At 45.1% G+C, this 143,559-nt stretch overlaps 2 protein-coding genes across 7 annotated transcripts; one reads left to right on the forward strand and one right to left on the reverse strand.

Moving 5' to 3' along the window:
* Window positions 1-1,543: 1,543 nt before the first annotated feature.
* Window positions 1,544-42,542, forward strand: FDFT1 (farnesyl-diphosphate farnesyltransferase 1). Of its 4 annotated transcripts, none has more exons than XM_047855110.1 (8): window positions 1,544-1,765; window positions 11,015-11,112; window positions 11,951-12,134; window positions 18,552-18,680; window positions 21,840-22,031; window positions 29,517-29,693; window positions 30,770-30,922; window positions 38,791-42,542. In XM_047855110.1, the coding sequence occupies exons 1-8, from the start codon at window positions 1,667-1,669 to the stop codon at window positions 39,010-39,012; spliced, it is 1,254 nt and encodes a 417-aa protein (XP_047711066.1). In that variant the 5' UTR covers window positions 1,544-1,666; the 3' UTR covers window positions 39,013-42,542. The 4 variants fall into 4 exon arrangements, 3 of the variants coding, with proteins under 3 accessions (XP_047711066.1, XP_047711065.1, XP_047711064.1); XM_047855109.1 differs by lacking the exon at window positions 1,544-1,765 and having other exon boundaries at window positions 10,572-11,112; window positions 38,791-39,016; window positions 39,450-42,542; XR_007151456.1 differs by lacking the exon at window positions 1,544-1,765 and having other exon boundaries at window positions 10,574-11,112; window positions 38,791-39,214; window positions 39,450-42,542.
* A 1,062-nt stretch (window positions 42,543-43,604) lies between these two features.
* Window positions 43,605-63,646, reverse strand: CTSB (cathepsin B). 3 transcript variants are annotated; one of them, XM_047855112.1, is made up of 10 exons: window positions 63,521-63,646; window positions 51,455-51,605; window positions 50,379-50,464; window positions 49,476-49,590; window positions 48,145-48,263; window positions 47,248-47,333; window positions 46,849-46,992; window positions 46,209-46,325; window positions 45,089-45,217; window positions 43,605-44,588 (listed from the first exon to the last, which is right to left on the reverse strand). In XM_047855112.1, exons 2-10 carry the CDS (start codon window positions 51,578-51,580, stop codon window positions 44,491-44,493), a joined length of 1,020 nt encoding a protein of 339 aa, XP_047711068.1. In that variant the 5' UTR covers window positions 51,581-51,605; window positions 63,521-63,646; the 3' UTR covers window positions 43,605-44,490. The 3 variants fall into 3 exon arrangements, with proteins under 3 accessions (XP_047711068.1, XP_047711067.1, XP_047711071.1); XM_047855111.1 differs by lacking the exon at window positions 63,521-63,646 and adding an exon at window positions 59,224-59,406; XM_047855115.1 differs by lacking the exons at window positions 48,145-48,263; window positions 50,379-50,464; window positions 51,455-51,605; window positions 63,521-63,646 and having other exon boundaries at window positions 49,476-49,549.
* Window positions 63,647-143,559: the final 79,913 nt, after the last annotated feature.

A 143,559-nucleotide genomic window follows, 5' to 3' on the forward strand; every position in this document is an offset into this window, starting at 1 on the left:
TTGGCAGCTGAGAGGTTGTTAGTGCTATTCACCAGAAAAACAGTTTCAGTGGGAGATTTCAGTTATGGACATGTTAAGCTTGCACTGTTTGGGGAACACCAAAGAGGGGGTCCGGCTCAGTTCAGTAAACATTCATTGTGCAACTAGTATGTGTCAGGCACTGTTCTAGATACTTGGTGTGTTAGTGAACAAAACAAAGATCTATCTCATCTTCCTCCAGCAAGAGGAAACAGACACTAATCATCATAAGTAAACCTTGTATTATATTAGCACATGATAAATTCTATGGAGAAAACTAGAGCAGGATGGGGATCAGCAGTGCGGTGGGCGTGGGGGGACAAACACCGTCTAAAATAGAATGATCCGGGTGGGCCTAAATGAGAAGGTGAGATTTCATCAAGGACATGAAGGAGCTGGGTATCTGGCGGTAAGATATTGCAGGAAGGGTGAAGTGAACAGCTATACAAAAAGGCCCTAGGGCCAGAGAAGGGGAGAGAGAAAAGATGGAGGCCAAAGAGGTAATGGGGGTGGAGGGGTAATGATACAGGCCTTTGTAGACACTTGTAGGGACTTAGGCTTTTACTAAACAGGGAAGAGGTTTCAGGGTTTTAGGCAGTGATTGCATCTGGCTTAAATTCAAAGTGATTGCTGGTTGCTGTGTTAAAATAGATTGGGTGTGGGAGTGTGCAGTAGCAAGTCGTTTCTAGGACTGGAGCGATCTCAGATGGAGATACAAATTTCCACATCCCTGTAACAGAGGTTATAGAAACGCTTCAAATTCATTTTGGGGACAAAATGGGGTCTAAAACACTTATTTAAAGAGCTCCTGTTGTTGAATTTCCAGGAGTGAGTGATATCAGCCAGAAAAAAGTGAAAGGCTTTGTGAAGCGGGCAAAGAAGGGGTGTTACTGCTGGGGGCAGGTGCCCGGGATTCCATGGGGTTGCAAGGGCCGCGGATGACTATGCCAAGCTTTTGCTCTCTTGTGTTGCAGTAAGCACCTACACCTTGGTGGTGGGCCCACTCGCCTTTTGCTTTGCGCGGATCCAGCACAGGAGGTGCGCGGCGGCGCTCAGAGCGCGGCACTGAAGAGCTAATCTAGCCGACAGGACAAACACGAATAAACAGGTGGAGGGATTACTGACGAAATCATAGCGGACTGTCACCCGCTGGGCTCTTCTCTGCTTGGTTCTCACCAAAAGCCCGTGCCTGAGACAGAATCCACTGCACCTACGCCGCAGCGCCCTGGTTTGGTTCCCTCTGTGCTCGAGCCCCAAGCTCCACCTAGAGAGAGGGAAAAGGCCTGCCCCCATAGAAGCACCAATCCCGTTCGCCTGTTCCTTTCTCATCTCCAATTAGCTTAGAGGGTGTGGTCGTCACGCCAGACTCATCCTACCGTCGATTGGCCGGCGTCTGCCTGGTGCGAGCGGTCCTAGCCAATCAGAGACCGTCAGTCCACCCCGCGAGCCCACGAGAAGCGGCGCGAGAGCCAGGGACCCGTTGAGATGGGCAGGATGTGGGCGTGGCATCATGAACTGGGCCCGCCTACGCCCCGCCCCACCCGCCGCGCCTCTTGGCTTTAATCTTTTGCTGTGTGCGGGCGGGTGTCCACCGGAGGTATACCGGGAGGTGAGCACCGATCCCCGGGACCCGCCGCCCGCCGCCAGAATGGAGTTCGTGAAGTGCTTGGGGCGCCCCGAGGAGTTCTACAACCTATTGCGCTTCCAGATGGGGGGCCGGCGGAAGGTGATTCCCAAGATGGACCAGGTGGGCCGAGCATCCCTGCATCCTGGCTGGGGCGGGGCGGCTGCGCGCGGCGCCGGGCCTGGGGCCTGGGGCCTGGCCGACCAGGCCGAAAATGCTGGGCGGAGGGTGCGGCGAGCGGGTGCCAAACGCCTCAGGCGCTCTTCTTCCCTCGGGGCGGCAGACCCCCGCCCCTTCTGGCGGCCCCACCGGCCCAGCCTAACTTTGCTTTCCTAACCCCAAATGGGGCCCAGGTGGTAGGCCTCCTCTTCCCACTCCAACCCTACCCCAGGTTGTCTTGATGTTTCTGCTCTTTCAAGACATTGCTTGCCAGGTCGTTTTTCTTCACTTTTCCTTCTGTCCTTGAGCATTGATGTTATCTGTGTCTTAACTGGTGATTGCAAAATTGAGATTGTGTGGGTAGATTAAATGGGGGAGGACCTGTGAGAGAATTTGGTGAATGTAAAAAGCTATGCAGATATTGTCCCAGTACCTTTTCTGGAATGAAACCTTGCTCATCCTTCCAGTTTTCGGTTACATCACTTCTTCTATAAGCTTCCCTCACTTTCCTTGGGTCTGATCAATCCCTTATTCTCCAGTGCTTCTTAGGTTTTTTTTTTTATAACACATATTTACTCTTCCAAGCTCTTTAGTTACCTGCATGTCTGTCGTTTAGCAACATTGTTGGTTGCTTGAAGGCCAGACTTGGTTTTATTTATTTATATTTCATCTGCCTCATTCTTGTATCCTTTGTTAACTGAATGCTTACAAAGGTATTTATTCCAACAAGAAACTTACTCTTAAGTGATTAGTGGATGAATAAATACATTCAGCCGAATTAGTGGGTTGTATCAAAAGTTTTAAATTCTTTTTGCCAATGGAAACATCACACATACTATTTTTTGCTTAAATGCACTCTTAATTGGTGTCCTTTATTAAGTAAACACTTTAAATTTCCCATCAGAAAATTTTTTTTCATAACTCAGGATCCATGTCATCCTTCAGGGTCTAGCTTCAGTCAGTGCCACCCCTAGTGACCATTCAGCAGACATTTTTAAACACCTGTTTTGTGCTAGATGTTATGGTGGGTGCACCGTGGCAGGATGTCATGCACAGACAAATAGGACACACAAAATGCTCCCCATCTTGTCAAGTGAATAAGACATTGTAAGACTGTTCACAGAAAATTTAGAAAAGCACCATAACAAGTTACCTATGAAACTCCCTCAACCATTTTCTCCAGTACTGCTTACCTTATATCGGCCCCACGGTCTTGAATGGTGGTCCCCAAATCCCTTTCAGATCCAAGATTCTATATTTGATTCTGGATTTTTAAGCTATTTGTTTGTGGAAATCTTGTTCGATGTACCTTTGGTGAATTAATGAATAAAAGGTGGGTACACTACCCCCAAGAAACCTCTAGCGTTTTAAACAAGATAAACTTAAGTAAATGCGGCAGAATATAGTAAATGCATAAGGACATTTATAAAAGGGAAAAATCACTTGTGGGTGGGACAGGGGAGTCCTTTTTTGAGGGATGCTCCTGTGCCTTGTTCAGTAGGTATTTAATTAGAGATTCTTACTGAGAGTTTTTGGAGCTTTCCTGAAATTATTTGCAAACATTTATGTTAGTGCACATTTGTGTGTTTTGAGAGAACAGTGTCCACTATTATCCTATCCTTCCAGGGATCTGTGACCCAAAACGCATAGTCACTGCTTTACAAACCAGTTTGTACAGTCTCCTGGGCACTACCTGTGACAAGTAGTTAACTGCCTCTGGAGACTTGCCCACTTCACCCCCCAGACATTTTTCGATTTTAGGAAGTGCTACCTTCTAGTACAGTAAGCGGGATTGTTTTCACTCTGTTCTCCCCCTGGAGCCAGGGTCTAATCCATGTTTGTAATCCAGCACTTGACATATTTTAAGAGAACTCTCCTGTTCTTACGAATACTGATAGCCAGGCCAAATATTCTGTGTTCTTCCTTTAGTTATTCATTATATGTTATTCTTTCCAGATCATTTACCAGCCTGTTCTCTCTCCCTTTAAAGTCTAGTGTCCAAAGTTGAACAGTACTCTTTCGGGTTGGTCTGCGCATTTCAGAACTTTAAATTCCTTCTTTATGGATGCAGTATTTCTGTGTAACATAGTTGAAGACTGCTTTCGCTTTAAAAAATGTATTTTAATTATAAAATATTTCAAGCAAGTAGAAAAATACTGAAAAAACTCTAACAAACCATTTTCTATTTCCAAGATTAACTATATCGTATAGTAAGTGTTTGCTATATTTGCTTCATCTTTTTTTTGTTAAGAAATAAAAGGGCCATATACAACTAAAGTCCTTTTCTCCATCTTACCTATCACATTCACTGTCTTTTTTAGGCAGTCTCATCATGCTGTGGGCTTAGAATTGGGGTCAGTCAGATTCCTAATTGCACTTGTTCAAGACCTTTTATTCCATCTTGATGCCCCGATGAAACACTTTAAAAAAATACACATATATATATATACATACATACATATATACACACATATATATATATAATGTTTTATTTATTCATGTTTGAGAGGTGGTGGAGGAGCAGAGAGAGAGGGAGACACAGAATCTGTAGTGGGCTCTGTGCTGACAGCAGAGAGCCCAATACGGGGCTCGCGACCTGAGCTGGAGTCCGATGCTTAATCGACTGAGACACCCAGGTGCCCCTGTGCTGAAACACTTTTTAAACCTAGATCTTTACCTTTTAGATAAAGGGTTTCATAATAATGGCTAACGTTTATTGAGCTCTTTGTGTGTGCCAAGCATTATTTTATACACCTCCTTGCATCTATTTTTTAAACCTTCCAGTAATCTTATGAGGAAGGTACTGTTATTTTTACTGTTTTATAGATGAAGAACAGAGACATAGAGAGGTTAATTAATTGCCCGAGGTCTAGTTATTCAGGGGTGGAGACTGTCTTTGACTCTGGCTGTCTGACTGCAGAGTTCATTCTCTAAACCCCACCATGCTGCTTATCAGTCAGGTGATGGACCACAGAGGCGCCTCAAACAGAGGATTATCTAGATTCAGCTAAAATTGACCCACTTGAGTGTGATGGACACAGGGTGGAAAATGCCCACTCTGATGTGTTCAAAATCTAATGGAGAATAGGTGTACAAAAGTAAGATAGCCTAGGGAGTGCCAAGTATTCTTAAGTACATTTTGATTTCAGGAAATTTTAGTGAAATTAGAAATGTTTTAGAGGGAAAAGTTTCAGAAAACACAGGAAAAGTACTTTGTAAAGTGTTAGATTTAGTTTAGTGGGGAGGATCTTCAGTAAAAGCTACCATGAGCCAGGTTATATAGGACTAAGCCTGATGTGTGTGGGATGATGAGGAAACCAACTTGGCTGAAATGAAAGAGTGAAAGCTAGAAGTATAAAATTCATTAAGTGCATGTGGGAGTCCAAAAGCTTAGCTGTGATCAATAAAGCAGGTGATGGTTAAGGGCAGAACTATGACACAATGAAAGCAACATTTTTGGAACACAAATTCGACAAGTGGGTGGGATTGGGAAGAAATTATATTGTGAGTTAGAATAATCAAATTAATAATGATAATAATTACCTAATAATAGCAATGGACATCATTTATTGTGTTCTTATGTTTGCCAGGCACTACGCTGAGCTCTTCAAGTCTGTTATCTCAGTGTATTAGGTTAGCTTTCTCTGAGTAACAAACCATTCCAAAACTGAGGGACTTAATTCTGGAGACTGGCTACACACCAATGTGAATGTATTTAACACTGCTGAACTGAACACTTAAAAATGGTTAAGGTGAAAAAAAAAATGGTTAAGGTGATAAATTTTATGTATATTTTACCACAATTTACAAAAAAACTCAGTGACTCAGAATATCAACAACTTTAGTTCCTAGTCATCTGGGAGAGCCCGGGAGTTCTACTAGTCCGGGCCAGTTTGGTTGATTTCTTCTGGGCTTGCTCAGCTGGCTGGCTGGCTTATGGCTGGGCCATCTGGTGGTTAGCAGGCTGTAGGCTGCAGTGTTAAGGGGAGACCAGGCCATATGTGTCTCATCATACAGCAGGCTAGCCCTTGGCTTCCGCATGGCAGCTGGAGTTTTCAAGCCTCTGTTGGAATCACATTTGCTACTGTTTTATTGACCAAAAATAGTCACAAGGGAACCCAGATTCAAGGATGTGGAGAAAAACCGTATCCCCTGATGGAAAGAGCCATAAACTCCTGTGGCCAGTTTGTAACTCATCACACTTAGTCAATCTTGACAACAGCCCGAAAGTGAGAAGTATTATTATTACTGCTATTTTACAGATTAGGAAACAGTGGCATAAAGCAATCAGATAAATTCAAAGTCACCTGGCTTGCAAGAAGTGGATCCAGGATGCCAACTCAGGCTAGTCTGAAAACCTCCATGCTTCTAGTTTGCCCTCGATGAAGAGCTTAGGTTTGACTGGCCTCAGATAGCTGATTAGATCCCACCACTGTCACTCCTGGTGCGTCCCAAATACTCTATAATTCCTAGTTCCTTTCTTCCCTTCTTAATCTGATGTAGATTAGCTTCCTTTCCTTTCCTTTCCTTTCCTTTCCTTTCCTTTCCTTTCCTCTCTCTCCTTCTGTCCCTCCCTCTCTCCCTCTCTCCCGTCCTCTCTTCCTTCCCAAATATGTGACCACCAATTGCATGTCAGATATCATTTTAGGTGCTGAAGATATAACAGCAAACAAGATAGGTGAAGACCTTGCTTTTATGAGCCTTACTTACATGCTAGAGGAAGAGAGAGAGAATGAAAAAAAGCAAATACAGTTCACCCTTGAACTACATGAGTTTGAACTGCACAGATTTACTTATACATGGATTTTTTTGATAAATGCAGTACAGTACTATAAATGTATTTTCTCTTATGATTTCATTTATTTATTTATTTATTTATTTTACACGTTTATTTATTATTGAGAGACAGAGAGACACAGAGCATGAGCAGGGAAGGGGCCAAGAGATGGAGAGACACAGAATCCGAAGCAGGCTCCAGGCTCCGAGCTGTCAGCACAGAGGCCAAAGCTGGGCTCGAACTCACAAACCATGAGATCATGACCTGAGCCGAAGTCAGCCGCTTAACCCACTGAGCCACCTAGGCGCCCCATTAAGTTTGTTTATTTTTGAGAGAGAGAGAGAGCGCTAGTGGAGGAGGGGCAGAGAGGGGGACAGAGGATCTCAAGCAGGCTCTGCTGTGCTGACAGCAGAGTCCAGTGTGGGGCTCAAACTCACACAAACTGAGGTCATGACCTGAGCTGAAGTCCGATGCTTAACCAACTGAGCCACCCAGGTGTCCCCCCCCCCCCACCCCGACCTTAGGATTTTCTTAATAACATTTTCTTTTCTCAAACTTACACATATGACATACGAAATTATTTGTTAACTGACTTTATGCTATCAGCAAGGCTTTTGGTCATCAGTAGGTTAATAGTAGTTAAGGTTTTGGGGAATCAAAAGTTATATGCAGATTTTCTACAGTGTGGGGGTTAGCACCCCTTACCCCAGAGTCTAGAGACTTGACTGCTCTCATTCTCAAGTCTCCTCTATAAAATAAGAGTGTTGGAGAAAATGGTAGCCTTGGTTATTCCTAGAGAGAGAAGTGGTAAGGAGGTAGGAGAAAGACCTTCCACGCTATAATCTCTTGATTTTCTTTTTAAGTGAGACTCTTCTAGCTCCAAGATTTGATGAACAATACAGTATAATATTATTTGTTTTGTTGCCTGCAGCTTTTCTGAGTCCTTTTTAAGCCCAAAGAGCCATTAAAAAAGAAAATAGTTAAATAGAGGAAACATAGGACCATACGTTTTCCTTAGCTTAACATGATCTTAGTTTCTCTCTTAATTAACAAAGAAACTGGGGGGAAATGTACACTTCATAGATATTGACGGCTGACTATTTCTGTCACAAAAGGATTTGGCTGTAGGATTCAGGGTTCAGTAAACTTAATTTATACTGAATTTTTAGGAGCGTTTCAGTAAATAGGGACTTGCTGCCACCTGCAAGTTGTATGACATCACTTAGAGGGGCACATAGTGGAAAAAACAGATTTTCATGATGCATTTCTGGCTTCTATCAAGTCTAAATCCTGACTCTTAGCTGAATAACTTTTGGTAACTTAAGCTCCAGGCAGCAGTTTCTTCATCTATAAAGTAGAAATATTGATCACAGGCCCTTGGCCACAATTTCCCAACTGGCAAATGACCTGAAAATGAGGAGCGTTTTCATAAATGTGGCTCAAAATCATTTGGCAGCAAACCTGCCCTGAATCAAAATGATCCTGGCTTAGTATATTCACACTGCTGTGCAGAAGAAATATTAACAATTAATTATGGGACGTTACTCCATAACAACTGAGGCTGTATGTGCTTCTTATTGCCTGCTTTCTACAACACTAAAAATTCTGAATTCTGCACGCATTCGGCCATGAAGATTCGAGGTAGGTGGGTGTAGGTCTGTAATATCTTCCTTAAAGCGTTTTGTACGGGTAAAAGGTAATGTCTGTATTGTGCTTAGCACGTAGTATCTGCCCAACATATGGTAGTTATTAATCTTATTGTTACATAAATTTGGCTCCGTGTGTAGGGTTTCTCTCTATTCTGAGCGATCTGTGTTAAAGTCTTAAGGAAAGCTGTCAGAAGGGTTGGTAGCTTGTGGAACTTGAGGCTGGAGCCCCAGTCCTGGAAGCTCAGTCTTGCACTTCTGGCCACTGCACACTCTTCCTCCAAATGCCCTTCATCCCTGTTTTCTCTTACTTGAGAGTTCTCTGGAGTGTACTTCATCTCAGACAGCAATGGATAATGTCAGGAGGCTCTAGGGACAGGCAGCAGTTAGCCCTAGACTTTTTTTCCACCCTCCCCTGCCTGCCAACTCATGCGAATCAAGCAGTGGAAATTTTTATAGTGAGCAGAGTTTTTTCCAGTGTTTAGTAGTTAGAGCTTCCTATATCTTCTTGATAATTTGAAGAACTTACTGTTCAGAGCGAGGAACTGAAACAAATAGGTGGCCGAAAAAGAATGATGGAAGGAGATAGGGAAGGGAGTTATTGACTTTGTTTTAAGAGTGGAGGAGGTGTTGGTAAGGAGGGGTAGTATTCTTTAAGGTTGCTGCTGTCCAGCTTTTTAATGGAACTCATGGTTAGAAATCAGCCCCAAAGCCATTAGGTATAGCTGAGGATTAAAACATTTGGCAGTGCGGAGAAAGGCATCATTGTGGCCTGGTAACAACAGTTTATGTGGAGAGCTTGCCATGGAGATCAGGAATAGCTGTTGTTCTGTTTCTTTTGTTTCATTGTGAAGCCTTGCCTCTCCACACTTGAGAGGGAAGGAGTTGGTGAATGGTTTTTAAATACTCTGTATTCATTTATTCATCAAACCTTCACTGAGTATTTTTATATGCCAGACACTGCACTAAATGATTTTACTAATATACAGTACTCAGTAAATATTAATTTTTATTAATAATTCAAGTTTTTTAAAATGTTTATTTATTTTTGAGAGAAAGAGAGAGAGAGAGCGTGAGCAGGGGAGGGGCATAGAGAGAGGGAGACACAGAATCCAAAGCAGGCTCCAGGCTTTGAGCCATCAGCCCAGAGCCCCACACTGGGCTCAAACCACAAACCACCTGAGCCAAAGTCGGAGGCCTAACCAATTGAGCCACCCAGGCACCCCTTTTACTAATAATTTTTTTAATTGAACATTTTTTAATTGAACTGAAATGAAATTCTCATGAGTATATGATATTTTTTTTAAAGGTTAACTCTCTTGACAGTATGATATGCATCCATGATAGGAAATTTAGTTAATATACACATATGAAAAGGACATGGGTCCACTGGGGTTCAGGGTTCATTGTTAACATTCCAAAGTGGTATATCCAACTAGTGATATGCCATATGTATATTTTTAACCACTGTCCTGTTTGATATTTCAAATGTTTCCTTCTCTTACAAAGACAGTGAGGAGACTGGGGTTGGGGGGAGAGTAAGTATATGGAAACTCTGTATTTCACACTGAATTCTCTTGTGAACGTAAAATAGCTCAGCAATTCTTTGAGATGTGCTTGAATTGAAAACATGGCTTTTTTTTTTTTCCTAGAAAAATGATTCTCGTTTTCCTTAGGGAAGAGTAAAGTTCAGGAAGCAGCTCATTACAGCTCACTAGTTTGAAAGAGAAAGAGGATTAGAAATATTAAAAGTAACAGCTAGCTTTCCAGGGGATAGAAGACGTTCAACAGGTGTTAAAAGCCAGAGGTGGACAGTAAAGTGCGAGAAACAGGTTTTATTCAGAAAAACTAAAGGGGAAAAGAGACCCCAGTATAGACTTGGGCTCAGTTTCGAATACGACAAGGAAGAGTGGGAATTTCTAGCCAAGGAGCAGAGTGAAGGGGTCGGTGGATGGAAAATGACTGAGATGAAACATCTGGGGTGAGGGGCGTTCTAGCTAAAGGATCTAACCTAAAGGGATTCTTGGTGGAGGCAGGCCAGGACGATGGGATGATGGGAGATGAGGAACCCTGCAGGACGGTCAAGGTTAACCTGTGCAGGATTATTGCTAAAATTGGGCGTTGCGGGGATAGGCACAAGCACAGAAATGTAAGGTCCAGAGAGCCCGACTTAAGTCTGGTCAAGGAGAGGTTCTGTCATCAGGAGGAAAAGCCAGCTTGGCAGAGGGGACAGGGCTCCGCCAGCCATCAGTGGGTTCTGCGGACTCGGGGAAGACCAGGAGGAAGGTGGGGGTGGTGGAGGGGTCTCCCGCCAGGGGCCGCGGGGGCGGGGCTGACCTCAGGAGGGCGGTGCCCCCCCCCCCCCCTCCGACTGGGTGGGCGGGGCGGGCAGAGGCGCGCAGCCGCTGGGCCTACCGCTGGCCTGGTGGGGTGGAGGGAGAGCCTGCCCCGCCCTCTGGGGCGCGCCTCCCGGATCGGCTCGGGTCTATGGAGGAAAAATTCTACGCCAGCCCTGCGATTTCCATGGCCGCAGCCGCCTGCGGCACCAAGGCCATGTCCCTGTTCAAGCGGACCTTGGTGCTGAGCCCCGCCGCGGCGCCCCGGGGTACGGGCGCGGGCTCCCCGCCACGCGGCTGCCCCTTGCCTCCCGCCGCCTGGCCCTCCAAGGACTGGCCGCGCGGAGAGGGCGTCTGCGGCAGGCTGCGGAGCCCACCGGTGGCCGGCCGCCTGCCCCATTCCCACTCCTGCTCCGCCGCGTCTCCCACCGCCGTGTGTGTTCTCTGCCCGCAGGATTCGCTCAGCAGCAGCTTGAAAACTTGCTACAAGTATCTCAATCAGACTAGTCGCAGTTTCGCAGCTGTCATCGAGGCGCTGGATGGGGAAATGCGGTGAGTGGCCAGACAGCTCCTTTTTGCTTGGGGCAAGAAGGCTTTTCCAGGGGACTTTGAGCCACTCGAAGCTACTTTCTGACAGTCCCTATCATTGCAGTCTCCGTTTGTGGCTCAGCTAGAACGTGCCCCACTCATGCCCCACCTGAGTGAAGGCAATGTCTCGTTGGAACACCCATGTATTTACTTTAGAATGCCCTTCCAGGCGTTTAGCCATCCAGTAGTTGCCCTGTGGGCCCAGCTTCAGGGAAGCGGGGAGGAAGGGGGGGGGGGGGGAGTGGATGGTGGTGTTTATTAACTTTTTTTAGTCCTGGCAGCGGAACCTGTCTCTGAGGAGGTCATGCATTTTTTTTTCTTGGCTTCCCTTATGCTGCTTTGCAATTCTGGTATGGGGTTAATTCTTCCCAAGTTGCTGCTGTGCAGGCTGCATACATGAACCCAGACCAATTGCCTTGGTGTATGATAGCATTTATACCGAGAAGTTTTAGCGTCTTTTGACATTTTAATCTGCAAAATATTTGCTCCATGTAAACATTTGGTTTGCTGATCTTTGTATGGTTGTTCTACAGTAGTTAAATGTAACTCATTCTGGGAGTAGTTGTGACATCCAGCTGCTAGGTTTTTTATTTCGTGTTTTATAAATAAACCACTGAAGTCCATTGCTCCCATCTAAGAAAAGAAAGCTGAGATGGCTCATTAAGTACAAAAGGGTTTGGCTCTCCTTTCAGAGTTCTTTAGAGGTAAGGCTATAGGAGGTTTGCATTCATGACATGTTATTTTAAAATACATATCTTTGGATGTTTATCTGTTACATTAATAGTTCTTCCATTTTTTACAGCCATGCGGTATGCATATTTTATCTGGTCCTCCGGGCTCTGGACACTCTGGAAGATGACATGACCATCAGTGTAGAAAAAAAGGTCCCACTGTTGCACAACTTCCACTCTTACCTTTATGAACCAGACTGGCGGTATATGGAGAGCAAGGAGAAGGATCGACAAGTGCTAGAGGACTTCCCAACGGTAGTGGAATTACAAATGTCTTCTGCCTATGGTTGTGTTGATAACTGATGATATAGTTGGCGGCTAGCCCCCATACCTGGAGAGAGCAGTGAAATAAGCAGTCTGAGGACAGTGTCATATACTGTGCTGGGTAAGAACTCTGGTAGCCAAGACTCTGAAGCCAGACTGCCACCTCTTCCACTTAGTAACCGGTGCTTAGTGATGTGGCCTGTCTAAATGTCAGTTTCTTCATCTATAGAGATGAAGAATAATAATAATACCTACCCATAGTATTGCTGTGAGATTTCTAAGATTTAACACAGGTTAGAATGGTGTTAGCTTCTATTATTGTTACCAGTATGTTGCTGGGAAGTCCAGTATTTCCTTCTTCAGAAAGTTACATTCTAAATCCAGTGTGGTAAAAGATGGATTCTCAGGCTCGTTCACAAAACCCGTTGCCATGTAATACAGCCGAAGGCTTCTGGTACCCTTAACCTGGTAGTGTGGATGTGTTGTTCTTGATGTTGTTCTTGACGGGTAGTCGCCATGGGGTAGGGAGCAGGCTCTTAGCAGCTGGGGTGAGGACTGACAAGCACAATGATGCCCTGCCACTTAGGGCCTTTGTGCCTTGGTTTCCTCATTTGTAAAGTTAAGAGCTCTCAGGTTTGATAAGTTCATATGTATAAAGTACTTAGGGACACCCGGATGGCTCAGTTGGTTGAGTGTCCACCTCTTGGTTTCAGCTCAGGTCATGATCCCAGGGTCATGAGACAGAGCCCAGCATTGGGCTCCATGCTGAGGGTGGAGCCTACTTCAGATTGTCTCTATCTGTCTATCTCTCCCACTCTCCCTCTGCCCCTCTCTCCCACTCACGCTCCCTCTCTAAAATAAAATAAATAAATGAAAATAAAGTACTTAGAAGATTGCTTGCTGCATACTAAGTATTCTATAAATACTAGGTGTTTAGTCCATTCTGTTGGAGTAAAGTGGGTTATAATTAAACTCTTGAGCTTTAGAAAATTGACAAGTTTATGTTATACGTGTCATTAGGTCTTTTCTGGAATTTGCATGTCTTATCACACAAATAAGTGTTTCTTTCATATCTTATATATAAAGGTTTGATTTAGCAAAGTCTCATGTTCTCTAAGAGCCCAAAGAAGCCCTTCTTTTTATGCACAATTTCTAGAATCTGGGGGGAAGAATAGTCCTCACGTGGCTGTTGCCATTGAAACAGGTCTATATTCCAGTGGGGAGGCGAGGAATCCACCCATTACAGAAGAATGTTTGAGACACTCCTTGGGTGAGAAAGGGCTATTTCAGAGTACTGAGATCATACCTTCACTGTCAAAGACAAAAAATACGGTATGATTCAAACCAAAAGAAAAAGTCTGTGAGGAATTATTAGGTGGAGCTGATCCAGTGCACTGCTATGATACAAGAGAGGAAGAAGAACCTGGGACGCGTAATTAGGTGAGGAATTAGAGCTCTCACCTAGAGAGGGTACCAGTGATTTGACTCTCCCAGGGTACCTCTCACATGAGCAGAGGTTGGGTTTCCTCTGACTGGAAATCCACAGACATTCACTGATGAGCTTGTGACACTCCACTAATGCAGAGAAAGTGCTGCAGACAGAGTCCCAGAGCCTTTATTTATTTATTTGTTTATTTTTGAGAGAGAGAGAGAGAGAGAGAGAGAGAGAGAGCAAGCGGGGAAGGGGAAGAGAGAGGGAGACACAGAATCCGAAGCAGGCTCCAGGCCCCAAGCTGTCAGCACAGAACCTGATGTGGGGCTCGAACCCACAAACTGTGAGATCATGACCTGAGCCGAAGTCAGATGCTTAACCAACTGAACCACCCAGGTGCCCTGCTCCCAGAGCCTTTATTATTGATGTGTATTCTCACTTTAAAAAGTGATATTCTAGCTAGAGCCTCCAAAACCAAAAAAAACCTTCCAAACTACTTTTGACTTGAGTAAATTCATAACAAATAATTTCTAGTCATGGGAAAATATCATAGGTATTTTAAAAATCAGGGTGCCCCTATCCACTCAGCAAAAATAGATATGAAAATGTGTGAATGCTAGAATAATTTTGGGGGGGGTAGAGCTGATAAATGTTTAGATAATTCCAATATGCTTAGAAAACCAAAATCTTCTCCTTTATAAATACTGCATTGCAATGGAAAAACGACAGTTTGTTCAAGAAAATTGCAGCATTAAATCTATCTTTTCCTGTGTTGGGGAGTAGAGTGAGAGCTGACAGGCACTACTGTCCTGAAAGCAGAGACTAGCCCTGGAAGAGGAGAAGGGAACAGAGAGTACAGGCCAGGCATCATTATTTTGCTGTTGTTAACCCTTTATATCCTTATGAATGTGAAATCTATGGGAGCTAGGTGTTTTGTGAGAGTGTAACTGTGTTTTGTTTTTTAATTTTTTTTAGGTTTATTTATTTTGAGAGAAAGAGAGGGAGTGAACAGGGGAGGGGCAGAGAGAGAGAATCCCAAGCAAGCTCCGTGCTGTTAGCCTAGAGCCTGATGCGGGACTCAAACTCATGAACCATGAGATCGTGACCTAAGCTGAAACCAAGAGTCAGACGCTTAACCGACTCAGCCGCCCAGGCGCCCTGTGAGAGTGTAATTTTGAATTGGAGGTCCTTTCAGCCTTTTGTTTGATTGAGATAGAAATATATGGAAATTCATGGTGCCTTTCTTAAGGAAAGGTTTGTGCACATGCTGATCTCTCCCACCATCTCCTTGAAATAAGATGCACAATTTGAAAGGTAAAGCCGTCTGGTTAGGCGGACAGTCAGTTTTGGGCAAGGGCCTAAAGGCAGAATAGATAACTTGGCCTCACTCACACAGTACTGCTCTTTCTTAGACATGGCACACAGCCATTTCTTTTTTTATGTTTTATTGTTTACTTTTGAGAGAGAGGGTGTGGGGGAGGGGTAGAGAGAGAGGGAGACAGAGGATCTCAGGCGGGCTCCAAGTTGATAGCAGAGAGCCGGATGCGGGGCTCAAACTCACAAACTGTGGGATCATGACCCGAGCCAAAGTCGGACGCTTAACCGACTGAGGCACCCAGGTGCCCCGCACAGTACTGCTGTTAGACTGAAGCAAGGAGGGCCCTACTCTGAGGCAAAAGGGGGGCTCCTCACTCTCAAAGGGGTGGGGGGTGGGGTGGCAAGAACTGATGCAGCTCCCCTTCTAGACTGTGCTCTGAGTGTCTGGAATTCCCTACCCTCAATTCCCTGAGCCACCGCACCCCTAGGCCTCCTCGTGCTGGACAGAGTGGGTGCAGCCTGGGAGTGGGATCAGCGGTCTGCCCTGCTGCATTTCGGAACCAAGTCCTGAGGGAATTGTAAATTCACACCTGAGGCCTTCAGGCTGTTGTGGAGGTATCTCTGTCAAGGCAGGAGAACAGAACGTACTGTTTCACAAGTTACTCGTTTAACAAGCGACTGATAATTTTAAGATAACTTTCATCCCAGGCCGTGTGGATTTTAGGCATAAGCCTAGACAGAGAGTTCTGTCTAAGTGCACACTTCCTCAATGTGTGTGCCTTGAGATTGAACCTGGTATTTTATGCTTTAGTGGTCAATACTTGAAAGTCAGGCTTTCTAGAACTCTCATTGTACATTATGGATGAGATATCTTTTTCACCTGGTACTAGTGGAAACTAGCAGTCTTCAAGATAACATGGGGTTATTTTTAAATGATAATAGCAATAATAATATTTATTGAGCTGTGAATTAGTTACAAAGTATATTTCATTAGTGATTTACTATTTGTATGATTTTCTGTTAATGTAGTTTTAATATTTAATCATTGGCATATTTCACTGCTCTTTTATTTTTTTATTATATATTTTAATATTTATTTTATTTTTGAGAGAGAGAGAAAACATGCAAGCAGGGGAGGGGCAGAGAGAGGGAGACAGAGGATCCGAAGCAGGCTCTGGGCTGACAGTGGAGAGCCTGATGTGGGGCTCAAACTCAATGATCCGTGAGATCCTGACCTGAGCTGAAGTCAGACGCTTAACCGACTGAGCCACCAGGCGCCCCATTTACTGCCTTTATAAAAATTGGTCAAAAACAGGACTTGGCAAATAAGCGAAGGTAGAATTACCCGGTGTTTTGATCATAACGTCCTGAAATTTATAAGGAATTTTTAGTATAGGTTAATGGAAATGTCTTGCTACCCTTGAACCCCTACTTTGGTGTTTGGCCTTTCTCCATTATACAAGCGGATTCACCATGCTATCCTTGAGTGTGACTCAAGGACCTAGAAATCTGTAGTTGTGAAACACAGTTACCTGGAGGGACAGTAAAAAGTCCTCATGGCTCAGGGCGCCTGGGTGGCTCATTCGGGTGAGTGTCTGAATTCATCTCAGGTCATGATCTCACAGTTCATGAGTTCGAGCCCCGTCTCAAGCTCTGTGCTGTCAGCGCAGAGCCTGCTTCAAATCTTCTGACCGCCTCTCTGCCCCCCCCCCCACTTGTGCTCTCCCAGAAATGAATAAATATTTAAACAAAAACCGTCCTTGTGGCTCATTTCACTCAACAGAGCTTGCTGTTGCTCCTAGAGAGTATGTGAAACTGGGTGCCAAGCACGGAGGAGCCCCTTAGTGCTCTCCCTCCCTCAGGTGTCTGGGAAGACATAGGGCTCTTCACTATCACCCTTTTTTTTGTTGTCGTTAATGTTTGTTTATTTTTGAGAGAGAGAGAGAGAGAGACAGACCGCGCATGAGCAGGGGAGACACAGAGACAGAGACAGAGAGGGAGACACAGAATCCGGAGCAGGCTCCAGGCTCTGAGCTGTCAGCACAGAGCCAGAAAGCGGGGCTTGAACTCATGAACTCTGCGATCATGACCTGAGCTGAAGTTGTACCCTTAACCCACTGAGCCACCCATGCACCCTCCTAGATATTTTTTGTTTTCATTTTTTGAATTCTATAATTAGATAATGATAAGTCCCAAAAAGTTGTTGAAGGGGATGGTTCACAGTCAGCAGTGAAGTGTTTCTTTTGGTGTGCTTGATTTTAAGAATCTAAGCCCCTCCTCTTTCCTCACCTCACTGGTCTTTGTTCTCATAAACAGAATGACCTAGTCAAGGATCTGTTGAAAGAATGGGGTCCTAAGGAGACTCGGATTCAGATGCCCTTTGATAGAGTTGCTCATTTGTTTCAGTCCATAATAGAAATGACTTTTTGGCTTTGTCTTCCAGCTGTTCTGGAAAGAACAGTGTTCTGGAAAGATTAGATTGATTTTATGGACTTTTGGGATTGTTTTTAATTTCAATTTTTATTTTTGGGGGGAGAGGGAGGTTTTTTTGCACTGACAGTGGCGAGCCTGATGTGGGGCTTGAACTCACAAACCGAGAGATGATGACCTGAGCTCAACCGACTGAGCCACCCAGGGACCCCGGACTTATGGGGTTTAACAGTTTATGTTATTCAGAGTAATGGTAAAATATCTTAGGCCTCTGAATCCCGTGCTGTGCCACCAGCTGGTTTTTCCTCAGGTCCTTACGTATAGGTGTTTGTTGAACAAGTTTTTCTAACATTTCTGCAAACACAGACCAAGTCATTCTCACACTTCTGATGATTAATAAAGTCTGTTAACTGTTTTCAGTATTGTGTGTTGCCTCTATTAATATTTTGTAGCATTTTATGAAGTTTCATGGTGTTTCCATATTGTGTTTTGATCACCTATAAACACTTCTTTGAACTTAGGACGTTTGTATAATAGCAGTGAATTTAAAAAATATCAGTATGATTACTACATTAGAGTTTGGGCTATGGAAAAAAATGTTGGGTAGCATGCCTCAGGTTGGGGTAAATTGAGTTGTTTGAGGAATTAAAATGTATAGCCTTCTAGAGGGGAGACACTATAACTTCAAGAAAGAAATTTGGGAATTGATGATAGAAAATGGTTGGCTGATCTCCTCAGTAAACTGTACAAGGGCATGAGTTTCTGGTCCTTTCCAAGGCTGTGTATCCCCATTGCCTAGAACAGTGCTTGTTGTAGGGGAAGTGCTTGATACATGTTTGCAGGAATGAGTCTCCCATCCCATGAGGTTTGTCTAAAATGGGGCATTCTTCCTAAAATTCTTATGTTTATGCCTACTCTATATTGAGGCATCTTATTTATTATATAATGGAAAGATGAGCATGTTGTGAGATTTTGAATTTTCTTTTGAGTGTAGAAATCTTAGCATTTTTAGACCCTTCCCTTCTATTTTAATAAATATAAAATTTCTGAGTTTATTATTCAGTATATAGACTAGCATAACCTACATGTTAGGCTGATAGATGAATCATTTGGGAGCCTTAATGGGTTCCACTATTGCTTTGTTTTACAATCTATAGGTAACCACGTTGGTTCCCAATGTACCTACATGTTTCGTATTTTCTCTGTTTTTTGTGTGATTTCTATTTCAGATCTCCCTCGAGTTTAGAAATCTGGCTGAGAAATACCAAACGGTGATTGTTGACATTTGCCGGAAAATGGGATTTGGGATGGCGGAGTTTTTGGATAAACACGTGACATCCGAACAGGAGTGGGACAAGGTGAGCGGTTACAAAGCAGTGTTGGTGTGTGGTATGTGAGACAGAGCTGAGGGTGTTCACTGTCAAGTTCAGAAAGAGGGATAAAGTTGTCTACCTGTTCCAGGTTTTCTGCTTTTACAACCCATCTGTTTAGTTTGAATGGCTCATCATAAACACTTAATATAGGGGCTTATCCTTGAATACTTGAACTAATCCATGCCCTAGAAGGAGTTTACCAGTAAGTCAGGCCAAAGTAGATACAACTTGCCCCAGGGGTACAGATGTTAAGCTTCTAAAAGTGTCTCTGACTCACTGTGATATTTTAGATAAATGGCCAAATTGCTTCATGTAGTATAAAGATATCAGTGGTTTTCATATCTTAAAAATGTTTTTTTTTATTATTTTCTTCCGTTTCTGAGTACATGTGTATGTGTACCTTAGTATCTGAATCCTTTCTCCAGTTCCATCTTAACACAAGATTACATTTTATTTGTTTATTTATTCATTCATTTAAAGTTTATGTATTTTGAGAGAGAGAGCATGAGGAGGGGGAGGGATGGGGGCGGGGAGAGAATCCCAAGCAGGCTCTATACTGATACCCAGAGGCTCGATCTCACGAACTGTGGGGCTCAGTCTTGCAAACTGTGAGCTTATGATCTGAACCAAAATCCAGAGTCAGATGCTTCACGGACTAAGTCATCCAAGTGCCCCTACCCAAGATTACTTTTAAACTCGGTGCCAGCTTGACCCCATTTGTTTGGGAGAAGTAGGCATCCCTCAAACTGTTAAATTTGTATGTGTGTTTCCTTAGAAACAAAAACAAGTTTAATGAGAAACCAAAGATAGTGACTTTGGATCTTGGGTGTGTTGTGCTGAGGAGTGAGCACCTCTCCAACACCTTACCTTTTTCTTTCCCATCATCTCCTTACAGAATTAACACAGTATGAGATGTTCCAAGTTTCTTGACCTCCCTCCCCCAATTCCTATGGCGGTTATAAATGGGTATGTGCGGGGATTAGCGGTGGGAGACCTCACATGGATGAGGTTATCTTCTTCAGGAGACAGAGTAGCTGGAAAGGGCTATAAGAGCAGATGATGTGGCAGATAAAATTATAATGGCTTTTATTTGGCCTGAGTTTATTCCTGAGCAGCAGCTGAGTAGGATATTAGCCAGGGTAGGAGTAGGGGGCAGGGAGAGAGTGCTTTTCTAGACAAAGTGACCTAATTGACTCTGGGGACTAAAGTAAACATCAGAATACAGGATAGAAGGGACAGATCTTGCCCATTTTCCATAGGCATGGTGTTTGTGAGCCTTCTTCGTCACCCTAGTGGAGGCAAAGACATTTTAATCATCTAATTGTGTATGTATTTTGTATCTTTAATGGTATTTAGGTTGGGATCTCAGAAGAGACACAAACTGCATACATATGCATTGGGTGAGTGTAGGTCCAAAGTCCGGCCTCTTAATCCTTCATTCGTCAAAACTTGCTGGCAGCGTCTTTGGAACTGCTGGCTTATGCTCTCCAAATGAGCATGCGTGTGACTGCTGCTGGGCTATCAGTTGATCAATTTAAAGTTAAAGCTGAAACAACTCCTGGCCAAGAATCAGCACTCATTAGCTGCATGGTAACTTCCTTTTCTGCCCTGCAGACCTGCACAGGGAACCTAATGATCGGTTGTTGAATACAAGTTCTGATTAGATCAGTACTTTTAGTGATTTCCCCCTCTCTCTTTAACTGTGGAGGAGGAGGACTACCTCCATTCTAGGAATATTTCTATCCTAAGAACCATTATCTTAAAATATACTTTTCCTTGGACAGCTCTATGGATGTACTCATGTTTTTAAATTTCTAGTAGTTCTTTGGAAATTTCTTATAGTTTCCCACAGTTCATTTCTGTCTAATTTTAGCATATCTTTACTCTTTCCAGATTCTTCCTTTCCTAGACCGTATTCCGAGTCCATTCTTTTCGCCGTTTCATTGTGCCCCTTGATTGGTCTCTGGCTTTGTGTTACTTTCAACCAAAGACCCTCCTCTGTGGTCTTTCCCTAACGTTTACCCTTCCTAATGTCCTCCCCAGAGTGTACCTTTAACTGCTCTCCACTTCTAAAATTGTCTAATGGACATTCATTTCATAAGCATATTGCATTAAGTTGTCTTGCAATACTCTTCTCAGGAGAGGATAGCTTTGACAAGCCACTTTTATGGAGAAAAAGTCTTTGACGATTAAGAATGACGTTTGCCAAGATCTCTTTTGAGGAGAGGCAGTTTTATCAAAATTGTTAAAACCTGCCTTTAAGCCAGACCACCTGGCTTTGAGTCTCTGGCCTCTGACTTCTCAGATGAGTGATCTTGGACAATTAACTGATTTCTTTTCTGTCCCAGCTTCCTAAAATGGTGGTAATAATAATACATGCCTCAGGGTGCTGGGTGGCTCAGTCGGTTCAGTGTCTGACTTCAGCTTAGGTCATGATTTCATGGTTCGTGAGTTCAAGCCCTGTATTGGGCTCTGCTGTCAGCACAGAGCCTGCTTTGGATCTTCTCTTTCTCTCTCTCTGCCTCTCCCCCGCTCTTCTGTCTTCTCTCAAAAATAAACAAACATTAAAAATTTTTTAAAAATAATACGTGCCACATAAAGGTGTTTGTGAGGACTGAATATGCAGAGTGCTTAAAACAGTGTCGAGAACATAGTGGTTGTACTTTGTTCTTCTGTATAATGAAGATTTTGAGACACTGCCAGATCTCTAAGTGTCTTCAAGATTAAACTGTACTTAGTATTCTAGTTTCTATTAGAATATTCCTAATTCCCTATGGTCTTCACTCTCAATTTTAGATCTCAAAAAGTTTACTGTACTAGTTTATTTTTTCAGTAACCTTTTATTCTAGAAGTAATGCATGTTCACAGTAGCAATACAGAAAATACAGGTGAAACAAATAAAAACATCACACCAGCCAGAGATCAGAGATCGCTTTGGTTAAATCTTTTGTGCACATTCTTTTTGGATGTTTTTTTATTCTTTATATGTCCATAGTGTATATTTGTGTCTGAATCAAAATGAGATGTTGTACTTTCTGTTTGGAACCTGTTTTTGTTTTTGCTTTTGTTTTGTAGTTAATGATCTTTACTGTTTTCATGTCAGTTAAATACATATTAAAGTACTTTAAAAATAATCTTTTACAGTACTGTCACTATGTCGCCGGGCTGGTGGGAATTGGCCTTTCCCGTCTGTTCTCAGCCTCAGAGTTAGAGGACCCCCTAGTTGGTGAAGATGTAGAACGTGCCAATTCTATGGGCCTGTTTCTGCAGAAAACAAACATCATTCGTGATTATCTGGAAGACCAACGAGAAGGAAGAGAGTTTTGGCCTCAAGAGGTAACAGAGTTAGGGGATTTGGGAAAAATAATGTCAAATACTTTTCTGAACACAAAACAAATCTTTTGGTTGCAAGTGATAGAAACATGAATGAAACTGCCTGAGACAATGGAAGAGAGTGTATAAAACAGGTTAAGATTTAGTTTGCTTCAGGGTGGACTGGCCAAATCCACAGGTTCAGTCGTGTGTGGGTGTGTGTGTGTGGGTGGGTGGGTGTGTGGCTTTTCCCCCTTCTTTCTATCTCTTGGACATGCTTTCTCCCAAGTAGTAGGTGTAACAACCCATGACTCACAACTTATTAGCTTAACAGAAAAGTCCTTAGGAAGGCCTACTTGGTGGGGCTTGGTTCCTGTGCCCATCCCATAATCAGCTGCTGTAGCCAGAGGGCTGAATACTTCGGCCAGACCTGGATTATCTCTGCCAAACACACATAGATGGATTTCCCCCCACCCACCCCAGGAAGAAAGGTGCTAAATAGACAGAAACTACAGATGTTCATTATAAGAGACCAGAGTTGATCTTTGACTCAGTTTTAAAAAAACAGGGAAAGGAAAGACTTGGACGTTGGTTTTATTCAGAAAGAAAGCTATAAAATATTTTTCCTTATTTTTTTTTAATCTAAGTAATCTCTACACCCAATGTGGGGCTCAGACTCACGACCTCAAGATCAAGAGTCTTCTAACTGAGCCACCCAGGCACCCTGGAAAGCTAGAAAATCTTATGACTATTTCCTACATTTGCCTATTGATTTCCATAAAATGGTTTCCTAAAACCAAGTGGTTTTAAAGTGGAAAAAAAGGTGACAAAGTAGGGAAAATATTTGCAACTTATTCTGCAAATAAAAACTGCTAAAAGTTAAGACCAGTTACCCTACAGGAAAATGGACAAAGAGATGAGAACAGATCAAGGAAAGAAAGATCATTAAACAGCTGAAAAGATGATCAATCTTACTCCTAATGAGAAAAATTCACATTAAAACTACCCTGGGCTGAGACGCCGTAGTTTGTCAAGCTTCCCAGGGGACTACTGTGCAGGCAGGGTTGGGAAGCAGCTCTTGTGCACCCTTCCTTTGACACCAATCCTCAAAGAAGGGGAGAGATTCGTGTGAGGACCTACAGTGAATGAGTCAGTGGCCGCTAGAAGGGACGCCCCAGTCTCCTGGATCCCTGCCAGGGCCTGTCCACCGTATGACCCTGCTTCTCACACAAACGCATCACCCAAGTGTGGTTCATGGGTACCAGCTCTGCAGTCCTGCACACATTTCACTTCCCTCTTTCTGTAAAATTGAATAGTTTATACCACAGGGTTGTGGTGTGCATGAAGTGAGATAAACTGCAGCCCAGGGTGCTTAATGAATGTCAGTTCAAATAGCCTAACCCAAAAAAGATATAAAAGAATCCTGAGATACTATTTCTTGCATTGGACTGGCAGACAGTCAAAAGTTTGATAGGCCTGAATGAAGCAAGATTGGGGAACCAGGCACTCTTGTGTGGCCGGTGAGCATATACTGGTACAGCCCTGAGGCCTGGCAGTTTGGCAAATGACTCATATGGGAGCATATGGATTCAGTGTTGTTTGTAATAGTTACAATTTATTAACAACCCGGATGTCCCTCTACACAGGACTGGTTGAATGAACCTATGGTATATTCACCTGGTGGAGCGCAAGAAGAACTATACTATTATGGAGTAATCTCCAGGCTATATTATTAAATGAAAAAAACAGGTGCACAATACCATAGTTTTGTGTTTTTGTTTTTTACTTTTTATTAAAATTTTAGTTAGTGAACATACAGTGCAGTATTGGTTTCAGTAGAATTTAGTGACTGATCACTTACATACAACACCCAGTGCTCATCACAAGTGCCCTCCTTAGTTCCCATCACCCATCTAGCCCATCTCCTACCCACCTCCTTCCACCAACATTCCAGTTTGTTCTCAATCGTTAAACGTCTCTTGTGGTTTGTTTCCTTTTTTTCCTCCTTTTCCTGTATGTTCATCTGTTTTGTCAAATTCCACATATGCGTGCAATCATATGGTATTTGTCTTTCTCTGACTTATCTCAACAGCAGAGTTTAAATGGAAGGATAAACCAAAAGTAATAAAAGGTTTTCAGTAATCATATCGTGAATATTTTTGTTGAAATACTGAAACTATTACAGAAACTTGGTAACATAAAGTAAATAGGCAATTGTGTTCTTATCAGTCTAAGAACCAAGGTTTTTCAGTCTAAAATACAAGATACAAATAGGAAACAAGTGAAGCAAAACTCCCATAATCCTGAACTGAATTGGAAATATCAGTATGAACTCATGATACAGATTCTTTAAAAAAAAAAAAAGTCTACCTCTGTTTAGCAACAATGACCAAACCAGTAGTAATATGTACCTCTGGTGTTCCAATTTGGTCTTTTAATACCATTTCCCAGTATAAGGAACAGTAAGGGCAGAAAATACATAAAAGGAGCTTGAAATATACTGTCATGCCAGAAAGTAAGGGAACTATCAAAGTAAAAAGTACAGGATAAAGAGGCACACAATCCAATTTGAAGGGGCTTTCACTGGCCACATATGGAACACTTCGAGTACCAAAAAAGAATAAAAATGGCAGTGGATTAAAACACATCAAATGTGTTTAAATAAAAATGAGCATGCACCTCTTGATGAAAGATGTTGGTGTACTCTTTTATCAAGAGGCATGTAATGTCTGATCTTTGCCCACTTTTGATGTTAGCAATCAGGCTTCATCCCTAGTTCTGTTAATTTATTAGGGTTGCAAAATAGTATTTTTATCACAGCTTTATTGAGACAGAGTTCACTTACTATATGCAGTTCATCCTTCTAAAGTTTTTAGTGTTTTTTTAGTATGTTCACAGAGTTGTGCAACAATCACCACAATTAATTTTAGAACATTTTCATTACCCCAGAAAGAAACCACATGCCTTCGAGCAGTCACGATCTGTTTTCTGCTGATGCCCACTCCCCAGCCCTTGGCAACCAACCATCTTCTTTCTGTCTCTGTACATTGGCCTGTTTTGGACCTTTCGTATAAATGGAATCCTATAATATGTGACTGACTTCTTTACCTTAGCATGATGCTTTTAAGGTTCATCCAGGAGGTAGTATGTTATCAACACATTATTCTTTCTTATAGTCAAACAATATTCACTTATATAGATATGCCACATTTCATTTGTTTATCAGTTGAGGAATATTTGGGTTGTTTCCACTTTTTGGCTTTAATTATTTTTTAATGTTTGTTTATTTTTGAGAGAGAGAGGGAGACAGAGAATCTGAAGCGGGCTCTGTGCTGACAGCAGAGAGCCCGATGTGGGGCTTGAACTCACAAACCATGAGATCATGACCTGAGCTGAAGTCGGATGCTCAACCAACTCAGGTGCCCCCACTTTTTGGCTATTATTAATATGCTGTGAACATTTGTATACAAGGTTTTGAGTGGACATGTGTTTCCATTTCTCTTGCATATATATACATATAGCTTGGAGAGGAATTGCTGCTTCATACAGCTACTAACCTTTGAGGAACTGCCAGACTGTTTTCCACAGTGACTACACCCTTGTGCCAGTCCTATCAGCAGTAGATGAGGGTTCCAGTTTCTCCACAGCTTTGCCAACAGTTCTCACCCTTTTTTATGTATGTGTTTAACATCTTTTTTTTATTGCGGTAAAGTTTATGTAATATAAGATTTACCATTCAAACTATTTTTTAAGTGTATAGTTCTGTACCCTTTAAACAATGACTCCCTACTTCTCCATATTATCTTTTTTTATTATACCCCTCCTCATGGGTGTGAAGTGGTTTCTCATTGTGGTTTTGATATGCAATCTGATAACTAATGATGTGGAGCATTTCATGTGGTTGGCCATCTGTATATTTTCTTTGGAGAAATATCTATTCAGGTACTTTTTCTGAAAACTACTGAAATACTTTCAGATATTTTAATGGTATTGTTTGTTTTTATTATTGAGTTGTAAGGGTTCTTTCTATGCTCTGAATACAAGTCCCTTATCAGATATGTGATTTACAAATATCTTCTCCCAGTCTGTGGGTTATCTTCTTCCTTTCTTGATGTCTTTTGGAGCGTAAACGTTTTTAATTTTGATGAGGTCCAATTTATCTAGTTTTCTCTTTTGTATTGTGCTTATGTAAGAAACCATTGCCTAATCTAAGGTCATGAAGATTTATGCCTATATTTTCTTCTAAGAGTTTTATAGTTTTAGCTCTTAAGTGAGTGCTTTGATCCATTTTGAGTTAGTTTTTGTATGTGGTGTGAGGTAGGGGTCCAGCTTATCATTTTGCACAAATGTCCAGCTGTCCCAGTACTATTTGTTGAAAAGATTGTTCTTTCCCCCATTGAATTATTTTAGCACCCCTGTTGAAAATCAGTTGACCCTAAATATGAGGGTTCATTTCAGGACTTTGAATTTTATGCCATAAAATAAAAACTTTTTAATTCTATATTTGTGCCTTCCTTTATTAGCTGGGCTGATTTTATAGGAGATATGTTCTCTCCTTTATTATTTGCTTATTGAGTGGTACAAATCACGTATGGAAGGCAGTACATATAGTTGATTCTTTCCTTTACCTAGCTTTTAAGATAATTTTCTGTCACCCTCAGAAGGTGACCAATTAGTTATCTTTTGCTATCATTATAAACTTACAGATTAAAACATATTTGGGTTTAATCGGTTGTAATTATTCTCATTATTAAAGCTTAAAATTTCCCTTTGGTCGGGAATAGATTCAGGTTGGCTCTTGAGTCCTCATGACCCTTAATAGTCTATGATAGCTTCCTTGCCATTTGATACGTGAAGATGTTCTAAACTCATTTTGTACATTTACTAAGATCTGGACTCCTCCAGCTATTCAAGAAGCTCAGGGAAGACACCTGGGCTAATGGAAAATAATAGCCAACACCACACTTGGGCAGGATAGTCATTGCTCTTGGGGTAGTCCGTGTGTGTGTGTGTGTGTGTGTGTGTGTGTGTGTGTGTGTGTGTGTGTGTGTCTAGTTTCAAAGCTAAAATACCTTGTAATTTATATTGATAAATTTACAAATACCTTGTAAATTTGTATTGATATTTCCAATTCAAACGCAGGACAATAGAATGGTTATATAATCGCTTCCTCTATATTATATCTCTACCTCATTTTTTCCTCATTGAGATTCATATTTCTCAGGGAAATAAGAGATGCCAGAATTAGTATATGCCATAACTACTCATCTGCTTTTTTTCCACATTACAGATCTTGCAGTCTCTGAATAGTGATACTGATGCTACTACCACCAAATATGCTTACGGACAATAATTCAAAAAAAATTTTTTACATATGATATCCTAATTGCCAATTTTTTATGATTATATTTATATCTGAATCGTCAGATCAGATAGCCATTACCACCGTAATATCTCCCTTTTCTCCTTTATTTTGTCTTGGTTTATGCTCACTACCAGCCTTTATGTTGATGTCTCTAACCATTTTGGTTGTCTCAAGCTCGTACTCTGGTAGATAGGAAAGAGCCATGAGAATAATAATTCTCCATGTTTATACATATTGAAGATAATTTGTGTCCTTGATATTTGAAAGTCAGTTTTTTTTAGGTATGAAGTTTTTAGCTCATAGTTTTGAGTACCTTAAATGTGTTACTCCCATTTTCTTCTGCTTTTACAGACTGGCTGTTGAAAATATAATGATCGTTTTCTTTTCCTTGTAAGTTGTGGGTTCTTTTTTGTCTTGGTGGTCGCTCCCTAGACTTATTATCAGTGAAGAGGCCAAAAGGTGCTATCCTAATTCTGTCATCCTTTCTGCATCTATTAGCAGGAAGTTTGGATTTTGTAAAAAATGGTAGTGATGGTGGCAGCAGCATGGTTTGGGGATTTTCCCCAAATTCTCAAAAAGAGATGAAACAACTCGACAAAAAAATCCAAACAAACACCCAAAACCCAGCCCGTGGATAACCTGTACAAAGCACCCCCAGGAGCTCCAAGACAAAAGTGGGCACAGGCGAGATGCCAACGCCACAGACAGAACCTGCATGATGGAACAAGACGGGCCAAGTGTCAATAATTGTTGAGGCCGGTGGATGTATACATAGGGGTTTATTAACTATTTTCTCCAAGTTCTGCAGATCTTGTACCATCGTTGATCTAGTACCATCAATCTGAGTGTGTTTAAGGTGCAAATTAAGAATGGATAACAAATTTGACTTTCCATAGAATCTCCTAGTCCTATTAGGCCAGTCATGTATTTGGGGGAGTGCATAAGGTTACAATGAGTGTCATTCTTTGGGCGGCTTAAGAGTTTTCAAAAATGGGGTGCCTGGGTGGCTCAGTTGGTTATGTGTCTGACTCTTGATTTCAGCTAAAGTCATGATCTCACAGTTTGTAAGTTTAAGCCCCATGTCGGTCTCTGTGCTGACAATATGGAGCCTGCTTGGAATTCTCTCTCTCTCTCTCTCTCTTTCTCTCTCTCTCTCTCTGTCTCTCTCCCTCTCCCCCTTCCCTGCTCTCACTTTCTCTCTCAAAATAAATAAATAAACTTAAAATTAAAAAAAAAATACTTAAAAAAAAAGGTTACCAAAGATGAAAGTAAGTTTTATGCTAGCTTCAGAAACTACTTTATTTTTTTTCTGATGTTTAATTTGTGTGTGTGTGTGTGTGTGTGTGTGCGTGTGTGTGTGTGTTTGGAGAATATGAGCAGGGGAGAGGGGTTGAAGGAGAGAAAGAGAGACTCTTAAGCAGGTTCCACACTCGGCACAGAGCCCGATTCGGGACTCAATCCCACGATCCTGGGATCATGACCTGAGCCGAAATCAAGAGTCAGACACTGAACCGACTGAGCCACCCGGGTGCCCCTAGAGATTCCTTTAAATATTAACATTAGAAATTGTCAAATCAGTCCCACCATTGGAGTTGAAGATGTTATTTCACTTTTGAGTTACTAAGATCCAAGGAGGTAATGTTCTCATAGTACAGACTTAGCTCATTTTCCCCAAATACGATTGTTTGGCAGCATTCTGAATTCTCGGAATTGGGTACGTAATGTTAATCACTAATTACTTGGAGACCTGACCATCTTCAGAATTTTACTGTTTAGCCTGCAGTATTGTTGTAGCTGGTTTTGTATATATCTGGTTATTTTTTTCAGGAGTAGACTAATGCCTTCTGAATAACACGAGTTTTCTTTATCTCAAGTCATTAAAGTATTGCTGTAGTACATGCTGTACTAATCTTCCCAAAAGGACAATTTCCCAGAAACTTAACTGACTCCCAGGTTGTGATCAGACCCTGACTGATTGTCACAAATAGCCCCTGTGTGGAGCATAAAACAGACTGATCTTGGTGAAAGAGGAGTCTGCAGCTAAGAAAAACTTTACTGTCTATCATAGTTCTTATTCACGAAGATTCTTTCATGTTGCTTGGAAACCTTCTTCCCTTATGCACATGCCGACTTCTTTTTTTAAGGTTTGGAGCAAGTATGTTAAGAAGTTGGGTGATTTTGCTAAGCCACAGAATATTGACTCGGCTGTGCAGTGCCTGAACGAACTTATAACCAACGCACTACACCACATCCCAGATGTCATCACTTACCTTTCAAGACTTAGAAACCAAAGTGTGTTTAACTTCTGTGCTATTCCACAGGTATGCAGTGCTGCTGTTCTTGTTGTAAAGGAGAGGTGGAAGCTACAGGCAGTGGTGTGGTAGTGGTGATGGGGGTGGATAGAATGCATTTACTATTTTGGTTTGCTGTATTTGGAATATGGTTCCTTAAAAAGAGGACTCTGGTCTGTTTTCTTTTGCTGGCGAAGAGGCAGACAGTGTCTCACCATACCTCCCCTTTGCTCTATGACCACCACCCTCAGCTCAGCCTTGCTAGATCCTTATTCTCACAGTTAAATCTAGGGCTTTGGCTTAGATTTATGGGGAGTGCTGGGTAAAATGTAGGTGAAGGTGTTGTCATTACAAAGTCTTAAGCGCCTAGTTTTTGCTGTGCTTCTCCTAGACTCATGAGAACAGAACCTGACCCTCTGGACCTAGCCCCTCAATATCCTAGGAGCTTACACTTTTTAAATGCCTTACCAATTACTTTAACTCCAGTAAATGAAAGTTCTAGGATTTAACTGATTTGGAAACTCGATTTAATCTTTTAATGGCCAATCTTGAATGGTTGTTGGAGCTAAAATCTGTAGGCTTGACATGGGTTTCCATTTATCCTAGAAATAATACACCTTTGAGCTTGGGAACTATCCCTCCTTCCCAATTGTGCCCTACCCCGTCCTCCATGCTGGTTTTTTTCATGTATGATGGTTATGTTTGTTGTAGGAAAAATAGAAAATTCTTTGCAGATATTATTTTGAGATACATTTTTCAGCTCTAAGACTCATTATTCTAGCATAGAAAATGTTGTATTGGCTCATGTTTGTTTTTTCCAAATAAAAAGCTTTCATGGTCAAATCAAAGAATCATTTAAGACTGCAAAGATCACTTGAGGCTGTTGTTGAGGAAGGGAGGAGTGGGAAAGGTACAAGTTTTGATATGCTTTCTTCATGGGTACTTTTTCTTGGTTAGTTACATCTTAGCTCTTTGGCACTTTCTTATTCTATATAAGATTTTTTTTACGTTTTCACAATGGTGATTGCCTATAGTACCATTTCTTTTCTTTCATGAAATGAAATGAATTAGCATTTTCTTTCATCTCCCCCACCTAATATCTGTAGGTAATGGCCATTGCCACTTTGGCTGCCTGTTACAATAACCAGCAGGTGTTCAAAGGCGTAGTGAAGATCCGAAAAGGACAAGCAGTAACTCTAATGATGGATGCCACCAATATGCCAGCTGTCAAAGCTATAATATACCAGTATATGGAAGAGGTGGGTTTCTATTTAACTACCTGGATAATTTCTAGCTATTTTTTATAGTATTTAAATAATGTCATTGTTTAAATAGTTTATATTTGAATATTAGATGATCCTAACAACTTATTGTGTTATGGTATAAAGAGACAGGACAGGAGTTGGTCTCCTTTATTTGGAAAGTTCGTGTATGCATGAGTTACTGATTGTTCAGAGTTGCACAGCACCCTGGTGAGAGTGTATAAAGGCAGCAAGCCTTTAGGGTGGAGCTCCTAAGCAGAATCATAGGTTTTGAGCTGGAAGCTGATGTTAGAGGCCAGTCAGGCTTTTTGTTTTATGGGTGAGAAAAATGAGGCTAAGTCTTGTGGATGCAAATGCAGTATCTGACTGAGTAGATCTGGGACCCCAGTCCATCCACATTGCCTCACACCCAATCCAGTACTTTCTATGACTTCATAGGCCTCAACTGAGAAACCACAGTAGGGAATTTTGGCAAAGGAAAACCATCAAGTTGCAATGATATCTAAATTTTTTTTTCTTTTTTTATAATTCTTTTAATGTTTTTATTTATTTTTGAGAGAGAGAGAGAGTGTGCATGCAAGTGGGGGAGGGGCAGAGAGAGAGGGAGACGCAGAATCCGAAGCAGGCTCCAGGCTCTGAGCTGTCAGCACAGAGCTCGACGTGGGGCTCAAACCCACAAACTGTGAGATCATGACCTGAGCTAAACTCGGATGCTTAACCATCTGAGCCACCCAGGCGCCCCGATTTCTAAATTTTCTAATGCAAATCTCATTTCAAGTACCAAAACCATCCTATAAAACAGAACATACTTGTTCCAAGTCAAATATCTTTCTGTGGAGGGTATAATATATGACTAGGTTCAAAAAAGCCTTTTCTTAGAGGCTAAAACTCTAGGTCCTAGATCAGTGGTTCCTTTGTTTTTTTTTTTAATAATGTTTGTTTATTTTTGAGAAAGAGTGTGAGCAGGGAGTGGGCAGAGAGAAAGGGAGACACAGAATCAGAAGCGGGCTCCAGGCTCTGAGCTGTCAGTACAGAGCCTGATGTGGAGCCTGAACCTACAAACCACAAGATCGTGACCCAAGCTGAAGTTGGATGCTTAACTGAGCCACCCAGGCGCCCTAGCAGTGGTTCTTAATTGGAGATACTTTAGTACCCCCTTTCCTGCAGGGGACATTTGGCAATGTCTAGAGACTTTTTTTTTTTGACTGTCACACTAGGGAGCTGGGTGGCTCTGAGATCCTTAGATATGTTCTTACTGAAGATTGAAATACTACAGAAATACATGAAAACATAAGATCTTCCTCCCCCCCCCCCCCCTCTCCCAGAGGTAACTATTGCTGTCAATAGTTTTCTGCCTCCTTCCAGTCCTCTGGCTATGCCTTTACAGGGATGCACTTGGTAATAGTGGTTTCCTCTAAATAGAATTCTGCAAAAACAGTTATTTCCTCTGATTTCTATGGCATATTGCACATTCTCCTTGGAGTTACGCCCTGTCTTCTGACGAGCTTTGGACTTCAGCATTTCTACCAGAGGTACCTGTAGAAGGCATAAGAGAAAACTAAAGAAAAATTTTTTTTTTTTTTCAACGTTTATTTATTTTTGGGACAGAGAGAGACAGAGCATGAACGGGGGAGGGGCAGAGAGAGAGGGAGACACAGAATCTGAAACAGGCTCCAGGCTCTGAGCCATCAGCCCAGAGCCTGACGCGGGGCTCGAACTCCCGGACCGCGAGATCGTGACCTGGCTGAAGTCGGACGCTTAACCGACTGCGCCACCCAGGCGCCCCAAGAAAATTTTTTTTAATCCTAAAATTCTTTTAGTGACTTAAGTGTTCAGCTATTGACCAAAAAATTGCTGCTTATGAGATTTGGGACGGTCTGATTCACCATATAGCCAGCACTTACTCTGAGCTTACTGTGTGCCTGGCATAGCAACCAAAAAGGTGGGTGCTATTAATATCAAGGAAACTTGAGGCTGGTGCCATAATTTGCACCCAGATCTGGCTGATTTCAGACCATATGCTGTTCACTACAATTCTAAGGGGGTTGGATTATCCTTTCTAAACTGAGTAGTACTTTATTAGGCACTTTTTCTCTGTTTTGTATCAGTTAGAATCCTTTTATGTAGTGTGTAGTTCAGAGAATATTTTAGTTTTAATACTGACCACCGGTTTCAAAAAACCATTTTTTAAAAATGTTGTTTGCTAGTTCTGTTACTATATTAAAATTCAGATTTTATCTGGTGTTTTCCTTACCCATTGGAATTAAATCCTGGTTGTGATCAACAGTTTGATTTGGGGCATGGGTACCCACACTACAGCTGACTGACCTCCCCGCCCCCACTGCTTTTGTAAATAACTTTTTATTAAAACACAGCCATGCCCATTCGCATATGTCTTGTCTGAGGCAGCCTCAAAATACAGTAGCAGAGTTGAGAAGCTGCAACAGAGGGTGACCCACCAAGCTGAAAATAATTTCTGGCCCTTTAAGGAACACTGATTGAGGTCATCGGTTTCTAAAGCTACTCTGGTGAAACCCAGCGTGATGTGGAGGAAACATTAATACTTGATTTGATTCAGAAAAATCTCAAGTCTTTCAAGTCCAAAGGAATAAAATGTGATAATGGTTTTTTAATGTCCTCATGAATGAAATTTCAAGTTAAAACTTTTTGAAGACCACAAGTTGTCTGTTTGCTGGTGTCCAGATATTAACCTTGATCCTACTTCTCACTGACCAAGTCTGTCCTTTGCAGGAAGACTGCAAGTCTTCTGTCAGCTTGGGGAGCCTGGGTGGCTCAGTTGGTTAAGTGTCCGACTTTGGCTCAGGACATGATCTCATGGTTAGATTGAGTTCGAGCCCCACATCGGGCTCTGTGCTGACAGCTCAGAGCCTGGAGCCTGCTTTGGATTCTGTGTCTCCCTCTCTTTCTGCCCCTCCCCCGCTTGCTCTCTCTCTCTCTCTCTCTCTCTCTCTCTCTCTCTCTCTCTCTCAAAAATAAACATTATTAAAAAAAAAAAAAAAAGGTTCTCAGATTAAAAACAAAAAGTTCTGTCAGTTCCCTGGGCTTAACTGGTGGTAACAAGAATGCACTTGCAGGGGCGTGTAAAGGTCTCCTCATGGGACTCTAATGTTTACAGGAAGAGTTAGAGGGACACCGAACCTTCCTGAGGAGGTGGGCACTGCTCTTCCACACCCTCTGTCCTCTGGAGCAGCCTCAGCTGCAAACCAGTCTGGATACCTGTCAGCTGGCGAGAAGCTCAACCAGCTATTTTGGGACAGAAACAAATACTCAGGCAAACGGCCAGAAGCTGTTGTTTCCTTCTGTGCCAATGCTCACTCCTCGGCGAGGGCAACCTCTCTTAAGCGGGCACACCTTCCCATTTCACGCTACGCTGTGCTTCCTCTAGAGCATCGTCCTGCTCTCCAGGCCCTTTTTGTGCTCACAACTCACAAGTGTTGTGCAGCATCGGTGGCCCTTGGGCACTTGCTAGAGCCTCACCCCTACTCAAACCTGTTGACTCAGAATCTGCCTTTACCAAGATCCCCAGGTGATTCCTGTGAACATAAAGTTTGAAAAGCACTGCTGGGGGCGCCTGGTGACTCGGTTGAGTGTCCGACTCTTGATTTCGGTTCAGGTCATGATCCCTGAGTCCTGCCGGCCTCACTGGTCCAGGATCCTGCTTAAGATTCTCTGTCTCCCCCTCTGCCCCTTCCCCTCTCGTGTGCTCGCTCACTCACTCTCTATCTCAAAACAAGAAAAGTACTGCTGTACATCCATCTTTTCCTTCTCTGCTGGCTCTGCCTTTAAGCACAGGAGGAAGTACGAGATTATATGTTGTGAACTGTCTCCACTTCTCTGTCCGTCTCTCCTGTGTGAGCCTAACCCCTGCAGGTATGCACTCCTGCTCCCGCCTCTTGCCCCCTTAAGATCCGCCTCCTCTTTATCTAGAGCCCCCTCCTTTTTGGGTCCCTCCTCTAGTTTGTATTTGCACTCTGGCCACTCGGCTTCAAAAAGTAAACAGATCAATACTTGGCTTGACTTTGCTCCTCTCTACCTCATCCCCATCCTCCTCTCCCTCACAGTTAAGCTTCTCGAAGGATTCATGTACTTCATGTTATCCCATTTGTTTCTCAACCCACGTCATCCTAGCTTTTGTTCATTCCTTGTCAGAACTTTTCTTACTGAGGTGATTTAATGACCTTCTAATGACCAGTTTTTGTTTGTTTAAAGTTTATTTATTTATCTTGAGAGAGAGAGTGGGGGCAGAAAGAGAGGAGAGAGAACCCCAAGCAGGCTCTGCGTTATCAGCTCGGAGCCCAACACGGGGCTCAGTCTCCCCAACTGTGAGATCATGACCTGAGCCAAGATCAAGAGTTGGGCACTGAGCCAACTGAGCCACCAAGACTGAGCCACCAAGGCAGTGCTCTAATGATAAATTAAAAATTCGACACTGGATCTTTCTCACCTTGAAAGCCCTTCCCTGTCTTGGCTTCTGTGACGCTTACCTCAGGTTTAACCTCTTACCCATCTGTCTCCTCCTTTGCCTTTCTGGCTCCTTATCTCCCAGAGTTGTCTTGATTTTCGTTTCTTCTGGCTGCACAAAATCTTCCTGGCATTCTCTTCTATGGCCAGGCTGTTTCCTCCACCCCATGCTTTTCACTCCAGACTTGATTATTCCAGTTCAGTCCTTGGTCATAAACCTTTTTTTTTTTTTTTTTTTTTTTTTTTACGTTTATTCATTTTTGAGAGAGAGAGAGAGCAAGCAGGGGAGGGTCAAAAAGAGAAGGAGACACAGAATCTGAAGTAGGCTTCAGGCTCTGAGCTGTCAGTACAGAGCCCCATGTGGGGCTTGAACCCACAAACCACGAGATCATGACCTGAGCCTAAGTTGGATGCTCAACTAACTGAACGACCCAGATGCTTCTAAGCCTTTTTCTTGTTTCTTTTGGTTAATGACATTAGCTGTTCATACTTGTCAGAATTTTATGTGCATTAGCCTTTGACCAAGCAATTCTAGGACTTTACCTACACAATTAACTAGAAAATGTACAGAGACGCTGATTGTAGCATTTTGTCCTCGGTCCTTATTGGGAGGCGGTTGATTATAAATTATAGTGTGTTCACATTATGTAGGTTGTGTTTAAAAGGAATGACCTCTTTTTCTAGGTTCTGGCATTAAGAAATGTCCATACAAGCTCCTGGCTCAGTTAAGCGTCTGACTCTTGATCTCAGCTCAAGGGTCATGAGTTCAAGCCCCGCATTGGGCTCCACAGTGGTCAAGGAGCTTACCTAAAAAAAGAAAAAAGAAAGAAAGAAATATCTATAAAAAATTATGTGAGTGAGACACATAGGTGGCTCAGTCGGTTAAGCATTCAACTTCAGCTCAGGTCATGATCTTGCAGTTCATGAATTCGAGCCCCTCGTCAGGCTCTGTGCTGACAGCTCAGAGCCTGGAGCCTGCTTCGGATTCTGTGTCTCCCTTTCTTTCTGCCCCACCCCCACTGTGTCTCTGTCTCTCTCAAAAATAAATAAACATGAAAGAAAATTTTTAAAAAAGATTAAAGAAATTATGTGAGTGAAAAAAGTCAAATTACAGCATGATATGTTTATAACCTATCTTAAAAATAGTGTATAATTTCATATACACAATATAGTCATATTTATACATTATATAGAATAGCCATTCTGTATAGTGTGTAGACTATATAATACATATATATAACCTTATATGTTTTTATATTGGCTTGTATGCACATGGCAAGAGGTATAAAAGTAACTACATCAGTATATGATAATACTGTATTATTGTGTATGACATTTCATACATTTTTATCTGAGGTTATAAGGGCATAGTGAGGAAAAGTATAAAAGTAACTATACTGGCCTGTGGCTGAGGGGCAAGTAAGGGAATTTTGGCTCCTTTTTTAACTTTATTTTTGTATTGCTTGTTTTTATAAGCTTAACTCCATTATCTAAATTTTTTTGAAAAGAAAGAGGAAATTGTAGTTTCAATGAAACCTTTTTCTTCTTTCTAGAGCTATTCTTGGTATCATAATATTAGGTATCAGATATCATTAGCATATTTCTGTAGGCATTTTTTTCCCAGTGAGCTCTCTGCCCATTGTGGGGCTTGAACTCATGATCCAGAGGTCAAGAGTCACATGCTCTACTGACTGAGCCAGCCAGGCACACCTGTGGGCACATTCATTTATTTTCTTGTCATACTAAATCGCAGCTGTGCCCTTTCAGTGGTGAGGTGGGAGGGTGGCAAGAATATAATCTGTCTCTGGAAAAAATACCCATTATATCGTTCAGTTGGTTAACCGTCTTACTTCAGCTCAGGTCATGATCTCACAGTTTGTGGGTTCGAGCCCCACATTGGGCTCTGGGCTGACAGCCCGGAGCCTGAAGCCTGCTTCACATTCTATGTCTCCCTCGCTCTCTACCCCTCTCCTGCTTGTGCGCGCGCGCTCTCTCTCTCTCTCTCTCTCTCATAAATATTTAAAAAATATATTTTTTAATACCCATTATATAATGAAAGTCTGGGGAAAAAAATTATTTTAAAAATATGCCCGCTTTGTAATCTTCCTCCTTTTTGTCTCTGGGCTCACATCATTGTCCCTTTCCCCCTCAGTCATCTCTTAACTGCTTTGTCAGCTTAGTGAGGGCCTCCTGTGTGCCAGGCTCGGTGCTGGGCTGGAGACAGAAAGGTAAGACGTGGTGCCTTAGAGGCTCGCAGTCTAGTGAGGGAGACGCATAGACATAGATGAATTCAGTGCTAAGTGATAAGGTAGGAGTCTGTGTAGGAGAGTGGCATGTGGCCCAACCTGAGAGTTCAAGGCAGGTTTTCTAAAAGACTAATACCTAAGACTTGGGCAACAGGTCAAGTTAGCCAGGTGAGTTAGCCAGGTGAAGGAGTGTGACGGGCATTCCGGGCAGAGGGAACGGTGTGAGCAAAGGGGAACAGATGCATGCAGAGCATCAGAGGTAGAAGACGACAGCGGGTAGTTGTTCTAGAGTGAGAAGAGACAGGTGGGGAGCGGCAGGCGAGGCCGGAGAGGCCCAGTGGGCCCAGGTCATGGGTGGCCTCGCGTTCCACATCATGGAACTCAGAGCTTATTCAGCTGGTGATAGGTAGCCACTGAGGGTATCAAGCAGAGGTTTTTAGTTTCTTTGGTGACAGCGTGGAGAGCAGGCAAGTGGACTTCAGGGTTCAGGCGGAAGGAGAGTCAGGAGCTCAGGTTGGAGGTTGGTGACAGCTCAGATGAGAGGCATTGAGGGTCTAGCCAGCAGCAGTGGCTGTAAGCATGGAGGCAAGGCCTGGATGCAGCAAAGGTGTCAGGTCTGTGGAGGTGGAGGAGGGTGAAGGCACCGGGAAGACTCGAGGATAACTCTCTGGTGCCCTGCTTCTGCTCTCGCTTTTCTTCATCTAGCCTGTTGCCCACACCACAGATTCCATCTTGTTTGGCTGTGTTCGCCCAGTCTTCGCGATATCATTTCCCCTTTTCTGTGTTGCTCTCCTCCAGCCCAAACTATGCTGACGTTACCAAGCTCCACTCTGTTCCTGGCTCTGAGGCGTTGGGGATGCGAAGACCAGGGAGGACCTGGGTGGCTCCCCAAGTACAGGCCTCCTTGCTTGCTCCCTAGGACAGACTGTGGGATTACCGGGCCTCGGTTGACATCCTGCCTTATTAGTGGAGTGACTTGGAGTTTCCTTTCATGTTCTCTGAATCTGTTTTGTAAGAGAAATGTGGATATAAAATACCTGCCTGTTTAGGGTTATTGTAAGAAGTAGACACAGAAGATAAAGTTCCTAGGACTCCATAAGTGGCATTTAACTATTTTTTTTTTCCTTTCTTTAACAGATTTATCATAGAATTCCCAGCTCAGACCCATCTTCTAGTAAAACAAGACAGATCATCTCCACCATCAGGACACAGAATCTTCCCAATTGTCAGCTGATTTCCCGAAGTCACTACTCCCCTATTTACCTGTCATTTGTCATGCTCTTGGCTGCCCTGAGCTGGCAGTATCTGAGCACCCTGTCCCAGGTCACAGAAGACTATGTTCAGACTGGAGAGCACTGATTGGGTAAGAGTGGGAGCTAATGCTCGCCGTGGAATAGACTGACCTTTCCTTCAAGGAAGGATGTTGGTTTCCCCCTCCCCCTCCATTTCCCTCCTGCTCTAATTCCTAAGAGAACTCTGTGGACTTGGACCTTTAGAAACTGTGACATGCAGTTGAGAAGATGACGATAAAAGGGAAGGATAGCTCACCCTCGGCTGGCAGGTACTTGTGGGCATGCTCACATCTGCGCAAGGTGGCCAACAGCCGGGTGCTCCTCACTGCAGGGCAGAGGAAATGGTTGCGTATGGGGTTGCTGAGAGATCTTATTTCGTGTGAGTCCTGGCTAGAATTCTAATGAAATGTATTTAATATGAAGCAACCTCGGAACACATGTCCTAGCAGGAAGTGAATTTTTCTCGGTTTGGTTCTGATTTTTCTCATTTTGTTTTCTCTTCAGTTGATTTGAATGTGGCAGATGTCAGTGTTTGTAGCTCTAGGTGGTGGTCCCACGTTTCCTAAGAATGCAACTGTCTTCTGCACGTGAAGGCTAAGGATTCACTTCTGGGTGTTCTGGAATGGTTTCCTCATTTAAAAGGAGATTAGCTTTCCCAGAGAAACTGCAGGATTGCCTTTGGCCCCATTGTAGAAGACTGGCCTCCAGTCAAGGCTGACTTTTTGAGAAGACACTATATGTAAAGATACGTTTGTAAAAAAGAATGGAATTACTCTGCATTTGTCAAGGGCAGTTCACTTGAAAGCCTGGAGGCACATGGCAAATAAGAACTCAAGAGCGGAGTTAGTGATCGAGGGCCAGGGGGCCTGGCCTGCTGCTGCCCACAGAGCGGACCAGAGCGGTACCAAGAGCGAGGATCCAGCTGCCTGGCCCCAGCTCCACTGCACCCGCCGGAGATGAGCAAGTGACAGCATTGCCTCACTGCCCAGCCCGTAACCTGCATTAACTCTGCCAGCCTACTCTAAAGTGGGCCAATTCTCTTAGCCACAGCAGATTTTATTACATCCAGGGGGCTTGTGGTTGTGGTTGTGGTTGTTGTTATTTTGTCCTTTGTTTCTGTTTTTAAAAAAAAAAAAAAAAAATCACGTTTATACACTGAAGTTTCAACAAAGACAAAAATGTTTTCAGGTGATGGGCTGGGAAGCCGAATGTACTTAGCCTAATTCTTCTAGCATCGCTGTTTGCCTTCTTCTTTACTCCCACGCAGCCGGGGTTGGTGATGCGTTCTCACCCAGTGACTCACCGAGAATCTCAGCCTGGACCAGGGAGGACCCCTCTCTAGGGGTGTTTGAAAAAGCCCCTCAAGCTGAGCAATCACTGTCGTAGGGCATTAAAGTGCTTTCTAGAAGCCATTAATGCTCTCCATGTACATAGTATATAGTCTACTCTTTTGCTGCTGTCCTTTGTGGATGGTGACTTAATCACCGAAGTTGAGGGTTTTCCCCAGCAATAATATTGGCCTTGCATTGTTATACGCACACCCACACTGATTTTCGTCCTGTGACTGCCACCGCCTGACACAATGGCTTAGTTTTGGTCTGTGGGAGCTGCAGTTGGTTGATTGGTTTGGGGCTCAGTTCTGGACAAACTTGTCACCACACTGAAGCCAAAGTCCTTTGCCACCTGGAGTACAGCTGTGAGCCGCACTCAACAGTAATTTCCCAAGTAATTTAAACATCGGAATTTGGTTAAAGATTCCAAGGTAGGTTGTTATAAATTTGTGCGTTGAAGTCTCAGATTAGTTCTGTCCTGTGTAGAACACAGGACAACTTGGTGGAGAGCCTTGGTCGGAGGTGGATGTACCGGAAGTTTTCCTCCTGGCTCACTTGTGACCTGTGCGACTTTCTAAGCTTCTGTAAGGTTTATTAGATGACCTTCCAGGTCCCTCCCAACTGTAAAGCTGTGGAATTTTTCCTATCGTTGACTTGTGCCAAGGTCTTAGCTCTACTGTCCACTCCTGAGTGCTTTGGAAGACCATTGCCCTTCTGTTTCTCTAAATTGCCATGTAAAATACAGGATACGCAGTTAAACTTGAATTGCAGACATAATAGTGTTTTTTAGTAGAATTATGTCCCCCAAATTGTATGGGACTTTTTTCTTTTAATGTTTATTTTGAAAGAGCATGTGAGCGAGAGGGGGAAGGGCAGAGAGAGGAGAGAATCCCAAGAGGGTCCTGCACTCAGTGCGCAGAGCCAGACACAGGGCTCCATCTCACAAACCTTGAGATCATGAGAGCCGAAATCAAGAGTCAGACGCTTAACCGACTGAGCCATGCAGGTGCCCTGCACAGGATATATTTCTACTAAAAAATTACTTGATCTGAAATTCAAATCTAATTAAGCATCCTTTATTTTTGTTAAATCTGGCCACCTCACTCTGCTCCACACTAATTATTCATCAAATATTTAGCATCTCTGGCCCATAGTCTACTTGATTTCTACTTACAGTGAAGTATTTTTTAGCTTTTCCTCAGAGGAGGATCTGACCCATCTGAATCTAAAATTCCATTATAACAGACCTGAGCAGGAACCTGCTCTCCACACTCTGGGAGCTTCTAGAGCTCCAGGTAAGGCCTGTGCAGACACACAGAGCCACCTATCTCCCTTTGGGAAAGTGCTTGGAGCAATTACCCAGAAGCCCATTCAATCAGAACCATTTCTCTGGGTCCGGCATGCACATGTGCATAGGGGAGGAGACATGGCTAGCCATTTGTTAATTATTCTTAGCAGCTTTGGAAGCAGAGCTCTAAGGCTGTGGTTCTCAGCCTTTAGTATCAGAGTTGCCTGAAGGTCCCAGATTGCTAGGACCATTTGTCTCTCAGGTCTGGAGCGGTATCCCAAAACTTGCATGTTAAGCTCTCAGGTGATACAAATACTGCTGCTGGACAGGAGCCCAGTTTGAGAACCACTGCTCTAAGGCCTTATTCTTCAAACTTGAGTGAACATATTGAATTACCAGGAGTCTTGTTAAATTACAAATGCAGACTGAGGTCTGGCCCAAATTCTGCATTTCTGACAAGCTAGGTGATGGCCATGCTTTTCAAGTGTAGCTATCTGATGTATGTGAAGAGTGGGACAGGTTCAACTGTGTGCTCAGATGCGAAGTCTAAACTAAAATCACGTCCTTCTCCAGGGAATAAACGAAAAGGCACAGACGGTCACTTCCATCTATCAGGACAGGCACCCCAGGAAAACATGGCACCAATTGAACTGAGGTGACAGGGTGGTGGTCAGTGAGGTAATTTGAGGTTTATGAAAGAATTGACATCGATTCCAATCCTAAATAGACATTGTTTTATTTTCTAACAAAGACTCAAGCTGACCCTGAGGATGCCATGAAGTTCATTTGGGTACTTCGTTTTAGGGCAGCTCTTTCGCCTTCCAGGGGGGAGGATGGGCTGCAGGTGGGCACGTGGCAGACAGGATGGAAACGGGATCATTCAACTCCATTTGGAGAGCAGGTCGAATTTGTTAGAACTACATTGAGGTTATGAATGTCTTCTGATTGCAATTTTAAGAATAAAGCGATTGCAAAATTTGTGGCTTTGGTAGCCTTTGTTAAACACTTCTGAAATATGTCAGGTTTCATAAATTTTCCCTTCAGTATTCACCGGGTGTAAGAGCTTATTTGATGATGCAGTTTCGGATTCCTTGTTTTTAATGTTCATTTATTTTGAGAGAGAGTGTGCAAGCTGGGGAGGGGCAGAGAGCATGCCAACCAGGCTCCACGCCATCAGTGCAGAGCCCGATGAGGGTCTCGATCCCGAGAGACACGAGGTCATGACCTGAGCCAAAATCAAGAGTCAGAGGCTTAGCTGACTGAGGTACCCAGGTGCCCCTCTGATTCCTAACTTGCAATTCACATCAAAAGTCACACTTTCCATGCTTCTGGAGCGAGTCTACCTCGCAGGGAAAGAAGTCACGTGTTGATAGGCCAGTGGGATGGCTGCAGTTTCCCCCGTTCCCAAGAACTGGTACGCGTCTTTGCTTAGGATTCTTAACTAGGCCCATGCAAAGCCACGGTTCTTAACCAGCAGTGTAAATCAGAGACCTAGGGAACTGAGAATACGACACAGGCTCTGCCTCCATCCCGTTCCCTGTATCGTTCCAATTTTAGTATATGTACTGCCGAAGCGAGCACTCCATCCCGTTCCAACATCGGAGGGGACCAGGGAAAGCCGGTCCTCCGCTAGGACACCTGGGTCACGGCATCACTGATACGCCATTGCTTGTGTGAATCCTCACACAGGTCACTGCTGGCCTGTAGCTGGTAAAATGCGGAGTATGGCTTTGGTCTTAGCTCTTTAAGCAGGGGCAGAGTTCATCAGGGCTTGAGGCAGTTTAGGGGATGAATTTACCGAACAGGGTGGATGAAAATGGCAGAGGCCTAAGAAGAGAGAAACTGGTTTGAAAGTGCAGCTGGGGCAGCGAGGAGTTAAAGTAGGCATTTATCTAGTTCCCCCTAACTGAGGCAAGAGACCCCCAGTTAGAGTTTCAAGGACCCCCAGATGCAGGAAAATGTTGATTCCACGGGATAAGGACAGACAGCAGCTCCGAGTCTACGGACAGCGGGATCCCCGCCAGAACACAAGGCTTCATGTTAAGGGAGCAAACTTTTATTGGCACCGTCATTCCCTTCCTTGTTAAATTAACAGAGTGAAGCAGTGATTTTTTAAACGGTTAAAGCTGGCTTCTCCCAAACAACTCCACTGTGTCAGGCTGATAGGCCTATTCGCTCACGACCACCCGGTTTTGTTGTAAGGAGACAGCCTGTGAAGCAGGCCAGCTCTTCCAAAAAGTTTCCTCGTTTGTCCGTATGACCAGCTGAGGTGCACAAAATTAAAAACCCCTATTTAAAAAGGAGCCATGCCACGGAGAAGACCAGAGAGGGGGTGCAGTACTGCAAAGCTCAAGGGATGCAGGGCCCTGGGAGAACAGCTTTCTCCAGAGAGCTGCCGCACTATTTTCCTCCTCAACTTACTCCAAATCTAGAAAGTTCCTCGCTCAGAAGTACTGCCGCTGGTGGCAATCTGTCTTGTGAGGAACTCCACTTCCTATTCCTGTGGAAAGCCTACAGGCCCATGTGGATGTTTGTCTCGCTCCCTGGTGCACGCGGGTTGGGGGGGCGGGGGGGCGGCGTGGAGGTGGCGGCCGCAGGAGTCGGAGCAGCAGGCACTACGCGCAGCACTAGTCTACGGGGGAGGCCTCGCCGTGCCTGCAGCGGGCGCTGACGTGGGCTAAGTGTGCACTGTGACAGCAGGTCCACTGAACGGGCCGGAAGGTGGCAGGCTTCGGATGTGTCTCCTTGGAAGACAGTCTGACGGTAGACACGAGGTTTGGCCCAATCCTTCAGGCCCTGTCCAAAACCTCTTGTATCTCAACTGAATGCAAAGAATAAAAGACATTCCTACCCTCCGTTACCAGCCCAATTGGCTCGATTTAGGGAAAAACTGCCCCGGGGCTGGCAAGACCAGTGCCACAGCAGATTAGATCCTTTTCCAGTACTGCTCAGTGCATGGGATTCCAGCCACAACTTCCGATTCGATTCCACAGTGATCCCGTCCCCGGAGGATTTTAAAGAAGCCTGGGAACCAAAAGTAATATGCCTTTAAAGTGTGCCTTGGGTTTTGGTCCTTGTCAACATACTCAGACTCACCCCAGAAACACCTAGGAGCGGCAGACCCCAACCCAGCCCTAAAGCAAGCATCAAATCCGCATCGAGGTGCCCTATCGATGTCTACTGTTTGCCCAGGAGCCTGGCACCACATCGTGAGGCCTCTGGACACCACTTCCAGTGGACCCCACATAAACCGGCTCTGCGCCTGGGGCGATGGGGGAACTGTGCGGGCACCAGCGACCTGAAGCTGTCACCTGGTTCACACCACCCTCTCAGGATCAGAGTCTACCCTTATGGCAAGGGAACCCCCAGCTCACTAGCACCCAGAAACCTGGAGGCTCACAGCTGAGCCCCGGGCCTAGTGTTAGGAGCTGTGCAGCAGCTTTTCAGCTGAGCAGAAAAGGACAAGAGGACCCCTACGTCCTGGCTCACCACACCCTCCTAGCAGGAAGAGGGCTGCCACTCACCATTGTCGCCCCAGTCAGTGTTCCAGGAGTTCCCAACCAGCCAGTAAGGTGTGTCATTCTCCACGCCCCAGCCCAGGATGCGGACAGCATGGCCTCCCATCATTTCTCCGGTGACGTGCTGGTACACGCCTAAGGGAAAGCCCATTCAGGTAGAGACCAGGCCGATGCCCCATTTCCCACGGCATCCCTGCACCTCAGCCAGCTACCTGTCAGGATAAATGGGGTCCAGAGGGCCCAACGAGCCCTCCCAAAGAACTGCTTGCAAACAGGGTAGTACAAGAGGCCTGGTGTTCTCCCAGAAGGCTCCAGGGGCTCCCACAACGTTCGGGAAGTATTTAAATAGGTTTTTGAAAGCCCAACACTCAAATATGTTGAAAAAATATTAAAATGGGGGTCCCGATAAAATACGCTTCTTGGTCACCTTTAAAACTAAAGTTACAAATTCTAATTTAAGGAAAAAATGGAATGTTAACAAACCAGTTATCTGTTCTACATACTGGGACTCCACGTAAGGATTTATTTGTCAAAAGGGTTCCATAAAACTTAAAAGAGTTTTAACTGCTGCCCTGGGATACACGCAGAGGAGAAGTAGGAGACAGGCCGGATTGGTGGCGGTGAGCACTGATGGATGAAGAAAGATACAGGCAGAGGTGCCCATGGGCCTGTCAAGCAGGCCATCCCCTCATTGGTGAATCACTTTGTCAAATGAAAATGCATCCTTTTGTAATATGGGTGGGGACTGTTAAAACCTGCCAGCTTTATAACTTTTTCCGTGCCAGAATCATCTTTATCCAATGAGGTTTCATAAAAGTTGAGAGGTTTGAAGTTTTCCATCTGGCACAATGTAAATGAGACCGAAGTGGTCAGCTATAGACCGTTCATCTAGAATGGGGGGTTTCTAAGAGGGCTCTTGGGCCAGGGGCTGTCCTCATTCCCCGGGTGAATCCCCACAGCCTCCCACACGGCCAGGTGCTTCCTGTCTTCTCATCCACTGAATGTGAGGCATGATCTGGGACGTGGCCAGGACAAAATGAGGTCTTCTTCCTTGATAGAGTCCTGGTGGTCCCCCGGAACCCAGACCTCCTCTGCTCCCACTGCCATCAGAGGGGCCAATACATACCAGACTTGTACAGCAAGAAGTCCGAAAACACAGAGAAGGCCGCCTCTACAGGGCCATTTTTGTAGATCTCCGCCATGATCTCTTTCTCACTGTTGGACACGCTGTAGGAATTGCATCCTGGCAAATGAATCAGCCGAGTGGGGGTGAGGCGTGCTTCCCACGGTTCCCTCAGTCAACTATGCACTGACTTAAAGGGGGATTCACCCAGCCTGGGGGGTCAGGGAAGGCTTCTGCAGGGGAGAATGATGGAATTGGACCCGGAAGCCAAGAAGTGAGAGAGCAGAGCTCTGTATCGGGAGGGGCAGTGAGCAGGAGACCCTGGAAGAAGGGTAGAGTGGCACCCAGAAAGATTCTCGGCCAGATTACTCCTCTGTAAAGCGAGGGGTCTGGTCCCTCCCCACTCAGAGGGTCTGTGACTCTCAAACAACAGGAATCCTGAGGCCAAATTCAGGGTGGAGACATGCAGAAATGCAGCGTGCTGCTCCCTCTGACAGGAGAGTCCTTCATAACTTTCCTTTCTCCATCCTGCGTTCCTGACTCAGACTCACTTGCCCTGGCCTCTCCCTTTCTCCGGCCTGGGAAGGGTGTCGGCAGGTCCCCGGGCCCAGGGTGCTGGGTAGTAGCCCAGGCCCCACCTTACCGTAGTGCTTGTCTTCTTTGTAGGATGGGGTGTAGCCGGGCTCACAGATCTTGCTGCACTTGGGGGTGTCCCCCTCTCCTGTGCATGGGGGCCGGGAGCCATTCACGTGGTGCTCACAGGGAGGGATGGAGTAGGGTCTGCAGCCTGGGGGGGACCAAGTGGAAAAAAGGGTGTCAGCCGACAGCTTCTTCAGAAGCCCCTTGAAGCAGAGGGCAGAGCTGGGGTGACAGGGGCAGTAGGTCAAATACACAGCATTCCCCACACTGTGCTAACTCCGCCTTCTTCTCCAGCCTCCTGCCTTCCACCCTCAACTGTCACTTTGTAATGCACAATGAGCCTGTTACTGTTCTTTGATATAAAATCCATCTAGCCAGATATGCGCTGATGGCAGACACTCACCTACATGGGAATCATAGAGGCCACCAGAAACCAGGCCTTGTTTTGTCCAGAAGTTCCAAGCTTCAGCAGGAAAGCCCCCATTACAGCTGAGAAAAGAGCCATTCATTAAATTCACTGTGAGAGAAGTTGTAGCTGCTCCCAGACCACTGCCTGGGGCCCCAGGGTTGCAACTGGCCCAGCAGCTCTCCTGGGTCTCAGCCAACCCCACTTCATCCCCTCCTTGGCTAGTCACTTCTTCCAGGGAATCACCACCACCATCCTCAACAAGTCGGAACGACTCTCTTCTTCCTGTCTACCCCAAACTAGGCTGTGTCCTTCCTGGAACACGGAATGCACATTGCAATTCCCTGGTGTTTTAATACAGAAAATGCGAAGGCCAAGGACTGGTGTGAGGTGAGGCCTTGGCACTGTTTTTTAAACTCCCAGGTATTTCTAATCTGCAGCCACATCTGAGAACCACGTTATAAAACCAAGGCCAGAGCTGGCAAAAAGGCAAGCACCCAACATTCTTAATTACAGAAAACAGACCCCAAGGCTATTACATTTCCTTCAGCAAGAAGAGGGAACAAAGATGACAAAAACCAGGCCTGAGATCTGAAACTTAATCACATATTCCAAGACCATCTGTGTTGTGCCTGGACCCCACCACCCACACCCAGCACTGTGGGGTCAGCCCGGTTTTAGGCGGCTCCCAGAAAAGAGCAGTCACGCCAGGCCTGCTTCTGGACTCCCCAGGTCCCCAAGATGTCCCAGCAAAGGACCGTTATCTGACCTGCAAGTACCACTCCTGTCCTCAGGGAGCCCTCAGCCGCTGTCCAGGAGGCCTCGGCCTGGGGACTCCCAGTGCCATTCCCAGGGGCCCGGCTCCCACAGTGGAGGATGCTGCTTCAGACTCACCCATCCCCACACTGGTCACCACAGCAGGTGAGCATGTCCTCGGCGGACACCTCCACATTGACGTGGCCATTGGTGAGGATGCAGATCCGGTCAGAAATGGCTTCCACAGCCCCAAATGCCTGCAGGAAAACAAGCCCCATGCAGGTGAGCCCCACTCCTGGACTGTGGGCCCCACCAGCCACCGGCCACAGCATCAGAGGACCACAGCAGGCAGCTCAGACCTTGCTGACTAGTCTCTCCCAAGGTCAGTGAGGGTCTTGGTGCTCAAGCTGGTCTTTAAAGTTAGGAGACCCATCCACCCCACATCTCTATCTGGTCACTCAGCTCATTTCTAAAATGTGGTTTCTGTTAACAGAAAAAACAGCTCACACAAAGGACAAATACTGTATGATTTCACTAATACAAGGTATCTAGGCTGGTCAGTAAGAGACAGAAAGGAGAGGGGTGGTTGTTGGGGGGCAGGGAACGGAGGGGCAGTGTTTAATTTCCACACTTACAGATGACAAGAGTTCTATGGATGGACGATGGTGATGCGTTCACAATAACGTGAATGTACTTAACGCCACTGAACAGTACACTTAAAAATGGCTAGGACAGGGGCGCCTGGGTGGCTCAGTTAAGCATCTGCTTCAGCTCAGGTCATGATCTCGTGGTCCGTGAGTTCAAGCCCCACATCGGGCTCTGTGCTGACAGCTCAGAGCCTGGAGCCTGCTTCAGATTCTATGTCTCCCTCTCTCTCTCTGCCCCTCCCCTGCTCACACACTCTCTCTCTAAAAAATAAATGATTAAAAGAAAAACTTTTAATTAAAAAAATGGCTAAGGTAGCTCAGGTCATGATCTCACAGTTCATGGTTTTGAGCCCCAGCTCAGGCTCTGTGCTGACAGCTCAGTGCCTGGAACCTGCTTTGGACTCTGCGTCTCTCTGCCCCTTGCTTGCTTGTGCTCTGTCTCTGTCTCTCAAAAATGAATAAGCGTTAAAAAAAAATTGCCGACCAAAAATGGCTAAGATGGTTAATATACCACGTGCACTTTACCACAGTTAAACAAAATTAAGACAGCTCATTGACAGAGATGGATGTTTCTCCACGAAGCAGAGTAGGAGTCTAATGGTGCTTGCTGATGGCCTGGGACAGCGCATCAAACAGAAAAAGAGACAGCCTCACAGCACACACACAGGCCACCCAGGGCACTTTGCGTATCTATCTATTCTTCCACCACAGATCTTCATAATTTTTATGTTGACAGAAACGAAGGCTCAGCAAGTTCCCATAACTTGCCTAGTCATGGCTGATCTGACAGCTGTCCCCCCACCTCACTCCAGCCCCTCTCACCCAGCAGGAACCACAGGAACCCTGGTCTCGGATCTCTTTGATGGTCGGGCAGTTAGGCCAGTGTTCCCGGGCATCGAAGTTTTCAGGCAGAACCATGTCCTCGGCAAACGAAACTCTAGATAAAGGAAGGCCTCCGTGACAAGCTTGCATGTCACAAACCACCCCCACCCCTAAAGAGGCCAGTGACTTCGGGCCAGGCCACCGCCTGGCAAGGGAGACACAAGGGAGACACAAGGGAGACAAGCCCAAGATGATGGCTGCAGGGCTGTCCCCTGGGAATTCTGTAGAACCAAACCAGGAATTCTACTGCTCAACACAGCTTCTCATTCCCTATGCTGTTTTCCAGTCTTATTTTCTGGAGTATCTTTCAAGAGTTTTGGCCACAAAGTCCACATAACTGTGTTTCGTCCTCCCCTAACCTGCCCCACACAGGGTCTGCCCAGGGTCCTTGCATCAATTTTAGTATCTTCACCACCGTGTTAAGTCTCATAGCTATTCCATCTGTGTTGTCAGAGATTTCTAATGCTTCTTACAAGAGTAATGTCTACATGAAAATGCCCACTGCAGAGTTCTCTAGAAAAAAATGGAACATTAATGGAGATCATATGACTTTTCTTAAATTCTCCTTAAACCATTTAAGACTGGGGTCCATCCCGGTCATGCAGAACCAGACCTGGGGCCTTTTCCATTGGGGCTCTGAGACACCTGCAGCAGCACAAAACACGGGCACCGGGGGCTGAGCCCTGTCAGGTGGCGTCCTTGCGGCTCTGGGAGGGGGAGACCTGTGGGTGCCAAGGCCTCCTTTCTTCCCTCCTTCCCGCTGTGCCAAACACACACCTGCGGTTCCCATGGCAGCGGGGCAGGTGCAACAGAGTATCTATCCCCCAGGGAGCAGGCACTCACCTCTGGGGCAACTTGGGCCCACCCAGGATGGTGCCGCACAGCCTCCTCAGGTAGCTCGGCTCCACATGGTAGAAGTTGTGTCCAGCCTGGAAGAGAGCCCCGCCCGCAGCAGTTAACAGAGGGGGTGTCTAGGGATGCGGGTGGATGGAAGTATGCACACCGCCCACATGCAACGCCTGACAAGGCCAGGGCTCAGCTCAGCAGAGCGAGGGGCGTTGGGGCCCTCTTAGAGAACACACGTGTCCCCAAATTCATGGTGAAACCTAACCCTTGATGGCACCTGGAAGTGAGGCCTTCAGGAGATGATTAGGTCATGAGGGTGGAGACTTCACGAATGAGATTAGTCTCCTTATAAAGGAGACCTCAGAGAGCTGGCCTGCCCCTCCCACTAAGCGAGGACACAATGAACAGTCACCCATCTGCAACATAAGAGTGCCCTCCCTAGAGCCCAACCATGCTGGCGCCCTGAAATTGTACTTCCAGCCTCCAGAACCACAAGCAATACTTTTCTATTTATAAGCCACCCAGTCTGTGGTATTTTGTTACAGCAGCCTGAAAGGACAAGACAGGCACCCTGCAAGCAGGCCACGATCAGCCCAGAGCGAGCCACACGGGCAGCACACAGCTCCCAGGCCAGTGGGTGTCTCCTCTGATCTGCTATGTTTACTGATGTCAAGAGAGACTCTCTGCAGCCCTGAACGTGGCTTATTCCTTTCTTAATTCCTGAAGCCCCAGGACTGTGGGCCAGCCAGAATTGAGGTGCTGCCACTACTGATGAGCACTAGCACCTACCATGGTGGGGTTCAGGGTCTTCCTGATTGTGAACCCTTCCAAAGCTCGTTTATCACCCAGTGCACTTCTATGGATACACACACACACACACACACACACACACACACACACGCACGCACGGAAGGGAGCAGGTAGGCATGGGCCTCAGTGGCCAGGACTCTCAATCAGACCAACTGTCCAGGACAGAGTGTCCTGTGGGCCACAGCTGCAGCCACCTCCCTTGGGAGTCAGAATGCACAGACCGATCCCCAAAAGGGACACGCACAGAAGTCCCCACAGCCCACCTTCCATGTAGTGTTACGCTTGTTAACATAGTCGACCAGCTCATCCGACAGGAGCTGGAGAGGCGGTCTGCTCTGGGCATTGGTCAGCACCACCAGGCAGCTAAGAGTGGCCAAGAGCTGCCACATTTTGGATGCTGGATCTTAGAGTCACCTAGAAAAGAAAACACACAAGACATCAGGACATTTCTTTCAGTTCAAGTGCTTAACATACACAAGGGTGCCATCTGTGATGGCATGGTTCCAGGGCCAGAAACAACCCAGTAGTCAAAACACCCACATCCCCTTCCCGGCTCTGCCATCTCTGCCCCCTTCTGTTCCTCAGTGTCCTCTCCTGGAAAGCTTGGGTGTGGTGGCAGAGAGCCCTCAAGGACCATGGGCTCCCAGGCCTCGTATCATCAAAATCCCAACCTATGCCCACATCACAGGACCGTGCCGTGGACTGAACGTCCGTGCCCCCCAGCCCCCCAAATTCATGGTGAAATCCTAACCCCAATGTGGTGGGATTACGAGGTGGAGCCTGTGGGGGGTGATCAGTCAGGAGGATGGAACCCTTGTGATGGAACTAGTTTCTTATAAGACACCCCAGAGAGCTCCCTTTCCCTTCGGCCATGTGAGGACTCCACAAGAAGTGTGGTGACCTCAAGAGGGCCCTCATCTGACCATCCTGGCACCCTGACCTCAGACATCCCCCCATCATCCAGAACCAAGAAACAAATTTCCGTTCAGAAGCCACCCAACGTGTAGTATGTGTCGTAGCAGCCCACGGGCTAAGACGGACTGTATTTGCTTCTCCTCCAGATGCCTGGGAGACAGGACAGAGAAAACCACATGGCTGCATTGCAAGCGGCAAGGCCCTTTTGCAGCTGCGTCCTGGTGATGCATGTGGCCTGGGTCTTGAGGGCTGTCCTCAAGCTGTGTCTGAGTCACTGCTGTTCCCTGGATGGTCTGTGGCTATCTTGGGAGCTGAGAGGCTGGGCGCGCACTGACCCACTGCCTGTCATAACCCCGGGGCCCAGGCCACAAAGCAGGATCGGTGACTCCACGAAACAAATCAATGAACGCAGATACTAAGGCTAAATTGAGTTCAGTGCCCTCCCTACTATTGCCAAACTGCCTCTCCATGGGTCTGTAGAACCCAAGTCTTGGAGACTTTTTTCCAAGTCAGTGCTCTGAAAGAGTCAACAGATTAGGTCCCAAGTAGAGGCCCAATGAGAACAGAAAAATACAAAAGAAAATACATTTCATGAGACACATTCTGGATATAAAACAAGCAAAACACAAGCGAGCCAAGCCCAGAGTGTGCCAAACTCAGCAGAACCAGGGAAGCAGGGCTGGTTTGGCCAGTGGCACAAGTCTGAGATTTTTCTCTGGTTTTTCCAGTCAGCCAAGGGCTCTGTTTCCTGGTTCAAAGCAGGAGCTCCCGAGAAGGGAAATCATCCCATTACAACCACAGTCCTTAGATCTTGGACTGGCTTGCAAGTCAGGAGACGGGCAGTTTCCCGCTTGGCCTCTGAATCACGCTCTTAGGCAAGCAGCTCTAATGAAAGCAAGAAATGCTCTTCTGGGTGTCACAGCACCATGGGGCCTTGTGAGATGCCCACACAGTGGGGAGTGGCGGCGGTGGGGAGAGGGGGAGGATTTCCTGTCCCTGACCTCTGGGGCTTCCACAGTGACCCACCTCCTCCGGGGTCATGGGGTTACAGGAAGATGCACTGAACATGCCGCCTCCCACAGTGAAGTACGTCCGAGGGAAGATTTAAACTTGATGGCTGCCTCAGCAACAATTCATCCCAATGAATAACTATGATGGCAGCAAACGATTCTAGAAAAGAGCATTGATGGAGGCTTGCTTTCTGAGATAGTTGGTACATTATAAAACCCTGGGTGACTCCTGCCTGAGAACAGTCTGGACCATTCAGAAGCATCTCCTATGTGTGGGTGCTCAGCGTATGTGGTATAGGTGGGTGAGGAAACAGCACATGTCATAAATGGTGCTCGCACATCTGCATCTTGGAAAAAATAGTAAGGCTGAACGTTTACACTTGGTTTCTCACACACGAGAAGCGCTACACGGAAAAAAGTTCTTGAATTAAAACAGAAACCGTATGAAGAAAATAAACGCAGTTTAAACAACCTATTATCGGAGTAAGATACTTAAGACTGACGTAAAACCAAGGGACAAGGCTTGCTTACATAAAAATAAAGCCACTCTTCTAGAAAACAAAATAAAAAGTGACCAACTACAAAATAGTACTTACATATACGCAAAGCTTCATTTCCTTAATATGCAAAAGGCGCCTAAAAATCTGAATAAAAACAGGGGTGGCTCAGTCAGTTGAGCATCTGACTCTGACTTCAGCTCAAGTCATGATCTCATGGTTCGTGGGTTCGAGCCCCATGTTGGGCTCCACGCGGGGATTCTGTCTCTCCCTCTCTCTGCCCCTATCCTGCTCATGCTTCCTCTCTCCCCCTCCTTCTCTGCTTCTGTCTCTCACAAAATAAAAAACTTAGTAAACTTGAAAAAAACCTGAAAAAGCAGAATAAAAAAGTGGCAAATGGACACACACAGTGAAGTATAGGAAAAAGAACTACAAATGGCCAGCAGATATTAAAAGATGCTCCACCACAGGGAGGTACAGATAAAATTAAGGCCTGGCAAAGGCAGACAGCTGGACAGCTCCTGGGGGGTGGATTAGGTGTGGGGAGGCAGAGGTGCTGGGCTTATGAACCCCATGGAGACGATGGCCTGGCTTTTTGTTTTTTTTAAATGTTTATTTATTTTTGAGAGAGAGAGCATGAGCAGGAGAGGGACACAGAGAAGGGGAGACAGAGAATCCAAGGCAGACTCCAGGCTCTAAACTGTCAGCACAGAGCCGAAGCGGCCCTCGAACTCATGAGCCGTGGAGCCGTGAGATCATGACCTGAGCCCAAGTCGGATGCTTAAGCGATACCACCCAGGCGCCCCTCCCCGCCACCAACCATTTCTATTAATTTGGCGATCTGCACACGCTTGACTCAACAATTTGACATTCAGAAATGTATCCTATGAGCTTCAAATTCACAGATATAGGTATACAGATGTTTACTGAATATTCTTTGTATCACAGAAGACCAGAAACAAAGCAAGTGTTTACTAACTGCAACTGTGAAGTTACAGTAAATGATTAATAGAATACAAAGTAACCATTAAGATAGGAACTAGCTGAAGCGAGAATCACATTGTACTGATAAGCAAATAAGCCCAAGATACCCGTAAGTGGAAAAAAGCAAGCAGCCGGTGAGTCATGGTAAGCGTGTGAGACCATGAAGCAATATACATTCACATTACCGTTACCACATGTAAAACACAAGGAAAAACATATGAAAGCAATATCTGTGGCGGGGAGATTTATTCTCCACTAACCCCCTTTTTTTTTTAAATTAAATTAACATATTATATTCAAAGTTTTGGTCTTTTAGGAAGAGTAGCCGGAGCTACCAAAACCCCTGAGCCCAAAGGCACTTCCAGTTGATTTCCAGTCAACAGTGAGGCCTTCTCCCTAGTGACTTTCTGCTCAAAACACAGAACACCTTCTTTCCAGTGACTCACAGGGAGGCTGGTGTTCACCAGACCACATCAGGGACCCACGTGACCTCCAACTGTTAGGTGAATGTCTGTGTCCTCACATGGTGGAAAGGGCAAGGGAGCTGAGGTCTTTTTTAAAAAATTTTTTTAAGTTTAATTTGAAAAAGAGAGAGAGGGAGAGAGAGAATCGCAAGCAGGCTCCATGCCATCAGTTCAGAGCCTGATGCGAGGCTCAGACTCACCAACCTCAAGATCACGACCTGAGCCAAAATCAAGAGATGGATGCTTAACCGACTGAGCCACCCAGGCGCCCCTGAGGTCTCTTTTAGAACTTCTGGGCAAAGAAGCAAAGCAGTCAGATTCCTTCCTTTTTCACAGCACCCTCTGAATTACAGCCAGTACCTTCACATTTTCCCCAGATGTAAGAACCTGGGGCACAAACACTGGAGTATACACTCTGGGCACGTGGGCATTGAGACCCATGCCAGCAGGTTGAGACCTGGCTGAAGAGCCCATCAGAATCACACCCTATCCTCGGCTTTCACTGTGACCTGTCAGGAAGGGGTGACAGGAATGTGGCTGGGTCCTGAGCCAGGCCCAGGTGAATGCTCCCTATATGTCTCCAGGTGGCCCCCGGGGCTTAGCCATCTGCTGAGATATTACATCATAGGCAAGTGGAGAATGGGAGCAATTCCATGGTAGCTTGGACTTTACACAAGATTCCTCTGGCTTTTCTGGTGGTAGAGACCACAGCCACGACCTATTTATCGGACGGTTCTCAGTTCCTGCACTGACGGCTGCCATGGCCATACCCGGGCCCAATTCCTGAGGTCTGCCAGGCCCCCCAGATGTGACACTTTGGTGCACTTGCCCTTTTCTTTCGGTTCCACAGGCCCTCCTCCAAATTTCCTGTTAACTTCATTCTCCCTACTCACAACCCTGCGTCAGGAAGAACCAGGGGCCCCAGTGAACTTCAGAGATGTGAGCCAGGAGGGCGGGAGCTCATCTTGAACCAGATTCCCAGCCCCACTAGGACTGAGCACTTGGGAAACTCCTCTTTTTCAGCCCAGCCCTCCAGGCACAGGGCTGTGGCATTTGGCGGAAAGTCGGGGTTGAAGTGGCTAATAGCTGCGGTAGTCTGTGGGGCGGAGGAGCACTGGGCTTGGAGTCAGGAGACCTGGATTCAGATCTTCCACTTACTAACTGTGCACCCTTGAGTACCAACCTGTACTGAGCCTCAGTTTCACCACCTGTTAGACGGGGCTAATGACCATTCATTGCTCCAGGTGGAAATCAAGAGTGTCATGAGGGTGGGCAGAAGCCCCTGGTACAGCGCCTGCTCTACAGTAAGAAAGCAATAAAGGGCTGCTCACGTGGGCACGCTTAATGCCCAGGTCCAACTCACTGCCCTGCTTCCTTCCCTCCTCCGTCTTCCCTTCTTCCCCCTACTTCTAGCCTGTGCCAGAGAATTCCGGTTCACTCCAAACCTGTCCACAAAACCCCTCTATCACAAAGAGTCTGAATTAAAATGAGGTTTTAACCTCAATGAACCTCCAAGTGGGTTTCCATTTTGAGAGTCTGGAGACTGTTGAGCCCAAAGAACATTAAGTCAACTTTCTCCTCCTTGAAGGGGACACAGATGTCCTGAGAGCAGTGGCAATTTGACTTCAGTGAGCTCCAGGCATCTCTCTCTGCATCCACACAAATCATGCACACTGGACAACCTATGTGCAAATGGTTAAAATAAGCTTGTTAACGTCGGGCTCTGTGCTGACAGCTCAGAACCTGGAGCCTGCTTCGGATTCTGTGTCTCCCCCTCTCTCTGCCCCTCCCCCACTCATTCATTTTCTCTCTCTCTCTCTCTCTCAAAAATAAACATTAAAACAAAATGAAAACATAAATAAATAAAATAAGCTTGTTAACATGTTGGTCATGGGTTCCCTGGCCTTCGCATGAAACAGAGCCAGCTCTCACTTCCCCTCTTTTGGGCAAATACTTCCCTTTTAATTCCTCAGTTCTGTGGCCTTTTTTTTTTTTTTTAATTACAGCAGAGAACAACAGCAAGTCCTTATTCTGTGAGAAAAGAGGGGCCCGAAGTGGATAAGCACTTCCAAGTCACCAGACTCCCTCTCAGGGCATGGGCTGGTGGAGGGAACAGCTGCGGGCAGATGGGTCAGCTGGCCCCGGGTCAGCTGGTCCTCCTGGGTAGACCTGGGGTTCCACTACACCCCTCTGCCATTTTGCCAAGACAAACTCCGGCTAAAAAAGGGCAGACTCTCACATTTCTTTCCTCTCCAAACCCTGTGGCACTTAACGGTTTACATGAAAGCACGTCCCACTGAGGGTCTATAGAATGTCGACACGGGCACAGAGGGGCCTGGGGCCAGCTGATCCCGTTAGCCACCCCCGCACCCCCTTATAGCAGAATCATTCCCCAGACTCCTTTGAAGCCATTCCTGGGACTAATGCAGACCTTGGGACTCTGGAAGGTGCTGGAATAAACACTGGAGAGGAGCTGATGCCAAGTCACAGAAGGCTGAGAGTCCTGATATCCCTAAGGACATGCAATCAGTTTGGACTGTCACCAAGCTTGATTTTTAAGAAAGCTTTCTCATGTGACTGTAGAGCCCCTCAGGTAGATTGGATTCGAAATCTGTACTGAATCTAAGGAGAAAGGTCTGCAATTCCCACATAAGCCAGCGGCAATCTTGTGGCCCACACCGAGGAGGAATACATGCCTAGCACGTCTTCCTTCCCATACGTGGCTCGTGCCTGACCACTGCTGCTGTTCGTATACTGCCACCGTCTTGCACAGTGGGCTCTAAAGAATCAAAAACTGAGTGTGCCTAGATTTTACCAACAGCCACAAACTAAAGTTGTATCTTGGCTACAGATTAGGGGGAAGGTGGACAGGCAGGAGGGATATGAAGACTGAGTGGGACCTTGCTAGAGAACTTCGTCAAGCTTCTTTCTCCCCCACAAAGACTTATCTTGCCTCCTGCCATCACCACTGATGGTTGTTCCTGAAGTTTCGACCGCTTTGGTACACCTACACATCGAAACCAGGCAGCTCTTCATTTCCTCTGACTTCAACTTGCCCAGTCACACCTCAGCGTTGGAGCGGCTGTGATGCTGACACAACGTGCCTTCATCTCAGATACGCTCGGACCTTGCCTTTGAGTCTGAATCACAGCCTTGATGTGTCTTTCGTGTTTCATGTCTTTGCTCCTGATGGAAACACGTTCAACTACTTCATGGCTTACGATCTTTAAATTAAAAATAACACAACAAAAAGGGCTCCTAGTCGCCGTCCGTCTCCTTAAAGCTGTACGGGTGAGCAGGCAGCAGTTGGCAATCTGTCTTCTAGAGCCAGGCTCTGCAGCTGAATGCCCCAAAGCAACTCCTGGGTGACCCAGAAAGGGGGTCCACTGCAGTCAGCCACCAGCTGTGCAGCTAACAGCCCTGCAGGGTCAAAGGGAAGCAGCGAGAAGGCCCCAGCTGCCTCACCCACCTAAACAGCTTAGGCCACTCACAGGTACTTCCCTTGCAGCACACCTGCCAACCATCTGTCCAAAATCAGTGACTAATTCCCACCAGGTTGAGCAGGGCGGGCCTGCTCAACGCTAGTCTCCCACAGGGCCTGGAAACCATCTAGCTACACGGCCCACAATGGAACATCGCTTAAGATCGGCCACGGCAGCCCACATCCTGCAAACAGAAGAAGAGAATTACTACCTTAGGCTTAAAACAATGGACCCCAGGAAGGCCCTCAGCAACTGAAAAAACTTGTATCACTGAGAACCAAGAGAGTTTGGGCAAAGTCCTAGAAAGTTCTGGAAGATTTTGCTCACCAGCTTTGCTCCACAGCCCTGATACTGACTTGCTGAGATGCTAAAGGGGGCACTGCATTCTCATGTCTCTGTTTCTCCCATGGACATACTGCCCGGATTCTGAAGGACCTCAGGACCGCTTTGCAAAAGCTTTCAGAAATCCTTGGAGATTTAAATGAGATTAGGGTTCTGTGCCTCCCCAGCCTGCAGGGGCACAGCAGCTCCGTAATTCGATTGCAGGCTAGATCACATCTCTCTGCCGGCTGGGTACGGAGGTGGCTAAGACTTCGGCAGTGCCAAACACAAGCGACAGAAAGGCCTTGCCTCTCTGCTTGATCTGGGTTCCTCTCAAAGCTCCAGGAAAACATACTCACCTCACAAGGCTGTTGGGAGATGTAAGGAGATGGTCTTTTTGAAAGCGCCTTCCATGCAGCCTGGCTCGGAGCGGGCAGCCCTTATAACGAACTGCCACCAGGAAACGGCTGTGGGCTCACTAGTGAGGGAGTACACATCTCTCTAGTCACAGGCCAGTTAACTCTTGATGTCCCAGGCTCATTCTTTTTACTCTCAGAAGTAAATGAAAAACGGATGAAAAATTATGATCGCCCTACTTGCAGCAACGGGTCCCCAAACACTGGTTCATTCTGCTCTCTTGACCACCAGAACAAAGCACTCCCAAACACCAACCAGGTTAAGTGACTGAGACGGTGGCTCCCGGCTGATGTCTGACAAGGCCTCCACTTTGGAGTGGCGGAGGCCCTTGGCTGGCACGGCCTTCCCAGGTCTTGCACAAGCCTGGCAGCCGCGTGACTTACACATGTGTGAGTACATCCTGCCCAAGTCCAGGTCAGCAGGTCAGAGGGTCATGGGGAAGCCCAGCCCCTGCTGGGTCTTTTGGCAGAGTATCTAGGTGCCTTACACTGGATCGGTTTCCTATTTTGGTGGGATCTATCCCCCCTCCTCCCCTCATCCTTCCCGGTAACTAGGTTATCTTGATGACCAGACCAAAGTGAGTTACTGGCCTGGTGGAGACAGATTACAACAGTCAAGACTGTAGGCATGCATCTTTCTCGGCGTCCAGCATTCATAAGACAGTAACGCTGGAAAGGGACCTTTGGTCTTGTATGAAGCCTTTGTTTTATCACATGTGAGGGAAACTGGTGCTTGAGAAAACAAGCAAGCCCTGAGGAGTATATCTGAGTAGGGACAGACAACTGGCCAGAGATCAAACTCTAGGAGAAATTCCACCTCAGTTATTTTAGTGACCCCTGTCATGTCACCAGCTTGCAGGAGCCTCAGTTTTCTCATCTGTAAAGGGGAAGCGTCAAACTACAGTACCCAAAACACACATGCATTCTGAAAGTTAAAAAAAAAAAAAAATTAGAAAATGCCACCTAATTACAGAGAAGTCCAGATACCTGTTAGGATGTAGAGAAACCTTAGTACACTCTCGCTCTTAACACATTAAAACTACAAACACTGTCAGGGATCAACAACAAAAATAGAAAACCTCACTAGATCAGTGGTTTCTTGGGCAAGGAATTAATTTGAATTCCTGGAAATAAAAATTAAATCAGCGACACCATTTCAAGCCCATCAGTTTGGTAAAAATTAAAGTCTGGTGATAGCTAGTGGTGGTAAATGAGGAACAGGAACTCTCAACCCCGCTAGCAACACATACTGATAACATCCACTGGACAGCGCTCTCTATCAGCATCTAGCACAACGGAAGTGCACACACACCTTATGACCCAGCAATTAATGCGACTTCTCCTGCTCTTGCCCTCGAGAAACTCTTGCAAGTGCCTGAGACGCCGAGGGTTTACTGTAGTGCAATGGTGAATAATGCAAAAGTAAAAACTAACTGTAACCTTGGTAAATACTCTGTGCGTTGGAGAGGAACTAGATCTTCATGTATCAACATAAATAAATCGCACAAACACTAGCGGGAAGGGATACACCGCAGCACAACTACAGTAATATCAATTTTAATAACATTGTTCACAGATTGATATAAAGTATTAAAATTACCAAAAAAAAAAAAAAAAAAGCATGCAGGAGAATTCTAAAGAACAGAACAGACAGGAGCCAGGATGTCTCCCAGGAAGATCAGAGGCAGGCCCCGGTGGGTAATGGATTTGCAGAGCCAACAAGCTGCAACCTGCCTCCTTCAAAGGGGAGCTGTAACCAAGAAGTGCACTCACCCTAGGAACCCCACACAAGCCTGAGACTTGGAGGCCGCAGGGCTGTGGGAAGGGTGTGGGCATGAGGCTTGAGGTTAAAAATGAGACTGGTTGAAGTCTAAATATATAATAACATTTGGTTCCTAGGTCCTCTTCCCTATCCAAACGAGGGTGGAATAGGAACATTAATTAACAGCCACGGAAGGAGGATTTATCGCCCACACACCCTTTCTTAGGCAGCCTCTGGAGTGTGTGCTGAGCTTAAACCAAGAGGTGACGCTATATATGGGTCCAGATGCAGACACTGCTGTCTATCCCGTATATACAATACATACCTGCATGTGCCTCACCTAGATTCATCCCCATGTCAACCCCCACCATCTCTCTGCAGGTGAGGCTGAACCCTACGAAAGTGCCCAATTTCAATCCTTCTTGATCCAGAAAAATTCCCATTTCTTTAACACCTTCCTTATGTGAAACTATCTAAAATAGGCGGCAGACGTCATGTCATGAGCCCTCCCTCTGAAATACTTCAGTTTTTCTCTCCTTATGACAGGGAAAGTCTACACAACCACAAGTCATGACCACATTTAAGAAAATGACCCAACAGATGCTCGACAGCTCCTCTGGATATGCTCTCCGTTGCCTCTCAATCCAACAGCCAATAGCAACACAAAATCTCTTATCCCTAAAATGTGTGCAGCTTCCTACTCCAATTCCCAGGTCCCGTAACTGGGAAAAGAAAGAGCCAGTCTAGAAGAAAAGTCCTCAGCTCAAGCTGCGGAATCAGCAGCACACCGGCGGGTTCATCCTGTAGCCAAAAGGCCTCACCGCTTGACCAGTTCAGAAACAGAGTTGTCCTGACCCAACAGCAGGGCAGTTACTAGAGCCAGGGCTGGACTGGCCTTCGAAGCCCCCAGATAAGGGATCTACAGCTTTCCACTGCTGAGCAGCAGTATCCCAGCTGTGGGACAGATGCCCAGAAAGATCTGAGTAGAACCTTTCTCCAGGGCACCTTCAGGGTTGTTCTTTGGGAAAGCCACTGCCTGGGGGGTGGGGGCAGGGTGCAGCTCAGTCCCCTTTTCCCATAAGTTCAAGGGCTCTGGGTCACACTGTGCCAACAGGAAACAATTCTCCATTAAATTAAAGATGTTAGGGCAGAAAAGCAGCCCTTACTAAAACAGACACCCTTCTAAGCCTCGTCACCTGTCACATTCTTATCGTTCTGAATCTATTATAAAGTCAACTGAACGCATGTATCTCAGCTGTGTTTGCCTCTGGCGGAGGCACTTGAGGATTTGTTTCCCAAGGTAACAAAAGGAGCTAGGTCTCCATTTGAACCCCACCTCCTCCCCTCCCACTGGGGATGTGGGCCTAAGTAATTGTCCCATCCCCGCCCGGTCCCGTCCCCCCGTCCCCCCCTCCCCCCCAGCCTGTTGGCCTCCTCCAGCCTGTGGAAGAGAATGCTCTAGGCCCACTAAGAAGGCAAATCCAATTTACATCTACCAGGACGGCCTGCTGCTACCCTTCGACTCCCTCGCCCAGGCCTCCAGGGTCACTAGCTGAGGGAAGAGGTGATGCCCTAGAGACTCTGGCCTGCTTTCTCCTCTCGCACACAACCCTGGCCTGTGGAAGGCGCCACCTTCGCTCCACTGCAGTAGGGAGTGGCATCTTCCCCTCCACCCCCAGCCTCCCAGGGAGAGGTGGACTGGAGCCCCATGCCCTTCACCCAGTCTCCCAACCTTCTCTCAGCTTAATTTCCCCGTCCATGGTGGAATTAGCTCAACACGTGGCCTCCACCCGACTCCACCCAGTTCCAGGCTCGTGTTCTGGTGTCTATCTTCTGGGGTCCCTTGGAATCGTGTGTGGTCGTGTGCAGAAAAGTTGCCCAAGCAAACCCTTTGAAACAAGAAAACACCTGCAGGGAGACACTATTTTATCAGCAATTTCCTGAGGAAACTGAGGCCCAGAAGCTCACAAGGGGTTGGGGAGGTAGATCCTACCCGGAAAGTCACCAGAACCCAGGCCAAGCGCTTCCCCGCAAGCTCCTCCCCCGGATCTCCCCCGCAAACTCCCCAGCTCCGCCCGGGCTGCTCCCCAGGCTCGACCCTGGAGCCGGGCGGATCGTGGGGTCTGGCTGAGCCGACCCGGGGCCGCGAGCACAGCCCTAGGGGACGGGCCGGCGGGTGCCTGCTTTCTGGCCGGAGTTGGGGCGGGTGCCAGGCTGCCCTCGTGGGATTGTTTTTTTGCTTCTCTCCCCGCACGGACTTTGAGAAGTGTGCGGGCTGCCATCCCTGCCCGCCCAGCTGTGACAGCCCGAGGGTCCTCCTCCTTCCCCCCCTCCCCCCCCACTTCCCGCACGCCCCGGGATATCTCGGGACCCGGCCTGGGCCTGGCGGGGGTGCAGAGGGACCCGGTGTCCCCGTCCCATCGCCAAGGTCACTTCCATCGCGGCGGCGCCGCGTCTCCACCGCCCGCCCGCACTCACCGACTCCGCAGCCAAAAGCCTGGGCCTGCAGCCTGCGAGCTGGGGTGCCGATGCCCAAGCCGCCGCCGGAGCTTCCCCGAGCCGGCCCCAGCGCCTATTTACAGCGCCCGGCTGACTCGCCACGCCCTGCGCGCCCAGCTGACTCGCCACGTGACCGCTGCGAGCCCCGGGCCCGCCTCTCCACCCCCTCCCCCACCCCGGCCCGCTCCCCCACCGCCTCCCCCACCCCGGCCCGCCCCCCGCATCTCCGCCCTCGGCACCCCCCCAGCGGACCCTGTACCCGACACGGCTCCGGGAGATCCCGCGGCTGGTGGGTAGGGGGAGCTTACGGATGGGGGCCGGTGGGGAGCCGAGGGGAGATGCAGGTGGCCCTAAGGGCCTCCATCCAGCCGGGAGAAATTCCCCAGGGGCCGCCGGAGCCTGAAAGCAGCCATTCAAAGCCTGATGGATCCCTGCTGGGGGGGAGGGGTAACTGTCCTTCATTTCATTCATTCAGAAACCACTGACTGAGTGGGGGTTATCATGATAGTAGGCCTCCCAGAAGAGCCTTAAAAGGCTCTTTTGGCGTTGATATTCTGAGAACGTGCCTGTAAAATACTCCGGCTGTGTAATAATAAATGGGTATGAATTTCAGGACCTGCGTCAGGATGTCCAGTGAAGAGAAGGGGCAGAAATGTTTGAAAGAGGGGTGCCAGGAGACCTGTCCTAAAGGGGACACGCACAGCAAGTACGCTATTTTATTTGGAATTTATTTGGAGAGTGCCTAGGGAGGCTGATGTAGAAGGTGGGGTGACTCAAGACCCACCCCCTCCATGAATCCCAGTGCTTCTCAGACTTTTGATGACTTTGCTAGGTCGGTATTGTCTCGATTTTATTCAAGAGGCTCAGGAAAGTCCAGTATTATCTAGGTGCTTCTGATAATTAGAAAACTCTAGGTCTGTAGATCTTGTCCCCAAGAGGTCCTAGCTGATAGCTGCCGCATCTTGGGGATGCCTGGCCTCCAGCTGTCAGTCCCTGTGCCTGCCAGGGCCTATCAGAGAGAACCATCTGGACACATATACTTCTACCTGTTTGGTCCCCATTAAAGATCAGAGTGGAAGGAAGGAAGTCTCGGGGTCCACCCACGGTTACTAAACCTTCAATTGAGTGGGATAGCTGAGGAACTCACAATAGTGGGGAAGAAGACTGGCCACCAAGGTGGTCCCACTGCAAGCTTCCCCAGTCATATCTTGAGAACCAGGGACTCTAGACTGCAAATCAGTGTTTTTGATGGGGTTTGGGGGTGATGGTGCGGTTTGGAGCTGACGGTCAAGAAAGAATTCTTGAAGACATATTTGGTGCAGAAAGGTGATTTTATTAAAGCACAGGGACAGGACCTGTGGGCAGAAAGAGTTGCACCGGGGTTGTGAAGAGTGGCTGGTTACATACTATGGAGGTGGGGCAAAGTCAAAACGGAAGTTTCCGAAGAGATTTTCTTATGCTAAAGACTCACAGATTACTGGAGGCCTAGCTATTGTCCAGCTAAGGTTGTTTTTCCCTCTAGCAAAGCATTAACATCAAGACAGTATGGAGTTCCTGGACAGTAGGCTATTAATTTTTTTTTATTTTGTTTTTTTAATGTTTTTGTTTTGTTTTGTTTTGTTTTTGAGACAGAGACAGAGCATGAGCAGGGGAGGGGCAGAGGGAGAGGGAGACACAGAATCCGAAGCAGCCTCCGGGCTCCGAGCTGTCAGCACAGAGCCCGACGCAGGACTCGAACTCACAAACCGTGAGATCATGACCTGAGCTGAAGTCGGATGCCCAACCGACTGAGCCACCCAGGTGCCCCGGACAGTAGGCTATTGATGAGATTGCCTTTTTCTGGTAAACTAGTGGAGATTTTTTTCAGTTTAACAATTTGTAGGGTTTTTTTGTTGCTGTCGTTTTTTTGTTTTTTGTCCTTTTTGGGTAGCTGGGAGTGTCCAGGGAATATCATACATATCCCACCTGGGGGCGGCAGGTGTTGCTGGCTTGTGCTTTGCTCTCAGCCTGCCTTATGCTCCCTCATCATTTTGACATATCACTTTCCACATGGTGTCAGTCATTTTCAAACCCCATAATGGAGCTCATAAAAGGAAACCCACTTGGGGGTGACACGCAGATAAATATGATAAATCTCTCATCGTAACAGGAGTGCTCACTACTTTGCACTGTCTCATTTGTATGATGTTTTCAATGGGTGCCATTATAGAGCTAAAAATCACTTTTGAAATAAAAAAGAGATAAACAAGTACTACCAGAGTAGAATTTGACCCTTCCTACCACATCTGGGAATGCTTCACGGGGAAAGGAACACAGCACATAACTTACTTGTTTATTCTCCCCGCCTCCGCCCTCACTGGATCTTAACTCCGTGAGGACAAGCATTTTTCCCTAGAGTTAAAAAGAAAGCCACCGGGCCACAGTGGAGTCATTTGCCCCAAGGACAGCAAACCAAGACTTAACTGCAGGTTCCACCTACCCAAGAGTGGAATTTTAAACTAATCTATCTGGAATTTCTGGTCAGCATCAATGAGGTCATCTGTCCCACGGGCCCTTTCCATGCCCCCTCCCCTCCCCTGGGAAGATGACATTACCCACCTAATAAGACCCCCTGCCCGCTAAGGGAAGGCAGCGGTGCCTGGTAAGGGAAGGCAGCGGTGCCTGGGACGGTCTTCTTTTGCTATAACTTTTTACCCCAACCTCTTTCCCACAAAAACTTTCCATTTTGTACAGCTCCTTGGAGCCCTCCTTACTTGCTACATGGGGGGTGCTGGTCAATTCACAAATTGCTTAATAAAGCCAATTAGATCTTTACATTAACTTGGTTGAATTTTGCTGTTTAATGCTATGTTGTTCTTTCTGCATCCCCAGCATGTCACAGAGTGCCTGGCACCTGGTACAGAATCAATAAATATTTACTGAGTGACTGTATCAGTGAATGAAGTGGGCCTTGAATCTTAATCTGCCAGGTTTGAGGTCAGAGGCTCAGTGAATACCCCTCAGAGCTTATAAGGGCCTGGGCCTGTATAGGCAGAAGCCATTCGCCTGCTGAACCTCTGGAAAAGAGGCCTAGGTATATACTCAAAAGACATGAAAACATATGTCTTCACAAAAATTTGTGCTCCGTGTTGATTGCAGCATTATATACAGTAGTCAAAAGATGGAAAAATCCAGTGTCCATCCACTGATGAGCAAAATGTCATACACACATACAATGGAACATTTTTCATTCACAAAAAGGAATGAAACACTTGTGTATGCTACAACATGAATAAACTTTCAAAACATTTATGCTAAGTGAAAGAAACCAGTCACAAAGGCCACATAGTTATTAATTCTATTTATATGAAATGTCCAGAATAGGCCACTCTATATATAGATAGACAGATTCGTGATTGAGGCTGAAATAGGAGATTTGGGGATGAAAGATAAAAGATACAGGATTTCTTTTCAGAGCGATAAAAGTGTTCTAAAATTGATTGTGATGATGGTTTTATACTTTTATTTATTATGTTTATCTATTTATAGATAGTATTTATACATTTTTAAGTTTATTTATTTTGAGAAAGAGAGAGAGTGGAGGAGGGACAGAGGGAGAGAGAGAGAAAGAGACAGAGAGAGAGAGAGAATCTGAAGCAGGCTCTACACTGTCAGTGTGGAGCCCAATATGGGGTTCAAGCTCATGAACCGTGAAATCATGACCTGAGACGAAATCAAGAGTTGGACGTTTAACCGACTGAGCCACCCAGGTGCCCCTATTTATATTATTATATTATTATAGTAAATAATATATTTATAAATATATGTTATATAAATTATGTTATATATAAATACAAATTTACATTTATATTTATATCTTATAAAATTATATATAAGCTATTGAATTGTACCCTTCAAATGGATAAATATTATAGTATGTCACTTATATCTCAATACACCTATTACCAAATAAAAGAAAATTGAGGAGAGAAGTACAGGAAAAGACTAAGGTAGCAATAATTTATTTTTTCTTTTTGGGGCTGTCCTTTTTTTTTTTTAAAACTATTCTTTTTTTTAATAATTTCTTTTTTTTTTAATGTTTTTTTAATTTATTTTTGAGACAGAGAGAGACAGAGCATGAGTGGGGAAGGGGCAGAGAAAGAGAGAGGGAGACACAGAATCTGAAACAGGCTCCAGGCTCTGAGCTGTCAGCACAGAGCCCCACACGGGGCTCGAACTCACAGACTGTGAGATTGTGACCTGAGCTGAAGTTGGACGCTTAACCGACTGAGCCACCCAGGCGCCCCTATTCTTTTTTTTAATGTTGTTTATTTTTGAGAGCGAGCAGGGGAGGGGCAGAGAGAGGGGTACAGAGGATCCAAAGCAGGATCTGCGCTGCCAGTGCAGAGCCCAATGTGGGGCTCGAACTCACGATCCGTGAGATCATGCCCTGAGCTAAAGTTAGAAGCTTAACCAACTGAGCCATCCAGGTGCCACCCCCTTTTAAAAAATGTTTTTATTTATTTCTTTATTTTGAGGGTGGGAAGGGGCAGAGAGAGAAGGAGAGAGACTCCCAAACAAGCCCTGTGCTGACATGGGGATCTATCTCACAAACTGTGACATCATGACCAGATCTGAGATCAAGAGTTAGATGCTTTAGGGGCACCTGGGTGGCTCAGTCGGTTAAGCGTCCAACTTCAGCTCAGGTCACGATCTCGCGGTCGGTGAGTTCGAGCCCCGTGTCGGGCTCTGTGCTGACAGCTCAGAGCCTGGAGCCTGTTTCAGATTCTGTGTCTCCCTCTCTCTGACCCTCCCCCATTCATGCTCTCTCTCTGTCTCAAAAATAAATAAACGTTAAAAAAAAAAAAGAGTTAGATGCTTTAAGGGCACATGTACCCCAGTGTTTATAGCGGCACTTTCAACAATAGCCAAATTATGGAAAGAACCTAAATGTCCATCAACTGACGAATGGATGAAGAAGATGTGGTTTATATGTACAATGGAATACTACTTAGCAACGAGAAAGAATGAACTCTGGCCATTTGCAGCAACGTGGATGGAACTGGAGGGTATTATGCTGAGTGAAATAAGTCAGTCAGAGGACAGATAGCATATGTTTTCACTCATGTGTTCATCTTGAGAAATTTAACAGAAGACCATGGGGGAGGGGAAGGGGAAACAAATAGTTACAAACAGAGAGGGAGGGAGGCAAACCACAAGAGACTCTTAAATACAGAGAACAACCTGATAGGAGGGGGATGGGGAGAGAGGGGAAAATGAGTGATGGGCACAGAGGAGGGCACTTGGGATGAGCACTGAGTGTTGTATGTAAGCCAATTTAATGATAAATTATATTCATAAAAAAAAAAAAGAGTTGGATGCTTAACTGAGCGACGAAGGTGCCCCCTTTGGGCTGTCTTTTAAGAAGTCCTTTTTCTGAAGAAATGCCCGATTTATTTTCATTTTATTTGTAAGTGCTTGTAAATTTGTTTTCCTCTGGCTTCTCTCTGCCGGCTTCTAAATCCCCCGGGGAGTTAGACTCTGTGGTGGAAAGATTTTTCACCAATGGTCTGTTGCTATTCAGTGGGTGCTTTAGTAGTTGGCAATGGTTTCTGGTGGTATTGCAAGCAGAAAGAGTTAGGGTTCCCCAGAAGAAGAAAGACAGACATAGCTCTCTTGACATACGAAATATCATTTTAGGCCTCCAGCTGTCTTGTGAAAGAATGTAAGAACAAACAGCCACTGGCGGGTCAGCAGGTAGCCTAATCATATTCAGAAGTGAAAATTGACCTGACACACACTGAGCACTGGTGAGTTATCTTCACAGGATCTAAACCCCTATGAGCACTCAAATACCAGACCAGCTAGAGTCAGAGAACTGATAATGCTGACCCTTGCTGGCCCTAGTGATTTTGACATGGACTCCTTTAAGATGACCTTTGGCCCAGCCTCATGCTGTATTCCCATTACACAAACCCGTTTGTGAATATGTATGCACCCTTAGCTTAAAACTTCCCCAGGTCTGGGGGGGTCTGGGTGTTTCAGTCGGTCAAGCCTCTGACTTCGGCTCAAGTCATGATCTTGAGGTTTGTGAGTTCAAGCCCTGCATCAGACTCTGCTGACAGCTCGGAGCCTGGAGGCTGCTTCAGATTCTGTGTCTCCCTCTCTGTCTCTGCCCTCCCCCGCTCATGCTCTGTCTCTCACTCTCTCTCTCTCTCTCTCAGAAAGAAATAAACATAAAATAAATAAATAAATAAATAAATAAATAAATAAATAAAACAAAAACAAAAAAACACTTCCCCAGAACTGTTGTTCGAGCAGACACTGATTTGGGAAAGATCCTAGGTGTTCTTCTGTATTTGTTGCAAGCAAGACCTTTCCTTTTCCTATTCTTTGGCTTGGTTGTGACTTGAGGCCCAAAATCCACCAAGGGGAGAAACCAGGTTCGGGTAACAATTTTAGCAGTGGTCATGGTCTCAGTTCCTTCTCCCAGGTGTTGGCTCAACAGTGATGAGTGAATTCCCTCCCTATCTTTCCTTTCCTCCCAGTTAGTGCTCAAACCTGTTAGTTCAAATTCGCCTGCAGGCTTAGAGTTGCAAGGGTCTTCCAAGATCAGACCAACCTTCCTGCCCAAATGGACTTAAAAGGAGAGCAGCTGGACAAGAAGGTCATAGGCCCAAGGCAAAAGTGTGACAGCATGGAAGTCTTTTCACAATCCCCAAAGGAATAGGATCATATTTAACACAATAGAACAAGTTAACTTTCTTTTTAACCATCTATTTGGCCAAAGACCAGAGGAAAAGAGAATAGAAAACAGTTAACTGTCTATTCTGTAGTACACTCTATTATATAATACATGCCTTTTAAAGAATATTCTCAACCACCGCGTGATGAAAGGAACAGTTTTTACAGATGAAGAAAAAGGGACTCAAAGACAACTTGAGACAATTTATTGAGAGCAGAGCAGCGTTTATAACAGCACTTTGTGAACCCGCAGACTCAGCCTTTCTCCTGCTTCAACAGGCAATAAGAGAGGCCACAACTCACACACCTGTGAGCCACAGTCTGTGATGGGATTTTAGGAAGGGACAAAGAGTGGCTTTTTTACTGGCCAAGGTACTGTGTCCTTAGGAGATTGCTGCTAAAATGCAAATAGGTAACCTGTAGAAATAAGTGCCCAGGATCCCATGGCATACTTTCTGCTAAGAATTACTCTCCCTTTACTGGGTCTGCTGGGGAACTTCCTTCCCCCGCCAGCTTCAGGTTCTAGTCCCTACTAATACCACTTGGAAGGCACTGCCTTCGCTCAAGATCCCCACGCTTCAGCATTCTGTCTCAGAGGTGGGGGTCTCAACACAGAGCGGGTGCAGCAGAAGCTGAGGCCGTCTGGTTGAGAATTTCACCATAGTGTGGATTCTCACGGGCAGTCTGGCGGGTTATGGAGAGGGTTCTGTCAGTCCTTCAGCTCCAGGTCTGTGATTCTACAGCCCCTGCATCAATCCTTTCCTCTGGGAGGTGGAAGACGTTTGGAATCTGCCATGTATGACTTTAGATAAGTGACTCAGAGCCTCTGACCCTCAGATTCTTCATCTGGCTAATGAAGATATTTATATTTACCTCATACCATTGTGGGGACTGGATGGACAGGGCTCCATGCATTCCATTTCCTCTCCATTTGTATCCCAAATCCCAGCAATGACATATTTCCTCAAAACTGGAAGCTCCCCAGGGACATAGTTGGCTCCCACTGGGTCAACCAGTCCATTTTGGAGGATATTATATAAGCAAGGCAGAACTTTAACTGGGATTACAGCTGCAACCAGAACCCTGTAGCCCCAGAGGTTCCTTCTGCCAGAGGCTTAGGGATGTAGAAAAGACCTTCGGAAGGTCTCTCTAGGCCCCTTATTCTTCCTTCAGGCCTTTTATGAGCCTGAGAGCTTTATTTCCTAAGACCTCTAGCAGGTGGAAGGAAGTGAGTGTTTGGAGAAGGATTTCTCTCCCCCCTTATTCTCTGTCCCCAAGTCATCCAAACCTACAGGGCCAGAAGCATCAGCTTCCAACGTGAACCGGAATCTTCTGACCTTCCTGATGGGCTCTGACTAATGGGAAAAGGTTGACAAACACTCCTTTGCACTGGAGTCTCCCTTTTCAACACCTTCTTGTTTCTAACGAAGCTGGGGAAAAAAAAAAGAGCCAGGAAAACCTGGGTTTGAAGCCCAGTTCTACAATTATTCCACTTCTCTCAGCCTCTGAATAAGTTGCTATGAGGAGTAAATTTAAATTAGATCCTGTACAGTGCGCCAACCCCAGCGCCCACTGACACATGCTTAGGGATGGCAAGCCTCTCCCATTTCCTAATGTCCAGAGCCAGATATATAGGAAGGTCTAGTTTTCTTAAAAACACTGACAACACCAAATGTTGGCAAGGATGTGGAGCAATGGGGTAATTGCACATCGTTAGTGGGAAAGTAAAACAGTGCAGGCACCTTGGTTTAAGAAACACTCTGACACTTTTTTTTTAAACAAAACTAAACACTCCCTAATCCTATGACCCGATGATTCCATTTTTATGTATTTACTCAAGAGAAATGAAGATACGTGGCCACAAAAATGCTGATACAAGAGTGTTTATAGTGGTTTTATTCATAATAGCCCCAAACTGGAACCAGACCAAGTGTGCATCTGTAGGAGGATGAATCAACAAGCCCTAGTATATTTAACCATACTTCCCAAGCAGAAAAAGAGGTCAACTTATTGTTACACTCAACCAACCACAGGATCAGTTTTGAAAGCATTACGCTGACTGAAAGAACCTGTAAGCAAAAGAATGCATACTGTATGATTCCTTTCAAATGAAGTTCTAAGGCAAGCAAAACTAATCTATAGTGGAATGAAAGTTACAGTAGTTGCCTCTGGGGATAGTGAGAGTGGAATTGACTGAGAAGAGGCTTGACCACTTTCTGGAGTGATGGTTATGTTCTACAGCTTGAGAGGGGTTTGGGTCACACAGGTGTGTGAGCGAGACTGACGCCATCTTGGACAAATCTGCCACCTTCTTGACCTTGAAACCTTCTCGAGCTCAACCTGCCCTCCCCCCATTTTTTCTTTTTGTTTAACCACACCCTGAAGCACACCCTCAAACACACCGTCAGGGCATAATATCCATGTTCTTCCCTGGAGAGAAGACTGTGACGCACACCTATTCCTAAACATTCTCTTTTTGAGTGGTTCCCCAGGAAGGGCTCCCAGCTTCTAAGGGCTATAAAAAGTAGATTTTCAGGGAGGTGGGATTGCAGAAGTCTACTAGTCTTGCATCCACGCAAGACATGTGTCTTTCCTAAGTTCCCTAAACAGATCATTTCTTGCCTCAATAAATTTGTCAGCCTTTTTCTTTGGTCACGGGGATCCTTCGGCCCTTGGCAGTCTTGAATATACTTCCTTTTCATAGAACAGCAGATGTATATCCTTGTCAACACTGGGGGAATATACACTTCAGCTTTGTGAGTTTCCTCATTGTTGATACATTTTACATGAAAAGAAACCACTGAAAACAAATACTGGATTCTGGTTAGTGATGTAGATGCTGAAAGGGAAGTTACAGATACCTGCAACTTACTTTGAAATGCATTAGGATGATGGAAGGATGGAGAAATTGAAGGAGGGGAGCAAAAATGGATAAATGTGCGTGAATGCAGTAAAATATTAATGGTAGTATACTGGGTATACATATCAGTGTTCATCATAAAATTCACTGTAAAATTCTTCCAGTTTTGTTGTTTTTGAAATTTTTCTTAATATCACATTGGAATAAAGTTCTGGTCTTAGAACTATATGAACCAAAACATAATCTAAGTTGAAAAGAACTCCACAAAAACTATACTTAAACGATGGGTTCAAATACATCTTTTTTTTTTTTTTTTTCTTTGCACACACAATCCCTGGTGTCTCTTTTTGTGTCCTAATCTCCTTTCCTTACAAGGACAACAGTCATGTTGGATTAGGCCCGCCCCTAATAGAATCATTTAACATAATCACCTCTTTAAAGGCCCTATCTCCAAACACAGTCACATTCTGAGGTCCTGGGCGTTAGGACTTCAACATAGGAATTTTGGAGGGATACAGGCCAGCCTGTAACACTGTCGTAGTGTACAGGGCTGCTTTGGACTTTCCCAGAAGAGTCCCCAGAGAAAAACCTGGGGACATTCCGGACTGTATGTGTAGTGAGCAGAAAGCAATGAGGGAGCAAAGGCCAGTCATTCTCAACAAATGTTAATTGACAGTCTCTTAAGGGACAGGGGCTACGCTGGCTCCTGAAAGTTAAAAGGAAACTTTGCTGTAGAGCCTAGTGGATTAGGTTGCACGAGTGTTGGTAATCAGAATAAATTTCCTTGAAGACAAATGCCACAGTGAATGAGCTTTCCTATATTCCTTTTAAAAGTATCATATGATTTCACTCATATGTAGAATTTAAGAAACAAAACATGGGAACGCTGGGGAAGGGAAGGAAAAATAAGATAAAAAGAAAGGGAGCAAACCATGAGAGGCTTTTAAACCCAGAGAACAAACAGAAGGTTGCTGGAGGGGTGTTGGCTGGGGGGTTGGGCTAAATGGGCAAGGGATATTAAGGAGGGCACTTGTTGGGATGAGCACTGGGTGTTATATGTAAGTGATGAATCACTAAATTCTACTCCTGAAATCATTATTACACTATGTGTTAATTAACTTGGATTTAAATAAAATTTAAATATTAAAAAAAAAGTATCTTTGTGTTGTGTCCTGGTTTGCAATCAGAGGTGGTATTCAGGTTTTTACATTACAAACAAGTATCTTCATCATTTTTATATAAAATACTGGTTTAGTTACCTTGGTGTTTAGAATTCACCTTATATAATTAGATTTCACATGAGGTAATATGAGCTTCTATAACAAATAGACCTATCCCAACAGCAGTTTTCTTTCTTTCTTTCTTTCTTTCTTTCTTTCTTTCTTTCTTTCTTCCTTCCTTTCTTTCTTTTTCTTTTTTCTCTTTCTTCCTTCTTTCATTCTTTCCTTCCTTCCTTCCTTTCTTTTTCTTTCTTTCTTTCTTTTTCTTTTTTCTCTTTCTTTCTTCTTTCATTCTTTTCTTTCTTTCTTTCTTTCTTTCTTTCTTTCTTTCTTTCTCTTTCTTCCCCTTATTCCTCCTCCTCTTCTTCTTCTTCTTCTTCTTCTTCTTCTTCTTCTAACATTAGTTCATCTCCTATTACAGTTGGAGACCAGTGAGGGTTGGTTGGGGGAAGGTGCTCTCCTTCATGATGTCACTGAGGGACCCAGGCTGCTCCCTTCTTGTCACAGGGCCATCTCCTACACATGGACTCTGAGTTCCCTGCCAAAGGAAAGGGAGAAAATGGTGGAGATGTCCATGTCCTCTACACCACCCTGGGTTATGAGCAGTATACAATGCTTTCACATACATTCCACTGAGGAGAACTCTCCCAGTACCAGGGCTGGGAAACATGGTTTAGCTGTGTGCCCAGGAAGAAGAAATGGTTTTGGTGAGCTCCAGGTAGTCTCTGCCATGAATTCATAATCCTGGTTCCACCACTTCCCAGTTGGTGGCCTTGGCCTTGGACAAGTTTATTCAATTCTCTAGATTCCTTTTCCCTCATCTGTAGAATGGCAGTGATGATAGAGGTGATCTCAGGGTTGTTAGGAGATCAAGGGAATGTCTTAGTCAGCTTGAGCTGCCGTAACAAAACACAATAGACAGGGTGACTTAAAGAACAGGACTTTGCTTCTCACAGTTCTGGAGGCTGAAAGTCCAAGCTCAAGGTGCCTGCAGGGTTGGTGTCTGGTGAGGGCTTTCTCAGTGGGTTGCAAATGCTTTTGCCTTCTTGCTGTGTCCTCACATGGCCTTTCCTCTGTGAGGACAGGTGGAGAGAGACAGGAGGCAAACTCACTAGTGTCTCTTCTTATTTCATGAGTGACCTCATCTAAAGCTAATTACTTCCCAAAGGCTCCATCTCCAAATACTGTGCCATTGGGGATTAGGGCTTCAATGTATGAAATTTGGGGGGACACAATTCCATCCATGGCAGGGAGTTAGTACCTGTACAGCATTGAGTGCCCAGCACAGAGCAAGCTCAGTAAACAGCCTGCTCCAAATCAAAGCACTGGCAATACACGTAAGCATGTTTGCACTCATATGGCTTCTTACAGTTTACAACATATTCTCACCCTCAACGTTTTCTACTTGGAGCCTCTTAGCAGCCCTGTGAGGTAGGCTTTTTCCGGATGACAAAACCAAGGAAAGGCTGGGCGATTTTCCAAAGTCACATGCACGTAAGCAGCTAAGCCTCCTGACTCAGTCCAGTGTTCTTCCTGTCTCGTTTTCTGAGATTATAGTCATCACCTTCGGCGCCACATGGTCCCCTGGACCTACTCCAAGGCTGCTGAGAAGCTCGCAAAGAGGGTCTGAGGTAGGAGAATTGATGAGTCTACTTCGGATCTCAGACTTTGGGCTCTCATGGAATGTTTCAGGGCATTTTTGTCTTAGGTGCTAAATTTCCCCTCCGGGCAGACTTACTGACTTAGGCCTCTGTGAAAAGGCAGCCCTATGCCACCAGCAGTGAATACTCACTGTCCAATAGGAAGAGTGACAATAGGGACGTACCCCAATTTAGGGTTTCTCAATCATCGGCCATAATCCAAATGAAGGGAAGGAGAAGAGTAAACTGTTCCCATTTAAATGCATACTCGTTGCTCTGGCTCATTTTAATATCACTGAGATGGGCCATGGAGAATGGTCTAATTTCTCTATCAATTTAGAAACATTGGCTCGTTTGCTATCGAGAGCCGGTGAGCAATTTTCAAAAATTAACTAACCTTTAAAGAAGTGTTTTTATTTTTCATGAATTCTGCATTTGCTTGAGAAGGACTTCAGATTTTAGAGATCCATGGTAAGGCATGAAATCCTTTGTTTCCTCCAGATGTTTACAAGTGTGTGCTTTTCATCCTTGTTTGTTTATCTAGAGTTATGTGTGGATGAGAAGACCTCCTCTAATTGATGTGTGTGTTTGTGACTAAACGTAGAAAGCATTTTTTAATTGTTAATCATCTCATTTGTGTGTGTGAAGGGAAGTGGTAGATCAGTCATGGATCAGGTGGGGGAAGTTGGTGAATTTTGTACCAAGGGCTGAGAAGGGGTTGGACATTCAATGGAGGCAGGGTACAGCTTACTCCAAACTCCGTTTGCTGCCTTTCACTCAGCCAGACATGGCCTTCGGTCCTGGAAAGGAGCTTCCTGGAAGGTCATCTGGACTTACGGGCTGTGAATCCGTAAAAGAATGGAGCCTGCCAACAGAGGGGAGTTGACATGTAGGAGGCAGGGTTGTAACGTGACCAGACCCGTCATCAGAGGGTGCTTGTAGCACTGAGCCAGACGAGGGTCAGGTAGCCTAGGGCAGGAGGACAGTCTTTGCTCAAGCCTGAAGCCAGCCTTCACTGTGAACCAGCACATCAGCTCAAGACCATGGGACAGGAGGGGAAGCATGGTCTGTGTATCTAAGATTAACCGGAGTCAGTCAAAGCAAAAACATCTGTGTTCTGTCAACTTGTTCCTTTTATGCTTTTCTATTTTGGTGCTTTTGCTTTAGGTTTTCAACTGGGGGCTTCCCCTTTCTTTAGAGCCAGGTAATATGGATGGAAACCTTCCATTTTCATGGCCCTTTGGATGTTTAAAGCTGTCCCTTTCATGTTTGCCTATCTGTGGGTGGAGGAAGCACACTGGGGGAGGGGTGTACTTGCTTTCTGAGGACATAGAACTCCACACCATGCTTGATTTTCGTACACATCTGCCCAAATCCTGGGGAGTTTCGTAGACCCTCCTGGAGATTTGGGAGTGCGCAGTGAGGTGGGCCGGAGGCGGCCAAGAGGTGGAGGAGGGTTTTACTTGGCGGAAGAGGGGCTCCTGGGTGGCTCAGTCGGTTAAGCGCCCGACTGCAGCTCAGGTCATGATCTCACGGTTCGTGGGCCTGAGCCCCATGTCGGGCTCTGTGCTGACAGCTCAGAGCCTGGAGCCTGCTTCGGATTCTGTGTCTCCCTCTCTCTCTGCCCCACCTCTGCTCATGTTCTGTCTCTCTCTCTCTGTCAAAAATAAGTAAACATTACTTTGCAGAAGGGCGTCCAGAACATGAGGCATCTCCTTTCAGATAATGTTCTTTAGTGACCCCACCTGTGCTGGGTTCCATTTAGTCCCCACCTCTCCATCTTTTGGGCTCTCTTGCTCCTTTACGTATCTTTCCCCTTTTCTTTCAGTGGCCAGACAACTCATTTCTTCCCTCTCTCCTCATGCACAGCAGCCTCCCCATTCTCTGAAGTGCCTCAAGGCTTATCTACCCCAACCTGGCCTCAGGAGGCCCTGTACCAGTTAGAGCTCTGGGACCAGTCTCACGCTGTCTTTTCAATTTCACTTCTCTGCAAAAGTTCCTTTAGGAAACTCCAAACTTGCTCAGTTGAACTAACTGCGTCCGGGCAGGATTGCTGGTGGGATTGTATGTGCCTGGAAACCCAGTGTTGTGCTGATCTCCCAGTTCTGGGGTCTGGCTGTGGAGAGGACGGAGAGGACGAGATGGCTAGCAGGGGACCCAGCCACTGGGGTGGGGGTGGGGGTAGGGGTGCAAGTCCTTCCCAGTTGGTATAATGGCTTTGCTGGTGCTCCAGAACCTCTCCTGGGAGAGGGAACATGTTCTAGACACACCTACCCACACCACAAACTTGCCAGGAAGTTTTTGGTTTTTTGTGTTTTATTTAAAAAATTTTTTTTCAACGTTTTTATTTATTTTTGGGACAGAGAGAGACAGAGCATGAACGGGGGAGGGGCAGAGAGAGAGGGAGACACAGAATCGGAAACAGGCTCCAGGCTCTGAGCCATCAGCCCAGAGCCTGACGCAGGGCTCGAACTCACGGACTGCGAGATCGTGACCTGGCTGAAGTCGGACGCTTAACCGACTGCGCCACCCAAGCACCCCGTTTTGTGTTTGTGTTTTAGAGCCATTTTGGGTTCACAGCTGAATTGAGAGGAGGATAGACACATTTCCCATATACCCCCTGCTCCCACACATGCACAGCCTCCCCTACTATCAACACCTCCCACGGAGTGGTACATTTGTTACAATCGATGAATCTACATTGACACATCATTATCACCCAGATTCCAGGATTTACATTAGGGTTTACTTTTGACTTTGTACATTTTATGGTTTTGGGCAAATTTACAATGACATGTATCCACCATTACACAGAGGAGTTTTGCTGCCCTAAAAAAACTCTATGCTCCACCTGTCCGTGCCTCCATCACTTTTGCCCCAAAATTTTCATCTTAAAAATGCATGTAGGGGTGCCTGGGTGGCTCAGTCGGTTAAGCAGCCGACTTCCGCTCAGGTCATGATCTCGCGGTCCGTGAGTTCGAGCCCCGCGTCGGGCTCTGTGCTGACAGCTCGGAGCCTGGAGCCTGTTTCAGATTCTGTGTCTCCCTCTCCCTGACCCTCCCCCATTCATGCTTTGTCTCTCTCTGTCTTAAAAATAAATAAAAGTTAAAAAAAAATTAAAAAAATATTTTTAAAAAATGCATGTAAAATTTGACTTGCATCTGTAATTTCATATTCATGTTTGTATTAGTATAAAAATAATGTATTCTTCAGGCTTTCACTGTTTATTATGTATTTATTGTGCCTACCATGAGCCAGGCACTGTACTGGGCATTGGACATTGAGTGGCAAGCATGACTTGTGCATAACTTAGGACCTAAGTGGAGAAACAGATGTTAATCAGTCAGCCCCCCAACAAAAAACACCATGGCTGTGGTTTTTATCTAGAGGCTGCATATTTTTGGGGGTCTGGTAAGCCAGGTTACCAAGTGCTATTTTACTCTTTTCCAATGATTTTCTGTAGCTATTCCAACGGGTGGCTCACAGAAAGCACTTAGTAGATGTTGGTTGAATGATTGAGTAAAGGGATAAATGTATGGATTATAAAGTTTGACTCTGATTCTTATCTAGGAGTGTGATGGCTAATTTTATGTGTTAATTGGACTGTCCTGAGGGATGTCCAGGTAACTGGCAAAACATTATTTCTGGGTGTGTCTGTGAGGGTGTTTCTGGAGACAGTTAGCATTTGATTCAGTTGACTGAGTGGAGATCAGCCCTCATCAATGCAAGTGGGTATCATCTAATCCACTGGGGGCCCAAATAGAAAAAGGCAAAGGAAGGGTAAATATTTTCTTTCTTGTTGAGCCGGGATGACCATCTTCTCCTGCCCTCAGACATCGGAGCTACTGGTTCTTACTCTTTGGACTCCCGGACTTATACCAGTAGCTCCTTGATTCTTGGGCCTTTGACCACAGACTAGGAATTATACTGCAGGCTCGCTCCCCTGGTTCTCGGGCTTTTGCACATGGACTGAATTATACCACAGGATTTCCTGGGTATCCAGCTTATAGCAGATTGTGAGACTTTTTGGCCTTCATAACTGCATGAACCAACTCCTAGGATAAATCTCCTTTTTATCTCTCTCTCTCTCTCTCTATATATATATATATCCTATTGGTGTGTTTCTCTGGAGAATCCTGACTAATAATAAAGAGCTTGGTACAGCCAGACTGGGATAGAGATGAAATCCAGGGAATGAAATCCCAAAACTCTGGTGCTTTGATGATCTACTGAGATATATGTACATGTACATGTATATGTACATGTACATGTATATGTATATGTATTTATCTTCTGAGATGATTTAGCTTAACTCCTTAACTGGGGCTTGAGGAGGATAAGATGTAGAGAAATAACACAGACATGAAACTATCCGAGGTAGAACAGATAAGAACCCGAGTTCCTGGGCGGCGCTGTGAATGTGTATCTGCTGTCCATTCTTCCGGACACACACAGATGATGGCACCACTTGACCCAGATGTCAACAAACAGGACGTAGGCATTCACCTGATAGGGATCATCATTGTGCTGGTGTTTCCAGAGCTGGAGTTAACAAACACAAAGATTATAGTGTGGATGCTGGCTGCTTCCCCGCCCTCATGCCTGTCTCCTGCAGTGTGGGTCAAGTGCATGGGGCAGAGAGATACAGAGTGCTAGAAGCTAGGGATATGGCTTGGTGGGAACGTGCTGTCTAGAAACCATCTTTGGTCTCCTCCTGGCTGAATTCCCACTTTATTAGGTGGATGATGAGGTTGCCATCTGTGGAGGTCTCCTGTCTCTTGTGGTGAGGCTACAAGAAGAGGCTTCTGTGGGATTTTGAGTGTGTCTTCTTAGGGGTCTTGGGACCAGCACTCATGGGAGCATAAGTGTGTCTCCACATGTCCTTTGGCTTCTGTCAGCATGAGGCAGGGTGGTGGAGAGGAAGGACAAGTTTTTGGAAACTGTGACGTGGGCTCTGTGACTTTCTAGTCGGTGCCTCCTTGGGCAAGCTACTCAGCTTTCTAAGCCTCAGTTACATCCTCTGTGCGCTCTGTAATAGGGGATAGTATTCACCTCATGATACGGATGCCAAGTGCCTAGCATAGTGCTTGGGAGACGGAAGTTGTAGGTGGTGGTCATCATCCTAATTGGTAGGGAAGGGGCCTGACTCTGCTATCCATCAGAGAAGGGGGCTGAGGTCAGGGTTTGTAGAATAATGTCTCTTTGAGAGAGTACAAAGGAGCCTTCCCCTCTCCCAACTTGCTTCCCATTAGGTCCTGTTGAACACCACGTGGCTCTAATACCATGAGAGGAGCCCACAGAGCTTCTCCTGTCAGGTTGTCCTCAGCTCTGCGGGTGCACGTGACCTTTGCCATGGGTGGTGGCAGAGTGCGTCCAGGAGGTCAAGTTGAGGAGAGCCCAATGTCCCTATGGTACTGGCAAGAAATCCCTTCCACCGGAGCATCTTGCTTTGATTGGTCTGGTTACAGGACGGGTTGTAGAGTGTTTTCAGTAAAACATTAATTTTACTAGACAACTTGATGTGATAGAGACAATGTGGGTTTTGCAACCCACAAACCTGATACGAAATCCTGGCTCTGCCACTCACCCACTGTAAGAATTGGGGAAAATTAAGTGACTTCTCTGAGCCTTGATTTCTTCTGCAAAATAAAATAAGTTGAGTAGTTCTAAGGGTGAAACGAAATATCCCAGGTACAAATGGTTTGCTAGGGCTACCATAGCAGTATACTGCAGATTGGGGAGTTTAAAGAGCAGAAATTACTTTTCTCACAGTTCTGGAAGCTAGAAGTCTGAGGTCAAGATGTCAGCAGGTTTGGTTTGCCCTGAGATCCCCCTCCTTGGCTTGTGATGGCCATGTTCTCTCTCTGTCCTCTTGTGGTCTTGAGCACCACTGAGTTTTCTCAGTTTCCAATTTCCTGGAATTATAAGGACACTGGCCATCTTGGATCAGGGCTCACCCTAATGACCTCATTTTAACTAGATCACCTCCTTCAAGACCCTATCTCCCAAATACAATCACATTCTGAGGTAATGTATTTTCATTCATTCATTCCACATATGAATTTTGTGGGGACACATTTAGCCCATAACACCAGGTGAAGCTTCTAGCTAAGTACCGGCTCCCATAGATGTTCACTGTGATGAGACTCGACATCTCGTTCCCAGTCTCTTTCTCCTGGCTCCCGTTCTGGAATGTTTCTGTGGTTTGGGAGTTGGTAATTATGCAGGGGGTGATAGTAATATTTTGCACAGAGTTCAATAGTAAAAGCTAATTAGTGGCAGGAAGAGAATCACAAAAAACCTCCTCAGCATTGCTCTTTAAGCAAAGAGTCTACCTTCAGGTACTTTTCTTGGGATGTATTACTGAGAAATCATTGGCTAGTTCTGGAATATTCAGAAGTGTGGCGACCAGCTCAAAAACATGATTGCGGTCACCGCCCACCTCTTGTTCCCTGCATGAGTGAAGAAAGGGTGTTTAGTGGATATTTATATACCCACATAAGTGGACCCTCTTTGGTGAGAAGGTCTCTCTCAGTAGCATTATTATTTTGTTATAGTCCTTGAAAGAATCTAAATAATCTTAAAATTGAAAGGTACTTCAAACATGATTGTATGTGCCAGGTACCGTACTGGATATTGGGGATAAGATTGTGTCTTGACAGGCTCTCTGCTCTCAAAGAGATCAACTTTTCTTTCTTTCTTTCTTTTTTTTTTTCTTTCTTTCTTTCTTTCTTTCTTTCTTTCTTTCTTTCATTTATTTATTTGTTTTTGAGAGAGAGCATACAGGAGGAGCAGAGGGGGTGAGGGGGGGCAATCCCAAGCAGGCATAGAGCCCGATGTCAGCATAGAGCCCAATGCAGGACTGGAACTCATGAACCCTGAGATCGTGACCTGAACTGAAACCAAGAGTCAGTCACTTAGCCAGCTGAGCCATCTATGTGCCCCAAAGAGATCAACAATATCCCACACAGCTTGTCAAAAGTTTACGTAGCACTTTCCATACATAAGGTGAACCCAAGCCAGTGATCCCTGGCCCAGTGCTTGCACATATGGGATGCTGGAATCCTTGCAACCTCACAAATCCTCTCTGATTGTGCAATTTCCTGACATGAAGTTGGATCTCCGCCCTACCTTCCCTACTCCTCAGCTTCAAATATCACTTTCTGCCCAGGCAAGGCTGCCATATCCTTTGGTGTAGAGCCAAATGGCTTTAGTTCCATTAGCTCATGTTCCTGGGATACAGTTCCCAGACGTGATATCATTCTGGCTGGGCCTCTTACCATTTGCCCCTATCTTCCTAAAAGCAGAGCCTCTAGAATGGACCCAATCCTGGAAGAGTACAGCAGCTGGGGGGTGGAATGAGGAAAGCACTCCCCACTAGGACCGAAGTGCTACTTCCTCTGGGAGCAGTGAAGTTACAGATAGTTTTTCTAAGGGCAAGAGTCTTTTTTCTCAGTTTTCTAATGTTCAGACTCTTCATTAAGTCACCTGACTTCTCTCTTCCCCACATTAGGGTAACATAACGAAGCCACTGTCTCTCACTTTCGTTATTATTGTGAACAATAGTGTTCATTTATTTATAAAAATGTTGACCAGCTAGGGAAAGTTGGGTGTCACAAAAGCCCCGTCCTAAATATTGATGGATTTCTAGAAGCCTGACCCGTGGTTTGAGCTGCAAAGAGGATGACAGGAATTCCTTTGTCTTTCCAGAATAGTCCCAGGTCACCGTGAGCTCAAGGACAAGTCAGTCTCTTTTGCTCATTTTCAGTCATTGAAGGAAATTCTTATCTCTGGACTCAAGGTGAAAAGGACCTTGGAATTCTCAAAGAGAGATTTAAAAATATATGTGATATATACATAACAAATAAGTATAAATGGTAGTAATAGTCATTATGCTACTTTCAGTGTACAATGTCATTCATTCTTTACATCAACCTTATAAGACCTCTTAATGGATGAGGAAACTGAGGCACGGGGATTGAGGTAATCTGTTCAAGCACCCATAGTCAGTCAGGAGTAAAACCAGGATACAGATGGTGTTCATCTGGCCAGGATTCAGCAAATCAGTCAGGAGCGGTAATCAAGACCAACTGAGTGGGGTTGTGGGGGGGAGGTGCAGAAAGCAGAGGGACCCCCAGTGCCCAGCCCAGGGGGATATTCTACCTGGGGAACCACATGAGTCACACTTCAGCACACATACAGACACACACACTCCACACATGCACGTGCACACACACACACACACACACACAAATACACATACACACCGTCAGACAAAGGATGGGGAGAAAGAAGGCATAATTGGAATTGTGACTTCGAGAATCAGGGAAGGCTTCACAAAAGACCTCTGAATTCGGACCTCTCAAGACAGTAGAATTTCAACAGGAGGAAGAGTGGGGAGCAAATGCTTCAGATCCTTCTAAGCCAGGAATCAGCATGAACACTTGGGGAGGAAGGACATGGCAGGCACATCCCTGAAGACGGCTGGATGTGGCCAGAATGTTGGACCTGTGGGAGGAGGTTAAGCACCCGGAAGAGTTAATAATAGACTCTGCAGCCTTGTGAAGTTTGTTTTTGCGGTGCCCTGTGCTTTATATGCTCTCCCTCTCTCCTCTTCCACCTTGGAGTTCCAGGCTAAGAATAAATGCATCTTTCCCCTGAAGTGTTTATTGATCACCGTGGTGGGAAGTGCACTCTCCCTCTCCTGCAGCTGCTGGAGTCAGTTCTCAGTTCTCTGTAGTCACCTTGCCGGCAGCCTTGTGGTTATTTGGTGGTAAACACCCTGGGGAACCCCAGGAGGGAGAGGCTCATCTCTGCCCCTTTTCTGGACCCTGTTTCTGACCTTGCACATGGGCATCTCAGTGCAGCTCATGGCAGCCTCCAGCTTCAGTCCTTCTTCCCAGACCCCTCCTGCTAAATTCATACCTAGTCTTACCCTCTCAGCCCCTCAGCCAGTCTCAAGAGGCCTTGGCACTCACTGGGCAATAAATTCATTATACTCTGGGGAGCAGGTGGAACTAAGCTGGGGCCATAGTCTAGTCTTGACCGCTCATGAAGGTTTATATGCCCTTCTCTCAGAAAATATGCCAGGTAGAGAAAGGAGAAAGTCTTGAACCTGCAGAACATTTTGAGTCTATAAAGTAGGCTTGCTTTTTAATGCTGCAGTTTGCGTTTAGAAAAAATCAAAGCACTTGCCCCTCATTATTATAAATGAAGTAAGTGACTTGTGATAGCAGGTCTTGTGAGCCCACATTCATCCGTAGGGGAAGGGAAAAGGAGGCTTAAAGCCACTACCTGGTGGCTTTCCCAGACTTGGCTACAGGACCCATCAAAGGTCCCGTGGCTAAGGGAGGGCCGCCCCGTGGTGAGGAAATAAAGGGAACACAAAATATTTTGTCTAGTCTCTGTCTCTTAGTGTCTAGAAACTTCTTGTTTACTACAATACAAAATATCAAGTTGAGACCTAATCTAGAGAGGTCAGCTATGCCTTGTTTGCCCCTGAGATGGGAGTCCTCTGTAAGTCCCAGCTTCCAGCCCATCTGACAAGGGCAAGGTGTATATTACTAACCTTGGACTTCAGAGGCCTCCTCATGTTTGCTTTGTGTTCTCACCTTTGGGGATCATGTACTTTCCTGAAGATGAAAGCAGGAAGAGTTAAGTGTGTCCATGTTCTTCTGAGGTCTGCCATCATAATCAATCCCAAGCCTTCGTCATTTCTCTTCTCTCTTTTAGTAAAGCTGAAAGGGCTCCTTCTGTGGACTTAGTGTGCTCTCCCACCCCATTTGGGGCCATACCCTGCCTGCCCTATTCTCACCAGTCTGTGCCATATCTGTACCTTTCTCATGCCTCCGGAATGTACTGAACAGCTGTGCAGATTGCTCACTGCACAACCTTAGGGGGCACCATTCACAGAGGCAGTGAGACGAATTGCACAATGGTACAAAATGGCTCCGTGGGCCCCCTCCATCCTTCACACACTGCTTTTGTCATGTCAGAGTCCATCAGAGGCTTCCTGGAGTCGGCAGCTCTGAGTTCCTTTCCCCATTTTTGAGAGTCTTGCCCAGAGAAATATTTCTCTATTATCAGGGAAAAAAGTTCATTATGATGAATGGTAATTTTTGTGTGTCTTAGTATTAGGGAGAAGCTTGGGGAATGGTGAAGAGAGGAGAACCATGGACCACATAGGCCTTACATAAAGAGATAACTTCTACTCAGTTCTAGCAGATTCTTGCCATGCAGGGGATGCCAACAGAATGTTGCTGTATCTTCTGGTTTATTTGATACAAGTAGAAATCTGGAGTTTTAGGGGTGCCTGGCTGGCTCAGTGGGCAGAGCCTAGGACCCTTGATCTCTGGGTCATGCATTCAAGCCCCACCTTGGGCGTAGACATTATGTAAAATAAATAAACAGAATTAAAAAAAAGAAGAAATCTGGATTTTTATATTTTTACTATTTTATTTATTTTTTTTAAATTGAAGATTTTTATTTTATGTACAAAGAGGTATCAGCATTAAGGTAGAAATCTTGGATGACCCACTGAAGGCAGTTCACTTAACCCAACTTAAGGGAGCCTCTATCCTTTGCGTACTGACAGAAACACCAGAGGCATATGTGGAGGCTGTATTTCTGGATCAGACCGTGCTGGTATGAGCAGATGAGGCAAGAACGACAACCCTAGCTGACTTTTCTCATGCGGCTACAGCAGAGCTGCTGGTGACCCCACCCCCCCCCCCCTCCTTCTTGGATGCAACCAGGCAAAAAAGGAAGAGCTCCCAAATTTTAGTTGGGGAGGTGTGGGGGGGAGAGGCACAGTTTACCCAGAATATGGTGCTGACTGCTTTGGGCTGTGTGGCTAACTGCTTTGCCCATGAGAGTGAGAGAAATCTGAATTTTTAGAGGAATCCTCCAGCTTTAAATGCTGGCTCAAATGAGGGACCAATACCAGATGGGACCAAACAAAAACGATTGTGAACTGTGTTTGTCCTACAGGCTGCAGATAGTAGTAATTTCTGCTTTGCATCCCAAAAGGCAAAATTATGGCAGAGAAGGAAAACTGTTATCAGAGGTTCTGCCTCAAGTGCTAGAGACTTTCTTTTGGGCAGCATTTTGCAGTCTTGAAGGCTATCTGACCGGGTAGTGCCTTGGGGATCTGCAGGATTTTCCTCTTATGATGGCACCTCGCTCACCTTGGTTCCATAATTTCCTGATGAACACTTCTTTGTCATTATGGCAAGGCGGAGACATTTGATCTCCAGGGATGACAGTCAGTTTGGACAGAGTGGTGTGCCCTTACTGGCCATAAAACAGCGACATAAATTGTAGTGGTGAAGGGTCCCCGAGTGCCTCCCCAGGTTTCAAGGCCTGTTTGGAATGCTTTAAACTAACGAGTACTAAAGAGTTAACAACTAGCACAGCAGGAAACCTCCAGGCACCATGTTGGTCACTAAATACTTTGAATATTATCCACGTGGTTTCTATTTTTAGACTGAGAAGGAAAATCTAGAGGTTTTCTCAGTGTGGCCCATAACCTCCTGCCTGGTGAATGGTAGGACTAGATCATCAGTTCGGGTCTTACTTTGGCTCTCTCTTCAAGAGACCACATGACTTTCAGATATTTAACAGCTTTGTGTTTGAAATTTCAAAGACCAGTGTAGTACTTAGGTCCTCACAAAAGGCAAAGGAGCACTGCTCTGAGTGAAAGGACACAGGTCGGAAAGGGCATGGTGTGCACACGAGAAGGGCCTCCAGGAGAGTAAGACCCTGATAAAGAACATGCCCCTGGGAGTCTCTGCCTCTTCCACAGGGGCCTCCCAATGAACATGGAGGTTACCTGAACAACACGTGCAGCCTGCTCCTTGAAGCAAGTCGCCCAGCGGAAACTTCTGGATTGCCAGGTCTAGACCTGCCAAAGTAGTCAACCTGAAAACCAGTAAGCAGGAGACCAAATAGTCGTGACAAGTCACCCAGGTTTGGGGTGGTTTGTTATGCGGCATCGTTGTGGCTGTATTGACATGCAGAAAATGTGACTCACACAGGAGTTGGTTAATATTTTGACATGAGTCAGACAGGAGTTTGGCTTGGCTTCTGCCTCCACATGTGCAATCCTGACCAAGTTACTTAACTTCTCACGACCATAGCCTAGAGCTTATTTTTGCAAAGATTGAATGAGGCAACATGTGTCAGTTGCTTCGAATATGATCTGGCACATGATAGGTTCTGAATATCCTCATTAATAATAATGCCATTTGTTTTTTTTGAGGAAAAACGTACTCCCATTAGTCTAACAACAATTCTCATTTTACACCTTTCTTTCCACTCTTGCCCACGTGAATACATGTTCTAGATCCTTGCAGTCATAATGTGCATAGCCACCGTTTTGATCATAAACATTTCCTTTTGTTTCCATATAGCTTTCATGATCTCACTTTTTTACTGTTTACGGAAGATTTGCGGAGAAAGACCGTAAGTTTTTCATGAATTTATAATATTTCTGGTTTAAAAAATATTGCCAAGGCCACCATAAATATGAAATCAAACATTTTATTGGGCACCTGCTATGTGCCAGGCACTGTTCTAGGAGCTGGGGGTGCAGGAGGAAGTGAAAGCAGACCAAAATCTCAAGCCCGCAAAACTCACACTGCAGCGGTAGAAGACAGAAACTAAAAAAATACAAATAAATAATGATATATTGTGTCACCTGATGATAAGCGATGGAGAAAAATAAAACAGAGAAGGTGGATGGTAAGTACCAATGGAGTGCAGGGTGTGGCTTGCAATTTTAGATAGGACGGAGTGGAAATGTTGTCTCCCCACGAGAGGATGAGGAGGTGGGAAGTTGAGCCATCCACATATTTGGGGAAAAGCATTTTTCCTTAAGATTTTATTTTTAAGTGGGGCGCCTGGGTGGCTCAGTCGGTTAAACGTCCGACTTCGGCTCAGGTCAAGATCTCGCGGTCCGTGAGTTCGAGCCCCACGTCAGGCTCTGGGCTGATGGCTCAGAGCCTGGAGCCTGCTTCCAATTCTGTGTCTCCCTCTCTCTCTGCCCCTCCCCCGTTCATGCTCTGTCTCTCTCTGTCTCAAAAATAAATAAAACGTTAAAAAAAATTTTTAAAAAAAAGATTTTATTTTTAAGTAATCTCTATGCCCAATGTGGGGCTCCAACTTACAACCCCGAGATCAAGAGTCTCATGCTCTGCTGACTGAGCCAGCCAAGCGCCCCAGGGAAGAGCATTTTTGACGGAGAGGTTAATGAGGGCAAAATGTGGTGAATGCCCTGTGTGTTTGGAGAACAGTCAGGAGGTCTATGTGAGCCAAGTGGAATGTATGAGATGGGAAATGGTAGGAGATAAAGTCAGGAAAATAAAAGGGAGTCAGAATGTGGAGGGCCTTGGCTTTTTTTCTTTTTAAGCTATCTATCTTTTGTTAGATTGCTGCGCAACCAGCACCACCATCTACCTCCAGAACTTTCAATCATCCCAAATTGAAGCTCTGTACTCATGAAACACCACATCCTCCTCCCCTTTTGCCCAGTTCCTGGCAGCTCCCATTCTACTTCCTGCACCTTGGCTTTTACTTTGAGTGTTATGCAAACTACTGGTGGGTTTTGAACACAGAAGTGCTGTGATTTGACTTAGGTTTCAACAGGCATATCTGGCCACTGTGTTGAGAGTGATTGAAGGGGAGGAGGGACAGAAGCAGGGAGGCTAGTTAAGTGGGAGAGATAGTGCCTTGAATCAGGGTGGTTGTGGGGGAGGTGGTGAGAAGTGGAAATATTCTCAAGGCAGAGCCCCCAAGACTTTGGATGGATTTTATGTGGGCTATGAGAGAAAAAGAGAAGTCACGGATGACTGCAAGATTTTTTGGCTTAAAAAGCTGGAAGATGTTGGGGTTCCCTGGTGGTTCAGTCGGTTGGGCGTCCGACTTCTCCTCAGGTCATGATCTCAGGGCTTGTGAGTTCAAGCCTCACGTCGGGCTCTGTGCTGACAAGTTGGGCTCTGTGCTGACAGCTCGGAGCCTGGAGCCTGCTTCCGATTCTGTGTCTCCCTTTCTCTCTGCCCTTCTCCCGCTCATGCTCTCTCTCTCTCTCTCTCTCTCAAAAATAAATAAACATTCAAAAAAATTTTTTAAAAAAAGCTTGAAGATGCTATAAAGTTAGGTGGGGAAGACTTCAGAGGAGGAAGTTTGGGGGGGAAGGTGGAGATCAGGAGCTCACTTTCGGACCTGTCCGGAATGAGATACCTTATTAAATGTTCAAGCTGAGATGTTGTATAGAGAGCTGAGTCTGGAGTTCACAGCCACCAAACTGAGGGTCAAGATTTGCAAGTGAGCAGTGTATAGATGGTGTCTAATGCCATAGACTGATTGAATTTACCAAAGTGGAAAGAATAGCCCCAAAAAACAAGTCCTGGGAGTGAACTTGAAGAGTCTCCAAGGTTAGGAGGTCAGGGATACAAGGAGGAATCAAGAGGAAAAATGAAGAGAAGCAGCTAGAGAAGGACAACCAGGATAGTGTATCTTTGTGGAATTCTAGTGAAGAATCTGCTCCAAGGAGCAGAATCAGTGGTGGTTTGTTCTTGATGAGATACGTCCACAAACCTGTTGAGTGTGAGGGCCACTGGTAGGTCAAGGAGTGGAGTTTATGACTCAGCATTTAGGAAAGGGGATTGAGGCACATTTCAGGGAGGGCCAGGGTGTGGGGTTAGAGGGCTTCGAGGAGTGAGAAGAATTTATGGATAGGGAAAAACAGCTGTCCAGAAACATCCATTGTGGGCTCTAGATGCTGAGGTTGAGCCCCAGAGTAAGGAGACTGGGTCGGTGGCAAGACATGGGAACACAGCAATCCCTGAGGGCCCTGGACCTTCTCCCTGTAAGAAGGGTCTCCAGTCAACTCTGAGGCTGCTGGTGGAACTATCCTCAGTCAGATGCACTCAGAGGCTACCAGTGTGATGGTGAGAGCCAAGGAGAGTAAGAGCTGCTAAAATAAGGTCAGGTCTATGTTATGGGCTTAATTATGTCCCTCCCCAACCCCAGTTTCCCTAACCCCCAGTATCTCAGAGTATGACTGTATTTGGAGATAAGTTCTTTGAAGAGGTGATTGAGTTAAAATGAAGCCTCGGGACATCCGGGTGGCTCAGTTGGTTAAACATCTGACTCTTGATTTCAGTTCAGGTCATGATCTCATGATCATGAGATCGAGCCCTGTGTCAGGCTCTGCACTGGGCATGGAGCCTGCTTAAGATTCTCTCTCTCCCTCTCCCTTGGCCCCTCTCATGTGTTCTCTCTCTCTCTCTCAAAATAAATGAATGAATGAATTAATTAATTAATTAAAGCCATTAGGGTGGGCCCTAATCCAGTCAGACTGTTGTCTTTATAAGAGGAAATGTGATACCAGACAAGCACACAAAGAGGTGACCATATGAGGACACAGTGAGAAGGTGACAGTCTGCAGACCAAAGAGAAGTCTCAGAAGAAACCAACATTTCTAATACCTTGATCTTGGAGTTCCAGCCTCCAAAACCATAAGAAAATACATTTCCTCGTTTCAAGTCACCCAATCTGTAGAGGGGCCCATAAGGCAAGAAACTGAGGGTCACCTCCAGCCACAATCCAGCCAGGAACAGAGGCCCCCAGCCCAACAGCCCAAAAGGAATTGAATCCTGCTGACAACCACATCAGTGAGCTTAGAAGTGGATTCTTCCCCAGCTGAGCCTTCAGATAAGAACACAGTCTTGGCCAACACCTTTAATTCAGCTTTTCGAAAGAGGTTGAAGCAGAAGACAGCAAAGCTGAGTCCAGATTCAGCCCATAGAAGCTGTGTGATAATAGATGTATGCTGTTTGAAGTGTTAAATGTGTGCTAATTTGTTCCTCAGTGGTAGAGAAATAATATAATCTTGGAAAGGTCCTTGAGATATAGACTGGGCCCAAGATATACTCTTGGGCTCAAGTAGCATTGGCCTGAGGTGGCCTCCTTGAATGTAACCAGAAATTTGAGTCTCCTAGGAGAGATCACCTTACCACTAACCCCCTCAAATTCCTTATGGTGAAATGAGAAGTTTGCACAGATCTCCAAGATCTCTTTGAGTGCAAACTCTCTACAACTTGGATTAAGAGCCCACAGCCAGTACACCTGGATTGGTTGGCTTGTGGCCCCTTTTGCCTTAATTATTTATTTATAAAGTTTATTTATTTATTTTGAGACACAGAGAGGGAGAGAGTACAGAGGAGGGAAAGAAAGAGAGAATCCCAATTAGGCAGGCTCCGTGCTGCCGGCACAGAGTTCCACACGGGGCTCGAACTCACAGGCTGTGAGATCATGACCTGAGCAGAAATCAAGAGACAGATGCTTGACCAGCTGAGCCACCCAGGCGCCCTTCACCTTTCACCTTATTTAAAAGCCAGTTTTTGTTTTCAGATTTTTGCAAAAGGCAGCTGGAGCGGGTCAAACAGTGTCTCCCAAAATTCATGTCCATCTAGAACCTCAGAGGGTGACCTAATTGGGAAGTAGGATCTTTGCAGATATAATTAAGTTGAGATCATACTGGACTAGGATGGACCTTTTTTTTTAATTTTAATGTTTATTTTATTTTTGAGAGAGAGAGGCAGAGCATGAGTGGGGGAGGGGCAGAGATCAGAGACACAGGACAGGAAGCAGGCTCCAAGCTCTGAGCTGTCAGCACAGAGCCCGATGCGGGGCTCGAACCCACGAACCCTGAGATCATGACCCGAGCCGAAGTTGGCGCTTAACCGACTGAGCCACCCAGGCGCCCCATGGACTAGGATGGACCTTAAACCCAATAAGTGATGTCCTCACAAGAAGAGGAGAGGACACACAGAGACAGAGAAGAAGGAGATGTGAAGACAGAGGTGAGAGTAGAGTGACCAGCTACAGGCCAGTGAATCCCAGGATTGCCAGAGTCGGCAGAAGCAAGGAGAGAGACAATGAAGGAAGTTTTCCTAGATAAACTTGGAAAGGAGAGTGGTCCTGCCAACACCTTGATTCAGACTTCTGACCTTCAGAACTGTGGGAGAATAAATTTCTATTGTTGTAAGGTACCTGGTTTGTGGTAATTTGTTATGCCAACATTGGGAGACTAATAAAACAGCATTACTTATTTTCTTTTAAACTCACATATACCATACAGAATCACTAGGATTCTTAGAATTTTCACGAAGAATTATAGAGATCCCATTATGTGGCCATGAAAAAGGATGATTTTGAAGATTTTAGAAAATTTGGAAAACTGCTTATAATTCAATGTTAAGAGCAGAAGCAGAGGTATATACAGTATGATTACAACTAGTTAAAAAAAGAAGCCATGTACACAGGGAAAGAGAGGAGGCTGTGAGCTGAAATACAAATAAAGGGGTAGGACTATGGAGGAATTTTTCCCTTTTAATTTTTCAAAATTCTTAATTTTTTTTTAAATTTATTTATTTATTTTGAAAGAGACAGAGACAGCATGAGCAGAGGGGCAGGGATAGAGGGAGAGAGAGCCAAGCCGTCTCTGCACTGTCAGCACACAGCCTGACACAGGGCTGGAACCCACGTACCCTGAGATCATGACCTGAGCCAAAGTCAGACGCTTGACTGACTGAACCACCCAGGCGCCCCTCAAAATTCTTTAATGTGTTTGTATTCACTTTTGCAGCTAAGATTACAGGAAAAGTGAATAAAGGAAACGTAGATTTTGAGAGAGAATCTGCAAAATATGCAGGTTATGGACCATGATAATGAAATGAAGTAACACTGCTATCCAATGTAAGAATAACAACACTAGTCACCAAAGTGTATCACCTGTATCCTTCCTTATCTATCCCCCCACTTCCAGAGGTGACACCTATTCAAAATTGACTATGTATTGCTGTTTTGCCTTTTGAAACAAACAAACAAACAAACAAACAAACAAACAAACATTTATTTGCTTGTTTATTTTGAGAGACAGGGAGAGAGCTCAAGCAGGGGAGAGGGGCAGAGGAAGACAGAGAGAGAATCCCAAGCAGGCCTCACGCTCAGCACGGAGTCCATCACAGGGCTGGATCCCATGACCATGAGATCATGACATGAGCCAAAATCAGTGAGACCATGACTTGAGCCAAAATCAAGAGTCGTACATTCAACGGACTGAGCCACCCAGGCGCCCCTTTATTGTAAATATTTTAAAAATTATTTTTAAGTCATCTTTATGATGTGGTTTGAAGTGTTGGGGTTTGGAGCCAAAGGCCAAGAAAGAATTTGGTGCAAAAAGGTGTTTTTGTTATAGCACAGGGAAAGGACCCACGGGCAAAAAGGGCTGTGAGGAGTGACTGATTACATACTTGGGAGTTGGGGGTGGTAAAGACAAAGGGAATTGCCAAAAGTTTTTCATATGTTAAAGATGACCTACAGGATCCTGGAGGACTAGATATTATCAAGCTGAGGTTGTTTTTCCCTCTAGCAAAGCATTAAGACACTTGGGAGTTCCTGGAGAAATGTCCTTCTCTGCCTATCTCAAGTATTTGTCAATGGGCTGCAGGTTATAAGGAAATTTAATTTTATCTATGTTTCTTTTGCCTTTGTCCTCCACATCATTCCCCCTTAAACAATTTTGACCCAGTCTTTAAGGTTGTTGAGGGTAGACAGGTCTTATCTTCTGTAACTTCGTTGGCTGAATAAAGTTGTAGAGATGTCCCTACCTATGCGTCAACATTGGTCAGTTGAGGAATTTATATTTAGGAATTACCAAAGGCAGAGGGAGCCAATCCAAGGTAGACAACACATATGAACCTCCGTGAGGAGAAAGGATCATCTGTCAGCTGGAGGTTATGGCAGTAAAGGCGTCTTAGCACCAGGCAGGGAGACACCAGAAAAGACAAGGTTAATATTATTATGAGAAAGAGAAGTCTGATTAAAAGACTTTTTTTTTTTTTTGACAGAGAGAGAGAGAGAACGAACGAGAGAGAGAATGAGAGTACGGGAGAGGAGCAGAGGGAGAGAGAATCTTAAGCAGGCTGCATGCTTAGCACAGAGCCTGGCACCAGGCTTGATCTCATGACCGTGAGATCATGACCTGAGCTGAAATCGAGTCGGATGCCTAATTGACTGAGCCACCCAGGTGCCCCCTGAAAAAAAGACTTCTGAGGGTTGACCAAAAATTTCCTCCAGTCCAGGAGTTTAACCAATCACTAAAGGAAAGCGAGAGATTGTTTAAAGTACTGATTTGGGTGTTTATATCTTTTAGCAATCCTGTTACATTTTTGTGATATCTGGAATATATACACAACATTCTGTTTTTATGATAGCACATGTTCCACCTTGCGCAGCAGTTAAAATATCTAATGCCGTTTTGAGAGTCATTTAAGGCCTTACTTGTGTAGCAAGTGGTGTTAGCTGTCATGTACTGTTTTAGTTAGCAAGCAATCAGGTAGTTAATAAATGGCACTTCTATAGAAGCAAAAGAAAAAATATAGGTTAATGGTTAGAACAAATCACAAACCCAGTGTCTGAGTCTCCAGGGCTGCCAGTGAGAAGAGTTTTAGATGCCAGGGCTCAGGTGGAGTGAGAATCCATCATGCCTCGTGAATACGATGGGTTTTTCCAGTTTGTAATTCAAGTATCTCTGGTGAACTTTCTGAATGGCCCATTGTAAGAAGGAATTGCCAGTATAAGTTGGGGAAAGGAGAATGAAAAAGAGAGGTACAACCATCATGTTCTTTCGAAGAGAAGTTTGAGGTCTTCCTCAGGTTCACAGGAATAAGAAGGCATGTTAGCTGGCACACTGGATTCCTGTGAGGAAGGTGATGTGGGAAACAAAGGCAAAAGAAGAAATGAAATTTTCTTGTACTTCCAGCCCATTGACAAGTCCTTGAGATAGGCAGTGACCTTGCCCTAGGAACTCAGCCGCCTTGATGTTAATTAACACTTTAGCTGAGGGCAAAAGGCAATCTTAGCTTAACAATATCCCGAGGTCCAAAATCCTGTAAGTCTACTTGAACATGTAGATATTTTTTTGGAAACCTCCTTTATCTCCCCCCAAGATATATGCTAGCAATCGTCCTCCAAGTATGTGGCCCACTGATATACATAGGAAGAGTCTCATGACTAAGTTATTACTAAATAGTGATAAATCACCTGTTTCTAACAATAGCTAGCCTCCTCAGGGTTTCTAAAATACCTTGGAGGTTTATGCTACCCCTAACCCCTTCCTAACTTGAAAGTGTATAATCACAACCCCAGTGCAGCTCTTTCTGCCCATGGGTCCTATCCCTGTGCTTTAATAAAATCACCTTTTTGCACCAAAGACATTTCAAGAATTCCTTCTTGACCATTTGCTCCAAACCCCAACATTTTCACACCAGAAGGTACAGGTTTAATTCTTGACATATGAGTCCATGAGGAATGTCCTAATTTTATGGCTGTGGGGGTATATAATATGATCTGGTAGGGGCCTTTCCATTTTGGAGTTAAATCCCCTGCTGTACTAGAGTTTCAATCCTTTAAATAAACCATGTCAACTGGGTTTATACGGGGTGGGTTGCTAGTGATGTTAGGTCAGGTTTAGGGAGGATATGGTTTGCGTATTCATTTAGAGATTGATGAATTAACCGGGCCTCAAGTGAATAATTTAATAAAGCACTATAGTCTTCATCTATTGATAGGTCTACAGTGAGAAAAGGCTTTTCATATACAATTGTTAGGGGAATACATCCCATTTTCCAGTTGGTCAAATAATCACATGCCCATGGAATCTTTGTTAGTATCCCCACAGAATAACAAGCAACAAGATTATCTATACACGATCTATTTCTCTGACGTTTACCTGAAGTTGTCAGTGTCAATTTTTATAGGGCTTTTAGGAAAAAGGCAGTTTTGGTTTTTAATGACTTTAAGTCAAGTGAATGGAAGAAGATTGGAAACCTTAGTTGGAAAGCCATGGTCAAATATTTGAGGAAACCAGAAGAATTTAGGATCTAGCCTAGTTTATAATAAATAGTATTCAACTGTAAAAAGTACAAAGATGTGTTATTGAAACATAATTTTTCTCTATGATTACCCTCATTCCAGAGTTAGCCAAATCAAGGCTAATTTGTTTGTAAAACAAGCCCAGTTTTAACAAATTTGGCCTAATTATTTACATAGACACAGCAAGAATAGTAGCTGATCAGTGGCACCTGAGTGCCTCAGTCAGTTAAGCGTCAGACTTTAGCTCTGGTCATGATCTCCAAATTCATGGGTTGGAGCACAGGCTCTGTGCTGACAGCCCAGAGCCTGGAGCCTGCTTTGGATTCTATGTCTCCCTCTCTCTCTGCTCCTCCCCCACTCACACCCTGTTTGTCTCTCTCTCTCAAAAATAAATAAACCACTTAAAAAAAAAGAAAAAGAATAGTGATTGATCATATAGATCCTTTAAAATCTGCTTTGCTGGAATTTTTTATAAGGAATTTCAATTTAACTTTTAGTAGCCTCTCTAGACCAGAAGCCAGCCAAATTCTTCCATCAGACATGCCTGCAATACCTGTAGATTTGGGCAAATCCCTCTTCTTGAGGTCCCCAAATATCCTGAGGTTCCTCACCTGCAAGGAAGTGACATTCTTTACTCACCTGGTAAGGCTGCTGGGAACTCTGCAAGGTATTAGGCCAACATTTCCAAGGGGCTCTCTTGGCTTCATGCTTCATTAAGTCAACTTTAGTTCCTTAAAGCTGTGTGGTCATATCTGAGTCTATGTATGCACGTCTCTCAAATAGGACATTCCAATCAACGTCTTGGTAAAATGAGAAATATTTCCAATGGTTTCCTGTTATAAGGAGAGCAGATTCATATTGAACCTATGCATGTAACTATGATTGCCATGAAAGAAGAAATATTCACTGAGGGTTTGTGAATTTCAGAGGGTTCAGGTAGAGAGAAAAGTCAAAGGCTTCAATTTGTTTACTAATGAATATTTCTGTAAGTCATAGATATCTTAAGAGAAAGTTTCCTTAATCTGGAAGGGCAAACATTAGAGAACCAGCAATATATCAAACAAGAATCTCAAATCCATAATCATCTTCCTTACTTTATTTAATCCCACATTACTAATTCTTACTCAGTTTGGATGCAACTTTTTAGTTAGTTCTTTGGTGAATTTTTACCAATTTCAAAGAGATCAAAAAGCCTGTATTTGTCCAAAGCCCTATTGATGAATCTCCTTGAAGATGACACACGTTTCACAAGAGAATAAGGACAATAAATAGAAATGATAGAAGACTCAAAAATGGACATGGTTAAGGATCTGATGAGAGGTCAGAATAATATAGCTGACAAGGAAATCCGATTACTTGTGACACACTCCAGTAATCAGAATATTGAGCGAAGACCTCATACCAAAATACATTTAAACTTTAGGAATTGCATATAGTCTTTAGAATAGTTAACAGCATTTACCCAAACATGACCTAAGGCTTATTATTTGTTTAACTGTAAGTTAAACAAGTAACTTAACATACCAAATAAACAAGCCTAATTGGTAAAAAGACTTCCTTTGCAATTTGAATCTCCAGAAAGTTGGTTAAAAAAACTTCAGAAAGTTATAAAACACATGCCTAAATAGGATTACAGACTGTTACAAAAGTTAAAACGTAATTATTCAGAGGCTCCTGGGTGGCTCAGTCAGTTAAGCATCCGACTCTTGATTTCATCTCAGGTCATGATCTCACAGTTTGTGGGTTCGGAGGCCAGAATCAGACTCAGCGCTGATGGTGTGGGGCTTGCTTGGGATTCTCTCTCTGCCCCTCTCCCCACTGTGTCTTTCTGTCTGTCTTCCCAAATAAATAAATAAACATTAAAAAAAAAACCTCAATTATTTATTTAACCAAGGTAACAATAAGAGATTCCAAAGGCAAATATGCAGGGTTATATAGTTAGCAAAACTTAGCTCCTTCAACATTGAGAAGTACTCAAGGACCTGATAAAGACAAAACATGGAAACTGGTCTCCTGGGCAGATAAAGAAAAGAAAAATGTTGTTTATATTTTCTTATCAAGAGCACACCAACAATCCAAGAAAACTTTGTCTTTTTAACAGAGAGAAAGTAGACTTTCAATCTTATACCAGTGTACTTTTAAAATCCATTATTTCGGGGGGTGCCTGGGTGGCTCAGTCGGTTGAGCGTCCGACTTCGGCTCAGGTCACGATCTTGCGGTCTGTGAGTTCGAGCCCCGCGTCGGGCTCTGGGCTGATGGCTTAGAGCCTGGAGCTTGCTTCAGATTCTGTGTCTCCATCTCTCTCTGCCCCTCCCCCGTTCATGCTCTGTCTCTCTCTGTCTCAAAAATAAATTAAAAAAAAAATAAAATGTTAAAAAAATTTTTTTAAAAAATAAAATCCATTATTTCGGGATGCCTGGGGGGCTCAGTCAGTTAAGCCACCGACTTCGGCTCAGGTCATGATCTCATGGCTCGAGAGTTTGAGCCCTGGGTCGGCTGTGTGCTAACTTAGAGCCTGGACCTTGCTTCGAATTCTGTCTCCCTCTCTGCCCCTTCCCTGCTGGTGCTCCGTCTCTTTCTCTCTCAAAAATAAATAAACATTAAACAAAAATTAAAGTCCATGCATTTTGACTTTAGTCCATCCTGACCACACATAAAATTCCTTTCCAAAGATTTCCTTCATAAGCCCTCCATAACTTTCCTTTGCATTCAGATTTTGTCCCAAGCCATTTCTTTCCAAACAACCAGTTTCCTTTTGGGACAAAATTACTTTCTTTTACCTTCGACAAAAATGTATTCTTATGCCTTAGGTCTTTCTTGCACATCTCCTACCTTTCTACATGTTGAATTGCGTCCCTTATTTCTACCAGTCTTGGTTACATTTAGCAGAATTTTAACTCTTAGAAACCCTAGTTGCACCTCCAGTGAAAACTAAGTAGCAATCAATTGTGAACTGTTATACCAGAATTCTTTAGATCTGAAATTTATAAGTACATTCCATAATTTTAAAAACATGTTTCTCTATTGTGTCATCTTTCAATAAAGCACAAAGCATTTTCACCAACAGACTCAAACATCCTTAGGTTCTCTGCAGTAAGAAGTCAAAAGCAGGGGCATTTTGGTTGCTCCGTCGGTTAAGTGTGTGACACTTGATCTCAGCTCAGGTCTTGATCTCAGGGTTATGAGTTCAAGCCCCATCTTGGACTCTGTGCTGAGCATTGAAGCCTACTTAAAAAAAAAAAAAAAGTCAAAAGCAGATAAACCTTGTGCTTAGTAATCCATGCTTTAGCACTCCATTATATTTGGAAAAGTACTAGATGTCTGACAAATTCGATCCCAATTTATCATCCAAGCAAAATGTTAAGGTCTTAGGGGTGCCTGGGTGGCTCAGTTGGTTGAGTGTCAGACTTCTGCTCAGATCATGGTCTCATGGTTTGTGAGTTCAAGCCCTGCATTGGGCTCTGTGCTGACAGTTCAGTTCACAGCCTGGAGCCTGCTTAGGATCCTGTGTCTCCCTCTCTCTGCCCCTCCCAAGCTGATGCTCTGTCTCTTCTCTCTCTCTGCCTCTCTCTATCTCAAAAATAAATAAAAACATTAAAAAAATTTTACAGTTTTAGGTTACCAAAGACCATCTTAACAATTACCTATGAAAACTTAGAGACAGACAAAATTAACAGTCATTTTAAGTCATCCTTTTGTTAAATTGCAACAGAGAAGACACGAGCTTGTTTGACCTTCAGCAAACCTTGGTAGAATAAAAGTTTCATATTTAATTCTTATAATTCTAAAGACACGTCTATCTTAATTAAACTAAAAAGCTTAAGTTAGTTTAAATATGGACTATGTTTCACCGGGGCCCACTTAAAAGTCAATCAATTTGTTCCCCATTGTCAATTTTACCCAGGACACTGGTGGGAAAATCTGAAGTGGGTGGTGTTAAGTCTGAGGGGGTGCTCTTTGTCCTTGACAGTGAAGATTGGAGGAGGAGCCAGTGGGGCTCCAATTGTTCAGGCCTCACCCAAGGTGATGCAGAAACAGGAAGAGGGGGAAGGGAAGGCAGAAGTAACGAGGTGCCACCAGAAGGCAGGGAAAGAGGGTTCCTGGTTCTAAACCTCATCAGCTTGGGGGCACCTGGGTGGCTCAGTTGGTAAAGTGTCTGACTCTTCATTTCAGCTCAGGTCATGATCTCACGGTTCCTGAGTTCAAGTCCCTCACTGGGCTCCGCGCTGACAGTGTGGAGCCTGCTTAGGAGTCTCTCTCTCCCTCTGTCTCTGCCCCTCCCCTGCTCACACTCTTTCTCTCAAAAATAAATATATAGAAAAAAACTTAAAAAAAATAAACCTCAATAGCTCGGACAGATGAACAGATGCCATGTTTTTTCCATCGAAGTGGAAATATGCAGTCCACGTCAGGCTGGAGAAGACCGAGAACTTCTCTGAAACAAAATGAGTTTCGTCACCTGCTTGGGAATATTTCTCAAAGTCCCCATCCCAAGGTAGATTTACCAAAGACGGTTGACTCCAACTATACCCATTAGCTTGAGAAATGAATGAGGGAGAAACCCCCACATCTATTCAGAGGAGGAACTGTGACAGAGAGAGTCAGTGTCCCCTTTGTCAGGGACAGCCTGTGTTTCCTTCAGCAACCTGGGTTTATTCGGAGGCCTGTTTAGACCATTATCATCCAACATATCAGGAGGGAGTTTACTGGCCTTGTTAAATGGCCAAACACATTCTGTCTAGAAGCCCCTAGATCTGGGTTCTGATTTAGAGAAGGCCTGGACCTAGAGTATCTCTGTCCATTTGCTGTTTCCTGTAGAAGAGATCTAACTGATAGATCCTACTAAGGCCAAGCAGTGCTACGGGAGATCAGTCCTTTCTTAAATTTTGTAATCTGAATTGTTTCAGGTGGGTTAAAAGGCATCCCAAAAGACAGTCCTTGGGAACTAAAGAAGCCTAGAGAAGGTCCATTACCAAAAATCTCCCTTGACTCCCGACTGGCCTCCCACACAGAGGTCCCGAATGTCAAAAATGACCTGGGGCACCAGTTGGTTGAGTGTCCAACTTTGGCTCAGGTCATGATCTCACAGCTTGTGGGTTTAAGCCCCACATCAGGCTCTGTGCTGACAGCTCATGGCCAGGAGCCTGCTTCTGATTCTGTGACTCCCTCTCTCTCTGCCCCTCCCCCTCTCACACTCTGTCTCTCCCTACCAAAAATGAATAAACGTTAAAAAATTTTTTTTAAAAATAACCAGAGACTTCCCTTGAAGAAATTGCCCTTAATCACCGTCCTGCTGTAAAATCCTGTAGGTGGGATTGCTGGCAACGCCCCCCCCTTCCTGCTTCTCCATTGTATTCTAGACTACAAAAGGATGCCTGTGTTTGGATGGAGATACTTTGCCTTGCCTTGCCTTGCCTTGTCTTGCCCTGCCGTAAGTTCTAGCGGTAAGAACCCACTATTTTAAATCCATGGAAAACAATAGAAGAGTTTTACAAGGGGAAATTACCCAATTTTGTAACTTAACTGGTCAGTAGGGGACACTGATGGAAAACAGTAAAGATAGAAATCCATCATGATCTAAGTGACATTCCAACACCTGTAGTCTTTATAGCCAACTTCCCTGGTTGGGTTTTAATTCACTCAGGTACTGGTTTTGGCCGGCTCCCAATGGAGGGTTCATGGCCAGAGGCAGCTAGACCAGAGATGTGGAGGGGATCATGTTAGATCAATGAGGAGGAAACCTCAGATGGGAGTCTTAAGATCAGCAGCCCTCTTGGTGACTTAGGTGGCTGTCCCATGCCCAAGGCACACAACTTTGTATAAGGACAGAAATGAAGAGAGGACATCAAGTTTCTGGGTCTATTACCATTCCAGCCAAGGTACTGACTTCCAGCTAAAAGGCATGCTTTCTCCTCCTTATAGAGTGAACACAGGACAGAGGATTGGAGGCTGAACAATCAACATGAAAGTGTTCCAAGAAGATCATACTCCTTAAAAAAATTTTTTTTAATGTTTATTTTTGAGAGAGAGAGAGTCAGAGCATGAGCAGGGGAGGGGCAGAGAGAGAGGGAGACACAGCATCAGAAGTAGGCTCCAGGCTCTGAGCTGTCAGCACAGAGCCTGGTGCGGGGCTCAAACCCACGGACCACAAGATCATGACCTGAGCCAAAGTCGGACTGACTTAACCGACTGAGCCACCCAGGTGTCCCAAGACCATATTCCTTGAAAAGCCCCTGAAATGAAAGTAAATGGGGAGGAGACAAACTACTCACCAAGTTTGTACCAAAGCTCAGAGTTCAGATAAGAAGACTCAGGCTACACATTTGGGTGCCAAAATGATGTGGTTTGAAGTGCTGGGTTTAGAGCAATCGGCCAGAAAGAATTCTTGAGACAGTTTTGGTGCAAAAAGGTGTTTTTATTCTAGCACAGGGACAGGACCCCTGGGCAGAAAGAGCTGCACTGGGGTTGTGAGGAGTGACTGATTTTATACTTGGGAGTTGGGGGAGATAAGGCCCAGGAGAAATTTCCAAAAGTCGTTCCCTATATTTTTTTAATGTTTATTTATTTTTGAGAGAAAGGGTAGACAGAGCATGAATGGAGGAGAGGCAGAGAGAGAGGGAAACACAGAATCCAAAGCAGGCTCCAGGCTCTGAGCCTAACACAGGACTCAAACCCACGAACCATGAGATCATGACCTGAATGGAAGTCAGACACTTAACCGACTGAGCCACCCAGGCACCTTTGGTTTTTCACATGTTAAAAAAGACCCACAGGATCCTGGAGGCCTAGCTATTGTCATGGTAAGGTTATTTTTCCCTCTAGCAGAGCATTCACATTAAGACCGTTGGGAGTTCCTGGAGAAATGTCCTTCTCTGCCTGCCTCAAGTATCTGTCAATGGGCTGCAGGTTATAAGGAAATTTCATTTTATCTACATTTCTTTTGCCTTTGTTCTCTATATCATCTACACCCAAGGTGGGGCTGGAACTTACCACCCTGAGGTCAAGAGTCACATGCTTCATCAACTGAGTCAGCCAGGTGCACCTAGTTTACCTTGAAAAAAGGTAGTAGTATTGTGGGTTATGCACCTGTAAATAATCACTATTGGGTTCTCCTTATTTTGAGGTTTATTAAAATGGTTGTATGTTCTTGTTCTGTGACATGCTTTTTTGATCCAGTGTTAAATACATAACATCTATACGTATCGATCTATAGAGTTATACCTAGTTCAGTTTCCCTGATGTACATAGCCTGGTCTTAATATGTATTCATTCATAGCTTTGTCTAGATAAAGGAGGAGGGGGGAAAATCCATTGTGAGGCAAATTTTTCAGACAGTGAAACTTTCACAAATAGGAATTTGTCGGCACGATTTGAGCAAGTCATGGTGGTTTTTTTTTTTCTTTTTCTTCACCACTGTACGTATTTCCTTGCCTGCTGTCAGGCGTGATTTATGTCAGGCACCCCCAGCCCAGTTCCTATTCCGGGAGGTGGTGAGGGCAGGAGGGTGGGGGAGGGTGCAGTCCTTGCTTGAGGGACACCTGACAGCTCAACACAGGGCACAGACTTCCCAACGCAGCAAAATTCTGCTGGTTTCTTGGAAGTCCTTACGAAAGATCTTTCATTTTTGGCATTTTGGCTTCCTCCCTGGGTCTTCGGTCCATGCAGTGACCTCAGTGTCTCCTGACTGTGGAGTCACATGCCCTTCTCTACTTTGGAGTTTGAGCCTTATAAAGCCTCAACTCTTTGGCAATAGATAGCTTGTGGGCCTGATGTCAGCAGCCGGCAAAAGTCTTTCTGTGACTTTCCATCCACATCCACATGACACCAATGACTCCTGGTGGACCCCTGATCTGACCCTCTGATAGAGGAAGCCCCACTAAGCAGATTCTCCTGAGATAGGCTCTTAAATGCTAATAACAGCATACGTGAAATACTTGACAGTTTATAAAGCCTCTTCAAATACACATTCCCCAGAGGTGGGCAGTTCAGGTCCATTGGACAGAGAAGATCCAATGTTAAGTAAGAGAATGAGGAAGAGTGTGGTTAAAGAAGCAATGGGCACGTACTACGTTTCTTGCCCACACCTCCTGCTGTACTAGGTGCTTTATGCACATTTGATCCTTTGAACAAACTTGGGAGGCAAGTAGTATCTTCATGCTATTTTTTTTAAGATAACTGTTATGAATTGCATGTTTGCTCCCCACCCCCCATTCATATGTTGAAGCCCTAACCCCCAAGGAGGATGTTATTAGGAGATAGGACCTTTGGGAGGTAACTAGTTTTATAGGAGGTTATGAGAATGGGGCCCCCAGGATGGGATTAGTTTCTCCACCACGGAGCATATAGCAAGAAGGCAGCTCTCTACAAGTCAGGAAGCAGGCTCCCACCAGACACTGGATCTCCTGGCACCTAGGTCTTGGGCTTCCAGCCTCTAGAACTATGAGAAATTAATGTTTGTTGCTTAGGCCACCTAGTCCATGGTCTTCTTGTTATAATAGCCCGAATGGACTAGGACAATCACCAGGCTCAAAGAATAAAGTGACACAGCAATAATGGGAAAGCACGAACTGAAACTCAGCTCTGTTTCCTGTTCAGTGCTTTTGCCCATCACTGCTCATGTTATTCTTTGCTGAGCAACTGATTAACCCAAAACTTAGTAGTTTAAAACAACAGCAATCACTTATGATCTCACAGTTTCTATGGTTTAGGAATTTGGGAGCTGTTGTAGCTGGGCTGCTCTGGCTCAGGGGCTCTCGTGGAATCCCAGTTAGGATGTCCCCTGAGGGGTCACTTGAAGACTTGACAAGATCTGGAGGATCTCCCTCCTGGAGGATCTCCAGCCTTCCTGGCTAACTCACATGGCTGGCAAGTGGGTGCTGGCAATTGGCAGATGGCCTATTTTCTCTGCCTCTGTGCTGCTGGAGTGTCCCCACAACATAGAGGCCCACTTCCCCAAGTGAGACACCCGTGAAAGAGTCAAGACAGAGCCTCCATGTCTTTTATGACTTTGCCTCAGAAACCACAACTGTCATATCTGTAATATACTATTGGTTGCAAAGGCCAGCCGTATTCAGTGTGGGAGGGGACTACACAAGGGTGAGAATACTGGGAGGTAGGAATTATTGGGAGTCATATTGGAGTCTGGGTACAATGCTATGACATTGCCCAGAAACATGGAATGTTGGTGTTGGTTAAAACCCAATATGGAGATAGCATTTTCATAATGTTAATTGAGTTCCAGAATCTGACAGTATGAAACTTTTAGGTTTCCATGATTTTATGATAAAAATTGGACTCGAGGGCTTTTGCTCACCGATAATGTAAACATGGGAAAGGATTAATGTAAACATAGATAGTATTTGGGGGGGGAGGGGGGGTTTGATGAATTAAAACAAATTAAAGAATTTTTTTTTAATGTTTATTTATTTTTTTTTACAGAGAGAGCGTGAGCAGGGGAGGGGCAGAGAGACAGGGAGACACAGAGCAGGCTCCGGGCTGTCAGCACAGAGCCTGATGCAGGGCTTGAACTCACGACCGTGAGATCATGATCTGAGCTGCAGTCAGATGCTTAACCGACTGAGCTACCTGGGTGCCCCTAAAAACTTTAAACATTCAATATACGTTTTTTAAAAAAGAACGTTTCCCAATAAGTTAACATGATCACACTTAAAAAAAACAATAATTTCTTAATATTGCCTAATCTCCAATCCAAGTAGTCCCCCAAATGTCATAGGCCCTTTTATCATGACCCTGACTTGGGAAGTTCCCAAGCCAATAGTTCTGCAGAAAGTCAAATTTTTCGGGCTTGTCTAATTGCTTCACTGCTGTGAAGGTTAGCCTGTTTCTCTATCTTCTAAATTTCCCATAATTGAAAGTTAGGTCTAAAGGTTTGATAGGTTTAAGTTAACTTTCTTAACTAGAATACATCATAGGAGACAGATTTGGTGTTTCTGCATATCAAGAAACACATTAAATCTGTCTGTTCCTCCATTGGTGTATGTGATATTGTAATATAATAAGAAATATATATTTGGTCTGTGATAAAATAAGAAATATATCTTTGGTCTTCTCCCTGGCTCCTGGCACAAGGGCTTCTTAAACCCTTGGAATTTCCTGAGTGGTGTAGGTAAAAGGATTGTCTTTTGTTATTAATAAAAAAGCCCCTTTCAACCTTCCCTGGGTTTATACGAATGAGGTGACACTTGGTGGACCCTTAGATAGCTTCAGCATAGGGGCTGGTTGCTAGTGATCAACCATGCGATCAGAGAATTGGAACTTTCTGCTCCATTCCCTGGCCTCCAGGGGTATGAAGAGCTTCCCGGTTGATAAAGACATCCATGTGCTGGGAGGGTGATGCACCCCAACTCTACTGGGACAGAGGCTCCTGTACTAGTGAGCCTTCTGGTCCTCACCCTATGCACCTCTTCACTTGGCTTTTCATCTGTATTCTTTGTAATATCCTTTACACTAAACCAGTAAATTTAAGTCCATCTTTTCCTGAGTTTTGTGAACCATTCCAGAAAATTACTGAACCTGAGAAGGAGTTTTGTGGGAACCCCTGACATATAGCTGGTTGGTCAGAAGTATGGGAGACTTGGACGTACGACTGGTGTTTTTACGTGGGGACAGTATAACTTGTGGGGTCTGGGCTAACTCTGGGGAGTTAGGTCAGCATCGAATTAAATCATAGGACACCCAGTTGGTGTTTGCAGAGAATTGGAGAATTCGTTGGTGTGAAGAATCCTCTCTCTTCCCACTTGTCCCGTATGCACACATAATAAACTGCAGGGTTAGGGGTTGATAGCCTGGTCACTCTGTTGGGCAGCCGTGCTATTCCTCTTGTGGCTCAGCAGTAATGACTGGGTGTTACTTTGTCACACAAAGTCTAGTTCCCCGCTTAGAACTCACTCCACAGTTTCAACATTAAGGAATACACCTCAGTGGAATCAGGAGTTTTATTAAGATTGGAAAATAATGATTTTCCCAAATCAATTAATCCTCTTATGTTTATAAGCCAGCATTTTTCTGGAGGGTAGAACTTTCTCTCATCAACTGAAATACAGTTCTTACTGGAAAAGTAGAACCAAGGCTAATTCCTTCCCTTTAAATCACTCATTTTCAAAGTAAGGGGTTGGTTTTATAGTCCTCTCAAATCATAACAAATGAATTTTTTTTTATTCCCTTGGATTACTCTTCTTGGATCATCATTATGGATTTGTGGACTTTATTAATTCATGTGCTTCAAGCAACTGTATTCATAATTTTTTGATGCTCTAATGCATTTTTAAACAATTATTTTGAAGTATAATTGCATGATGGTAAACTACACATACATGTATATAGTGTAAAATTTGATGAATTTTGTCATATGCCCGTATCAATGAAACCATCACCAAATGAAGATAATGAATACTTCCAACACCCCCAAAAGTTTCACTACGCCCTTTGTGATCCACTGATATACTGTCTGTTACTATTTGTTTTCATTTCTAAGAATTTTATTTTTATTTTATTTTTGAAGTTGATTTGTTTATTTTGAGAGAGCGTAAGTGCGGGCATGAGTGGGGGAGGGGCAGAGAGAGAGGGAGAGAATCTCAAGCAGGTTCCTCACTGTCAGCATAGAGCCTGACGTAAGGCTAGAACTCATGAACTGTGAGATCATGACCTGAGCTGAAATTAAGAGTTCAATGCTTAACTGACTGAGCCACCAGGCACTTTTCATTTCAAAGAATTGCAAATAATTGGAAACACACAGTGCCTTCTAGTTTATGTCTGGCTTCTTTCACTCAATGTAAGGATTTTGACAATCATCCATATTGTTATGTGTATCAATAATTTGTTCCTTTTTAATGTTTTATTTATTTATTTTGAGAGAGAGAGAGAGAGAGAGAGAGAGAGAGAGAGAGAGAGTAGGGGAGGGGCAGACGGACAGGGAGAGAGAGAGAGAATCCCAAGCAGCCTCCACACTGTCAGCACAGAGCCTAATGGCAGGGCTTGAACTCATGAACTGTGAGATCATGACCTAGGCCAAAACCAAGAGTTGGATGCTTAACCAACTGAGCCATCCAGGCATGCCAGTTTGTTTCTTTTTGAAAATTAAAAAATTTTAAACAGCGGGGCACCTGGATGGGTCAGTGAGTTGAGTGTTCGACTCTTGATTTCAGCTCAGGTCATGGTCTCACAGTTTGTGGGTTCGAGCCCTGCATTGGGCTCCACACTGGGATTCTTTCTCTCCCCCTCTCTCTGCCCCTTCTCTGCTCATGCTCTCTCTCTGTCTCTCTCAAAATAGATAAATAAACTAATAAAATTTAGCAGCTTTACTGAGGTATAATTGACATACAGTAAACTGCATGTATTCAACATGTACACTTTGATAAAATTTGAACCATGAATATACACCATAAAACCCTCACTGGAATCAAGATAATGAAAGCATACATCACTCCCTAAAGTCTTCTTGTGCCCCTTAGTCATCCCACCCTTCTGCTTTTCTCTCTGTCTCCATCCCCAAACAACCATGGATCTTGCTTTCTCTACAGATTTGACTATATTTTCTAGAATTGTGTATAAATGGAATCATAGAGTATGAGCTCTTTTTTTTGGAGCTGCATCTATGTAGGTGCATGTGTCGATATTTCACTTTTTTATTTAAATTGTGGAGTAGTATTTCGTTAAATAAATAGACCACAATTTGTTCATTCATTCATCTATCAGTGAAAATTTGGGTTGTTTCCATTTGGGGGGCTATTATAAAGAAGGGTGCCATGAATTTGAGTACAGTCCTTGTGTAAATGTATATTTTCATTTCTTTTTTTTTAATTTTGTTTTTAATGTTTATTTTTGAGAGAGAGAGAGTGTGTGTGTGAGCACAAGCGGGGGAGGAGCAGGGAGAGAGGGAGACACAGAATCCGAAACAGGCTCCAGGCTCTGAGTTGTCAGCACAGAGCCCAATGCAGGGCTCGAACTCACAAACCGCGAGATCATGACCTGAGCTGAAGTTGGACACTCAACAGACTGAGTCACCCAGGCACCCCTGTATATTTTCATTTCTCTTGGGTAAATACCTTAAAGGGGAATGGCCAGATCATCTGTAGGTGACTTTTAAAGAAAACTGTCAAAACTGGTTTTAAAGTGGTCACACCGTTTTACTCCCCCCCCCCCCCCCACCCCCAGCAGTGTACAAGAGTTCCAGCTGTCCCCCATTCTCACAAACACTTGGTGTGGTCAGCCTTTTTTGTGTAATTATTCCAGTGGGCGTGCAGTGGTATCTCATTGTGGTTTTAATTTGCATTTCCTTGATGACTAATGATGCGGGGCATCTTTTCACGTGCTTATTGGCCATTCATTTATCTTCTTTTCTGAAGTGTTTATGTAGGCCTTTTGCCCACTTTTGAAATTGGGCAGTTCATCTTCTGAGTGTATAAAACACAAAGTATACAGAGTTATAAACACATAAGTTATTTGCGCAGGGACAGTGAGTTCTGCCTATAGCTTGCGCTCCTGCTATGACCAGGAAGCTGGAAGGGAATTGTAAGGTCCTGGGCAAATGCAGCAAAGAGGGTCACATAGCAGAAGAGGCGGGCAGGTGGAAGAGGGGGAAAGGTGAAGTTGGCAGGCATCCTGTGGCGCTGTAACCTTTGAGATGGGGCCCGTGTGACTGGGAGGTTCATTGGGTCTGGGCATCTCTTTCTACTTTTTGGTCTCAGCCCCCATATGGCTCCAGGTCAAAAATGCTTCATACCACAAATTACCAGGGAATTTGGCTGCAAAGTGTAAACACTGTAGATTAATCCCATTTCCAAACTGGTGTTTCTGTGAAGTAGAAGCGGCCGGGAGTGCAGGTTTGGTCGTCTTCTACCCTTTTCTACCCTGACTGTGCATGTAACAATTTTGCAAAGTGTGCCCTTGCCTAGCATACTTCTTCCTTTTGTGATGGGCAGAGCATCGGTCAGTGCGCCCATTTTACAGTGAAACTAACTGAGGTTTTGCCAAGTTGGGAGTAGTGGAGCCAGGACTCCTTCTCCAGTCCAGAGACCTGGGTGGAGTCTTTCCCCAGGCCAGTGTCTGGCATCACCTGGTGGTGACCTCCCACACGTTTACCAGCTCTGAAATCACAGATCTGGCCTGTTGCATACCAAAAACTCAACCGAGTACATTTCAAAGATTTAATTGCTCTTCTTAAACAATTCATGAATCAGGCAGCATGCCGTCTAGCAAGTAGAGGTCCTTGGAGGAGGGGAACAAAATGTAAGGTTTCTGTAGAAGGAGGGCAGGGCAAGAAAGTTACCAGCAAAAGAAAAGAATCCTTCCAGACAAGGCTGCTTTTCTTTAGGGAAAAAAGCAAGAGGTCTCATCTTGCAGCTTACCTCATCTTTGGGGGAAACAGAGAGCCCATGTGGTGGACTCATTGGCACTGATTGAAAAGTTCCTGTCTGGTTAAGACTACCTTTCTGGGTACTGACGCTGCAATTCTGGTTTGGGAACTTGACTGAAGTGACACCTTTGGGGGCATATGGCTTTCTTTTTAACAGACGTATCTTCTCTTTTCCCTGTCAATCCCCCCCCCCCCCCCCGCGCGCCCCGCCTCCCATTATGATTTATTGCGCAATCGTGCCCTGTTCACAGAGCAAACAACAGAAAGAGAAGCACCTGTGCTTACTGGACCTCGGAGCGAAAGAAACTTGGGTAAGTCCTGTAACCCCCAGGGGCCAGTTTCCTCCACTTTATAGTGGACAGTCACCATTCCTGCCCTCTCATCTTAGTACATTCGACAGACCCTCTTCTGCAGCCCCACTCCGAAACCAGCCAAGAGCTGGCGGCCCGGGCCGGAATTTGTTTCTAATTCAGGCCCGCAGTTGGGCCCCTTGAAGTCACGGAGCCTTGGTTTTCCCTGACCTCCGTAGGGAGCTTCTCAGACATCCTTCCCCGGGGCTGCGCAGCCCGGCGGCGCCCTCCATTCTTGCGGACAGCGCCACCCAGCGGCCAGCCTGACGAACAAGTAGCCGTCCCCAGGAGCCGGTGAAAGATGTTCAAGGGCAGAGAGGGTGAGCAGACCCCGGCGCGGGTCTGGCCCGGTGGAAACCACCCAGGGCAGGACGGGGTCTTCTCCCCTCGGAGGCTGGATGGCGACACATATGCTAGTTGGAGCCACCTCTGTGGTTTCTGCTATTGGGACTGAAGCTTTCCCCCCTTTCTCGTGCTCCCGGAAGTGAGATCTGTGCACAGGGCTGTGCCTGGAGGAAGCCCCCTCCTGAGGTCTGTTTTGGGGACGCTCTCGCGCGTGCCTACATTTACAGACTGGGTGGTGCGTGCAGGTTTCCATCTTCCCCTTCCCCCCAGGTCTCCCTGGGAATTCCTCCCTCCTCCTGCCTCTCCTGCAGCTTCGTCCTACCTCTTTTTCTTTAAACGCCTTCGTTTTTTTGGACACCCAGGTGTCTGGCATCTGGATGACCAAGCATGGGGTCAGGAGACTTGGGATTCAGATGCCGCTGTGCCACATCTTCTCACCATTAAAGTCAGAGCCTCCTTTGGGGCGCCTGGGTGGATCGGTGGGTTAAGCGTCGGATTCTTGATTTTGGCTCAGGTCAGGATCTGGTAGCTCATGAGTTCCAGCCCCACCTCGGGCTCTGCAGAGCTTGGGATTCTCTCTCTCCCTCTGTCTCTGCTCCTCCCCTGCTCATTCTGTCTCAAAAATAAATAAACTTAAAAAATAAAATAAAGTCAGAGCCTCCTTGATTGGCTCCTACACTCGGGACCCTGCTGTGGCCTATAGATTAGAGGAGAAAAGACTGCCTGCAATTCCAGACCCCTGTTCTTCCAGCCTAACTGTAACTATTCTCTCTCTACCCAGGCAGATGGGCTCGCTGTGGCCACAAACCATCCCCATGATTTCCCGCTTCCACACCACGGGTGGTACCATTTTCTTGTCCTGGAAGGCGTGGACCCCAACTACAAGCCGTGCTTGTTCCGCCAGCCATCGGGGACATCCAACAGGAGTCTGCCACCTGAGCTCCAAGACCAAAAGCACAGGTTGGGTTGTGGATGCAGTTGGTTAATTATGCTATTGGTTTCTACCCAGAGGGGCAATATATACATATATGCTGTTTTACACAGAAACAGTTTAAAGAAAAAAGAATCGTCCATTATCCTACATAATTACTATTTATTTAAAATCAATCTTAATTAATATATGCCTCTAGACTTATAATTTGTTTTCTCTGTAAATACATGTATTTTACAAACGTAAGATCATATATATTAAACATTTTTTAATGTGTAAAAGGGATGCTTCTGTGGCTAGTGAGCTTTGAGAAAGCAGGAACTCCTACTCACCCCTTCAAAGGCCAGCCCATGGGGCGCCTGGGTGGCGCAGTCGGTTAAGCGTGCGACTTCAGCCAGGTCACGATCTCGCGGTCCGTGAGTTCGAGCCCTGCGTCAGGCTCTGGGCTGATGGCTCAGAGCCTGGAGCCTGTTTCCAATTCTGTGTCTCCCTCTGTCTCTGCCCCTCCCCCGTTCATGCTCTGTCTCTCTCTGTCCCAAAAATAAATAAACGTTGAAAAAAAAAATTAAAAACAAAAAAAAACAAAAAAAACCAAAGGCCAGCCCATGTCACTCTTCCCCGCAGGACTCTGACTGGCCCAGGCAATGGTAACTGCTTATCTCCGTGTTCATGACACCTTGACCATACTTTTATATCAATACTTATTATCTTGTGTTTGGCTATTGGTTTATGCATCTGAATTCCCCATTTGATTGGAAGTCTTTGAGGCTGAGGGCCCTTCTGATAGATTTTTTGTGTTCCTAACTGTTAAAAAGAAATGATCCTGACAGTTGTTAAAATGGTAAGGAAAACTCGATTCAAGAGTATTGCAGTGGGGGTCTGTGGCACTAGGGGAGAGAGGTGGGGCTAAATTCCGAATACAACAAGCACAAGTGGGGATTCATAGCCAAGGATCAGGGTGGGGCGAGTGGATGGAAAATTACTAAGAAGAAACATCAGGGTAGGGGGATTCTTGCTGAACTGATCTAACGGGATTCTTACTGAAGGCATGCCAAGGACTTAGATGTCAGTGGTGCTGTGTGAGGAACTTGATCAGATATTCAAGGTGATCAGATAATCAAGGGTGGGGAATTCTTGCTAAATTGACTTAGCAGGATTTTTGCTAAATTGAGCTAGGTAGTCTGAAGACAGGCTGGGGGCCAAGGTCAAGGACTCACTGAAAGGAGTACTCAGAGGATCCTGACCGAAGTCAGGAAAAGAGGGAGTTTTTGTCACACTACATATTCACCGGGTGCATATATACTGAAGTGAATGTCAAGCATGTAATTAAAATACACCAGTGTATCTTTCTAGCTCTCTTCTAAAAAAGCGAAACTCTTAGTTTCCTCTCTAGGGTTTGTTGGTTTGGAAAGAAGGAGTTTGCACCATGCACCGTATCACCCTGGGTCCTGGAAGCCGTCTGTAGAACAAAGAAACTTTGTGAAGACAAGGGACGACCCCCCCCCCCCCCCCCGCCCCGGCCTGGCTTCTATTCTGGCATTTCGATGCCCCAATTCCAGTATTTATTCACCAGATATTTATTGAGCACCTACTATGTGACAGATACTGTTATAAGTACAGAGAATATAACAATAATCAAAACAGATCCTTGCCTTCTTTAGGGCTTGCAGTTTACTGAAGGGAATCAGGCAGTAAGTTAAACAAATAAGGAAAATACATAGTATATCAGATGGAGAAAAAATTACACAGGGAAGGGACAGTCCCATCCTTAGACCTGGGCAAGAGGGACCCCTACCCTAAGCTCCACACTTTAGAGGCCTGCCCTGGTCCTCTTCCGGGGTGATGAGTTTACCAGGCCGAGGGGCTATGCCCCTGGGAGCCTGAACCTCCTTCCTAGACACACACTCTGGTTACTTAGGACCTCAAAATTTCCTTCTCACATGGCACTGAATCCACGGCCAGGGCTTGCATGGATTTGCCTTGGGTCTGATCTTAGAGGGTGGAGTAGAACACACGTGTGTGGCCCTCTGAGCCTGAGGGACATAGCTGGGATGTTCACATGTATGTGTGAAGCTCCCTGAGGTATTGGTTGGAAAAGGGAGGTGGGCCATATTTGGGGGACCATCAGTTTTACTCTTGCTCCAGCCTCCACAAATGTTAAGGGCAGACCTGAAAGGATAAGGATAGGAACTTTTTCTTGGGTTAAACAGGATAGATCAAGGAAGGCATCATGGAGGAGGTGACATTTTACTGAAGACCAGAGAAAGGTGAGGAAAGGCATGATGTGAATATCTCTGGAAGAGTATTCCATGCAGAATAAAAGGTAAGTGCAAAGGCCCTGTGGCAGGAATGTGCCTGGCATGTTCAGGAAAAGTAAGCCTGGCTGTTCCCCAGGCACCTCAGTCCCTGGGGACCTGCCACATTTGTGTTTGTGCAAAACATAGAAGAAAGAGGTCCTCCATAAATGTCGTGTTGAATGAATGAATGAATGAATGGGCCAGCTTCCTTGAGGAGCCTCTCCCAACAGCACACAGATGCATCTTCCTTTCCTGCTCTCTGCCAAAGGGTATTTCTGGGCCAGCTCTCATATCCTGATGACCAGGGACTGCTACTCTTCAGGCCAGGATTTTCCCAAACCTGCTGTTCTTAAAAGTTTTTTCCCAGTTCCTTCCAGACTCTCTCCTTATCACTTCCACCTTCCTGTTTTCCTCTCCCAGCCGGCACCCCTGATCCTCCCATGGTGTCTCCATACGTCTGTCTGTCCTCAGGGACACCAATGTCTCAGATGCGGCTGCAGACACGGAGCTGGGGGGGGGGGGGCAGCGGGTGGTGGCGGCGTGTGGCCAAGGCCCCCCTGGCTGAGGGGATGGGGTTAGGGCCTGAGGAAGGAAAGACTCAGAAGGTCAGAGGCTTGACCTGGTCTTAGCCCAGGGGAACAAGTGTGGGTATTTACATGATAAGAGGAAGAGGAAAAAAAAAAAAGTCCCCTTATTTTTATTTTTAGGGACAGGTCCTGAGGTTTTAACTTAACATAGAGCCTGGGTCTCAGATTTTCAGCTGGTGGCTTCTGAGCTTTGCTGCCACTGCTCTGAGCTTCTATCCTCAGTCCCCGGAGATGGAGGAGCTCCAGGTGGGGGGAAGGAGTTGTGGCCTCCCTCTCAAAACCGCGAAGATGACACCCCTCCCCCAGGTGTGCCTTCAGTGCTTCCCTTCGCACAGGCTGCTCCTCTGAGCCTGCTCTTCCCTCCCTGCTTTGTTCAGGCACCGCCCACTCATGGAGGACTCTGCTCAGGCCTTCCTCCTCTGGGCAGCCGGCCCTGGCCAGTGAGGTTGCGTGAGCACCCCCTCCGCCCCTGTACTCCTAGAGACCCCACACTTCTTTGTTTTGCTTCCTTGATCACTCCTGGCCTGCCCCCCAAAGGCTCCTTAACTTTCCTTGGTGGCAAAGGCCATTCTTATTCTATGTCCCCGGAGCCGGAATGGGCTGGAATGGGCAGTCGGTGTTCAGACTGTTAGTTTGGCGGATGAACGGGTAGAAAGTGAACCCTTGGAATATGCTTGCTGGAAATTTAGTATGTCTGACGAAACATCTAACGGTGAAGGAGGGTGCCATGGGAAGGGACCCTTGTTGGAGGTCCAGTGTTTTTCATGCAGTCTCTGGAGGCCGAGGAGGGTGTGCCTGCTGCCTGGGTCGGCGGGGAGCAGTCGGGGAGCTGGGGGAATGCTTGAACTATGTTTGTGAAATGCTTTAGATACAGAGAGTTCAAATTGACCATCTAGTCCGAGGTCCAGTCCACTTGGGAGGTAAGCGGGGCAAGGACGGTGTGCTCATTACAGATGGGGAAACTGAGGCTCGGAGAGGTGACTTACTTGCTCTGAGAGGCTCAGAGAGGTGACTTACTTGCTCTTGGCCAGAGTCGAGCTCAGTCTTGGGTTTCCCTGGACCCCGTTGGTGCCTTCTTGTCAGCTTCTCATCCCTCTGCACAGCCTCCTCCCAGAGACGAATATTGACCCAGCTGGTGCAGGGAGGCCTCCAGGGATGTGTCAGCTGGTGCCTTCCATAAGGGGTGGGGCTTCTGGTTTGGATCAGGTGCTTTCCATGGTCTCTTGCAGCTCTGTGGTCAAACCTCTGGCCTCTTCAGGAGACTTGTAAAAAGCACTCTTCACATCTGCCCTTGAAAGGTCCCCTTTGAAGGGGTCTGTGTGACAGAGCTGGCTGGCTGGGGGCTGCCAGGAGGTGGTGCTGGGAAGCAGTGGAGTTTGGCTCCCATCCCCCATTGCTCCTCCATCTTCTGGGCCCCAGTTTTGACAGGTTCTCTGGTTTTGTAACTGCCCTCATCTCTCCAGCCTCACCATCACTCAGGGGAGGGATGAAAGATGTTTGTAAAATGAGACAATTAAATTGATTATCTTGCATGTAGCATCAGCATTTTCTCATACATTTTGAGGTAGATATTGTTGTTCCCACTTTGCAGGTGAGTCAACTGAGGCATGCTTAATAATTATAATTGGACACTTATGAAGTACCCAATACTTTATTTGGATTATTTATTTAATAGCAGTGGCTTTTGTTTATTGAATACTTAGTATGTGCAGATACTGTTCTAAGCTCCGTGCATACACGAACTCATTTGGTGTCCATGAAAACCCTAAGAGGGAGCCCACATGAGAAAATGAGGGCCAAGAGAAGGTTAACAAGCCCCTAAGGCCAGAGCAGGGACGTTAGATCTGGGATTCAAACCAGGTAGTCTGACTCATATTGAAAAACCCAGCCCAAGCCACATGGTTAGTCACCGTGGAGCTGGGATTTGAACCCAGGCAGTCGGACTCTTAGTGCCATTGGCAGAATCAGGTCTGGGGTACAGACCCACTCCTCCAGATGCAAATGCTAAAGCTTCCTTCTCTACCTCATGCTCTGGGCTGTGCCAAGCAGTTTACCTGCATCGTCTCGGGATGCAAGAATGCTGTTTTCCCACACCTGGTTTCCACAAGGAGAACTTTCCCTCAGTGCCCCCTGGGCCTGCCCTGGCCCACTGCTGGCTGGGATGGGACAGGCGAGACCATCTCATCTGGATTTCCATTTACAGATCAACTGGGTGAGTATATTCAGAGCAGGATCTCCCATTTTACTTGTTGATTAGTCAAAAAAGTTCATAACACAAACAGGAAAGTGAGGTTCTGTGTATGGAGTTTGTCTCAGAGACCTCAACATTTATACAGTACCTACAACCAAGGGTGATGTTAAGAGCATTTTACATTTAGGATGGGACAAAATAAAAAATGGTCTTAGAGGCCTGCTGTCGTGCCAGATGTTGTTCCTATGATTGCCGAATTGGGTGCGGTTCAAGAACTTTCCAAGGAAAACATCAGGAATACTGGCGTGGCCAACGGGCCTGCGGGAGGTACAGGAGGACAGCTATTTTACAAACTGTGTTGGAAGTATTTTAGTATTTGAAGGTTGGCATGCTGGCTAAATATTAAATTGCATAAGCCCCTTGAAGATATTCCTTACCTTAGCTTATAGATTAGGAAACTAAGGTACAGGGAACTTAAGTAATTGGTTCCAGATCCATCAACTACTATGTAGTAGAGGCAGGATGCTCACCTGTCTGGCTGACTTTGAAGCATGGGCTTTGGAGCAAAGTGTTTTCTAGATGGAGAGGGGATGTCACCCCGAGCACTTCCCGAAACCATGCTGTGTCCACACGTGAAAGCCTACTGACGGGATGTTTAGGTAGACAGCTTCTGGGAAGGTCCTCATTGATCCCTGCTTCCCGGTATTCACACTTCTGCAATTCCTTCTCTTTGAATAACTTTCTTCTCACTAACTGAACACCTCAATGGGGGGGAGATGTCGCTCCCGTGATTAGATTACAAAAGGTTTTTGACTGTGGTCTTGCTAGCTGACTTGCCCTTGCTGGCTTTCATGAAACAGGTTTGGAAGGCCCACATGGCAAGGAAATGAGGTCACCCTTTAGCCAACAGTCAGTTAGGAAATGAGGCCTTTAGTCCATCATCCAAAAGGAACCGCGTTCTGCCAAGAACCGCAGAAGTGAGCTGCTCCAGTTGAGCCCTCAGATGAGTCCCCAGCCCAGGCTGACATCTTGATGGCAGCATTCTGAGGGAACAGGAAGCAGAGGACTCAGACAAACCATTCCTGGATTCCAAACAACAGAAACTGTAAGATCGTAAAGATGTGTTATTTTAAGTCCCTAAGTTTGTGATGATTTGTTATGTGGAAGTAAGTAGCCAATACACATGGACATCAAATAACATAAAAAACTATGAGAATTATATTATCCAGGTGAGTTAAAGATCAAAACACAATACTTTTAGTTTTAAACATCTTGGTAGAAGTCACAAAAACTGTCCTTTCAAAGCTGCAACAGTTATCTGTCTTTATTCCTCTGAGACAGAATGTTCCTGGGTTGAGGGAAACCACCAAACCATTGACAACATAAATGTTAAATAAGCTCAAGAGATCAGACCATGGAAGGTTAGGTTATTTTGACCAAATAACCCCTGGAGAAAACAAGAAATTATGGAACTAAAAAAAAAAAGATGTTAGAAGTATTTAAGTATGGTCATACCAGTATCAAATTATCTGGTCAACACTGGAGGGTAAACAAGTACCTAGAGATGTAGGCAGAATATAGAAAACACTTTTGCATTGAGAGAATTTACTGATCCTGGCAAATTTGGGTTTTCCTTTGACAGCCTCATGGATTGGATGGTAGGGGACAGACATAAAAGTCCAAGAGCATGTAGGTTGGGAAGTCAAACAGCAACTTTCTCCCACAATATGCTGGCATCACAAAGCACTACATCCCTAGAATAAGGGTGAACCAACTATACATCTGTCCTACTGGGGGTTGGCAATAGCACTTTTCAATGCCTGGGTAGGCCAAGGAACCTTAAGCTTTGAACTTGGTTTAAGGCAGCTCTGGGGGTGCATAGCCCTTAGATACCTGATAGAAGCAAGCAAAATCCTCCTTGGAGAAAGGTATCTTTATACTGGATCTGAAATTGTTGGTTTAAATATTTTTCTCAAGGATAAGGAGTAGCTCACAATAAGAGATAACCTGGGAGCAAAAGAAAACAAGGTACCATGAAAAGAACAAGCAGAAAGAACAGACAATAGATGCAGATTTACAAATACTTTGATTATTGGAATAATCAAATAGAGATCCCTCTCGGACTATTTCGAGCATATCCCCACAAAAAAATGTACTTACTATGCTTAAAGAAATAAAAGAGAAGCTTGAAAATATCTGCAGGAAACTTTCCACAGTGACATGAGAGGTCTTAAAAAAAAACAAATAAAACTTTTAGAAATAAAATGTATAATAACCCCAAATTAAAAAGTTCAATGACTGGCTTTAATAGCAGATTAGATACAACCAAATAAACACTTAGTAAATAGGAAATTGGCCAGAAAAAGATCTCCCAGATTGCAACACAGAGAGACAAAACAATAGAAAATGGAGAAGAAAGGACACAAAATATAGAAGATAGAATAAGAAAGTCTAATGTATGTTTAGTTAGAGTCCTAGAGGAGATAAGAGATACTAAAATAGAGACAATATTTGAGGAATAATAGCTATAAATTTTCCAGAATTTTGATAAAAGACCCCAATCTACAAGTTCAAGTATAATAGAGTAAGTCCCTAGATAAATAAACACTAGGCATATCTTAGTAAAACTGCAGAAAACCAAAGACAAAGAAAAGAATCTTAAAAGTTGCTGAGGGCAGATGGCAATACCAATGATAATAGAATCAAAAAGGCGAGTATTTCAATGTGTTGAAAGAAAATAAGTGTTAATCTAGAATTCTATGCAGTGAAATATTTTTTAAGGAATAAGAGCAAAATAAAGATATTTTCAGATAAATAGAACCAGAATGAATTTTATAGTATTAGAGCCATGTATAAGAATTATACAGGATGTGCTTTAAGCAGATAGTAAAACAATCCCAGATGGATGGACTGAGATACAGGAATAAAGATCAAAGAAAATGAGTAAATATATGGGTATGCTTAAATTTTGTCCGTACATAGTATGAAACGACAACAATAATAATTTGTGGGCTTTAAAAGAGAAACTGGAAAAATTGAAATATATAGCAATGGCATATAAGCTAGAAGGTAAGTGGAACTAAAGCGCTATAAGTCATTATATTATCTCAGAGCAAGATAAACATTTAGTCAACCTTAGACTTTGAAAAAAAGTTAACGTTGCATGTTGTGATTTCTGGGGTAGTCATGATAAAAATAGGGCTTATGACTTCCAAGGTAGTAGAAGGAAAAAAAGAGCATGATGAAATTCGTCACGTTCAGTGATGGCAAGAAGAGAAAGAAAAACAAACATAGAGCAACCAGAGGGCAAGAAAGTCACAAAAGTGGTAGCCTTAACCTCAAATATGTCAGTAATTACATAAAATATAAATGCACTGACTTCTCTTGTTAACAAAGATATCTATCTATCATCTATCTATCTATCTATCTATCATCATCTATTTTGAGAGAGACACAGAGAGAGGGAGAGAGAGAATCCCAAGCAGACTCTGCACTGCCAGAGCAGAGCCCGATACGGGGCTTGATCTCATGAACCGTGAGATTGTGACCTGAGCCGAAATCAAGAGGTGGTTGCTTAACCGACTGAGCCACCCAGGCGCCCCAAAGACAAAGATTTTAAGACTGTGTTAAGTAACTCTGTATGGGCTGGAGAGAAGTAACCTGCCCAGGGTCCTCTAGGGAGTTGAGTCAGGGCCAGCAACTGGGTGACCTGCTTCCTAGTCCTGTGCTCTGTCAGCCCTACCCGATCCCATTCAATACGGCCCGTTTATTTTGAGCAGCCAACTGTTTGTCAGGTGGTGTCAGATTTTGCAATGGATAGATGAGTGCAACAAGGTTTCTGTCTTTACAGCATTTTCCTGAATGAAGAGAAAGTATGTTTTAGCATGAATTTTCGGGTACAGATTTCTCTAGGGATTTATGGTGACACTATATCTTCGCGGTGGGGGCAGTGGGGGTGGTGGCAGTTTTGAGGCCGTGCCTGAGAAAAGCCCTGCCTGTGTGCCTGAGTGTCCATTCTAATAGCACCACATGAAGTCAGAGGGGAGGGAGGGAGGACGTACTTTTCTGAATGGAAATTCATCAATGTATTTCTGTCTGCTGCAGTTATCAGTGTTGCTATTTCCGTGAGTAATGGTGGAGCCTTCACCGGGCTCATGCCAGACACTGGGGGTGGGGGCACAGGGCAGCGATATGGCAGGGGTCCTCTCTTTCGTCAGAAAACATGAGCTCATGCCAAGGTTTCCACAGGTCACCGAGATAGCACTGGCTCTCTGGAGACAGGCGTGACCCTCAGGTCGGCTCCTAGTCATTGAACTAAGTGGGCTCAGATAAGGGCCGGATAATGGTAGCCAAACTCCCACGGCCTCTTCAGGCCTCCCCCAGAGCCCTGAGGCCAGAGAGAGGGCAGGTCAGGGAGGGGCCAGTGGGAGGAACTCCGACCGGGAGGTTGCTCTGAGCCCCTGGAGCCTGCTACAGAAGGACCCAGATCTCGAGGGGCTCATGGCCCACCCTGTTGGTCCATGCCCTGGCCTCCAGACCAGAGTTGTTAGGACAAACAGATGTCTAATGGGGGGACACTGGCCACCATTAACTCCTGGAAAAATATCAAACTGGTAGCACTTCCTTCTCTGGATGTTTTCTCATTTCATCAAATTTGCTGTATCTGTTGGCAAATATTAGTGAGTGGGGAAGTAGGAGATGTGTGTTTTCAGGGCCCTGCTATGGATCTGCGGTGGCCAGGGTTAATCTGTCCAGTGCTCTCAGGAAAAGCCAAGGCCTGATCACTGTCCAAACAGTTTCTCTACTTCTGTGCTCTCTGACCCTGAATTGGCCACCTATGAGGTTTAATCTCTCCAAGACTTCCTGGGACTTAAAACAAACCACACCCACTTAAAAAGAAAATGAATAAAGTGTCATCTGTGTGTTACCAAGATGGGATGATGGTCATGGCCCCAGGGCCTGCCAATCTCTGGGGGCTGCTACACAGCCACGTGGGGGAGAGTAGGAGGCAGATTTAGAACTGGGAGGGACTTCCCTTTGGGAGATTGTCCTCCAGGGTTGGCAAACAGTAGGCATGCACGTTGCCAGTTCCCCCTCTTGCTTGTAGATTGTGGAACGTTTTTTTTTTTCCTGCCCAGAGCGGCCCCCAGGGAGCCACTATCAGAGTAGACTAGAGTCAGCACATGAGATGCTATGATTTGCTCTCTCTGTAACAGTCCAACTCCTATATTCCACAGAGGGGAATACTGGGGCCCAGGGAGGGAATCTGCCCATGAGGTTGGCACAGCTGCTTACTTGAGGCTCTCAGGCTAGAATGCAGATCTCCTCCTCTCTGCACAGGCCTTAGTCCATACCCTGCTTTTATGAGCCTTCCCTCTAGGGAAAGGACCAAAAGAAATCGTCTCAAGTATCATTGCCTACAGTACTGCTTTAAGTTTGAGAAATGAAGCTCAGGTATCTTGCATGTAGACAAACTGCAAGTAAGAGTTAACACTTCTGAGAAGGAAATACTAAATTTGTCACTGAGAACAGGAAAACAAAACAAAACAAAACAAAACATCAAAACAACAAACCCACAAAACCCCCAATAGCCCTCTTGGACTGGAACACTAGTGCCATCTACTGGAGAGCGTAGATGCTGCATGTGTAGTCATCCTTTTCATTTAAATACAATTTATGTAAACATTTAAAATGTATGCAATTCTCTATGTTATTTATGAATATATGCACATGTAGAAAGGTATAAAATATACTTGCAAATGATAAACATAATTTCAAGTTAGTAGTTAACTTCTGGGGAGGGTAGGGGTGGAGAGTGTGATAAAGGTTTTAGCTCTACCTGTAATGATTACTTTTTCTTTTAAAGAGATCTGAAGCTAATATGACAAAGTATTAACACCTGTTAAATCTTGGAGGTGGTAATATTGGAGTCTGATATTTATCAGACTTATCTCTTTGTTTAAAATAGGCTATGATAATTATAATTATATTTATTATGTAATATTTACTAAATAGCATGTTTATTATTCTATAGGCTAGTTATATAGTGTAAATTATATGTTCAATATATATTATGTAGTTAAATTTATGTAAGAACAATAAAAAATAAGAATGTAAAGTTTGGAGTCCAGGTTCTTATCCTTGATAACGGGCAGCAGTTATTTAGTAACAAAAATTATGGGGGCCCCTGGGTGGTTCAGTCAGTGAAGCGTCCAACTTCAGCTCAGATCATGATCTCAAGGTTCGTGAGCTTGAGTCCCGCCTCGGGCTCTGTGCTAATGGCTCAGGGCCTGGAACCTGCCTCAGATTCTGTCTCCCCCTCTCTCTGCCCCTCCCCCACTCACACTCTGTCTCTCTCTCTCTCTCAAAATGAATAAACATAAAAAAATTAATAATGAAAGTTATTAATTCTTGCTAGCTGCCCTTATTGTCATTAATAGGTTAACGGAGTTGATACAAGTAACGGAACGGCAACCAAAGACTCGTCCGTGTGGGCTGAGGAGGAATAGTGCTCTTCAGCAGGGGTGACAAGATGAAGAAGATACATGTACTTGCTAGTGTGATGCTGGACAGACTCACTTCTTTGCTGTTGTTGAGAAATGGTCTATTCCCCATAAGAAGGTGTGCCCTGGAACATCAGAATGTTAATCACACTGAGTCTGGACTTTGGGAGGAAGGTTTCATGTAGCCAACTGATAGTTCAAGTTGACAATCAATATTATTTGCAGATTAAGTTTGTAGCCTAGAAAAGATCACAGACCACAATTTAGGAAATCAACCTGATTAGGACTATAACCCAGAATCTGCCTAACAAAGGCAGGGCTCACCCGATTTTGACAATTCAGGTTTACCTTCATATTTAAAAAAATATATCCAGGTACCTCTAATATGATTATTTATGTAATATATTTTTATTTAAATAAACTTGCTTTTGGTTACCAGAGCTTTGAATGTGATCAGTCTGGGTTGTGTCCTGGATTTTTAAAAAATGTCCCCACTTGATTCTAATATGTGCCAAGGTTGAGAACCACTTCTTCAAAGCAAGAAAGAGCAATCCTGAGGTTCCGGGGATGAAGAGGGAGTTGAAAATGAGAGTAGTTAGTGTGAGAGCTGATACCGTGGGCTGGGTGGAGTCTGGGTAGGGTGCATTCTGACCAGGACATGGGTCCTTTTGGCTAGAGGCTTGGTTTTAACACTCTCACAGGGACATGTGATGAGGCCCTAGGCCTGTAAAGAAGGGAAGTTGGATTTGAGATCTCTGCATAAGTCAAGGCCCTTGAAAAGCAACATGCTCAGTGAAAGGGCAGGGAAACTTTGCTTGCCTGGGGCATTAAGTAGGAAAATCATCTCGGGATATCCCAAAAATCTAGTTGAGAAATTCACTTAAAATTTGGCCCCAAACAACCCAATTTTCCATCGATGGATTAATGGATAAACAAAATATGGCATATGCATACAATAAAATATTATTCATCCTTAAAAAGGAATGTAATTCTTTTTATTTATTTTCAGAATTGAGATATAATTGACATAACAATGTGTTCATTTTAGGTGTACAAGGAATAAAATCTGGACACAGGCTACATCATGGATGAACCCTGAAGGTATTACGCTAAGTGAAATAAGCCAGTCACAAAAGGCCAGATGTATGATTCCACTTGTATGAGGTACCAAGAACAGTCAAATTCATGGACATAGAATTGTGGTTATATAGGGGCTGAGGGGAGGAGAGTGTGGGGAGTTAGTGTTTAATCAGTGCAGTGTTTCTGTTTGGGATGAACACAGCAATGTTGAACGGACTTAATGCCACTAAACTAAACACTTAACAATGAGTAAAAATGGTAGCTTTTATGTTATGTATATTTTACCATAATAAGAAAAATTGGCCCCAAGTTTATGATGCCCCTGGCATGTTTGGCAGAATCAAATAAAATACTGCTTGGAGGAACAATCCTCTTCCCAAAGTGTACGTGTCCTGTGGAGCATTGAGACAGGGTGGGGGTGGTGGTGTGAATGCTCACTGAATACAGACTCATAGTAATAAATTCGAAAACATATAGGAAAATAGCTTATCATGAAAGAGTCAGCAGACATGATGAGCGGCAGGAGTACCACCCCACTCATTGTCTCAAGAGAGTGAGACAATCAGAAAATACGTCAGAGAGGAAAGAAGAACTAGAAATTGTAAGGACATAACATATCATGTGAAAGAATAGCAGTTTAGATATGGCTAAAGAGAAAATTAGCCAATGAGAACACAGATCCACAGAAACTGCCACAAATGAGGCCCAGAACAAAAAAGAGATGGAGAACATAAGAGTGAGGTTAGGAGGTGGGAATGCAAGCTGGTGCAGCCACCCTGGAGAACAGTATGGAGGTTCCTCAAAAAAACCAAAAATAGAACTACCCTACGACCCAGCAATTGCACTACTAGGCATTTATCCACGGGATTAGGGGTGCTGTTTCGAAGGGACACATGCACTCCCATGTTTATAGCAGCACTATCCACAATAGCCAAGGTATGGAAAGAGCCCAAATGTCCATTGATGGATGAATGGATAAAGAAAATGTGGTATACACACACACACACACACACACACACACACACACACAATGGAGTATTACTCAGCAATCAAAAAGAATGAAATCTTGCCATTTGCAGCTATGTGGATGGATCTGGAGGGTATTATGCTAAGTGAAATTAGTCAGATCATCATAGGACTTCCTCATGTGAGGACTTTAAGATACAGAACAGATGAACATAAGGGAAGGGAAGCAAAAATAATATAAAAACAGGAAGGGAGACAAAATATAAGAGACTCTAAAATACGGAATACGAACAGAGGGTTACTGGAGGGGTTGTGGGAGGGGGGGATGGGCTAAATGGGTAAGGGGCACTAAGGAATCTACTCCTGAAATCATTGTTGCACTATATGCTAACTTGATGTAAATTAAAAAAATAAATTAAATAAAATGAAAAAAAAAAGAGTGAGGTTAGGAGACATGAAAGATGGGATGAGAAGTTTCACTGTAAATCAGAAGGCGGTGTTGGTGGTGTCTTTTGCTAACCTCTCACCCCATCTGACTCAGTGCAGTAGTGGCGGATCATTCCATGCAAAATGTCAATATCTCTTTGTAACCACATGCCACAATGTCTCTCTGTTCTGACTCTGGGCTTTCGCCAACACTGCAAAAGACAGTTCAGCTTACACATAAACACAGTTGGGAAGACTGAAGGTGTTAAAACTTTCAGCAGCCGTCAGCCAGTGGAGGAGAGACGTAAGGAAATAAATGTCTCAGTTCAATGCCCTTTGTTGAAAGAATCTGAGACATGCATTGTAGAGTTCTCCAAAGAATTTGCCACAGGACTGAGTCCCAGTTAGTCACAGGGGTAATCAGTTCAATATTGCAAACTTTATGGAATTTCCTATTTTGCTTTCCATACCTCACTACTGCTGGTCATTGGGATCACTTCCTGAATAAACTACTTGCACGTAAATTCTTCTTTCAGACTCTCCTTTCAGGGAATTAAAACTAAGGCAAAAGGGGGGAATACAAAGGATGCACCATTTGAAGAGGACATATCTGAAGGGGTAATATTTGAGAATTTTCCAGAATTAATGAAAGACAAATATTCTTAGATTCGATAAACATAGTCCTAAACAGGATTAAAGACAATCTATTCCAAAACACTTTATAAAACATGAAAGATAAGGAGAAGTATTTCTAAAGCAACCAGGGAGAAAAGATGGATTAATATGCCAAGGTATAGCAATGAGTCTGAAAGCAGACTTTTCAACAGCTCCCCAAGCCAGAAGACAATGGAATCAGTTGCTGAAGGACAATGATTGGTAACCCAGAATTTTATACCCAGCCAACTATGATTTGAGACAACTGCTTTGGACCTGAGATGGAGAAGTAGAGATGATCTCTTTACTAGTTTTGCTTGGTCTTGTCACCTCCTGTGTAAGTAGAGCTTCCATCTTGGGCAAAAAGATTTGGGAAGGGAGTCAGTACAGCCTGAAAGCTTCAGTCTTCACCCTTTGGTCTGAGGCTCCCTGGCTCCCATCCCCCCAGGTAGTGAGATTTTGGATGATGGTAGCATTATGTGTGAGTGTTCTTTTTTACGAGCTTTGCCTTCATTTCTCCTTGGGTGGGGGAGCAAACATCTTACTTGCGTCTACAGATTGAATTCCCCTCATTGCCTCCACTGCCTGGAGAGAGGAGGAGAATTAATTGTAGCACAGCCGGGATTTGTGTTCTTCCTCTCCAGCCTCAGTTTCTGTATTGATAAAATGAAGGGGAGAAAAAAAGACTGGCTCAAACTGAATCATTTTCTGACTCTAACTCTATGGAAGAAACTTTCGGCTGCCCTCCCTGGGTTCTCTACAGTGGCAACTACTTTCCAGAGCAACACAGGTAAAAATAGCCCCCTCCTGTGCCACCTACACTAGGCAGGCCCGGGTGTGGTGATGACTGAGATACCTTTCCTCCAGCTCATTCCTGCTGCTGTGTTCCCTCCTCCATCACAGCAGGAGGATGAGGGTCAGGCTGAATTACACATTTGCCACAGAGAACAAGGCATTTATTTTCTTTCTTGCTTTTGTTAGATCATAGGATCTATGGTGGGTAGATTCCATATTGCTGATTTCTTTTTTTTTCTTCTTTTAGATGAATTTTTAAAATGTTTATTTATTCATTTTGAGAGAGAGGGGGAGAGAGAGAATCCCAAGCAGGCTCCCCACAGTTAGTGTAGAGCCTGACATGGGGCTTGATCCCACAAACCGTGAGATCATGACTTGAGCTGAAACCAAGAGTCAGATGCTTAATTGACTGAACCACTCAGGTGCCCCTAGTATTGCTGATTTCTTAAAAAAAAGTAAAAAATATTTATCATCATACAAACTGTACACAAACATACTTCCTTTTTAGGACAATTCAGATAATTCTTATTTAATTCCAGCTGTCTTTATTTATTTTGAGAGTGAGAGAGACAGAACAGGGGATGGGCAGAGAGAGAGAGAGGGAGAGAGGGAGAGAGAGACTCCCAAATAGGCTCTGCACTGTCAGCAAGGAGCCCAATGAGGGGCTCAAACCCACCAACCGTGAGATCATGACCTGAGCCAAAATCAAGTCTACTGAGTCACCCAGACACCCCAATTCCAGCTGTCTTTAGAAGAACCACTGTGGTCATTTGGTATGTATGCCTTCCAGGCCCTTCTCTCTTTCATTCTTTCTCTCTGTAAAATATATGAGTATATATAAGAACATATGAATATACGTAATGAATATATACAATGAATACATATAAAACATATATATAAAATATAGATATAGATAGATATCTATATTTCTCTAGAAATACATATATTTCTTTTTTGTTCCTTGTATAGTATAATCCATATAAATTCCGCAATTTGTTTTTATTTTAAACCCATATATTTGAGGGAATTTTTTGGTATAAAGATGTTTCTTATTCTTTCTGACTGATACTTAGCATTCCAGAGTATTGATATACCAACTATAATATGTTTAACCACTCCCCTGTCAATTGACATTTAGGCTGTTTATAATTTTTGCTACTACAATAATTCAGCAACGAACATTTTAATTTTTTTCTTTTAATTTTTTTCTTAATTTTTGAGAGAAAGAGACAGAGCATGAGTGAGGAAAGGGTACAGAGAGAGGGAGACACAGAATCTGAAGCAAGCTTCAGGCTCTGAGCTGTCAGCACTGAGCCCGACGCAGGGCTCAAACTCGTGAACGTCAGCATCATGACCTGAGCTGAAGTTGGACACTCAACCGACTAAGCCACCCAAGCGCCCATGTACATCTTGTTGGGTACATATGCAAGTATTTCTCTTGGGTGGATATGGAAAGTAGACTTAGCAGTGACGGGAAGACACATTTAACTTTTCAACATTTTAACATTTGGAGATTGCTCTCCAAAAGGGCTATTACCAATCCACAAGTTACATAATCAATGTATGAAAGTACCCATTTTTTCAGTCTTTCACCAAAACTGGTTGTTTTCAGTCTTTTAAATGTTTTCCCCTGCTGTCATTTTTCTCCTTTAGTGTCTCCCACCTCTCGTCTCCCTTTGCGACATCCACTTCTCCATCATATCAAACACAGATGGACTTCGTGGACGCGTGCTTTGTGTTCAAGTCATAAAATTACACAAACATAATCCATATGGTCAGAAGTCATGGAGTGAAAAACACTCCAATAGACATACACTGGAGTTTGCAAAAACACATGTCTTCACATGCAAACACAGTCTTCTTTCCAGTCAAGATAAGAATATTGGTGGGAAAAGTGCTGCCGGACTATCTCACTTCCCGGTGTGGGTGTCCCAGATAAGTGGCCTCCTAGATCTGGACAATGAAACACAGCTTGACAGCTTCTCCACAGCCCTCCCCCGCCCCTCCGGAGAAGCCTCAGCCTCCATGGCTGTGCCCGGGGCCAAGCCCGGGACAGGGATGGGGTGAACAGCTCTGAGCGTATCAGAGGGGTAGACGGTGACAGTGACCGAGGAAGAAGGGTCAAGCCCATGATTGTGGGGTTGCTGGGGATACATTGGTGCCCAGAATCGCCAGCGATGGAGTCAGCGAATCGTAGTAATCAGAGCAACCACAGGGGCCCACGTTATCACTGTGGCCTGGAAGGGAGGATGGCAATGCGGCTTAGCTTGAGGCAGACATACACGTTTGTAAACCTTCTTTCACCTTTTCTGCCCAAGGCACCCTGGGTGGGATGCCTGATAACAAGGCTTCCCTCCCCTGCCAATGATCCCCTTCCCCCACGTCTCCGGTCTACACTGTAGCATCCTTCTTCCACAGTCTAGTAAGTGCTGGGCACTCTGCTAGTCCCGTTTCTTCCCTTGAGGACCTCATGGTCTAGTGGAGTGTCCCACATCCGTCCGGCACTATAATTATAATTCTAGACCATGATGGGGCGCCTGGGTGGCTCCGTCGGTTGGGCATCCGACTTCGGCTCAGGTCACGATCTCCCGGTTCATGAGTTCGAGCCCCGCATCGGGCTCTGTGCTGACAGCTTGGAGCCTGGGGCCTGCTTCGGATTCTGTGTCTCCCTCTCTCTGCTCCTCCCCGACTCATGCTCTCTCTCTCTCAAAAATAAATAAAGGTTAAAAATAATCTTTATAATTCTAGGCCATGTCTCCCCACTAGGAGTCATAAAATTAGTATAGTGTGTTCCACGTGCTGCTGGCTGCTGTGTCTGACATTTATGGTCTGGGTGCTGCTGCTCTAGGCTGCTGGTGGCATACATTTTTAGTCACTTCTTCTGTATGCCATATAAAGGCATGAAGAAGAGCACATGGGAGACCAGCAGTGATGGAAGGGGGGCACCTGTTCCCTCAAGATGGCGGGCAGCTCCATGCTGACCTGAGGCCAGAGTAGTTGACTGCCCCATGTCTCCAGATTCAGGGCTGGGGAGGAGAGGCCTGACGGGGCCTTTGAGACTCTAGGTACCTGAAGACCTTGTTGGGCTGTCCAGGGTATGAGGGTGGCTCATGCCAATGGTCTCTGTTGGTCCTCACAGCCTGGGAAGGAGTGGAGCAAGGCTTCTCCTACCCATTGCAAGGGAGGAGCCTGAAGCCTACAAAGGTTGAATGACTCACCCCAAGTTACACAGCTAGGAAGTGAAGAACCCAGGTCTCTGGACTTGAGAAATCTGGGTTCGGGCACATCATGCCCATGGGGGCTTGGCAAGCTGGCACCACATGACAGAGCCCCTTGGGTGGAGGAGACCAGATGTTCTCCGGGGCATTCTCCTGGGGCCCAGGCCCTGTGTTCATCCTTCGGAAGGAGTAGGCAGGGAAAATCACATTTATGCCTTATTCAGCTTCCAACATGAGCATCTGGGTGCAATATGGTTAAAAAGAGGAAGAAGAGAAACATTAAGGGTGGACTTGAGGGGTAACTCGTCTAGAAGGCGGGTTTAGGGTTGGGTGTGTGTAAAGAGGCCTAATACTTCCAGCACTAGTTGACGAAGCTACTGGATTCTTCCACAGAAACAGTCTGAGTGTTTTGTTCTCCAGTCAGATTGAGACCTCAACCCCTCAGACTCTTACTTTCTTGTTTACTGAACACTGATATTCTAACCACAGTAACACTCACGTAATTGGGGCCTTGTGCTCAGAGGTGAGGGGCCACAGCTTAGGAGTGTCCTAACCAGAGCTTGTCTGGACTGGGAAGAGTCAGAGAGGTGGGTCTGAGGCAGAATTCTGTAAAGGAATTCAGGGTTAAATATCAAATGTTGGGAAAGCAGAATGCAAACAATGGGGCCAAAGTCAGGAGAGAAACGGAAGCACAGAGCTGGGGATTCGAGTTGGATCCAGAAGTATGAGCTAGGTGTGAGGTCTGAAATGAGAGGTCAGGGTCAAGGAGAATAGCTGGAGTGTTTTTGGGCCCTGGTTTTATAGTGCTTTGAACCTTGGGGGTGCCTGGGTGGCTCAATCGGTTAAGCATCAGACTCTTTTTTTAATTTATTTTTTGTTAACGTTTTATTTATTTTTGAGAGACAGATGGAGCATAAGCATGGGAGGGGCAGAGAGAGAGGGCGACACAGAATCCAAAGCTAGCTCCAGGCTTCAGGCTCCGAGCTGTCAGTACAGAGTCAACACGGAGCTCGAACCCACAAATCACAAGATCACGACCTGAGTGGAAGTCGGATGCTTAACCGACGAGCCACCCAGGTGCCCCTTAAGCATCAGACTCTTGATCTCAGCTCAGGTCTTGATCTCAGGGTCATGAGTTCAAGCCCCATGTTGGGCTCCATGCGGGGCATGGAGTTGACCTAAAAAATAAAAAAAGCGTTTTGAACCTTGGAGTCCAAAGGCCCTGTAAAATATTGTTTCAGTTTCACTGCAGCCAGCAAAGTGACACTTCCTGTTGACCAGTACTTTTGATAACATTCGTCATTATAATTAAAAAATGTATCTCATCGAAGGCTGTGGTCCTGGAGGGTCTTACTGTCTGGGGGAATTTAGGTGCCTGGGTGTTCCCAGGGCTTGCACAGGGCCCAGCATGAGGCAGACCCTCCGTAGGCATCAGGTGATACGGTTATCACCCCAACATGTGCCTATCGGGCCTTCTGGAGACAGAATCTGGAGGCCAGCCCTCTGTGGCCCTGCCCAGCTGTCCCTAAACGGGGGAGCAAGCCTCCTCTCTTGGAGCAGCCTGGCGGACACAAGCCCTGCTCTCCAGAACCGGAACTGAAAGGTCCAGGTTCTATTCTGGAACAAGCTGTGTGACAACAAACCCTCCTCTTTCTCAGTGTTGCCAAACACAAGATGGAGACATAAAAGTTACCCTTCTAATATTGGGAGCTATGGTGGGGGAGATGAAGTTTGTTAAAGTCAAGAAATGGAAAGATAAAAAAGCCTTGTAAAAATGCAGGAAGCTGTCAGAGGTATTTATAGGGAGAGGGGTAAGAATGTGGAATCTGGGAGCACAAGGGATGAGAACTACGGTCCCAGGCCCTTCCTGCTCCCTGGACACTTGCCCCACATCCAAGCTCTCAGAGGGAGGTTTATCCTAGAGGTGACTCCTGGCCAAGAAGAGACACTCAGAGTCTGCACAAATGTTGAAGAGAGTAAACTGGCCTGGTGCTTCCAGAAAGGCATAGGAAGTGAGCAGAACGAGAGAGAGAGGGCCTGGGGGGGGGCGGTTGGTGGTGCAGCATTTATCTGGGAGCTGCTAAGACGGCACGTTCCCCACCCTTTGGTACTCTCCCCTCTGAGGTGGGGAAAAGGCACAATGCCATTGTCCCCTGATGTGTGACAAATGTCTGCCTGACAAAGTCCACTTCTCCATCTAGCAATTTCTGAAGTCAGGAGGTGGTTGAGATGCCAGAAATCACAACGTGTCCTGGTCTGGAAGGAGAGGATGGAACCCAGGAGAGCATAAGGCCCACGTGGGTCCTGCGATCCACTAAGAGCCTGGGGGCTCCTTAGAGGGGTCATGGAGCCTTCGTTTATGTACCTAAAAGATGGCACAGCCTGTTGGGGGCTGAAGGAGCAAGGCAGAAGCTGACCACCACATCAGCGACCACCAACACCAGACAGACTCGAGTAATAACGTATTATTACATTGTATTGAATGTTTGCTACACGCCAAGCACAAAGCACTAATTAATTTATTTGGTCCTTACAACAGTGGTCAGGGAGGGTAGCAATTATATCCCCATTTAACAGATGAGGCAGCTGTGGTCAGAGAGGTAATTTACTTTGCTTAAGATCATATGGGTGTGGGAAGCCAGCAGCTCAGCTCCAGTCAGTCCTTGTGGGTGACAACACGAAGCTCACCCCGGCAGGGGAAGTAATCAGCATCCCCAGCATCAACCATGAGGCACTGGACCAGTGATCCCAGCAGTGAAGCCACCGACGCAGTGACATGAGCAGGAGGACACAGCCATTTCCCTGGGGCCAGGCAGGTCTCCCCTGAGCTCCACACAGCTCTCCCCATAGGCTCACACGGCCCTGGGGCAGGAGAGTAGACACTGAGACTGGACAGTGACTGAGACTTTAATTCCTGAGCTGCATGAGTACGACACAGAGCCCGATGAGGGGCTGGATCCCAGGAACCGTGAGATCGTGACCTGAGACCAGATGAAGAGTCAGACGCTTAACTGACTGAGCCACTCAGGTGCCCCGGAATGGAACTTTTATATGGAGGGACAAGGGGGGACTCCCCCTGCCCTTCTGCGCCTGGCTGAGTGGTGGCTTCCCGTTGCAGCTACCTTGTACCCATGTGTGGCACAGAAGGGGGTAGAGGCTGGGCTGGGAGAGGGGTCCGTATGCAGTGGGACTGCTGGCCAGAGCTGCAGGAACCCCCAGAATGAGTTCGAGGCTCTTCCGATTGGAAGGCTGCTGCTGACACTTCACAGAGCTCCGGCCTGTGCCAAAGTAACCAGAGCTCAGGCTGTCCTCTGCCTCCAGGATCCCTCCCCCCTCGGGTCCCGGAGAGGCTGACTAGCAGATAGGAGCTGGATCTCGCAGATGAAGTCATCTGTTTTGGTGCCAGGGAAGGGAAGGGCCGAGGGGAGCTGGCGGAGGGGCCACAGGGCCCGCGCTCTGTCTGCCTTTCCCAGGCTGGCGCCACAGGTTGGAAAGCCTGAGTCTTATCTGGGGAGTGCCCATTATGGGGGAGTGGTGGGGGGGGGTGGGAATAGGGTCCTCCCTCCCTCCTGGAGGGCAGAGGACTGGTGAGGAGCGTCTGTGCATTGTTAGCAAATCTGGAAGAGAAAATGAGAGTTTGGTTGAATGTCAGAGATTGGGGAATTTGTAAGTCTCTTGCAAATTCTGTCCAGCTGATACTGTGAATGATTTAATCCATCATCTGATCTGAGCCCTCCTCTTGACCATCTGCCATTCTACAGAAGAAAAAAATAACCGAAAGGCCATTCCAAACTGTAACCGCTTTGCCCTGCTCTCCAGGCACTGTTCTCTGTGTCACTGTCTTTGAAGGAGCCCCATGGGGTGTGTGAGGTTTGTCCCTGGACTTCAGCAAAGCTTGGGTTTCAGATTCATTTTTATGAAAAGAGATGTGGGCATGCTTCCTAACGTCACACACATTAAAAAAAAATTTTAATGCTTATTTATTTTTGAGAGAGAGAGAGAGAGGGGGGGGGGGATGGGCAAAGAGAGGCAGACACAGAATCCAAAGCAGGCTCCAGGCTCTGAGCTGTCAGCACAGAGCCCAATGCAGGACTTGAACACATGAACCACGACATCATGACCTGAGCCAACGCCGGATGTTCAACTGACTGAGCCACCCAGATGCCCCTGCCAAATACAGTTTTTGAAATGAAAAGTTTAGCACAGAGTTCAGAAATCTTACATGTACAGATGGATGCACTCTTACTGATGGATATACCCTTGTAACCAACACCCAGCTCCAGACACAGACCTGTCCCTGTGCTCTTCCCCAGTCGCCGTCCGCCCCAACTGTGACCAGGACCTCCGTCCTAGTTTGCTGTGTCCTTGAAATTCATGCAAATGGAGTCATGAAGCACTGATCTTTTGTATCTGGTTCCCTTCCCCACCTTCACTCCTGGGAGACTCACTCTGTATTGTGTAAGTAGCAACAGTTCATTCTTTTCTTTCTTTAAGAACAATTTTAGAGCAGTTTTAGTTTAACAGCAAAATTGAGTGGAAGGTTCAGAGAGTTCCCAAGGACTCTGTCCCCACACTCACAGCCTCCCTGGTGATCAACACATCCCCTGCACCAGCCCGATACATTTGTTACAATTGATGAACCCACTTCGATGCATCATCATCACCCCAAGTCCCTAGTTTACAACACAGTTTACCCTTGGGTACCATACATTCTATGGATTTAGATAAATATATAAAGATGTGTATGTATCTGTCATTACAGTATTTTTTTTTTAAAGTTTATTTTGAGAGAGAGACAACATGAGTAGGGGAGGGGCAGAGAGAGAGGGAGAGAGAGACAATCCTAAGCAGACTCTGCATGGCCATCGCAGAGCCTGATGCGGGGCTTGAACCCACAAAGCCACGAGATCAGAACCTGAGCTGAAACCAAGAGACGGACGCTTAACTGAGCCACCCAGGAGCCCCTGTCATTACAGTATTATACAGGGTATTTTCCTGCCTTGAAAATTCTCTGGCTCCACCTGTTCATCCATCTTTCCCTGGTTCATTCTTTTTAGTGTTGGGGATATTCTGTGGTAAAAATATTCTACTATTCCACAATTATTTGTCTACTTAATTGTTGATGGGTACTTGCAGGTTAAGAATAAAGCTTCTATGAACATTCCTATACATGTGTTCTGGTGGATGTATGCCCTAATTTCTGTCACACACACACACACACACACACACACACACATATATGTATATGCATATGTGTGTACATATATATATATATATACATATATATATATACTTTATGCTCTACTCTGTTACTCTATTAATCAGTTCTAGAGTTAGTAGATGCTGCCAGTTTTCTACTGTGTGTGTTTTAAACTTATGTATTATTTATTATAATTATTTTTTTTACCTTTATGCATTTTCTTTTTTATATATTATTTTGAAAAAATATTTTAACATTTATTTATTTTTGAGAGAGAGAAGAGACAGTGTGTGAGCCAGAGGGGGGGGCGGGGAGGCTGGTGCAGAGAAAGAGGGAGACACAGAATCCAAAGCATCTCCAGGCTCACGAGCTGTCAGCACAGAGCCTGATGCAGGGCTTGAACCTACGGACTGTGAGATCATGACCTGAGCTGAAGCCAGTTGCTTAACCAACTGAGCCACCCAGGTGCCCCACCTTTATGCATTTTCTTAAAAACTAGGAGAATCAGTTGCTCTGCATCCTTCACCAATGCTTGGTATTTTCAGTCTTTTAAATTCTATCCATTCTGGTGGATTTGCCTTGGTACGGCGCTGTGGTTTTCATCTGCCTTTCCCTGACCACTCGAGAAGTTGAGCATCTCTTCAGGCGTGTCTCAGCCATCTGACCTACTCATGCCATCTGAGCTGCTCATGCCATTTGACCGGCTCATTTCCCAGGGTCATTTTTTAAATTTAGGAATTGATTTAATTTTCTTGGATATCAAAATTTACAAAAGCATTCATTTATTTATTTAAAAGTTTTTCAAAGTTTATTTATTTTGAGAAAGAGAGAGAGAGAGAGTGCGTGCATGTGTGAGGGAGGGCAGAAAGAGAGGAGAGAGAATCCCAAGCAGGCTCCACACTCAGCAGAGGCGATGCTGGGTTCAGTGTCACAAACAGCAAGGTCATGACCTGAGCTGAAATCAAGAGTCAGATGCTTAACTGACTGAGCCCCCAGGCACCCCTACAAAGGTATTTATTATGTAGATTGTGACAATAGTAGTTTTTTACACCTGAAAGCTTAGCTATTCATATAGCCACATTTGAAGAAGGCATTCAGATCCTTGACGGAAAAAGAGGGGAGGACCTAGACTGCAATGCAGGCAGCCTTCCTCATCCAGCACCAGGACTCCAAGCTCAGATCCGACCAGCAGCTGGATGGAGGAGGACTGGGGAGGAATGGGATTCTTTGGGTGGGAGGAGGAATTCTCAAGATTCTGCTGCATTGTAAAGGCAGCTCAGCGCTCTCGTGAAGAAAATTTCAAGGCCAGAGATAGGCAATGTTTTTGACACAAATGGCAGAAGGCTTCCCCAGAGGGGACAGGGTTGCTTTGCATCCAGAAGGCCGGTCTGGAGTCAGCATTGAGAGCTGAGTGGACCCCAAGCACCAGGTGACTTTGTCAAGGTGTGGCTGCTCTAAAGGATGGGATGGCAAGGCTTTAGATGAGGGCTCCTGGTGGGGCAGTCCTCAGGGGAGTGGCTCTGGAACTGTCTTCACGTTTTCTAGCTGCTTTTGTCTGGTTGCGGCTGACATGCTCTTTAAGTGGCATCAGGACAGCTGATGATGACTATTCTCTCATTAGAGCTTCAGCATTATTTTGAAACACACGTTCAACAGGTCTGAGCATCATTCTTTTTTTTTTGTTAATTTTTAAAAAATGTTTTTATTTATTTTTGAAGGAGAGAGAGAGAGACAGAGCATGAGCAGGGGAGGAACAGAGACAGAGGGAGACACAGAGTTCGAAGCAGGCGCCAGGCTCTAAGCTGTCAGCACAGAGCCTGATGCGGGGCTCGAACACACAAACTGTGAGATCATGACCTGAGCGGAAGCTGGACGCTCAACTGACTGAGCCACCCAGGCACCCCCCTCTCCCCCCCAGCCCCGCAACCCTTGCATCATTCTTTTGGAGTGTCTCATGTGGATTCAAAAATCTACTCTCACTGTTACAAACTAGTTACACACGTATTTGTCAACTAAAGAAAAGAAGAGCTGATACAGTCTTCACGCACAATTTTGATTGTTGCAAATTTCTGACGGGGTGTAAACATGGTTTAAATCGATTTTTTATCACCCACTTGTTGTGAACAGGGTTTCTCATGGATGGTGACTTTAAAAAAACTCGAGGATCTCATCATTAAGTGTCTGTGACTGTTTGAAATATGAAAACAGACATGAAAACTATATATTCAGAGAAGTACTTTCAAAGGTCTCATTAAAATTTTAAAATATTTTAACTGGAAATTTTACTCCAGCTTCTAAAAATTTCATAGTTATTATGTTTTCTAATTACATTCCCAGTTTATGTGCTTAGTGTTTTGACTTTTACAGGCAGAAATTATTGGTTTCATGCAGTTCGTATACTATTTTTCATGCGTCTATCTTGTCTGTGTCGCTATAACAAGATCCTATAGACTGGGTTGCTTAAACAACAGAAATTTGTCTCTCACAGTCCTGGAGACTGGTAAGTCCAAGGTCAAGAGCAGGGGTGCGTCTGGTGGGAGACCACGTCTGGGCTCACAGGCAGCAGTAACCTCACATGGAAAAAGGAACAAGCTCTCTCCCGACATTCATAAAGGCACTGATCCCACTCATGAGGGCTCCACCCTTATGAGTTAATCACCCCAAAGGCCCCATTTCCAGACACCATCACCTTGGGGGTTGGGATTTCAACATACGAATTTTGGGGCGGGGTACAACATTCAGCTCATAACAGTACTGGAGCTTTATTACAGCTAGACAGGTTATAAAATGATTATTCTGTTACGGATTTCTGTCTCTCTCTTTTTTTCTTTTGAGAAAGAGGGACGGAGGGAGGGAGGGAGGGAGAGAGAGAGCGCTTGAAGGAAAGGGACAGGGAAAGAGGGAGAGAGAGAGAGAATCTCTCTCCAAGCCCAGCACAGAACCAGGCTCTGGGCTCTATCTCATAAACGTGAGGTCAGGACCTGAGCGGAAGTCAAGAGTGGGACACTTAACCATCTGAGCCACCCGGGAGCCCCGGATTTCTCTTATTATCTTTAAAAGTTTGATCCGTTTGGAATTTATCCTAGTACAGTGTATGAAGTAAGGATGGAGTTTTCCGAACACAATTGAATAATCTTTGATTCGATGGCTTCTGTATCCTTTCTAAGTGCTCATTTTTATTGGGTCTGTGTCTTGACTTCAGTGATCTGTCTAGTCATTTGTTTCCTTATCACACTGTTTTAATCATTGAGACTAATAAATAGGTTTTAACATCCAGAAAGGATACTTGTCAATACTCTTCACCTTCAGAGTTTCTCATGAGATCCTTACTTTCAAATGTTTTCCTATGAGACTTGCAACTAGCTTGTCTGATTCTAAGCTTTTGGATATTTTTTAAAAGGTCACACTCAATTTATAGGTTAACAGGGAGAATTGCCATGTTTGTCCATTGAAACTTCTTATCTAAGAACATGGTGAAACTTCCCATTTGTTCAAGTCTTCTGGATCCCTCCACAAAGGTTTAAAGTGCACTTGACCCTCCCCCCATCTTGAACAACACGGATTTGAACCAAGCGGGCCCATCTAGATGTGGATTTTTTTTTTTTGTAAATACAGAACTATAAATGTATTTTCTCTTATCATTATCTTTTTAAACAAAATTTTTAAAAAAGTTTATTTATTTTGAGAGAGAGAGAGAGAATGTGGGAGGGGCAGAGAGAGGGAGAGACAGAGAATCTCAGGCAGGCTCCACACGGTCAGCACAGAGCCCGATGGGGAGCTTGAACCCATGAACTGCGAGATCATATATAACCTGGGCCAAAACCAAGAGTCTGATGCCCAACCAATGAACTACCCAGGTGCCCCTCTCTTATCATTTTCTTTTTTTTTTTTTTTTAATGTTTATTTACTTTTGAGAGAGAGAGACAGAGTGTGAGCAAAGGAGGGGCAGAGAGAGAGGGAGACACAGAATCTGAAGCAGGCTGCACCGACAGCTCAGAGCCTAATTTTGGGCTTGAACTCACAGACTGTGAGATCATAACCTGAGCCTAAGTCAGATGCTTAACCCACTGAGCCACCCAGGTGCCCCTCTTATCATTTTCTTGACAATATCTTTTCTCTAGTTTACTTTATTCTGGGAATACAGTACATGGTACATATCTCATACAAAATATGTTTTAATCAACCATTTATGTCATCGGTACGGCTTCGGGGCCACAGTAGGCCATTAGCAGTTAAATTTTTGGGAAGTCAAAAATTCTACTAAGATTTTTGGCTGCGCGGTAGAGGGCACCCCTACCTCCCCCCCTCACACCTCCCCTGTTGCTCAAGGGTCAATTGTAACTTCCTGTAAGTATTTGCTCATTCCTTGTTAAGTTTACTTTTACATATTTTACTTTTTGTTTGCTATTTTAAGTAGAGTCTTTTCTTTCATTTTATCTTTCAGCTAGTTGTTGCTTGTACTGGCAAACTTAAAAGAAAGATAACCATCTGACGAGATTGCTTTGAAGATTAGAAATATTATGGAGGGGGTGTCTGGGTGGTTCAGTCAGTTAAGCATCTGACTTCGGCTCAGATTATGATCTCGAAGTTTGTGAGTCTGGGCCCCACATGGGGCTCTGCTGACAGCTCAGAGCCTGGAGTCTGCTTCAGATTCTGTGTCTCCCTCTCTCTCTGCCCCTCTCCCAGCCACTCTCTGTTTCTCTCTCTCTGTCTCAAAAATAAACATTAAAAAAGTTTTTATTAAAAAAAATATTATGGAGAAAAACACTCACCATGTACCTTGGAACATGTCTCCTTTGACCTCTTGTTAAATAGAATCCGGGTATAGACCTGATTTTTGCCATGGATTCTTTTTTTTTTTTTTTTAATTTTTTTTTTCAACGTTTATTTATTTTTTTTGGGACAGAGAGAGACAGAGCATGAACGGGGGAGGGGCAGAGAGAGAGGGAGACACAGAATCGGAAACAGGCTCCAGGCTCTGAGCCATCAGCCCAGAGCCTGACGCGGGGCTCGAACTCATGGACCGCGAGATCGTGACCTGGCTGACGTCGGACGCTTAACCGACTGCGCCACCCAGGCGCCCCAGCCATGGATTCTTATTATTAACTAATAGATTCAGATGTACCCAACGTCTCTTGAAATCACGTGATGTGCCAGACATTGTGCTAACCACATTATGTCTGGCCTCTTGTGTGATTATTATTTTCCATTTACAGACGAGTAACTGCACTTGAATGCTTTTCCTCATATCACTCAGCTGGTAAGTTACATCCAAATCTGAACTTTTGAGGGCTATTCAATTCACTGACTCTCCATTATATTCGTTTTTCATACCCCTTGTTTTCCAAATTAGTTTCTTTCCTTTTATATACAAGGGTTAGTCCTTCGCCTCCAATTGATACATCTTATCAGCTTATCTTTGCTAATGTTTCCATCTCTTAAACAGTCAGAAGTGGATTTCCTTTACAAAACTGGAATAAATATGTTCCTCTTCCCGTCCCACCCTTCCCCACCCAAACCGTGTACATTTTCATCTAGTGTATGATGTGAGGTTTATAACCACATTCACATTTTTACAGGTTTCTGTCTCTTACACATGTTGAAAATTGCCAACTGTAAATGGAAAAGTGGAGAGAGTGGTCATCTCGGCCCGGTAAAGAGCCACAGGATGAAAGAGAATAGTGGACAATTTCGCCGCCTGCTGTAGCGTGAAAAACAGGCACGTCGCGCCCTCTGGTGGTGAAAACAGGAACTGTAACCACTAGCCTCTGGCGCTCTAGAGACTTGGCCTTCCCTTCCTTCCCCACTGACATTCTCACCTGCAGGTTCTGCTTCATGCAGTGTTGAGTGAGGGAGAGCTAGGCCTGAGAGCTTCCAAAGGCTCTTAGCTTTTCAGTGACCTGAGTCCCTTTGAATCATCATCAGATTGCATTTAATTTTTTTTTTTAATTTGCATTTTTTTCTGGTCCTACACAAGTTATCATACGCGCATTTTGCAAAATGGGCCAGGTGAAAAAAGTTTTAAAAAATTCAACTGTTGCCCACCATTTTGGCCGTCTCTCTTCCCTAAATACGCGTGGTGTGGAGCATGGAGACCTGGTGCCTTTCCCGGTTTCTGGCCTATCCAGGAGCGTGATTTTGGGCAAGTTCCTTCCCCTCTCTGAGCCTCAGTTTTCCCATCTGTAGAGATGATTTCTGAGGGCCTTTCCAGATACAGGCATTGGTTTGTATGTATTTTCAGATAATGAGCGGCCTTGAGCAGACCCGCCTGTCCACTGGCCCACGCAGGGGGCTGCCTTCCTTGGGTCAGAGCTGGAGCATCCTCCCGGGATAGCCACATCCGGCTCCGGATCCCTCCTCCACTCCCGGCTCAGGACACTAACTGCTGTGGTCCTTGGTTTTTTTCTTGTGGTCTCTGACTTCCACTTGCTGTGAGGCTAGGGCCACAGCCTTATTTCTGTAAACTCTCATGTTCTGTAAACACAGATTACAGAGCTGTCTGGAGAGTGGACAGGGGCGTGGAGAAATCACAGCACAGCACAAGGCTCTGCCTTGTTAACTTGGTTTTTTATTGAATGCGGACTCTGTGCCGGGCAGTGCGCCGACCATGAGGGGCTCATAGGAAATGAAATAACTGTCAAGCTGGACGTTGGAGAAGACACGGGGGCGCTGTCAGCCGGTGATCTCCGCGGACTGCGCAGTTTTAAGGCTGCAGAGA

Source organism: Prionailurus viverrinus, chromosome B1 (genome assembly GCF_022837055.1).
Source record: "Prionailurus viverrinus isolate Anna chromosome B1, UM_Priviv_1.0, whole genome shotgun sequence".
In the NCBI taxonomy this organism is placed as follows: Eukaryota; Metazoa; Chordata; class Mammalia; order Carnivora; family Felidae; genus Prionailurus; species Prionailurus viverrinus.

Coding starts and splice junctions, on each gene's coding strand:
- FDFT1 (XM_047855109.1), top strand. CDS start 10,712: ATGGAGGAAAAATTCTACGCCAGCCCTGCGATTTCCATGGCCGCAGCC. Junction 11,113..11,950: donor GCGCTGGATGGGGAAATGCG/GTGAGTGGCCAG, acceptor CATTTTTTACAG/CCATGCGGTATGCATATTTT. Junction 29,694..30,769: donor ACTTCTGTGCTATTCCACAG/GTATGCAGTGCT, acceptor TAATATCTGTAG/GTAATGGCCATTGCCACTTT.
- CTSB (XM_047855112.1), bottom strand. CDS start 51,580: ATGTGGCAGCTCTTGGCCACTCTTAGCTGCCTGGTGGTGCTGACCAAT. Junction 50,465..51,454: donor AGCGTAACACTACATGGAAG/GTGGGCTGTGGG, acceptor GCTCTCTTCCAG/GCTGGACACAACTTCTACCA. Junction 46,326..46,848: donor CAAAGAAGACAAGCACTACG/GTAAGGTGGGGC, acceptor TTCATTTGCCAG/GATGCAATTCCTACAGCGTG.